Source organism: Natator depressus, chromosome 2 (genome assembly GCF_965152275.1).
Source record: "Natator depressus isolate rNatDep1 chromosome 2, rNatDep2.hap1, whole genome shotgun sequence".
Classification (NCBI taxonomy): Eukaryota; Metazoa; Chordata; order Testudines; family Cheloniidae; genus Natator; species Natator depressus.
Window position 1 is genome coordinate 204,118,358 of NC_134235.1, and position 111,358 is coordinate 204,229,715.

The 111,358-nt window shown below is 42.9% G+C and overlaps 1 protein-coding gene across 5 annotated transcripts; it reads right to left on the reverse strand.

Moving 5' to 3' along the window:
* Positions 1-20,494: 20,494 nt before the first annotated feature.
* STK31 (serine/threonine kinase 31) lies at positions 20,495-106,132 on the reverse strand. 5 transcript variants are annotated; one of them, XM_074945774.1, is made up of 24 exons: positions 105,809-106,132; positions 104,502-104,540; positions 104,371-104,423; positions 102,158-102,256; positions 101,284-101,358; positions 97,984-98,142; positions 96,061-96,419; positions 92,948-93,143; positions 88,741-88,856; positions 87,383-87,542; positions 73,905-74,027; positions 67,414-67,593; positions 62,508-62,624; positions 61,278-61,397; positions 60,687-60,818; positions 50,735-50,836; positions 43,369-43,449; positions 42,413-42,538; positions 41,240-41,365; positions 40,888-40,974; positions 39,996-40,145; positions 38,480-38,605; positions 26,402-26,470; positions 20,495-22,104 (listed from the first exon to the last, which is right to left on the reverse strand). In XM_074945774.1, the coding sequence occupies exons 2-24, from the start codon at positions 104,527-104,529 to the stop codon at positions 21,877-21,879; spliced, it is 3,012 nt and encodes a 1,003-aa protein (XP_074801875.1). In that variant the 5' UTR covers positions 104,530-104,540; positions 105,809-106,132; the 3' UTR covers positions 20,495-21,876. The 5 variants fall into 5 exon arrangements, with proteins under 5 accessions (XP_074801875.1, XP_074801876.1, XP_074801874.1 ...); XM_074945775.1 differs by having other exon boundaries at positions 105,720-106,132; XM_074945773.1 differs by lacking the exon at positions 105,809-106,132 and adding an exon at positions 105,535-105,685.
* Between the last annotated feature and the right edge of the window lie 5,226 nt (positions 106,133-111,358).

Sequence of the window (111,358 nt, forward strand, 5' to 3'; positions counted from 1 at the left end):
CATATTGAATTACACTGAAAATGAATAGCCTCAACCAGCCAGAGCACAGGGATATTAGGTAGTTTTCAGTATCTATACAGCATGCAAGCTATTATTATTTGTATTGCAAACAGCCCCAGTCAGATTCTGGGGCTCCTTGTTTTGGGTGCTGAACAATACACGAGTCCCTGCCCCAGAGATCTTATGCTCTAATTTCAAACTGATGCAAAAAGTAAGAAAATATAGGAACGGGGGGGAGAAGAGTAACCATAAAAGGATCATATGGTTAGTCTAGCTGCGTGCACAGCCTGCAGATCTACATCAATTGTAGAGTGTATAAATAAATATAAACGTATTTTGAACTGCTGCTCAGCCGAGCCATCATTACTTGTCTGATTTCTCATAGATATCATGGAAGAACCTGCAGTAAATCTCTGTATTCTTATTCATTACAACCTTCAGAATTCCTCATCCAATTGCCTACGTCACCACCAAAGCAGTTTCTCATGTCAGGCAAGTGACAAAAGATAATACATTTTAATCCAATTATGTCTCAAATATTTAGGGCTCAGTTTGTAAACCTGTGCATGTGCAGTTACCAATATAGCAAGCAGAGTTAAAGATTACACACACAAATCAGGTATTTACACACGCAAATGCTCGTCTAACTAGCCAATTGTGTGCACAAATACCCTGATTTTGGATGTCTGGAAATGGGTTCTCTCTTTATTTGAGTGGGGAATAAAACACTCCTGTGGCAGGATGATATATTTGTTTTAAATGTCAGCTGTTGAAGGCTGCTCAGGGTTTTGGAATATTAGACTAAATCCCAGAATGGGGGATTAGCCCACACATAGCCACAAATGCAGTCAAAGAGGCATGATAAATTAATTTATTAGAAGGTTCCAAATTTGTCACATGCCTATCACCTCCATATTTTTAGACAGACAGACAGAGTACATACATACACAAATGTTTGTTACTGTTGTGATGGCTGCTTTGACATCCCCAGTGATGTAAACAACTGAGGGTAAGATTAAGCTGAAATGTCAGCTTTCAGATTGGATATTTTTGAGTGTCTCACAGTGTCTTTGTCAGCAACTGAGCTTGGAGTTGATGATCTGAGGTGCAAATAGGCTTTTCCCTAACATTTAGGGACTCCTGGAGGAGAATAGCTATGTTGAGTCACAGCACAAAAACAGGAGAGAGACATATACTCGTGGGTTCTTAAATTGTCACTCAGTGTGTGACCATGTTTTATTTTTGACATCCTCACTTGGCAAATGCAAAAGGAAAAACGAATTCCCTTCTCACCCCAGCCCCCCCCAAAGAAAATCAACGCTGGTTACAACAAAATTAAATTGCCATTGGGCATTTTATACACGTTAAAGCATAGCTGAAAAGATACCAGCTACTGAGGAAATTAATTAGTTCTCTGAAAAACTGTACCAGTGAATCCATGAATAACATTAGTAACTAAGGTCCTGATCCTGCAATGAAATCTGCACCTATGCATAGGCCCGTTTAAGTTAATGGAACTTTGGTGGTCATCTGCACACATGCAGAGCTCCTCTTTGTGCGGTTAGAAATAGTAAAAGAGAGCTCCTGCTTACAATCAAACTAAAGGTAAGAAGAATGTAGTAAACAATGGCAAGAGTTGCCAGCTACGGAGGATCTCCCAGATGTCAAGTAGTCTAAGCCTGTGTTTTTAGAGTCCAAGAAGCAGAATCCTAGTCCCAGCCACACGTGCGTGACACATTTAGTGACTGTCTATGGTCTGTCACACACAGACTTTGTTCACATTGAAGCTAACTTCAGTGGAGGTATCCCACGTTGTCCAGGATTGGGTCAATAAGTCACATGCCTACAATTTTAAAACACACCAGAAATTTAAAACTACTTTCTGGAACCACGGCCAATGGGAGCTGCTGCAGCAGCGCCTGCGGACGGGGCAGCGCACAGAGCCCTCTGGCTACCCCTATATGTAGGAGCCGGAGGGGGGACATGCTGCTGCTTCTGGGAGCTGCTTGAGGTAAGCACCACTGTAGCAAGGCGATGACTCACTGGCGCAGCGCCTCCTGTCTGTTGTCCTGGGAATTAGCTCTGCCACCCTGGAGCACCCTCTGCATGCCAGTGTCTCACCTGCCACTGGCTCCCATGTCCCTCCTGGACCCCGGTGCCTCTCTACAGCAGGGTTTTGCCCCCTGAAGTAACCCCACAGCTCTGGGTCTCCCCTCCCTGGGGAACCCCCAATCCTCTATCCCCACTTCACCTCAGTCTATGGCTACTGCCAGTCACCATCTAGCCCCCGCTCCCTGGGGCAGACTGCAGTGTACAAGCCATTCATCACTGGCAAAGAGGGTTTGGACCTGCTGCCTTTGCCTACCCTGGGCTGCACCTCTCCAACCCCAGTACCGTTCCCGGCCTTTAACAAGGCCTGCAGCCTGTTGGGGGTTTCCAGGCTGGAGCTTCTCCAGCTCCTCTAGCCTTCCCCTAGCCCTGCTTCACTCTCCGTATCTTACTCAGCTCCCAAGCAGCCAGCCCGTCTCTCTCCACAGCTAGAGAGACACGCCTAAGCTCCTGGCTCACATCCTTTTATAGGGCCAGCTGTGGCCTGATTGGGGCGTGGCCCCAGCTGAGGCTGCCTTCCCCATCAGCCCAGCCTTTGGCTCACCACCCAAGCCCTCTCCCAGGGCTGGCTGTAACCCTTTCAGACCTGGAGTGGGTGACCACCCCGCTACAACCACCCAGAGCCTGCACTCCTGACCTCCTCCCGTGCCCCAATCCCTTGCCCCAGCCCTTATCCCCCTTCTGCCTTCTGAACCCCTCAGTCCCAGCCCAGAGCACCCTCTGCACCCCAATCCCCTCATCCCCAGCCCCACCCCAGAGCCTGCACCGCCAGCGAGAGCCTTCACTCCCCTGCCCCAGCCTTGATCCCCTTCACACCCTCCAAACCCCTCAATCCCAGCCTGCAGCACCCTCCTGCACCCCAAACCACTCATGCCCAGCCCCACCCCAGAGGCCTCAACCCCTCCCCCACACCCAACGCCTCTGCCCCAGCCCAGAGCCCCTTCCCGCACCCTGAACTCCTGATTTCTGGCCCTACCCCAGAGCCTGCACCTTCAGCCGGTGCCCTCACCCCCTCCCACACCCCAACCCCCAATTTCGTGAGCATTCATGGCCCGCCCTACAATTTCCATACCCAGATGTGACCCTCAGGCCAAAAAGTTTGCCCACCTATGTCCTACGGGCTAAGTATAGGGGTGTCCAGGGGAGAGGAGATATATTCATTTGAATACCAGGAGATGATTGACAGATTTTAACACACACCATACCAGCTGGCAAGCATATGGTTATGATATGACAAATATAAATCATAGAATGAACATCTTTAGCATTAAACTAAAAGAGGCTTCAGAGCAGCTATATAAAGTGTACAAGGACTTAAAGGAGTTAGTAGGGATGTGTGTCCAGGTGAGGTGCTGTGAGACCCACACTAACCCTAGTCTAAAAATGAGACTGACAGCTGTGATCTCTGTACAGAAGGTTTCCAGGTCAATGACCCCCACAAAAAAAAAGTATTAAAAGAAGCTGTTAGTGCCTAGAAGTGACTTCTATAACTTCTGCTTTGAGGTTCACTCAGTGGCAGCTTGGCTGAGGATAACTCGGTGTCTGAGGTCAGGTCCAGTAACAGGACCAATATGGAGTGGTTAGAGCATTAGCCTTAGACTCGGGAGAGATGCAGGTTCAATTCCTGTGTCACCTTGGACAAATCATCTAGTCTCTCTGGGCCTCAGAGGGGATAATTGTACTTCCCTCTCTCATTCGGGTGTTGTGAGGATAACTAAATTAAAGATTGTGAGATTCTCAGATAATATAGAAATGGGATACACTATAGGCACACAAGTGATAGGTAGCAGAGCAAAGGGGAAGCCTACGGATCTGAGGAAAATGGTCCCTTAGCTGTAACTTGCAATTTCTTGACCATGTTTTAGCCACAACCTATGTTCTCACTGGTTAGTCTGCAAGAAATGTAGACTCTGCATGTTTCCCTGGAGTTTCTAATTATTTTTTTTTACTGATAATCTTTAAAGCAGACCAGACAAAGTAAGAGACAGGAAAATAGTTTAGAAAAGGATTGACAAAAATATCAGCAAGAAACCTCCTTTTGAACCATTTTAGTTATCAAAGGTGACAATTATTTACATCAGCTAATTGTTTACTTAAAAAATTTTTGTTTACTTAAATATTTCTTAAAATTTTTTTAACGTTATCTGACATACCTGGAGTAGGATGAGAAATTATGTAGTTTGTTTAAATTACTTGAGAGGCATAACTCAATTTTCACTCTTTATTCCAGCTTTGGAAACATCATAAGAGATCTGGAAATCACCTAAATTATTCCTTTAGTATATTTTCATGAAAAAAAAATTAAAAATTCACCTTTTTTAATTGTGACAAACTTTTTCCAAAATTGAAAGCTTGATCACTGGTGTAAAAAAAAAAAAAAAAAAAGAACAGAACAGAAAAATGTTGACAAGTTTCTGGCAACGCCACTCACTGAAATTTGGCCTGGCAGCCTCTCTGTTGTGTTCAGTTGGGTGTGCCACCAAAAACTTTCCAGGGGTGCTCCTGCCCATGGACGTTAGCTCTTCCCCACCTTCTCCATACAGTGAGGCTCCTAAAGTCTGTCAGAGAGGAGTCCTGCTTCTGTTAATACCCAGGATCTCAGGATGTCAGCAGGGAGGGCTGGGGAACTGACCTTGAAAGTGGGAGGAAAGAGATCAAGTGGCTCTCTCCTCTTCAGGTCTGCAGTAGGCGAGGATTCCCAGCAGGGGGTAGATAAAACTTTTACATGAACCTCAGAAGGATAGTAGGGTCTCTCCCACTCCCGAGTAGTGGGAGACACGGCAGCCCTGCATGAATGTGCTGATAGAAGAGTTCCCCCTGTTGCCATTGACAAGCTTCCCAAGTGGTCCGTTATACTTTGAGGATGTTCTCTGCAAGTAAAGGAGACTACCTCATTTAAAAGAGTGTAATAAGCCTCCAGAAGTTTTTTGATGTATTTGACTTAGCTTGCCAGTACCAATGTTCCCTAACAATACTAAAAACAAACAAACAACCCTAAGTGTGAATAATTATCATAATTAGACATTCATCAACTAAGCTTCAGTCCTGGCCTCTGGATATCAGCTACAGGTGTCCAGTAAGGAGCAAAAGAAGTTAGACCTTCACAGCTTTTGTCTGACAGCTGGTATTAGAGCATCAATGCTCAGGAATTTTGTGGCTAATTCACTTCACATTTGGCAGAATTTTTTTTTCTGCAAATCTACCTCAGCCACAGATGTAAGCTACCATCGTGAGGCTAAACTATTTTGTGAACTTTAAGGGGTGGAGCAAAAAATTGGGCTTCTAAATGGAAATTCATTGCAACTATAGCTATGGAGTGATTGCTATTGGTCCACAGTAAAAATCTCTTCCCGTGCCAACTGCTTCAAGTCAAAGGGCACGTTAATGCAATCCTATTGTCAAATTGCTCCATTGAACTACGTTTCCATGAAGAGGAGTAAACTGTGGAAACCTGCCTGGAATAGAGTGGCAACTTAACATTTCCAGTTTTCCTTTGATTCCTGATGCATTTCTGCAAGCTCCTAGGTTTGGTATAATTAAACCTATTCACACATTAAATGGGTTACTGCAGAAAAAATTAATCCAGATTCAATCTGTTTCACTTATTACTTTGTTGAAGCCATATCAAAGGGATTCATATACAGGTGATAGTTACAGTCTCCAAATCCTTGGAAACCACACAAATAGTATTTTGTTTAATTTGAGCAGAAATTTCATTACCAAGAAGCAGCAAACGCCTGTGGTTGTATGTAGATAAGATTATTACAAGTTCATTTGAGAAGTGCAGCAAAAATAACGTAATTTTAAAAGCTGGGTTTACTTTCCATCTACATATTAAGTATGTTTCATTAGAATCCAGAATTTTTAAACCCGCTTCCCAAGCTTAGATGAAGTTAGAGCAATATCAGAACAGCTGTCCAAATACTGTAGGTGAGAGAAACCCCATACAATCAATTCAAATGACTAGTTTGGAACTGAATACTAACTGAAACGTCATTTTCAAAGATCTGTAAAGGAAGATTTGCAGCTACGGAATGTATCCTGCCCCTATAAATAATTCTAGTATCAATAAAATACTTGCATGTACCTAGGAATGCAGACATTTATATCAACATAAAGAAAGATTTTAGCAGATTAACAGTACTCTTGTACCACTACACCAGAACCTCCTGGCTGATAACATACAGTACTCCCCCCCAAAAGGATTTTTAAAATGTATTTAGTTAGCACCCCAGATCTTTATCACCATGGCCCTCAGTTGGCTAAGGGGAATACACACAGTCCTCACTCCAACTCAAAGATCTTACTTTAGATTTCAAAAGCATTTTTCAGCATAATAATGTTCTCAAATAAGATCAAATGTACCTTTTCTGAATAATAATAATAATAAAGAATGACGCTGTATGAAGTGCCTTGCACAGAACACATCTTCCTTGTTATGATAGTCTGTTCTATGAAGAATGTTACAGAGAAAAGGGTGTATTCACAAAACAGACATCATATTGTATGAGCAGCTCACTGCACTAATGCAAAATTTCCTCTCTGTGCTTTCATCAAGATTATTCTATTTCAATATGGTATTTTAACAGGCATTTATTGGTAGATCTGCTGTAACAAGTTTAAAGAAGGAGCCTTTCCAGCCTTAAACCCCCTTTCCCTCCAAGCACATAAACTTATCCCATGCTGTTTTCTATTAACAGCATGTGAATTTTCCATCTCCTTTTCAATGCTTCGCTTAGTTACCAAGCTTTTTGCAAAGAAGGTAAGAAAAATTACAAGAATGCTGTCTCACTTTTAATCCACACCTAACACCACTAGATTAGCAGCAGAACGATACCAAATCCACAAGAGATGCTGCTAGCATGTGTGTTTGGATGCTGTCCCAAGACTACATTTTTCCTATTTATTGGAGGTAGTGAATTTTAACCTTCTCCAACTCTCAGTTTGATGAGTTGTGATGACAACTCTCAGTTTATTCATTGCTTATATGTGATAGCAAAGCGTGTGAAATTTGGAAGTGATCAGAAGAGCCATAAAAAGCACTAGGCTTGATGGGAAAGAGCACATGCTCTGCCCATATTGCATTTCACTTTGGGTCAGCAATACAACATCCATGCCACTCTCCAGTCCAAAATCCTCTTGAGCTGAAAATGCCCTCACAAACCAACCAGACATCCAAAAATACCTGCCCCCACACTATTAAAATGTACCCATTTGTAAGGGACTGCAGAAGACTTTGTTACGGCCTAGCTAGGGAACTTCCGCTTTCTCGAGGCCGCCCGGTTACTGTAGGACATGGAGAACCAGCTATAACCAGCTTTAGGCCGGTTCTGTCTGCCCTGTATGGCCCTTTGCCAGTGTGCGGAAAGCCCCTGTTGGGAAGTACCTTATTATATATTCATGAGCTGCTTTTGTGTACTGCTTATTAGGGCTCACTGTTTACCCCTTCGTTGGACTCAGTCCCAGGCAAAGCTCCGGTGTGCTGGGTTCTCCGCCTCCGTGACAGCAACGCTTGGAGTCCCCGTTGCGGGTGTGTCACTAACCTTCAATAAAGCCAATAACTCGCTGCTTAGCTGCGTGTGGGGTCTCGTTTTTCAGAGTGCCTCTGCCAGCCTGCGGTGCTTCGAACACCTTGGCCCAGAACACCATTTTAGTTCAACATGTTTATGTACGAGGCAGAGGTACATGCTCCATGGAAGGCTACACACAGAGAACTTGGAAACTGATCTAGTATGGAATGAGTTCCCCACTTATTAAGGACTGCACAAGCAAGTTACACTGGCACTCCACCATCTATCTGCCCTGGCTAACAATAGGAGCCCCAGGGCAAATCAAGGGACTCATTTTAACCTGCTAGTATAAAGCCTAAAGACCAGAAAAGCAGTCTCTCTACAAGTGTGATACAATCACAACTGCAACGCAGCTGGAGTGGTGACTACCGCAATGAGTTCTCCATGAAGGCCCCTTGATTTTGGAACTCCTTTTCCTATCTTGGTTCTCCAGAGCCAGAATGTGTTAGCCCTCCAGGTACACCACAAAACTGCCCTTTTCACATGGGTCTGACGGGGAGGGAATAAGCTGGCGGATGTGAGGAGAGGGTTGAGTTGGGGGATTTGCATGGAAGTTTGAACAACGCATTAAGGATAAAATTTCTGTACTGAAAATTATTCCGTGTAAAGCACAAAAGTACAAGACTGGTGCTGAAAGTCTAAATAAAAGAAATGGATGCAGTGTGTAGAGTTCCATACACATAAGATTCAGCATTTTGGGGGCAATTTACAGTAAATTTCGTGTAAAGAAAAAGGTAGGTGAAATGCGTGGGAGAATGGGCTGAGTTCATAATACAGGAGACATTATTGGTCTCTGAAAAAATGTGAGTACTACCTAGCGTAGGGCTGGAGTTCAGATTAAAGGCTGTGTCAGACCTCCCAGTCACAGGGCTTGCGTTGCCCAGCTGTGAGCCCATGGCATGGAAAAGTGCGGCATAGGCCCTGATTCAGCGAAACACCTAAACCACATGTTTACATCCATCTCTGTTCCACAAGGCTTTTATGTACATACTTAAGTGCTTTGCTGAATCAAGGCCTTAATGGGAAGGAGGAAGAACACTGCACATGCTGAAAGGATGTGGTATGTGGGAATTAGAGCATCCAAATGGGATTAACCTAAAATCTAAGTCACTAAAAGGCCCCATGGCATATGCCCTATTGAAACTTTGGAAAACTTCTACTCAAATCAGTGAACCGCAAAAGTCACAGCAGCTATATTCTGCACAGACTAGGTAAACTAGTGACTACAGCAGTGCTTAAGGTTCCCATTAACCCGTGTGTGTGAGAAGGAACCATTTTCAGTTATTATTCACAACACTAAGATACTTGAAAATGACTGAACAAACAGGGCCTTTCCTTCTATCTTTTCTTCTTTTAACAGTTCCCCACCCCTGCTCCCACCCTTGAGTCTTTCAAGCTTTGATTTTTAGACCTCCTGAAAATGAAAAACTAATAGCACTGAGTCAGGCCAGAGATAATAGTTCAAAATACGTTATAATTGACCTCTTCTGGAACTCTTGGCAAATCATTCCATTTAGAAATCATTCTGTTCCTAGATCACATTCTGTTTGTGTTGTTTTTTATTTTTATGTGGCTACTAGGAACAGTTGAATGAAAAATAGGATGAAGGTTTCTCAGAAGTTCCTCTCCTGCTGTTCATTCCCCCATCTGAAGTCGATCTCCTGCTGTTCATTTCCCACCTGAAGTCAATTGTGACTAGAGCATCACAACCATCTGAGTTATGCTGTGCCAAACAAGCTAGTTATATCAAGATGGGGGGGAAGGGGAGATCAACAGCAGAGGCTGATGACCTAAGGAAAAAAGATCTTTCATATAAAATAGACTTTGTCGTAAAGAAAGGGAATAAAAACAGTCAATATTTTAACAGCTTCTCTCTTGGGACAGAGCTTAGTCTCTGCTTTGATGCCTCTTCACCATCTTTTTTGTTCTATGATCACATTGTTGGACGGTGCAATAGTGATTCAGGCGCACGCCCCCGCCCCAGTAACTAGTCATTGCAAAATGGTGGGATTTTTGACAATTCTCCCCCATGGGAGATTTGATATGCAGGCAGAATGGTCTATAAATAGAATGTTTCCCTAAAAGATTTCCATGAGGCAACATTGGGTGTTTTAGGCACTGCATCAAAACAGGGCACAATATATTACTAATCAAATATCCATAAAATTCTGGCCACAGAAGACAGTTATTACTCGTAGCCAGTCATTTGATAACTCAAGAAAACAGACCTCTGTAAAGTAAATTAAAATGCTGTACAACTGATTTACAAATACATCAATTGTTCAGTCTTATTCAGTGTCTTTACTAAAGTCATCCTGTCGGGCAGGATGTAACATTCAGAGAGATCAGATCTGGGGAAATGTCAGTCTGCCTTTGAGACAACACAAGTCAAACAAACATTCAGTTGCTAAGAAGAAGAGTAAGAAGCGAGGCTTAGCTTAGGCTTTTCAGGGCTGTGACCATCTCTCCTGATGTGTTTGAAAAGCACCTAGAAGATTGTGGGTGAAATCCACATTCTAAAAACAAACAAACAAACAATTTTGGATTAAATTAAGGAAAGATGGCCTACCTAGCTAAAAGGTTACTGGGTTAATTATTCAAATACATGGTTTTGCATACATCTCTGACATAGACAAAACTTGCACAAATGGCAACTTGCACAAATGAGATTAAGCTGCTGTGCTAGGTTTTTATTTATTGAAATGAGTGGAAGGCAAAAAGATCTTGGTCAGAGTAGCTGGCATTTTGTGGACCATTTCACAGTTAAAACAGAAGTCATTCTAATTGCATAGTTCAATCACAAATTCATACAATATCGCTGGAATGGAGGAAAAAAGTTGTATGAAATTAAAATTATAAAAATATATCCTATTAACAGAATTTGAATTCACAATGTACACGTATAAAGGGTACTGTCTGAGCTACACTAAATGTCACTAAACAGATGATAGGAGATGGTCCTGGCTGTATTTTATAAAACTAGGTTGGTTTCAGTGTAAAGTTACTTTTTGCTGGCACTCTATGATTACATTGTTACTTCTGGCTATCAAGGTGTCTGCCAGTGCCTACAGCTAATCCTCCAAGGCATTAAGCTTATATAACAGATTTATATTAGCATAAGCTTAGAAGCTTAACAGAAAGGAAATACAGTGACTTTATAAACCTGCCAGAAATATACACACACTATAGAATTACCATGTCTGCCCCCATAAAGTTTACCTTACTTCCCTCCCCACTCCATCCTGGGCTCCAGAAAAAAACAGGGTGCAGCCCATGGCAGATGCTTCTCCTGAATGTAGTTTTCACTTTTACAATTAAAAACAGAGGCCATAATTTTCCAAAGTGACAAGTGATTTTGGTTGGCTCCATTTTTGGGGTGTCTAACTTCCTAATTTGAGACACCCTAATGGGAGCCTGATTGTCAGAGAACAGGTACTTGGCATCTTTAAGGCATCTCAAGTTGCCTTAAAAATCTAGTCGCTAGTCACTTTTGAAAATCTTAGGACAAGTGTGAACCAACAGAGAGAGACAGAATATGTTATTTACTTAAAATTTAAGATATTAGCAGCAGCTATTCAAGGGTCCATCTGAACTTTTTCCGCAGTGCAGACTTAGCATTAAAGCAAATGTGGGCTGCTCCAAGCTTAGATCCCCACTGACTTGTTTTACACGGTGCTGCCATGCTAATCACTCATAATAACCCATTTGAGCAAGTGTAAAAACAAAAAGGTCTAAAAATTTTAACAAGACATTTTGAAATTGAATTAAGAAGATCAGTCACTTCGTGCTCTAGAAAGAAAGTTATTTTAAATGAAAATGCCTTGCTGTCCCTGGAAAATGCTATTTTCGAAGAGTTTACAGAGTGACTATATGAAAGCTGGACAGATTTACTGAATACACAAAGGAGCAGGTGAGAACCAAATTCTCTCTTGCCAACAGAGCTGCACACAATACAGTTTTACCATTCTGTAGCTGAGCTATTTATCTGATGACACACCAAAAAAGAAATGAACAAACTTATGAATCATAAAGTCATAGTAACTGCCGTGGATGACGCAATCCATGACTCACACTACTAAGATTACCAAGTTCCAAATTACACTACTTGCATCTTTTATGCGCTCCTTTGCTGCTAGTATAATTTGTAGTTACCACCAATTAAATGACAGCCATAAATGGAACTCCTAAAAGATAAAAATGAATCGTGATGTTCAACAAAATAGCAAATAAAACTGTCAAAAGATTAACTTTGAACTGTACCTCAGAGCAGTTATAAAGACTTCAAGGTATTAACAGAACAGATAGGTCTGCTGATGCTTTTTGACTAGAAAATGTTTTACCTTTCCAATAATTTGTTGAGTTCAGCAGTTTGGCTCTTCTGGCAGCAATAAAATGCAGATTCTCACCACAAAGTTCTTGTGAAGGGAAAAAGGATAACTCCTGGGAAATGAATGGCCATCGTAAGATAATCACACTTTCAGAGAGCAACATTTGGCTGCGCATTGAAAGCCTCTGTTATGAGTTGCTTAAAAATATGTTTCAGTGCATATTTCCCAATCTCACTATCAAAAGATATACCTCCCTTTTTAGGGGAACTTTTATAAAAATGGCAATACTGTACTAGGAAGGAATGAAAGGTATTCCAAACCCAACTATTGTGTACAGGTATCCAGAGTCTCCTCTGGTGCCACACAGCATCGCTCTCCCAAGCACTGGGTAAGGAGGCTATAAACAAAGGAGGTTTGAACTTTACAACCCCAATTTTTATTTTAAGATTAGTGGCTTCTATACTATAAGGTGTGTCATAACAAGTGCATAGCACCACACACCGTGCATATCCATCCCATGCTGAAAGCCCGGCTCTCCTGAACTCAGTTTACTATTTACCAACTAGGCCAGACAGCCATCTAAACAACGAATCAGAAATCCACTGATCATTTGTACATTTAACTTCTTCACCACAGTATTCGGTAGCTGCATTCCTGAGATATGAGACAAGCTAAGCAAATAGGGGCAGCTCAAAGTGATGGATAGCACCACTCATTTTGGTCTACGAACAGGGACATCTGATAGGACAACGTATATAATGAAATACTGAAATATAATGGGGTGAAGGAAAGACCAGTGGTATCACAACTATTGCACCAAGGGCTGCATTAGCAACTTGCCAGGAGCCCAAGAGTTGCATCTAATTTCTATATTCTCACACACAAGTAATGCCCACCTTCCCATATTTTATTGGGATCCTAAGTGAAAAAAATAGATATTTCACTTAACATTTCAATGTGAGCAATGCCATGGTGGTTTGGTTAACAGAATTCTGTAAGTACACAGTGCTTTAAAATGAGAGAGAGAAGTGGAGGTTACTTACTGTAACTGGAAGTTCTTTGAGATGCGTGGTCCCTATCTGTATTCCACACATAGGTAGGCAAGTTTGCCATGTGCCCACGTCCAGAAGTTCTTCAAGCAGCGTCTTTGGCCTGCACATGTGCAGTGGCTCTCCACATGCTCTCAACTGAGGATATCAAAGGCAGCACAGGCTGACACCTCTCCAGTTTCTCTTCTTACCACAAATCCAACAGGATCCAAAGCAGAGGGGATGGAGGGTGGGTAGTGGAATACAGAAATCACATATCTCAAAAAACCTCCAATTACAGTAAGTAACCTCCACTTCTTCAAGTGCTGGTCCCTATGTGTATTCCACATGTGGGTGACTGGCAAGCAGTGTTCAGACTAGAGACAGATGCAAGGAAGCTGGCAGCAAAGATGCTTGCACTACTGCCAACCCCACCACTTTATCTGCAGCCATGGCATGAACAAGGGAATTGAACAGCATGAATGTGTGGCTCGAACTCCAGAGGCTACTGTATAGATTTCCTGCTGTGGAAGGTCTGATAGGGATGCCATGGAGGCAGCTTGTACTTGCATGGAGCGAGATGTGACACTCCCAGAGGGAGGCATGTTTGCTAGCTTGTAGCACTCTAATATGCATTCTGAAACCCACTTAGAAATTCTCTGGGAGACTATGGCTTGCCCATGTGACCACTCTGTTATGGCAATAAAGAGTTTCTGTGATTTCCTAATAGGTTTGGTTCTTTGCAGGTAGAATGCCAGGGCATGCTGGATGTCCAGGAAGTCTCTTGTCTTCAGAAGAAGCGTGCGGTTTGGGGAAAAATACAGTTTGAAGTGTATCACTTGATTGATGTAGAACTCGGAAATAATGTTGGGGAGAAATCTGGAGAGTAGTCGAAGAGAAACCTTTTCTTTGTGAAACACTGTATAAGGAGGGTGATAGCTACTAACACCGCCACCTTCATGGCCAGATGGGCCATGGTACAAATTGTCATGGGTTCAAAAGGTAGACTAGTGAGCTTGGACAGGATAAGGTTAAGGTCCCATTAAGGGGTAGGTTTAAGCACTGGTGGGAAGGTCCCAATCAGGCCTTCATGAATTGTACTGTGGCTGGGTGAGTAAAGACAGCTCCCTTTCACTGAAAGGAGGAAGTCACTAATTGCTGCTAAATGTTTGGCTGGATAGAAGGTTCTAGTAGTCTCTTTTTCTATTCTGGTTAAGGATTACCTGAACAGGGGCTGACCATGTTCTATTTCTGATGCCCAACCAAAAAACAGGCCATGACATGGTGTAAACCCGGATTGGGATGCTTGGTCCCCCCAATCTTGGGCTAGGAGATCTGAGAACAGGCAGATCCTGATTGGTGGATGGGCAGATATTGCTAGAAATTGCTTGAACCAAAACTGGGCTGGGGGGAGCTAGGAGAATAGTGTTGACTCTGTCATGACATATCTTCCCTGCGACCTGTGGAAATAGAAATGGGAGGAAAGGCATATCTTGGGCTGTTCGTCCAAGACATCAGCGGAGCATCATCTTGGGAGTCATAACCCATGGCTCCCCTGGAGCAAGATAGAGGAAGCTCTCTTTTCATTTGGGATGCAAAGAGATCCCATAGCAGAGTACCCCATCGTGTAAATATCTCGCTCACAAACATGTTGTGAATCTCCCACTTGTGGTCTATCAAGAAGCTTCTGCTTAACTCGTCTGCCAGGGAATTGTCCATACCAGGAAGATATCCGGCTTGTGTATCAATGTGGTTTCTGATGCACCAGTTCCAAAGTCTAACAGCTTCCTGGCAGAGAGGATGAGAGCTTGCTCCTCCCTGTATGCTTACATAGACCATTGTGGTCATATTGTCTGACATTATGTGAATATGGAACAAGCATATCAGACAAAGGAAGGCCTTGCACACAAGGTGGACCATCCTCAGTTCCAGTAAGTTTATACGTAGTCTGGCGTCTCGCAGGGGTCCAAGTATCCTGAGCAGTGTGATTGTCCAGGTGAGCACCCCACCCCAGAACGGAGGCACCCGTCACAATGATGGCCCTGAGGGTACAAGGGGCAAAGGGAACTCCTACTATGACCTTTCCTGGTTGAGCCACTAAGTTATAAGAGTGACAACTTTGATAGGAATGACCACCCTGGAGCTGATATGGTACTTGTTTGTTTGATAGGTCAAATGGAGCCAAGCCTGCAGGCACCATAAGTGGATTCTGGCAAAAAGAGTTATACAGGTGCACATGGCCACGTGGCCTAACAGTGAGAAGCACTTATGCACTGTGGTTCGTGGTCTGCAAGTGATGTGTGACATCAGGGTGCTCAGTGGATGAGGAGAAGATGCTCTCACAGAAGTCAAGTCCAACCTTCACCCTACACAGTTTATTGACTGTGTGGGTAACAAAATGGACTTTTCTTCATTTATGCAAATACCTAGTGCAGTTAAAAGTTGTATGAGAAACCTTGTTGCTGACCTGACCTCCTGACAAGATCAGGCTCCCAGGAGCCAATCATGCAGGTATGGGAATACCATCTAACCACAGTGTCTCATCTAAGCTGCTACCATGGAGAAAACCTTTGTAAATAGTCTGGGTGCTGTAACCAGCCCAAAGGGAAGGACTTGAAACTGGAAGTGTTCCTGGCCTACCATAAAACACAGGAACTTCCTGTATGACGGGTGAATATCCACATGGAAATATGAGTCCTTCATAGCAAGAGCCATGAACTACATCCCTTCTTGAAGAGAGGGGATTACACATGCCAGCATAATCATCTGGAAATTCAGTTTTCAATTAGAGATGTTGAGTTGCCAAAGGTCCAGGATAGGTCTCCACCCTCTGCTTTTTGGGGGAACTAGGAAATATGGGGAGTAGAATTCTCTCCCATGGTAATGAGGTGGGACACACTCTTGTAAGAAGGATTCTGCTTCCCTTTGAAGAATTACCTCATGAGAGTGGTCCCCAAAGGGGACCAGGAAGGGGGTTTGTGAGGTGGGAACAGGAGAAACTCTGTGGAGTATCCTTGGTGGATTATCCACAGTGATCTTGTTCCAGCTGTAGCCAAAGAATACAAGACTGCCCCCAAAGGTAACAGGGGACGAGGTGGTTGGCATCAGTGGTGGTACCTGGGACTCCACCATGTCAAAAGTGGCTCTTGGCTAGTGGTTGTGTGAGAGTAGAGGCTTGAGAGTAAAGAGGACTCAGAAGCAAGGCTGAATCGTCTTACATTTGTGTGGCGGCTCAGCTGTGTGCTGGTACTAAGGTGCATAAGAAGGGGATGGCCTTGGTTTATTGGGCTGCCTCTGGTGTTTTATCTTGAGGTCAGAGAAATCCCCAGGGAATGCAGAGTCAATCTTGAGTGTTTTAGTGAGTGCAGGGACTTGTCCATTTCCTCATTAAAGAGATTCGACTGACTATTCCAGCTAGGAGTCCCTTCTCATGACTAGACCAGTGGCCAAACTTCTGGAAGCCATGTCTACCACACATCCACTGCAGCCTAAAGGGCTACCTTTGCCACTAATTTCTTCATATTAATCACTGAGAGGCCACATGCATTATGAAACACAGACTTGAGTCTCCTACACAACTGTTGACTTTTAATTTGAAATAAGTTATAAAAGAAAAGATCTGTTTGCAAATATAAGCACTTTCAGAGAAGCTTGCTTAAACAGCCGTCTCATGCAACTCTGGATATCTATAAATTGGCAGGCATGTATTTGGGGAAATTCATCATGTTTCCTTCATGACACTTGGATCAAAGCATTGTAGAGCAATCTGTTCTTGCAAAACAATCCCATAGTTTCTCCTCCTATTCTACAAATTGGACGCAGCAATAACAGGTTTTAATTCTTCTCAGATGATACCGTTGTTTTAAGTATTTAACTACGAAGGAAAAATGGTTTAGCTACAGAATTTCTTTCAGTTTCCCCATTTCAGATATTTGATCATGAGCAAACCAAAGAGAACAGCTACAGAATCACTTTGATGTACTGAAGCATCCTGTATCATTGACATCACAAATGAATGCAACCAGAATTTACAAATATCTTGAACAAGGAGTCTTGGACAGACTAGTGTGAAGTGAACATCAATTTGCCTCCAGAATTTGCCCCCAAGCATCAATTTGCCTCCAAACACAAGAACTGTTTCTAAACTCCTCCACATTATATTCCTCTGTCCACCTTCCCAAAGACGATTGCAAGACCCAGAAAAAGAGACAAACTGGAGATATATATCTGGCTTACACTTCCTGACTGTGTGTGAGAGCCAATGTCATAGCTATAACTAGGGCCCTACCAAATTCACAATCCATTTTGGTCAATTTCAGAGTCATAGGATTTTAAATATAATGCATTTCATGATTTCAGCTACTTAAATCTGAAATTTCAGTGTTGTAATTGTAGGGGTCCTGACCCAAAAAGGAGTTGTGGGTGGTTGAAAGGTTATTGTAGGGGAAGTTGTGGTACTGCTACCATTACTTTTCTGCTGCTGCTGGCAGTGGCACTGCCTTTAGAGCTGGACAGCTGGAGAGTAGCAGCTGCTAGCTGGGAGCCCAGCTCTGAAGGCAGCGCAGAAGGGTGGCAATACTGCAACACTCCTAAAATAACCTTGTTACCCCCGTGCAACTCCCTTTTGGGTCAGGACCCCCAATTTCAGAAACACTGGTCTCCCCCATGAAATCTGTATAGTATGGGGTAAAAGCACACAAAAGAACAGATTTCACGGGGGAGACCAGATCTCATGATCCGTGATGCGTTTTTCATGGCCATGAATTTGGTAGGGCCCTAGCTATAAGTCAAGTAGTAATCCCCCAGAATTGCCCTGTACCCTTCTCCTGTCTCTAGCAATACATCAGTATCACTCTACAGGTATATACCCACCAAATAATTCATAGTGTCAGATATACCATGGCAAGATACTGTAAGAGAACCCATATTCTGTCTTCATCTGTTGGCGTGTCAGTTCTTGGACATAGCAAACACAACCATTTTGATTGTCTGAATTTAAAAATTTTTAGGAGAAGAAAACCTCTTCAAATAGCTTTGACAATACTCAAATTCTTTAACTAAAGCTACACTCACATTTATTACAAGAAAGAAAAAAAACAGGAAAGACCTGAATCTCCAGCTCCCTAAGAAAACAGTAAAAATGAGTAAAACAAGATCTTGTGAAAGTAACTTTTTAATTCCGTATCAGTTAAACTGTATGGACTATGAAGACAAGATATGTAACAACAAACAATACGACCACCACTGTCTGGCTCTTATATAGCACTTTTTCTCCATAGATCTCAAAGCACTTTACAAGGCAAAGCAGTATCATTATCTCCATTTTACAGATGGGGAAACCAAGGCACAAAGAGATGAAGTGATTTCCCAAAATCACCCAGCAGACCACAAGCTGAGCTGCGCATAGAAGCCATTCTCCTGTGTTCCAGTCCAGTGCTCTATACACTAGATGATGCTGCACAAGTACCTACTTATGGGCTTCATTTTTTAAAATACATCTTACTCAGATTCTTACTATGTTAAATTATAGTGCGTTATACATAGTGTAGCAATTCAATTAGAAGTTGACTGTGCAACTCACTTGGAATAATTTTTTCCCCCATATATATTACATTTCTTTCCTTAATATAGTTAATGTCTATGTCCTTACTGGTGAATCTGGATGCCTGAATAATCATACTAAAAACCCAAAACATCACAGTAGCTTCATACTCAAACGACAGGTAGGAGAATACAATATTCCAGATATCTGAGATTGCATCTGAATTTCTTTTTTTAAACGAATTGCTAACAAGATTCTGTTCTGGTTCTATTTCAGATCTGATTCTATTGCTGAGTGGTCACTGGGGATTAGCAGATAGGTACTTTATTCTGGAGGTTGCTATGATGAGCTCCAGAATCTATGATTTCACATAGAAAATAAAGTCAGTAATTAAACCAGCCCCTCCCCCGCACATACACAAAAAAAGAAGAAAACAAAAGGAGAAAACAAGAGCAATAATACTCTCCCATAAACTAAGTTCCACTTAGCCAAGATGGCACAAATGAAATGCCACTCTCACTAGATTGTGTAAAAAGTTCTAATATGATTATGCACACCGGTGAGCTTATTAGGCATAGCCCTTTCTTGATCGGGTAAAAATGTTAAGGCAGGTGTCATCAGGTGCTGCTGTTACACAGTCTACCATTCTTCTTAATGTGCAAGCAAATGTTCAGTCTTGGGAAGACATGCTATGTATTACTTTTTGTTATGCAAGGTTCTCTGTAGAGGGAACTGAGCAAGCAGCAGAAGACTCTGCTCTCTGCCTAGGTCTCACGGAAGTCAATTGTTGAGGCAGAACTTTTCTGAGAACAGGCCATTGGTGACAGGATGAGATTTCTGAAAGAAAATATTACCAGCATGTTGTTTGTAGCTACCGCTGTTCCAGGATTGGTATATGTGTTTAAATAAAACAAGGCACATTTAGAATATACTCAGACTCCACATCATTGGCTTCTCCCTCACTGTGATGCAGACCCAACAACAGCTTCCACAATAAGTCGTGATATTCTTACAAGTACCACTCCTCATGGTGCCAGAATGAGATGTTATGCACAGTAGATTGATAATACCATCCAGCCTCTACTCTCTTACATGCTTTGTTCATCAGTGAACTAGTTAATGACATTTAAATTATCATTAGGCATTGATGCTAACTTTCATTAAAACGAACAGGAACAGATTCCCTTTTTTCAGACCTTTGTTTCAGGCTAGCTGCAAACTCCATCACCACTACATTGGTCACACTTGGTTCACATTTTGAAGGTTTTCTTCACAACCACAAGGCCTAACAAATTTTTTATTCAAGATGCAAGCTTTAGATTGTAAATTCTTTGAGGCATAGACCATCTTTTGGTTCATGTTTGTACAGCACCTCACACAAGGGGGTCCTTCTTCATGATTGGGGCTCCTAGGTGAACCATAGTGTAAGCAATAATAAGATTACAGTTTAGATTCTAGGGCACAAGAAAACATGTTGGAGGAGTTGTGTATATTATACCTCCCCAACCTGAACTCTAAACGCAGTATCTAAAGTAAAACCCAAATATTAGGTTAGCTCTCTAGATGATGCTTACTGCTGCATGTATTTAAAACATACCCCTGAATTAATAAATGCTTTATTCAACAATATGAAAGTACTGTTTTTAAAATGTTGTATATTTGGTTGTTTTACTCTAATGATAATACACATTTTAATATACTATGCATCTGTGACTTTTTTGTAATCAAAATTAATTTGTCAACCCTAAACAATTTTAAAACCAAAACCACTTTACAAAGATTTTGCTATCACTGATTTTTATTATAGATACAAATATCTGAAAATCAGTGTCCTCTAATCAGAAAAATAGGACAACATTTTAATCAAATATTCTGTAACAAAACAAAGTCAAAGTCAAATATCAATTAAAGCTGAAATATCACCTCCGGCAAAACATTCTTTAACGTTACAGAAGCAATTCCAAGACTGCATCTTAAGTCTAGTATTGACTGTATCATTGTACCTGAAACTTCCGAGTCTTTCCCCAAAACAAAAACACAACACTGTACATTCTTCAAATGGTAATGGCCAATTCTGTTAAAAGTTCCCCTACACACACGCTGTCCAAGAGCAATATCACCAGTCAAGAGCAACACCCTGTGGCCAGATATATTCTTACACGAATTATGTCTCTCGCCCTTCTTCTTTTCCATTGCTGCTCCCTCCTTCCCATTTCAGTCTCCAAATACGCCACTGAATGAAAGAGTGACTCAGCAGTGGCTTCAATAAACATGCAAGTCAGGAGTGACTTCTTGCACTCCAGTAATTATAAATAGACTTGTTCCAAATTTTGCATAAAATTGAGTTTTATTCTTTTGTTCATTCAAACAACCCTCCCCTCCCACCATGGTGAGAATCTGCAGTCTTCAAAATATATTTAGACAAACATTCAGAAATCTTATTTATGTTTGAAAGATACTAAATGATTTCCTATAAAAAACACGCCCACGCTCCCCCTTCCCCCGCTTTTATAAACAAACAAGCAGAATACAAGGCATAGTATTTTATTTGGCCAGCCAGGTGGCATGGTGGCAGCACTGCAAAGATGAGACAGACACAATATCCTCGGCCTTTTGCCAACTCATTCAGAGGAGCTCAAACATACCTTGCTTGGATTCTGGGGAGGGAAAATAGGTTTGATAGCTCTCTCCACTTAGTACATTCTGCTGACCAATTCTCAAGGCACCACAGGTGGTTTTTGTCTTGGAGGCAGCTGCTGTTGGAATATCTGCTTGGCTATCTGACAAAACACATCACTGGCCCCTCAGTAAGAGAAGCAGTCATCTATTTTAACAGGAATATCTTGGAAGGGAGCAGAGCAGGAGAAAGAGGGAGAGGACAGTGGCATGAAAAGGAGTCATGATTTCACACGTCTGATCTCCTGGTATCTGGCTAACAGCTCTACCACCGGTAGATAACATCCCCTCGAAAGGTCCTCAGAATGGTCAAAGTGAAAAAGCAAAGCGTTGACAAACTTTAGAGCATTTCTCTTTGCTATTGCCTCAATTAGCATCATCATGCTCTTAACTTCAAACAGTTATTCAAAGAGTTATTCAGCAACATACTTTTTTAAAAGAAATCCCAACGAAGGGACCACACCTGTAATTACACAAAAATGGTTAGGCTTACCAAACCCTTTTATATTTTGAATATTTGAGTGTAGGACAACTACCTTCAGATCCCATGCAAGTTTTTATTTTTTTTTAGAACTCAAACAAAATAAAAATAACTGAAGCAAACGGCTGGCGAGTCCTCTGGCCTACTGAGAAAGGTCTATCTCCTCATTGTCATCTGTCTTGTTGTCAGAACTGATAATGTCCTCGCCTTTTTCCTCTGTCTTTTCACATTCAAGTTCTTCACCAGGTTCATTCTGCGGTGGAGCTGGGATCACATCCGGGAACAAGAAACAGTCATCATTCAGCACCTGCTCAGCCGTCATTCTGTTACTGCAGATCAGATTCAAGAGTAGAGATTTAACCTTATTATCCTAAGAGAAAACAAAAGGGAAGAGGGAGGGGAAAGCGAGTGAAAAGAGTTACTTAGCAGGAGAAACACACAGGCCTCCAACTCCATAAATGTCCATTAACAAATCAAATATTTCCTCAATGCTTCTTCCAAGTACTTGGAGCCCAGAGATATTACACATGCAAAAAACAGTGCTAACCTAATATAATTCCAATATTGAACACATTAAACAGAGGTGGTACTTGTTAACAACTTGACAAAAACAAGCACCGTTAACCTTTTAACGCTCGTGAATCTCACACTCGGGCAATTTCTTCAGTAACATGTCATGGCCCACAGTGCCAGTTCCCACAGCCATTATAAATGGATGATTTCTACTGTTTTTATTTGCCATCATCGGGGAAATCCTGAACACCAGTAGGGCAATTAAAAGGTCAATTAAAACTGTCTTGTGTCCTCCACTACATTCATTTTAGTTACTGTAATTTTTGTCATGTTCAAGATTTACTTTTCCACTTGTTAGTCCCAACTCTGACAGATAAAGAAAAAATGGAAAGTAAACCAACAGCGGCTAAATTTATCATCAGCCCTTCATTTATACCTTAGACTATTTGGACTCTACAGTCCAAAGCTTAACACATTAAAAGTTGCTGAGGAATAGAACAGAGTCCTAGGTTTGAGGAAGTTATCGTCTCTGGCTTGCTGAGTGATGGCATAGTAAGTTGCAAAGGTGCAGACTAAAGACCACATTGTTGCTCCACAGATATCTTGGATAGGAACCTGTGCCACAAATACACCTGAAGACGCTTGGGCCCTTGTGGAATGTGCCATCAGGATCAGAGCAGGGACTTTCAGCAGGTCGCAGCACATGCAGATACAAGAAGCGATCCACAATGAAATTCTCTGGGTTGAGACTGGGAGGCCTTTCATCCTGTCTGCCACCACCACGAAAAACTGAGTAGTTTCCTGAATGATTGAGTCCTTTCTATGTGAAAGGCAAGTGCCCACCTGACATCCAACGAATGGAGCCTTTCTGGCTGTTAGCATGCGGCTTTGGGTAGAAGAACGGGAAAAAAATGTCCTGACTGTTGTGGAATTGCAACACCACCTTTGGGAGAAAGGCTAGGTGAGGGCGCATTTGGACCTTATCCTTGAAGAAGACCATGTATGGAGAATCTGACATAAGAGCACTGATTTCCAAAACCCTTCTGGCCTAGGTGATGGCCACCAGAGCACGTTGCCAAGGGCTCCAGTGGGGGATCCTTGAGTCTTGACAGCATCAGGTTAAGGTTCCAGGGCAGGATCAGCTGTCACCTGTCACAGGTATCCCTCGAGAAAGCAACTACCAGAGTGAGTTTGCAAAGATGAACCTGCTCTCCCATGGGTGAAAAGCCGAGATTGCTGCCAGGTGGACTCTAATTGAAGACATTGGTAGCCCTTGCTGCTTCAGGTGTAGCAAGTAGTCCAGAATACACAGTACTGATGATCGCATGAGCGAGACCCCTTTCTGGCCAGACTGAGAACCTTTTCCACTTCGCCAGGTATGTGACCCAAAGGGATGGTTTTCCGCTCCCTAGAAAAACCTCTTGAACCGGTGCTGGTGAGGCCAAGCTGCACACTCTGTCTCTCAGAGAAGCCAGTGCACTTGTTACCAAAGTAGAGGTGCTCAGTGCCAAGATGGCTTGGCTCAGCTCTGAGGGGTGGAGAACTGCTTCCATAATGAGGAATTTAAATCTCTGGTCTTTGTCCTTGAAGATAGTGTTTGAACCCTTTACAAATCCTACAGCAGTCCCGTAGGTGGGCCTCCCCCAAGCACTTAGGGCAGCTAGAAGGGGGATCAGTAATGGGCATGGGCTTATGGTAAAACACACATAGTTTAAACCCCAGGCACCAAGGCATGTCCCGGTACCGGGGTAACCACATTTACCGGAGTTCTAATCTAATAACTACTAAGTAACACTAAATTGTAAATTCTAGTTACTATAACTAACTATATACAGGAAAAAAAGAAAATCAACTGAGGAGAGTACTTGCGTGAATGCAAGGACGAGCAGAACTTCATGGGCGGTAAGAAGAAACTCAGGGGGCAGCAACTCGACAGGACACTATATACCAGCACTATGAGAGTGCAACTCCAGGGGGCAGTAGAGCTGACCCACCGGATACCACAGGGGAAAACTTTCCAGCAGCGGTGCACACACCTTCATTAGAATAGACATGAGCAAGCACTCGAAGTTTTTTTACTGAAATTCTTGTAATCCAAGAGCAGCATGGATGACTTTCCCCCTGGACTCAGATGCCTCATGTACAAAACACGGAAGGGATGAATCTCAAACTGCCAATGATAATATACCGATTGGAACCATATTGCCTGGTGCATTCTAATTTATTCACTGATGAAAGGAAATCTTGCTCTCTAACAGCTAAAAACTATAAAAGGAAATTATACATTACTATTCTCAACAAGGATTCTTAATTGGTTTTGGGTAGAAAAAGCATTTCTTCACATCTCCAAATGTATTTAAACTATTGGATCAGAGGAAAAACAAACAAAGTTTGGCAAGCTGGAATCACCCATTTGAGTCTGGATGCACGTAATTCAGAGTAAATTTGATAAAATTAGTATTTTATTACAGCAGATATCATATGACAGCTACTGTTGACCCAGATGATGTTACTGTTGATCTCCTGAGGATTTTGTTATTTCTGTTTTCCTGAAAAATTAAGGTTTTTCTGTACGCCTTAAGTAGCAAGAGAGAAGTTAATTTTTTTCAGTATTTAAGGATTAAACAGTGTTACAGGTTTTAGAGAGGCTGGGATGATTCTCCACTGCCTTGCACTCTCGATAGTCATGTATATCTGTGCAAAGTGAGTGCAACCTGATACAGAATCAGAATTCTCCACTCATATCTGTGGTAGCGTTTTTCCATAGATGCAAGTATTATGCAAGGTGCATGATAGTGGATAATCATGCCTGCTATGTGTTGAACTGCAGACAGATTTCTTTATCCTGCTATGTTAGCCTTCCTGACATTGGGTGTTAGGTGTTTCAGCAAACTCCCATCTCAAAGAGACTGTCTCCTCTAGCATAACAATGTGCTGAAATATACACTGGGCAAATGGTTCTGGGTAAACTTTGGGTTTTGTTTTGCTTTTTAAATCCTTGGGCAGTCAGAACTGATATTTTCATGGGAAGTAATCAATTTTGTTTTTGTCTTACAATATTGTTTTCACAACAGCCTAATCGCTTTACCTTGTAATAAATCTGTACAGCTTTCACACATGATATGCTAAACTTGTTAGTTTAAAGGATGGCTTCTCAGCCAAAGTGAAGTTTTTATTATTATTCCCCAGTTAATGTTTCACATCTGTAATAAACGCTGTATTGCTAGATGACAGTCACTTTTGTACGTGAAACTTTTTTTTTTTTTTTTTTACTTTTACTAAAGCTGTGACAACAGCAAACAGGCTATTGTGAATTAGGCACAGTACTTTGCTGGGAGGATGTTGAAAACTTAGGTAAAAACAAGTATATGGGGAAACAAATGCATAGGAAAGAGCGGAAACAGAGGGACAGAAGGAAGGAGATCAATGAAGTCTTAAATGAAATAGGGCCAAGCTATTTCATAGACCACCTCTTCAATTCTGGTTTGCAGTTTTTCAAATAGATAGTAACGGTTTGTTAAAATTGACATTACCAATAAAATAGTTGAATTCCTGTTTATGGCTAATATTAATAAAATATTAATTTAATATTGATTTAAATTAGTGTGCGTTTGATAGTGACAGCTAAATTACATGGTGAAGGGCACAGAATAAATTTTTGTAATAGCAATAAACATTTTTAAAAGATTAGGCAATTTCCATTAGAAGTATGGGGTAATCCTTCAGCATTAACATGAGAACATACTTCTTAGAGCAGTCAGGAAGCACTAAAGCCAACATTTTCAAATGTAGGTGTTCAGCACCTCTGAAAAAATCAGATCCTTATTTAGGTGCATAATTTAAGGCATCCACATTTGAAAATTTTGCCCTAAACCTGTATGTATGTAAACTAGCTTTATTAGATTAACACACTTGAGGCAAGTGTTTTACTTCTCGTGGAGAACAGGGTCAAATATGAAGAGAACTTCAGCCTCTTCCACCTTTTCAATAATGATTCCATTTGTGTATGCTATTGAGAATTCTTACAGCCAAATTGTCAATTAAACATTTTATAAACATGGCATTTTAATCAAACATTTAATAAAACCAGCTAAACAGCACTGGCCTATATTCTGTATGTCTCACTCAACTGCCAAATAAGGAAGTTCACATACCATATTAAGTCCATCCACTTCAGGGGTTCCATTTTCCTTAATTTTAAATTCTTGGTCTCCAACACACAGCTGCAAGTTAAAAATACAATCCCTGCATATATTCAAATGTGACTGTGTATTGTTCAGAGAAAAAAATTTAGAGTTTCATATCTAAAACATGCTATGCTAATATCTCACCTCTAGTTTTACAGAGGGGTAAACACTGGTCAAGGAGATCTTTTTTTCCAGATGAAGTGGGAATACTAGCTTTGGAATTAAAAGTCTCTGAAAATCTTAAGTACAGACTCATAGTACTGGAAAACCCACACGGGGGCTTCCAAGCCACCTACATTATCTGTAAAGATATAACAACCACTAGAAATTTTACTTTTAGTATCAAAAGTACATAAAGCCATCAGAGGCTCCAAGGAAAGCTGAGCAGAGCCTTTTAAAAATGAGATTCAAACTCCAGAGTCCTGGATCTGGTTGTATATGTACTACTAGAAGAAGCCTTACTAGTATATTGTAAGATGATTAGCCCTGTCTGCCACCCCTCAGTCACACATATATCCTACCCATAAGAGCAATAAGATTCTTGTCATGACTGCCTTGTAAAGACCCCTGAAAGATTTTCATTTCGTCTTCATTTCCTGCTTCATTTCTCTGGACTGGATTTCTAACAAGGAAGCTTTAAACAAGGACTGATGACGCCCAATCTTATTAGAGAGTGACTTCTGCAAGCCAGTAGTTTATTCCATTACTGCTGTGATCCTGATCTATGAACAGTGAAAATCACTTGTATGTCTATGATCCTTTAACTATTCAATAACTATCTTCTTTTCCTTCTTTTTTATATTATTAGTTATTTTATATTATTAGTGTTTAGCTACTAAAGGGTTGGTATCAGCGTAATTATTGAGTAAGATCTGAGTTATATATTGACTTGACTATGTGGCTGATCCCTTGGAATAGGAAAGGCCCTATATCTGATAAAACTGGTTTTCAATAACCACTCATCATGAATTCCAGCATCTGGGTGGTTAGCCAAGGGCTGGAATGCCTATGGAGTCTGCATTTTTAACCTCTTGTTAACCAGTGTGGTGATACAGAAGTTCACTTTTGTTATTGGCTTGTGTCACGGCTGATTCCCCACTCTGGCACTTCGAGCGCAGAAGGTGGGGGCCCGCAAGGATTTTTAAAAATTAATACTGGCCACTGCAGGCTTGTATTAAACTCCCAAGGTTACAGCTTTTTTCTGACCTTGGCTTGGTAAACACTGCCACCACCCAAATGCAAAACCCCTTTTTTTGGAACCCAGGAAGGCACACTTCGGAATTCCTTCCTGTGGGGTACCCTCAAGCCCTTTCACACACACCCCTCTGGGAAAGAGCTGAGAAAGAAAACAAAGGAAATTAGCTGTTGCCACCAGCTAATTAAACAGCATATGCAGAAACCTCTTAGGACACCAAAAATCCAATTCTGTTCTTAAAAAATATAAATTTTATTAAAAACAAAAAGAAAGAAAATATATTTGGAACTCAGGCTTTTGATAGATTTTAAAACAGCAATTCCAAAAATTAAGCTGAACCTATTTTGGGTACTTAAAGGTTACAAGCAAATAAAAGCATCTGGGGTTAGCACAGAGGAGTCCACTAGCCATAAGAAACAAACAGAAATAAACCTAATCGCGTCTTTCTAAACTTTCCTGATCTACTTACACATTTGGGGGTTCCAAATAAGTAGTTCTAGGTATGATCTGATGATCTACGATCATACCTGGCTTCAAGCTTCTCATAGTATAACTGCTCCCTGTTCCCCTCTTTCCCGGAGAACCACAACAGAGACAAGGGGGAAGGTTCCCCCCCCCATTTTAAAAAGTTCTAGCCTTCCCATTGGCTCTTTTGGTCAAGTGTCCACTCCCTTTCCTTTGCCTGGGGGACTTTATTAACCCTTTACAGGTAAAGCAAGCAGAGAACAGCCACCAAGAGGGACTTTATAGCTAACTGGGGGGCTGGGTGTCTATAAAAGGGAGCTAACCCCCCGACCCCTTCATTTATCACAGCTTGGTATAATCTAATGATAGAATAACCATCAGTTTGGGATGAGTCTGCCCTATTTCTCAGAAGTCTGTCCTGAATGTAGTATTCTCAGCTGTGATCCAGTGAGTTATAGTGACACTACCATACCAATTTGAATTACAAGGGGGCAATGGTATGATTAGATGTGTATTAATCAACCTGAAATTTGGGCAGGAAACAGATAGCTGTACCTATGGAACTGATGAGATTTCAGAGGGCTGCTATTGTCACATCATATTACAAACCTTTCTTTATGCAGAGCCAGCCTTCACCAGCCAGTTCTGCACCTCTTTATTCACCTTTCCTTCTCCTCCCATATTGGCCACTTTTTCCTGCCTCTTTCCAGGGTCACTGGTACAGCTGCAACTGTTAACCATGTTACAATCTGTCTGCCACTCCTCAGCACACACACACACACACACACACACACACACACACACACACCTTTTTGCTTCACCCTGCCAGCCACCACTAACTCCCGCACCCACTAGGAACTCCCTAGCTGATTTTTCCTACAGCTATGAACAACATATTTAAGTGATTAGGGAGTAGAAGGGTTTCTTTTCTTGTGAAAAGTACCAGGGGATTTCCCTCCCCTATATACACTCCCGGTAGTTATGCAGGCCAAGGACACAGAATTTACAATTCACCAGGAAGAAACATCGCCAGTACCAAATTGTTCTTTAACAACATTCCAGTGGCCACTGGCATTGCTTAGCAGTCAATGCTGGATAAAGGCACAGTAGATGTTACCCCTCCATTTTTAACTCCATCAATGACCCTCTTTCCACAATACTGAGAAATAGGGGCAACACCTGCTTACGTCAGTGATGAATTTAGGATTGAACTTGTTTTGGCCTAAAGCTTGTGTTGCATTCTTTTCATTTCTTCTAAGAATGGTGTGTTTTGTATACAAAATTCACATTACTCCCTACATGCAGGAATACATGTATTTAACCTATTTATTATGCCAAGCGCCAGCCCTCCTATACAATGAAAACTATTTTTTCAACCACCTTTAATGTGACTTTAAACTCCTGAAAACATATATAAGCCCTATCGCATTAATACATTACAACTAGCTGCTGTCATGGTGATTAAACATTTGTTAGTTTTGGATTTAAGAATTTCTTATTTTACTAGAAATAATCCCATTTACAAACACGGAGACTGCTTCATTTTTACCTATCATTTCCTAAATAAAATCAAGAAGAAAACATATTGAAAAATGACATTAACTAACCAGTCTAACCACTAACAGCTTTATATTAATCTTTTACCTGCTCAGCACAGGGAATTAAGATCTCCTCATCGCAAGCATCCATGCAACAGGTCCAGGGTCAGTTACCGAAGTGAAGTCTATAATTAAGTCCTCTATGATGCTCGGGCATAGAAGCTATTATCAAACCTATCACACTGCAGCTGATGGAATGGGACCTCTTTAACCTGCTGAGAGTTGCCAGGAATGCCCAGTTATTTACCGCCAGTTGTAACTGGCTCCTGGTGAGGCAGTTATGAGATGTCAGGAACGTTCCTACTAAAATCATAGCTTGGGAACGTGGATGCTTGAAATTAACCCACAGCTGTTTAATGTCATTTTCCATATTAAATACCTGACCATTGCTGCAATAATCTTGGGGTTCATTAAACAACAAACCAGTGAATGAGACAGAAGAAATAAAGGTTTCATTAAAGACAAAGTAGAGAGCTTCTGTGGTGGACTGCTGAGCAGAGCTACGCTGTGTTCTTCATGCTGCTTCCAGGGCATGTCTCCAAATTCCTATATTCATAAAACTGACCCTTATGAGGGAGCCTTGCACAAACATATCTCTCCATCTTCCCCCTTTAAAAAATTAGCTTTATATATGTGTGTATATATATGTATATGGCTTTATGTATATTATATATAAACACACACACACACACCCCAACTATCTAACAATACATACATTAAATAAGCCATCTAGTACATTTGCATAAACCCAACTACCGAGGGGAGGTTATCAGCACATCACTCTAGAGTGAGTCTTTACCACTCACTTTCCTCAAATACCCCTTTTTTGCAGGTTATCAAGACTCCATAAGTCTTTTAGGACTTTAAAATCTGCCTCTCTGTTCTTCTCTGTATCAGCCTTTCATTAGAGTCTGAGTTGTTCTCTTGCTGATTGTTTATCATCAACAGATAAAGGACAAACTGGCAAAAGTAGGTCTGGGAAATGCCAGAGTCCACATCTACTGTCAATGTTTTGTAACTTCCTGGGATTACTTTTAGCTTCCTTGAATTATGCTGAAATGTGTCCCCTTGGTCTTTCTGGACTACGTAAGGCCTTGGATGCAGCTGTTATTTAATGGTACCCCTTTGGCCCCAGTATTATAAGTGTGATTCCTCAGGCACACTATCACTTAGGTTAAGAGATAGGACATCATGGGTCCTTTTGTCAAAATAACATTTCTGCTTCCTCTTCTGATTTAATCTTCCATGTGATTTCACTGTTATGAGATTTCAGCAAGATATCAGTACTTGTTAAATTAGATCTGATCATTCTTCCCAATAACAGCTGAGCTGGAAAAGAGGCATTCTTCAGAGGTGTACTTTGGTAAACCAACAAAGCTTTATACAAATCACCCCCATTGTTAAGAGTCTTTCTTATAAAGTTCTTTACCATCCATACCGACCTTTCCACAAGTCCATTCGACTGGAGGTAATTTGGACATGAAGTTTTATGATGAAAATCCCAATCCATGGCAAATTGCCTAAAATCTGCACTGGAAAACTGCATTCCATTATAGCTAAAGACTTCACTTGAAATTCCATGTCTGGAGAAGAGTCCCTTCATGGCAGCTATCATTGACTTAATATTAGTACTATGCAGTGTGCAAATTTCTGGATACAGAGAATAATAATCTGTGACTATTAAATAATCCTTTGATTGCCCGCTAAATAAATCAAGGCCTACCTTCTCATAAGCTCTTTGTGAAACTGGTTGAGGTCTTAGTGGCTCTGCCTGTTGGCATGACTTATATTTCAAGCATGAAAAGCTGTTTCCTACCGCATTAGTAATGTTGTGATTGATGCACAGCCAACACATCACCTCTCTCGTGCTCGTTGCAAACAATTACACTTCTCAATTCCTAAATGACCCTCAACGATCTTCTATAGCATTTCTTCCCAGGAGGGAAGGTGGTGAAATGGACGTGAACACCACATCTCGAAGAACAACAGTTACGAGAAAGTAAGTAATCGTTTTTTCTTCTTCGAGTGCTTGTTCACGTCCATTCCACATTAGGTGAATCACAAGCTTACCTCTGGAGGAGGGTAGGAGTCACGGAACAACTGCTCGGAGGACTGCTCTGCCAACCGCCACATCCTCTCTGGCCTGCTGTTTGACCGCATAGTGGGTCGTGAAGGTGTGCACCGAGGACCAGGTGGCTGCTCTGCAGATCTCCTGGATCGGGACCTGTGCCAGGAACACCGTGGAAGTCACTTGCGCCCTGGTCGAGTGGGCTGTGACCGCCAGGGCCGGAACACCTGTGAGCTCACAGCACACCTGGATGCAGCTTGTAATTCAAGACGAAATCCGCTGCGCCGACACCGGGAGGCCTTTCATTCTCTCGGCTACAGCCACAAACAGCTGCGCGGATTTGCAAAAGGGCTTGGTGCGCTCCAAATAGAACGCCAGCGCTCGACACACATCCAGGGTGTGCAAGCTGCGGTGACTCGGGTCCATATGCGGTTTCGGGAAGAACACTAGCAGACAAATGTCCTGGCCCAAATGGAATTGGGAGACCACCTTAGGGAGGAACTTGGGGTGTGGCCGGAGCTGCGCCTTGTCCTTGTGAAATACTGTATACGGTGGCTCAGAAGTGAGGGCCCTCAGTTGGGACACCCTTCTGGCCGAGGTAATGGCAACCAGAAATGCCACCTTCCAGGAAAGGTGGAGAAGAGAACAGGAAGCAAGGGGCTCGAAAGGGGGTCCCATGAGTTTAGAGAGGACCAAGTTAAGGTTCCATGGAGGGACTCGGGGGCGGGACTACAGAAACACCCTTTCCAACCCTTTAAGGAACCGTCCCACCATGGGTGGGAAAAACACCGAGCCCCCCCGAGAACCCCAGATGGAAGGCGAAGATGGCTGCCAGGTGTACTCTGAGTGAGGACAGGGCTAGCCCTTGCTGCTTGAGGTATAGGAGGTACTCCAGGATGGCCTGCACCGGGGCCTGGCACGGCTGCTCCTGTCGGGGTTCACACCAACACGAAAACCTTTTCCACTTGGCCATATAGGTCGCCCTGGTAGAGAGCTTTCTACTGCCAAGCAGAATCTGTTGCATGGGAAGGGAGCACTGGCTCTCCAGGGCATTTAGCCACAAAGCCTCCACACCATCAGGTGCAGTGACTGTAGATAGGGGTGGAGAAGCCACCCGCCGTCCTGCGTAATGAGGTGCCGGTGTAAGGGGCAGGACTACTGGGGTCTCCACCGACAGCTAGGAGCGATGTGTACCAGTGCTGGCGGGCCCAGGCTAGGGCGATGAGGATCACCACCTGCCTGTCCCTGCGCACCTTGAGTAGGACCTTGTGTACCAAGGGGAGCGGTGGGAAGGCATACATCAAGCCCCCACTCCACGGGATCGCAAATGTGTCCAGAAGCGAGCCCGGGCTGCGGCCCTAGAACGAGCAGAATCGTGGGTACTGGGCGTTGGTCCTGGTGGCAAACAGGTCTACCTGGGTAAACCCCCACCTGCGGAAGAGCGAAAGCACAACATCCGCCCTGACCATCCACTCATGCATGCGGTACGACCTGCTGAGGGAGTCTGCCAGCTCGTTCAATACCCCCAGGAGATAAGATGCCTTGAGGTAAATTGCATGGGCTATGCAAAGATCCCAGAGGAGGAGAGCCTCGCGACAGAGTGGTGAGGAACGAGCCCCGCCCTGTTTGTTTATATAAAACATGGCAGTAGCGTTGTCTGTCAGAACTGTCACACTGTGACGACTCAGAGTGGCGTGAAAGGTCTGGCAGGTGAGACAAACCGCCTGAGCTCCTTCACATTGATATGGAGCGATTGCTCTGCTCCGGACCACAACCCCTGCATCATGAGGTCCCCCAGGTGAGTCCCGCATCCGTGGTCTGAAGCGTCCGTCACCAGCATCAGGTCTGGCTGGGGATGCCTTTGCAAACCACAGGCTGGGACTGCCACCACAGCAGGGAGTCCAGCATGTCCCTTGGGACGGTCACTACCAAGTCCAGGGGGTTCCTGCCTGGGCGGTACACCCGAGCAAGCCACGCCTGCAGAGTCCTGAGTCTCAGTCTGGCATGCCTGACCACGTGCGTGCATGCTGCCATGTGGCCCAGCAGCCGCAGGCAGCACCTGGCCGTTGTCGTTGGCTTGCCCTGGCCTGCACCGCGTCCAGGACCACCTCTATGAATTCCACTTTCTGCGTAGGTACGAGCGTGGACTTGGGGACGTTGACCAGGTGCCCCAGCTCGCGGAACAATCTCAGGCCCACCTCCACATGGCCCCGCACTTCCGCCTTGGATCGTCACAGTATGGGTACACCCGGATTCTCTGCCTCCGTAAGAAGGCCACCGCCACCACCGCCATGCACTTCATAACACCCATGGGGCCGCGGCTAGACCTAACGGGAGAATCACAAACTGGTAATGTTCTTGGCCCACAGTGAGGCGTAGGAACCGCCGATGTGCTGAGTGGATGGCAATATGAAAGTACGCGTCCTTCATGTCGAGGGCAGCGTACCAGTCCCCTGGATCCAGGGAAGGGATGATGGTGCCCAGAGAGACCATGCAGAACAGGGCCTTGACCAGGAACTTGTTGAGCCCGCGCAGGTCTAGGATGGGGCGAAGACCCCCTTTGGCCTTGTGGATGAGGAAGTACCGGGAGTAGAACCCCTTCCCCCTTAGGCTGTGCGGCACCGCCTCTACCGCCCCCGCCTCTAGCAGCGAGTGGATTTCCTTCTCTAGGAGATGTTTGTGAGAGGGGTCCCTGAAGAGGGACGGGGAAGGGGGGTAGGAGGGAGGCGAACTGCAGCGAGTAACCGCTCTGCACCATGTGTAAGACCCAGCGGTCTGACGTAATGGTGGACTACACTCAGGAGAAACGGAACAGGCAGTTACATAAACAAAGGGACAGATCCGGTGACTGGTCTGCTACGCTGTCCTCGAGCGCACCTTCAAAAGCCTGGCTTAGTGCCCGGCTGGGGTTTGTGCTGGCCTTGGTTCTGGCCTGGCGCATTATTGTTACTGTTGTTGTTGCGCTGTTGCCTGTTATCCCTGCCTCACCTACGGTAAGGCTCATGCCCATGGCAAGGCAGGTACTGGCGTTGAGGGGGAGGCTGCGGCTTAAAGGGCTTCCTCTGGGTCGCCGGGGTGTGCATACCCAGTGACTTAAGCGTAGCTCGCAAGTCCTTAAGGCTGTGCGGCCTCGTGTCTGTCTGGTCCGAGAAGAGTCCAGACCCTCCGAAGGGGAGGTCCTGGAGTGAATTCTGGACCTCGAGTGGCAGGCCTGACTCCTGGAGCCATGCCGAGTGCTTCATGACCACCCCGACACGACTGTTCTAGCCGCTACGTCTGCCGAATCCAGGGAGGCCTGGAGAGAGGTCTTGGCTACTGCCTTGCCTTCGTCCACTAGGGCCGTGAACTCCTGTTGGGAACCTTGTAGTTGTCCTTAAGGTTGTCCTTAAACCTCCCCACCGCTGCCCAAGAGTTGAAATTGTGCCTGTTGAGGATAGCCTGGTGGTTCGCAATCCTTAACTGAAGGCCCCCAGATGAGTACACGTTTCTGCCAAAAAGGTCCAGGCGTTTCGCCTCCTTGGCCTTAGGGGCCGGGGCCTGCTGTCCATGGCGCTCCCTTTCGTTTACCGCTGAGACCACTAGGGAGCATGGACTCGGGTGGCAGAACAGAAATTCAAAGCCCTTAGATGGGGCAAAGTATTTACGCTCCACTCCTTTGGCCACCATGGGGTCCTCCTGCTCAACCATCTCCTCGGCCTGCAACCCCAAGTTCTGGGCGACCATGCGCAGGAACTCCTGGGGGGCTCCATGGTCTACCTCTGTACCAGCCACCGTCTCATCCAGGGATGATGAGGAGATGAGCTACTGCTCGACCCCCTCTGGATGGTCTTCCTGCTCCCCTCCTCCCATGGGAGGGGCCTCCGGCTCAGGCCGGGACTCCATAGGACGGCACCAGACTCGGTGCTGGTCTCTCCGGTTTATCCTAGGGGGATGCTGGAGGCCTGGATACTGTAGCCTCCAGCACCGTCTGGCATCAGTGCGGCAACCAGGACCGCTGCACCAAGTAACTTGCCCTGGACAGAGACCCTTGGTGCTCCTGATAGGCCCAAGGGGTCCAGAAGGGCCAATGGCCTGGCGGCCCCCATTGGGGTTGTCAGCCCACCTGAGGGTCCCTGCTGTCTGGGGCCCGGTGCAGGTAGCTACAGCGACCGGAGTCGGCACCCGACTGTGGCTGATCACAAAGGCCACGGCAGTACCAATGATCTGCGCCAGCAGGAGAACAAGTGGCTCCTGGCTGAGAGGGAGTGGTACCGGTATCCCCGGGACCTGGACCGGGACCATCTGCGGGAGTCCTCTGGCGAGGGCCGTCTCAACTCCTCCCGGTGACAGTCTCTGGGTGGTGCCGGAGAGCAGTGTGCCCTTTCCGGTGCTTCCTTGCGCCGACCCACTCCCGGTGCTGCAACCTCCTTCTGGGCCGCTGGCAACTGTGAGTCCGCAGAGTCGGAGCTCAACCAGGACCAACTCTGGGAGCAGTGCCGGGACGGTGTCCTCGAGCGGCACACCATTGCCAGCTTACCCCTCGACGGCACCCAAGGCATGGGTGCCAGAGGGTTCTCCCCATACGGGAGGGGGCTCGCCGCCAACAGGTCGATGAGGTCCTTTGCAGCCTCAAAAGGTGCCAGGTGTAGAGGGCTGATCCATTATGCCCTCAAGCCCATCGTCCACACTGAGCTTACTTAGGTCTGGGCTCGGTGGGGCTTGTGCTGCCGGGACCGCCGGTGTCGGCGCCAGTACCACAGCCGTCTGCTCTGATCGGCGCTCGGGGCCTTGGGAGGCGCCAGCCTCCTGTGCAGAGCACGACCGTGCCTTCCTTTCGGCTGCACCGGGGAGGACGAACGGTGCCAGGACGTAGCCTGGCGCTCTGGGGCCGACAGTTTACGGTGCTTAGCTGGTGCTGGGTCTCTCAACGGCTCTGGGGCACTACGCACCGAGGAAGCCTTAGCTGGCATCGGGCACTCTGGGCCCGGTGGCTGCAATGCAGCCTCCATCAACAGCTGCTTTAAATGAAAGTCTCTTTCTTTCCTTATTCTTGGCTTAAACGCCTTGCAAATCCTACACCGTTCAGTTTGATGTCCGTCCCCCAGGCAATGTAGACATGAGTCGTGGGGGTCACTAACTGGCATAGGTTTGCAGCACGTGGCGCAAGCCTTGAAGCCGTGGGCCTGCGGCATGCCCGGGGTGGGGCTGGAAGCCTCCAAGCACCTAATCACTTAAGCGTCCACAATAAAGGTATGTTAACTAACTGATAACAGCTACTCTGAAGGCTAAGGGACTGCTCTTCTACGAGAGAGAGAGAGAGAGAGAGAGAGAGAGAGAGAGAGAGAGAGAGAGAGAGAAGTTGTTCCAACGCCGGACGGTAAGAAGGAACTGGAGGGGGTCGGGCCAGCAGGGGTATATATGCACGGCGCAGTGGCACCACTGGGGGGGCCCACAGGGAGCTGCTAAGGGAAAACGTTTCCAACATTTGTGCACACAGCGTGCGCACACCTAATGTGTAATGGACGTGAACAAGCCCTCGAAGAACTTAACATTGTTACAAATATCCAAAGCATCCTCACCAACAACCTTTAAAAATGGGTGATTTCACTTCATAATTTTTGGCCTCTGCCTCTATGGCTGCTTAAGCAAATCTGTCGGAATTTTTTTCAGTTCTTTGAAGCATTGCCTGTCAACTGCAGACTGGATGGAGGTTGCAACACATCCAGTTTTGGCTTTCTTCCCTTCTTAAGCTAGTTGAGCTACTTTTGTGCTCATAAAATACATACAATAGCCTTTATTCTTCTCTATTTGCTGCTCCACGTGTTCCCCTTCTGTTTCAAACACAGGAGTAAACCTCAAAATTATTAGTGTCTCATTTTCATATGGCACTTCTGACACCATGTAATAATCTTGGGGTTTTCATTAAACAGAAAATCAATGAAAGACAGGAATACAAATTTTATTAAAAACAAACTAGAGAGCTTCTAGTGGTGGATTGCTGGGCACAGCTACACTGTGTTCTCCACCCCTGCTTCCTGGACATTTCTCCAAATTCCTATATTCATAATACTGACCCTTATGACGGAGCCCCTCTAAATTAGAATTTTGCACAAACCTATCTCTACAACTGCCACATTTATGTCCTTAGAATCCTCAGAACCCTAAGCAAGGGAGCACAGAAGTAAAGCAACAGAAAACCAGGGTGGATGAGGGCAGCATGAGTTACTGCAGAGCATATTACCTAACATAACCCAGTAACTAACTGAAAATGGGGCATTTTCTCTTCCTTGAATTGATACCACAAGATGGAAATCCAAGTGATACTGCAGGAAAAACAGCACTTGACAATCCCATTCTTGATTCAGATCACAGGAGGGATGGAAAATGATGGCAACTATCTACTGACTTGCAGATGAAGCTAGAGAAAGCAGCTTACATAGAAAGGATAAGAAATATAATAGTACTGACAAGCTGCAGTGTACAGAACAAAAGCCTCATTTTATTAAGTGCTGCTGTTTAGGGAGACAAGCCACACTGTAAATTGTATTGAAAAATGCATTCTTCTGCTCACAGACCTAATTCCCATTCCCTCTGCTCACAGCACTCAATTTAAAATATGAGCATTCATTACAATAGGACAGGTTAAAATAGAAGAGGGACATAACATTTATTGCTATTTATAATGCCTACTATATTTTCATTATATTAACAAAATGTCATTTTCATGCACAAAAACATACCCAGAATAGAAGGCAGCCATAGGCATACATGTCAGAGGATGGAGATGCCAGGTGTCCCATTCTTAATTCAGGGGAAATTAAGTTCAAGTTACCCACTAGCATAGAGTTCGCAGAGGCACGTTGATCCTAGAAGGGACAACATTACAATCAGCAATTTTAAGCCAAACTGGCAATCCAGTAAAATGAACATCCTTCCCATTCCCCATGATCTCACAGGAATACCTTTGCCTTACATTTCTTCCTTCAATGATGGCCCAAACGGGATTGTAAAGGCCTCCTACTACGAAAAATGGAGCAGAGGGGGAATAAAGGCAATGAAGTATCACTCTTAAAACACAGGACTAGCTGATTCTTGCTCACACGTCATGAAAAATAACAATTCTAATACCAGGTTTCAGAGTAGCAGCCGGGTTAGTCTGTATCCACAAAAAGAAAAGGAGTACTTGTGGCACCTTAGAGACTAACAAATTTATTTGAGCATAAGCTTTCGTGAGCTAAACTACACATGAAAAGATACTCCAGTACCATGAGAAACAGACTGCGATGTTAAGGTTGAAATAAAGGAAATTCGAAAAGCTACTGTTCTCCACTATTTCTCTAAGCCATTCTAGACACAGACATAACTTTGATAGAAACATACAACTCCAGAACAAAGGGTAGGTAACCACAAAGCAGATTAACAGACTACAGCATACAAGACCCACTTATCAAAAATGTAATTTGCAGAAATTTGAAGAGGTATGTAGATATCCAACTGGCTGCCTTATTGTATATAACTCTAGAGGGGCAGCATTCCTTCTCAGCCCAGAGAAGGAAGGTGGGCCTTGCAGTAAAGCACTGGACTGGGACTCAGAAGAACTAGGTTCTAGTCTCATTTCTGTCAGGCTTCCTGCTTTTTCTGTCTCAGGTCCACATCAGAGTCAGTTGCATGTCTCCTCCTCCTCCGCCTGGACTCCAGGATTAGCTAGAGCACAGCAGAGACAATTCCTGCTCTCAGTTCTTGTGCCCAGCGCAACAAGACTCCACGAGTGCCAGGAGTAGTAACTGCAGCTCCTGCAGCCCCTGGATGGAACATGCTCAGTGCAGACACAATCTTCAGAGAATTTAGCTGCCACTGTTGGAGACTGGATACTGGACTAGACAAACCTAGACCTGGACAAGGCTGATCCAGTACAACAATACCCATGTTCTTTTTTAACTGCTTTGCTGAACCAGGGCCATACTCAGTAAAGATCATATTTTTTCAGGTTATAGTGCCTATAGAAACTTATTCCACCAGTACTTATAACACTATATTGGAATTATTCAGAATCATTGCATACACCATGCTTTCACATTTGAAGTAGTATGCAAAATACACTGGCAAATGAAGAATTTGTCAATAAAACCTACCTTTAAATTGTCACAATAAGGGGTACCAAAAAAATAGCAAAGGCATTCACGCTATAACTCATAATGAAAAATTCTGAGTGAGATTAAGGAAACCCCTGAATATATTTGAAAAAAAAAAAATTACCACTGATTTGGTGAAGTCAAAATCTCCAACAATTCCTTGTTTTCGATTCAGAGCAAACACATTATTTGTATGCAGAGATCCATGAACTATATTAGCTTTGTGCAGCGTATGCAGACCACGAGCCACTCCTTCCATCACTTTCAATATTTCCTGATGAAAAGAAGAAATTTTAGAAACTGAAGGAGCCAAGTGAAAAAACTCAGCATGCTTCCAGTGCAGAACCATTGCAAGTATTCTGAATGGGAAACTACACAACAGTTAGTAAGATTCTGAAGAGTTGCAGAGCCAGTCAAAAAAGAACCCAGTCACACCTGAATTAATCATTTTGAAAACACAATGTAAATACCCATTTGGATATATGGATTCATACCTGGCTCTGTCCTGACAAGCAATGCAAGAGAAAAAGCCATTCACAAAACTTATGACCACTTATTTAAAAAGAAGGCTATGTGGCCAAATGGCTTGTTTACAGTTGAAAGTCATTTTGGGGAAGGAAAGGTAAGAAAGAAAATTACAGGATGAAAACTCAGACAAGAGTAATCATGATCATTTTAATCATGATTAGAATTTGCTTGACAATATTTTTTAAAGGATAGCAACAACAACAAAGGCTAGAATATTGAAAGGAGCGTGAGTTAGGTCCCCTCCTCCAGGGTCCTTTGAAAATCCCAGCCCCAGTGACTGGACACTAAATTGAGGTATTCATAAAAACACAAACTGGCCTATTCCTTCGCAGGGTTTTCTCAACAGTGCTCACCATGAATGCAAGTTATGTTGCCATATCACTGGCCAGCAAAGAAAAAGGTGAAATAAGAGAAGAGAGGATCAAGTTGGTTTAAGTATTTGTTGAAAAACTTTGCTGAGATTTTGAATAAATTACCCTATTACTTACTTCTGAAGTTAAAGGTGTACTAGCTTGCAGTGCTCCTAGACTTGCTCCTGGGTAATATGGGACCATCAGATATACCAAAGGATCAGACTTAAAAAACAAAAAAAACTCAAGGACAATAGACTGATAAAGAAGGGGATTTCAGTTAAAATATCTATTTACTGCGAAGTCAACATATAGCACATATTAAATCCTCACTAAACCAAATTAATTTTATTTGATTGTTTATGTAAATTCTGCATGGAAGTTTTTCTATGCAAAGCTTTGGTTAAAAAACAAAAAGCTTTAACAACAAATTATGAATCTTCTAGATGAAAAATAGCAAATCAAAGAAGGATGTCAATCTGGAATTTACCTTGCACAGAAAAAGGAACATCAACTGTAATAATCCAGATTTCTCCTTAAATTCACTCCAAGCTCTGTGATATTTGGCTGTTCTTTCTATCACTTTTGCCTCTGTGTTCACATCTACAGAATAGCCCTGAAAATAAAGAATTTTCAGATGATTCCTAATTTAACGTTGTTAATGTGGAATTACTATATTTTATTTTTCAGAACAATTACACGACAAATTCTATTGAGTGACCTCCTGTTACATTGTATTATAATGCTCAACCTGGGATCTGAGAGATCAGTCCCAAATTTTCTTTGTGAACGTTTAAATTGTTAGACTAGCAATATAGGTCCAGTGTTCCCATTGCGCGAACAGTATCATAGACAAGTTAACGAGCAGTGTTTACACCAGTGGTGGGCAACCAGAGGCCCATCAGGGTAATCCACTGGCGGGCCACGAGACAGTTTGTTTACATTGACCGTCCACAGGTGTGGCTGCGGTTTGCCGTTCCCAGAAAATGGGAGCTGTGGGAAGCAGCAACCAGCACATCCCTGAGGCCCGCACCGCTTCCCTCAGCTCCCATTGGCTGGGAATGGTGAACCGTGACAACTGGGAGCTGTGGGGGGCCGGGCATGCAGACGGTCTATGTAAACAAACTGTCTCGCGGCCCAAGAGCGGATTACCCCCAGGGGCTGTGTGCGGCCCATGGGCCGCAGTTTGCCCACCACTGGTTTACACTGTTCCACATTAACTTCATTACTTCTTGATCTCCCGAACGCTGGTGGGTAGGAGGGGGAAGCATGGCAGTGGAAAGCAGAGGAGACACCTGGAAATCAGTAGCGAAGGTGTTAGTATGAGTAGGATGGAGACTGAATGCACCAAGAACAGGGAGTGACAGCCAGTAAGAGAAGGGCCCACTGACTCACAGGAATGGCAGTCAGCAAAAGGAAGGAACACACTTGCAGCTGCTCCCAAAGAAGCGAAAGAGGAGAAGAGAGATGGAGACAAACAGTAAAAAACTAACACTGCTTTGGTTGTGATCCAAGAGCCTAGCCCGAATTAATTAGCATTTACAAGGGTACTATTGAAAGTAATAAAGAAGCAGTTACTGAGTACAAGCAGATCAATATACACGTTAAGTTACCAAGAGCTCCACATACAGCTAAGAACTGAAAGTCAGTGACAGAAAATTACCTTTAAAAGAACCTTCTGTTCTTGAACTTCTGAACACACTAATGGGTGCTTCGTGCTCAATTTCTTCAGGGGTTCAGCATCGAGGAGGTCCCTTTCTAAGCTGACTGTCAGAAGTCCACCAGAGTTCTGGAGCACACACATGCAAACACAACCGAAATGCCACTAACTACCTAAATAATCCAGACACTGCATATATTTCAACAATCTTGGCATTGCTGAATGCTTAATATTTATCTACCACCACGGATAATGCAGGACACTGACCATAATGTAAGGAAGGTCAAACTTAGGTTTAAATTAAGTACTCTTTTTTAAAATAAAGAGAAAGATTCCATTTGGTGATTTTTTTCCTCCCCTCTGTGTTAAACATACTAACGTGACCTTCATTCCTTCAATGCACATAATTTGGATTTAATCTGTCAGTGTCATTTACATGAGCCACTGACCGGCCATCTACTTTATAGACATTAAAAACCTAAGCTCCTGACATGCATAACACATGGTTTTTGTTTTCTCCTCCCTTCACCCTGCCCCAGACACTGCCAGTCTCAGCATTTCAAGCTGGGCCAGCATTTAGGTGTTACTGTTGGTGAATTAAACCATAACATGACCAGTAAAGCTGAATGTGTAATTCTACTGAAGTTTGAACACCATATTTGAAATTATTTTCTAGTTACTGGCATGAGTGGGTGACATTGCAAGTGTGTGTGAGACAGAAGTCTCTTTGGGATGTGAATAATAAAATCTCTCACTTATTGTTTAAAGTTTTCATTTGGTCCATGACAATATGTTCAGTTGTTTAACTTGTAATCGGACTACTGCCCTTAAAGACTTCATCACTTACTAGAATCTTTGGCAGCTCTTGCTTTAAGGCATATTTAATGAAGCTACTTCCCTTACTCTCAAATACATACTCCCAGTTCCCTGCCCTTAGAAACACAGCAGGGGCTTCTTACCATATACTTCAGAATTCCTGCTTCTGGGTGAAGGAGTGGCAGCTCAGGGAACCATTTCTGTACCAGGCAAGTAAGCCTCTCCTGAATTAGAGATACATTTATCAATGCCGACCGCCTCCGCATGCAGTACATACAAGTATATACCAAAAAAATACATTAACTGAAGTTTGGACTGTATGCCCACAAAACATCCATTTCTGAAAATATGAAGAGTGGAATCTACCCTCTTCCAATCACATCACTCAGAATGCAACTGGCTTTCACTTTTTCACGGCATCAGTACTATAACAGCCCAATTGGATGTATTTTTAAAAACAGGGTTTGTGTGGTAATTTTAGAGACTTCTGGATGCCCCCATCCTTTAGAAAAATATGATCCACCCCCTACCATAAACTGAGCTTCCTCATCAAAGTAGCAAGGGGAGGGCAGCTGGACTTACTCTCCTCTTCTTCCCCCACCTGAAGGTAGTTCAAAGGACAAAGAAGGGGGAAAAACAGTTACTCACTTCTCGTAACTGTTGTTCTTCGAGATGTGTTGTTCATGCCCATTCCAATCAGGTGTGTGCGCGTGCAAGTACACATTGACCGGAAGGTTTTTCCCCAGCAGCATCCGGCGGGTCGGCCTGGGCACCCCCTGGAGTTGCGCCTTCATGGCGGCCAATATAGAGCCCGGCTGACCCAGTACCCCTTCAGTTCCTTCTTGCCAGCTACTCTGACAGAGGGGTAGGAGGGTGGGTATTGGAACGGACATGAACACCACATCTCAAAGAACAACAGTTACGAGGAGTAACCGGTTTTTCTTCTTCAAGTGCTTGTTCATGTCCCTTCCAATCAGGTAACACCCAAGCCAAATTCAGGAGGTGGGGTCTGAGCTGTCCACTGATTGGAGTACTGCTCTTCCGAAGGCCGCATCGTCTCTGGACTGCCGGGTGATTGCATAGTGCGCGGTGAAAGCGTGTATGGATGACCAAGTCACAGCTCTGCAGATTTCCTGGGTGGGAACTTAATCCAGGAACACCATCGATGAAGCCTGTGCCCTGGTAGAGTGCGCTGTGACTGGAGGCACAGGAACCCGTTAGATTGTAGCACTCGCTGATACAGGCCACAATCCATGATGAAATGCGCTGGGCTGAAACCGTGACCTTTCAGCCTGTCCGCCACTGGCACAAATTGCTGAACCGACTTCCTGAACAGTTTTGTTCTCTTGATGTAAAAGGCCAGTACTCTGCGGATGTCCAGTATGTGGAGTCTCTGCTCCCTGCTGCTCGAATGAGGTTTAGGGTAGAAAACTGGGAGGAAAATGTCCTGGTTGATGTGGAACTGCGACACAACTTTCGGGAGGAAAGCAGGATGGGGCCTGAGCTGAACCTTGTCCTTAAAAAATACGGTGTAGGGCAGCTCTGAAGTTAGGGCCATGAGCTCAGACAGCCTCCTGGCGGAGGTTATCGCCACCAGGAATGCGACCTTGTAAGAGAGGTAGAGCAGGGAGCATGTTGCTAAAGGCGGGCCCCATGAGCCTAGAGAGGGCCAAGTTGAGGTCCCAGGCAGGAACCGGTTGGTGCACATGTGGGTACAACCTGTCGAGCACCTTCAGGAAGCGGCTGACCAGGGGGTTAGCAAAAACCGAACAGCCCTGTACACCCGGGTGGAAGGCCAAGATGGCAGCCAAGTGAACTCTTACAGAAGGCAACAAGAGACCCTCCTGTTTCAGGTGTAGAAGATAGTCCGGAATGTGCGGCACTGAGGCTAGCATCGGGGGCGCATCGCGCTGCGCCGACCAGACTGAAAATCTCTTCCACTTGGCAAGATTCGTGGCCCTCATCGAGGGTTTTCTCCTGCAAACGAGGACCTGTCTAACCTGGTCTGAACAGGAAAGCTCTGATGGATTCAACCATGGAGTTTCCGTGCCATGAGGTGGAGCGACTGCAGGTTTGGGTGTTGGAGATGTCCGTGATCCTGTGCGAGAAAGTCTGGGAAGAGCAGCAAGGTAATTGGGGCTCCCACAGACATGTCCAGGAGAGATGTGTACCAATGCCAACATGGCCAGGCCAAGCACGATCTCTGTAGATTGTGAGCAGAACCTTGTGGACAAGTGGTATCGGCGGGGAGGCATACAGAAGAACCCCTCCCCAATGGAGGAGGAATGCATCTGCTATGGAGCCCGGGCTGCGATTCTGCCACTGACAGTGCTGGGGCTATGGGCGTTGGAACAGGCGTCGGCATCAGTCCTACGGGAGGGAGCTGCGTCAGCACGCTCACAGGAGCCACCGGAAGTAGGGGGCCCAGTGCCAACACTGGCACTGGGCCAAAGGTGCCTGCATCGAGGTCAACGTCGACAATGGTGCAGGTGTGGGAGACGGGTGCGTCGACGCCGTGAAAGGCTGTGCCAAGGTCGGAGCCGAGCACCGTGCCAGAGTCAATGACGGAGACTGAGGCAGAGGCATCGGGACCATAGGCGCCGAGGGCAGATGCGCAGCAGAAGGTGGCAGAGGCAACGGAAGGTGTTGCTGAGCATGGACCTGGTTTCCCTCCTGGCCCTGGGGAAAAGCCCAGGGGGTCCAGAAGGGCCATTGAGGCAGGTTCTGCCACGGCAGAGGCCATGCCTGGGGCTCTCTTCTGTCTCTACTGAACCTCAACCTATGATTTCTGCTCCTACCAAAGCAATAGGAGTCGGACTCTGACTCCAAAGTCTCAGGCACTGAAGACCATGGAGGAGCCGATCCTTGGTGCCTCGAACGCCAAAAGCTCAGGGAGCAGGTAGGCGCCGAGGGACATGGCGAGGGGGAGCATCTCAACATTACAGCCGGCTTCCCCTTCAAATGCACCCGAGGAGGCGGGTCCGCTGACACTGAGGGCTCCTCCCTGGCAGGCGAGAAAGGTGCCATCAGTTGGAGGAGGCCCTGAGCAGCCTGGTATGCTTCCAGCGTGGACAGGAGCTGCAGGTACTGCGTAGGCACCGGTGATCGAGGCGGGGCCGGACTCAACTGCCGCACCTGGGCAGAAGTCAACATGGGCCCGAAAGGAGATCCTGAGTGGCAGCCCACCTGCGGTTGCACATCTCGTGGCTTCACCGGAAAACGATCGTCTGGCTTTTTCTTCTTTTGAGCCACTGGCGAGTGGGAGCAGAACCTACCGTCAGACAGGCCCCGTGAGGAGCAGTGATGGTGCCGAGGGTCTCAGGAAGAGTCCTTTCTTGGCGCTGAGCTCGCCAACGGTGCCGGAGCACTCCACAACGAGGACGACGTAGCAGGGGTCGGGTCTCCTAGTCCAGGTTGGAGTGGGGGCGTACAGCTGCCACCATAAGGATCACCTTGAGCCGCTGCTCCCTTTCCTTAGGAGTTCTCGGACAGAACTTGCAGCAGATCTTACAGTGATCTTTCTGATGGGTCTCCCCCAGGCACAGTAGACACAGTGAGTGTGGGTCACTCTTCAGCAAGCACTTGGCACAGGCCACACATTTTTTGAAACTCGGGGATCACAGCATACCATGGCTCCTCCAACTGGAGTGGGGGGGACACGCCCAACAAACACTGTACTAAAAACTCTAAGAACTCTAACACTAACAACTAACCATACACAACCGGATAGAGAGTGAACTTGCTGAGCAAGAGGTAGGGGAAGTTCCAGCCACCGTCACTGGCGGTAAGGAAGAACTGAGGGGGTGGTGGGTCGGCAGGGCTCTATATTGGGCGCCATGAAAGCGCGACTCTAGAGGGCGCCCAGGCTGACCCGACGGATGCTGCTAGAGGAAAAATCTTCCAGCCAACGTGCACGTGTACACACCTGATTGGAATGGACATGAACAAGCACTCGAAGAAGAACCCCAGTACCACCACCAGAGGCAGCCCAACCTCAGCAGGAGCAAGCAGGGGAAATCAGAAGCCAAGCGGCCAAACCTTAGAGTTGGTGAAACAGGCCACAGCTCTTGCCACCTCCAGCCACCCCAAACCTGTAACATTTAGGAGTTACTGTTACTCATGCTCAGCACTGCATTACCAGAGGTCCTGTTCCTGCCCTCCCCCTTCCTACTTCGAAAGAGGAGTGCCATGGATTCTGGATTCCTCCCTCCACACTAGGTATTTAGGAAGTGGGAGATCACTGCTGTCAGTCTTGCCTTCAACTTGGAGGAAGAACCTCCCTCTTCACTGTCCTGATCCTATCCTCCATATCACACAGATAAAGGCCTTCTTCAGCCACTGTAAAAAGAAAAGGAGGACTTGTGGCACCTTAGAGACTAACCAATTTATTTGAGCATAAGCTTTCGTGCCTCCGATGAAGTGAGCTGTAGCTCACGAAAGCTTACGCTCAAATAAATTTGTGAGTCTCTAAGTGCCACAAGTACTCCTTTTCTTTTTGCAGATACAGACTAACACGGCTGCTACTCTGAATTCAGCCACTGTGCTGCCTGATCATCTTCCTATTGCTCTGGTGAGGGGACTGGACCTCACACTTCCAGATTTTTGTCTATCATTCATTTTGAAAAAAGCTGTATCAGGTGGAAAAGAGGAAAACTGATGATTATCTCCCTCCACCTCAGAGAGTACTATTTCATTTCATAAAAAGGAGTACTTGTGGCACCTTAGAGACTAACCAATTTATTTGAGCATAAGCTTTCGTGAGCTACAGCTCACTTCATCGGATACATACTGTGGAAAGTGTAGAAGATCTTTTTATATACACACAAAGCATGAAAAAATACCTCCTCCCACTCCACTCTCCTGCTGGCAACAGCCTATCTAAAGTGATCACTCTCCTTACAATGTGCATGATAATCAAGTTGGACCATTTCCAGAACAAATCCAGGTTTTCTCACCGCCCCTCCCTCCCCCCCAACACACACACACACACACACACAAACCCACTCTCCTGCCGATAATAGCTTATCTAAAGTGACCACTCTCCTTACAATGTGTATGATAATCAAGGTGGGCCATTTCCAGCACAAATCCAGGGTTTAACAAGAACGTCTGGGGGGCGGGGGTTAGGAAAAAACAAGGGGAAATAGGTTACCTTGCATAATGACTTAGCCACTCCCAGTCTCTATTCAAGCCTAAGTTAATTGTATCCAATTTGCAAATCAATCCCAATTTCCAGGTTTATGGATCTTGGGTAGTAGATAGAATATCCCAGGTCGGGGTTCCAGGGGTGTGTCTGTGCGGATTTGATCTTGTGCTTTTTCAGGGAGTTTCTTGAGCAAATGCTGTAGTTTCTTTTGGTAACTCTCAGTGGGATCAGAGGGCAATGGTTTGTAGAAAGTGGTGTTGGAGAGCTGCCGAGCAGCCTCTTGTTCATATTCCAACCTATTCATGATGACAACAGCACCTCCTTTGTCAGCCTTTTTGATTATGATGTCAGAGTTGTTTCCGAGGCTGTGGATGGCATTGTGTTCCGCACGGCTGAGGTTATGGGGCAAGTGATGCTGCTTTTCCACAATTTCAGCCCGTAAACGTCGGCGGAAGCACTCTATGTAGAAGTCCAGTCTGCTGTTTCGACCTTCAGGAGGAGTCCACCTAGAATCCTTCTTTTTGTAGTGTTGGTAGGGAGGTCTCTGTGGATTAGTATGTTGTTCAGAGGTATGTTGGAAATATTCCTTGAGTCGGAGACGTCGAAAATAGGATTCTAGGTCACCACAGAACAATATCATGTTCGTGGGGGTGGAGGGGCTATACCGGAAACCTACTGACCGCTATTCCTACCTACATGCCTCCAGCTTTCACCCTGACCACACCACACGATCCATCGTCTACAGCCAAGCTCTGCGATACAACCGCATTTGCTCCAACCCCTCAGACAGAGACAAACACCTACAAGATCTCTATCAAGCATTCTTACAACTACAATACCCACCTGCGGAAGTGAAGAAACAGATTGATAGAGCCAGAAGAGTTCCCAGAAGTCACCTACTACAGGACAGGCCTAACAAAGAAAATAACAGAACGCCACTAGCCGTCACCTTCAGCCCCCAACTAAAACCCCTCCAATGCATTATTAAGGATCTACAACCTATCCTGAAGGATGACCCAACACTCTCACAAATCTTGGGAGACAGGCCAGTCCTTGCCTACAGACAGCCCCCCAACCTGAAGCGAATACTCACCAGCAACCACATACCACACAACAGAACCACTAACCCAGGAACCTATCCTTGCAACAAAGCCCGTTGCCAACTGTGCCCACATATCTATTCAGGGGACACCATCACAGGGCCTAATAACATCAGCCACACTATGAGAGGCTCGTTCACCTGCACATCCACCAATGTGATATATGCCATCATGCGCCAGCAATGCCCCTCTGCCATGTACATTGGTCAAACTGGACAGTCTCTACGTAAAAGAATAAATGGACACAAATCAGATGTCAAGAATTATAATATTCATTAACCAGTCGGAGAACACTTCAATCTCTCTGGTCATGCGATTACAGACATGAAAGTTGCTATATTACAACAAAAAAACTTCAAATCCAGACTCCAGCGAGAAACTGTTGAATTGGAATTGATTTGCAAATTGGATACAATTAACTTAGGCTTGAATAGAGACTGGGAGTGGCTAAGTCATTATGCAAGGTAACCTATTTCCTCTTGTTTTTTCCTAACCCCCGCCCCCCAGACATTCTTGTTAAACCCTGGATTTGTGCTGGAAATGGCCCACCTTGATTATCATACACATTGTAAGGAGAGTGGTCACTTTAGATAAGCTATTACCGGCAGGAGAGTGGGTTTGTGTGTGTGTGTTGGGGGGGGGGGAGGGGCGGTGAGAAAACCTGGATTTGTGCTGGAAATGGTCCAACTTGATCATCATGCACATTGTAAGGAGAGTGATCACTTTAGATAGGCTGTTGCCAGCAGGAGAGTGGAGTGGGAGGAGGTATTTTTTCATGCTTTGTGTGTATATAAAAAGATCTTCTACACTTTCCACAGTATGTATCCGATGAAGTGAGCTGTAGCTCACGAAAGCTTATGCTCAAATAAATTGGTTAGTCCCTAAGGTGCCACAAGTACTCCTTTTCTTTTTGCGGATACAGACTAACACGACTGTTACTCTGAAACCTATTTCATTTCAGAGGCTTTACTGAATATGAGTGTGTCTTTAGTCTTTCCATTCAGTACTATAACATTCATTCTTTAGATTTTACTGAGAATGAATGTATATAATAAAGCAACTGAAATGTAAATAGGTTTCAGAGTGGTAGCCGTTTTAGTCTGTATCAGCAAAAACAACGAGGAGTCCTTGTGGCTAACAAAGAGACTAATAAATTTATTTATATAACAAATTTTATAACAAATTTATTTATTTACAAATGTATATGTAAATGCAGCTCATAAAAACTACACAGTTTAAGCTGCTTACATAACTGATACTTACATATTCTTCTTGTTCATTGTATATTTCCTGAATGAGACTGTTTCTCAGTCCAGTGATTTCTTCTTTTATTTTTGTTATTTCATACTCACTGTAATCATCAGACTGCATGCAGAAACAATAAAATTACCATCGTATATGTCTCTCAAGAAATTATCATACTATATAATGTAACCTAGTACATAAGACCTAAAAAGTAGCTTCCATATCACATTATAATTTGAGAATGCAGTTTATTCTCAAAAGTATTCTAGGATGAAGGAAAGTTACTAACATCATCAGACCTCTTTTTTTGCTTTTCTAAATTATCCATTTGCTGTAATTTTCTTCATTCTCCTTTTTGGAAATCCTCTGGACACAATAAAATCTAATGGTTAGAAAGGGCATTCAGTTCACCCAGGTGGGTAGCCTAAATTATTGTTACAATAAAATTAGGGGTTTGAATGACTGGACAAGATGCTACACTAGATTTAGATTTTATCTGAAAGTTCCCGGCCACTGGCTTCATTTTAGAAATAAACTTTACAGAACCTGGACAGGAAGAGAGATGAAAAAAACAGACTGGAGGGTGTGTGTTCACTTCAGGAGCACACACTGGAGATCCCTCTCTCTCTCTCTCTCTCTGAGGAGGAACTTTTTTTTTTTTCATATGATTCCTATAATTTTTTTTAAACCATTCTCTATCAGATACATTACTGGAACTTTTGGGTCCGATTTTCAGACCCAGAGCAGGCACACTGGCCTAGAAAGACATGTGAGGGACACACAAACATTGAAAAAAGAAAAGGAGTTCTTGTGGCACCTTAGAGACTAACACATTTATTTGAGCATAAGCTTTCGTGAGCTACAGCTCACTTCATCGTAAGCTGTAGCTCACGAAAGCTTATGCTCAAATAAATGTGTTAGTCTTTAAGGTGCCACAAGTACTCCTTTTCTTTTTGCGAATACAGACTAAAACAGCTGCTAATCTGAAACAAACACTGAAACTTTTCTTTATATTGAAAACCACACAGATGGATGCAAATACGCAAATCAACATTTGTGTATCTACATGGTTAAGCGTGAACTTATCAAGCTAGGTGGTACTTGCTCAGTAGGAATGCAAACACTTGCCTATCTGGCAAGAGGAGATTAGGCCCTGTGAATATACTGGAATAGGAAATGTTTTAAATAGACCTGGGGAAAGAAATGCAAATTCCATTTCACAGAGGAGTCTGAGATTTCAAAATCTTTTTACGTTCCAATTTGGAACAAAACCTGAAAATTTCATAATACTTTGTGAAAGAAAATGTGTTACATATTCACTTTGACTTTTTAAAATTTTATATTATAATTCTGAATATAAAACAAAAAAAAAGAAAAAGTCATTTCAAACGGACAAATCAAAATTAGGGTTGTCAAGCGATTATAAAAATTAATCGCAATTAATCGCACGATTATTCAAATTAATGGCGATTAATCGCACTGTTAAATAGTAAGGCCCTTAGGTGTTATATTTGCCAACACCATCTTCAGAATGTGAACAGATTGTAAACTGATGCAGTTTTAGTACATAGTTCTGAGAGGTGAGTTGCTCCAGTTAATCTCAATGTAGTATTACCTCTGGATCTAAAATAAGATGATTTAAATATCACTTTTGTTACGACTAGGGCTGTCAAGTGATTAAAAAAATTAATCGCGTGATTAACTGTGCTATTAAACAATAATAGAATACCATTTATTTACATATATTTGGATGTTTTCTACATTTTCAAATATATTGATTTCAATACAAAACAGAATACAAAGTGTACAGTTCTCACTTTATATTTATTTTTATTACAAATATTTGCACTGTAAAAATCAAAAGAAATAGTATTTTTCATTTCACCTAATACAAGTACTGTAGTGCAATCTCTTTATCATGAAAGTTGAACTTACAAATGTAGAATTATGTACAAAAAAAACTGCATTCAAAAATTTAAAAAAATGTAAAACTTTAGAACCTACAAGTCCACTCAGTCCTACTTCAGCCAATCGCTCAGACAAAACAAGTTTGGTTACAATTTGCAGGAGATAATGCTGTCTGCTTCTTGTTTACAATGTTACCTGAAAGTGAGAACAGACGTTCGCATGGCACTGTTGTAGCCGGCATCGCAAGATATTTACGTGCCAGACGTGCTAAAGATTCATATGTCCCTTCATGCTTCAACCACCATTCCAGAAGACATGCGTCCATGCTGATGACGGGATCTGCTCAATAACAATCCAAAGCAGAGATGACAGACGCATGTTCATTGTCCTCATCTGAGTCAGATGCCACCAGCAGAAAGCTGATTTTTTTTTTTTTGGTGGTTCGGGTTCTGTAGTTTCCACATCGGAGTGTTGCTCTTTTAAGACATATGAAAGCATGCTCCACACCTCATTTCTCTGAGATTTTGGAAGGCCCTTCAGATTCTTAAACCTTAAGTTGAGTGCTCTCGCTTTCCTTGGAAATCTCACATTGGTACCTTCTTTGCATTTTGTCAAATCTGCTGTGAAAGTTCTTAAAACAAATATGTGCTACGTCATCATCCGAGACTGCTATAACACGAAATATAGGGCAGAATGTGGGTAAAACAGAACAGGAGACATACAGTTCTCCCCCAAGGAGTTCAGTCACAAATGTGATTAATGCGCTTTTTTTTTTTTTTTTTTTTTAAAGAGCATCATCAGCATGGAAGCATGTCCCCTGGAATGGTGGCCGAAGTATGAAGGGACATATGACTGATTAGCATATCTGGCATGTAAATACCTTGCAACACCAACTGCAAAAGTGCCATGCAAACGCCTATTCTCAATTTCAAGTGACACTGTAAATAAGAAGCAGTCAGCACTATCTCCCGTAAATGTAAACAAACTTGTTTGTCTTAGCAATTGGCTGAACAAGAAGTAGGACTGAGTGGCTGGTAGGCTCTAAAGTTTTACATTATTTTGTTTTTGAGTGCAGTTATGTAATAAAAAATCTACAACAGTAAGTCACATTTTCATGATAAAGAGATTGCACTACAGTACTTGTGTGCAGTAAACTGAAAAATACTATTTCTTTTATCATTTTTACAGTGCAAATATCTGTACTCAAAAAATTACATTAAGTGAGCACTGTACACTTGGTAGTCTATGTTTTAATAGAAATCAATGTATTTGAAAATGTAGAAAAATATCCAAAAATATTTAATAAATTTCAATTGGTATTCTATTGTTTAACAGTGTGATTCATCATGATTAATTTTTTTAATCACAGTTAATTTTTTTGAGTTAATTGCGTGAGTTAACTGCGATTAATCGACAGCCCTAATCAAAATGTTTAGTTCGAAAAGTGCAGTAACAGTATGTTTTGACATTGCAGAAAAAAAAAATTCCATCACACAAAATTTCAGTGAAATCTATACAATTTCAAGAAACCTTTTGGTTTTGACTAAACTGCATTTTCTGACCAACTCTAATTTTAAATCAGTTTGGTCTCCTCTCTCATTCTCCTAAAACTTGCTAGTACTTCTACACATTTAGAAGACCCAAACTGTCCTTGACATCCCGACAGTGAAAACACTCATCCATACCCTAAACATCTCATCTCAACTGTTAACTCTACCTCTTCCTCTCTGATCTCTACCCCGTACATATCACCATCCAGTCCACCCACAACGTGACAGCTAAAAGTATCTTCCCAGCCCAATTAAACTGCATCACCCTTTGAATTTTTCCATTAGCCTCTACTAAAATAAATGGAAATAATCTGGTAACAAATTTACCAGATCAGTTCTTCTACTGATCTCACATTCAAAAATATATGAGCCGCACCTATCTTCCTGCAAATAACTAAGGCTAGAGAGTAAGACTTATTCTTGAGGTGCCAGTGCTTGGCTAAACCGCTTCTGCCATCTCTCCAGATGATGTGGGTGAGGTAATATCTTTTATTGGACCAATGTCTGTGGTGAGAGAGACAAGTTTTTGAGCTACACAGAGCACTTCCTCTGACACCTGAGGAAGAGTTCTTTGTAGCTCAAAAGTCTGTCTCTCTCACCAACAGACATTGGTCCAATACAAGATATTACCTCACCCACCTTGTCTCTCTAATATCCTGGGATGAACAACACTGCATACTCTCTCCAGATGACTATTTCCCAGTGTTGAGTGGAAACACTAAATTCTTATGAACAGATTAAATATAAGCTTCATGGTAAAGCCTTATTCCATTATATTACTGACATGCATGCAAGAGGCCATCACAAAGGATATCTGAAGGCCTTATCTTGAGTGGGACAAATTTGGGGGGAGAGGGCAATAAGAGAAAGGTAATACATTAACAATTGTCCATTCTGGATCTTACCCTCCCCTCCAAAACATGTGGGACGTAGCACTCTGTAAGGAAAAATTAGAAGGAAAGAGAAATGAGATTAGCCAAAGCATCTGTCCCCAGTGATCTTGTACCTCCTTCCCCACAGATGACTCTCACTCTTGTGCTTGGATTACATATAAATAGGTAAATGGGAGGAAGGTATCCCAACCACTTGAGTATAGCTGGAAAACTTCTTGGTTCAGTGACCATTTGAGTGGTTCATCTGTTGACTACAGAGGTTGTCTGCTTGTGTGTTCAGCATCACCTTTATGTGGAATCTCTCTAATGGAGACATTCTGCTCAGAGAAGTCTGTGTGTTACTGCAGTGTTTAAACTTGACCTCCTTGTGCTCCCTTGCCATTTTATGTATGTCATAGTCACTAAGTTGTTTAACTGAGCGAGAGTATGGTCCTCCTTCAGACGGTCCTGGAAGTCTCAAAGAATCAGCACCTCACTGATCTCTAGGAATTAGTTTCTCGGGAGCCTCTCTGACCTTGATGACTTTCCCTGTGCCCCATGGTGTGTCAGCAACCTGCAACATCAATATCCACGGTATCAATTTTGGATTCTGGACTGTGGAGGAAGGATGCTACCATCACATGGATTTGCTGTTTCCACCAACTTAGGGACCTGATCACTGTATGGTATCCTCACATTCCTTTCCATCTCCTGTTGGAAACTGTTACAGGCCCTTAAAATCAATCCTTTAACCTTTCTAGTGCAGCTTTACCCAGGGAATAACCCCTACCGCAAAGAGATTGGAAATCCTAGGAGCCGGTACGGATGAATACACATGGTAGTCCCCGACACCCAGGAGATCAGTGCCTGAATCTTGTCAACACTTTCCTGTGCTATGTGCATGCTGTCTCTGCATCAAGCCTGCAGATGGTTCTCTGAAAGGGAATCGGAGAGCTCTCCTTTAAGTTTGACACAGACAAATGTCCCTACAGCATGCAGGTCTGGTTAGGTTGCTTCTTGCAAGATTGTACGAGGTGAGTATTTAGTTTAAGAAAAGATGCATCTGAGTCCCTAGACTCCTCAGACAGGACACTATCTCTATCAGTAGATTTGTTAACATTCTGTGTGTGGAGGGCAGACTGCATGGTAACACTTTGTACTGACAGTGGCTATTTTTATAAGCATCCTGAAGGAACTGCGGGTACCAGGGCCTTCCACGACTATGCAGATAAGCTCCTCTGGGTCCATTATCAGCTCTCCTAGGGAGAGTGTAGCAAAAGGGAAGTGAAAGTCTGCATCCTGTATTCAGTCTTCTCCTCCAATCCACTCAGCCTCTTAAAGTCTAACTGCACCTGGACTCAGTCAGTTCTTTTTCTTTCTGTGAAGAAAAGAGATTAGAGCCCTTGACTTTTTTGCTCTGAGGAACAGCCTCTGTCGCAAATAATTCTAGAAGGTGTGAAATTTCCTTGAGTGCGCTTGTCAGTGTCTATTGAGGCTGGAAAGAGTGGAAAAGAAAGGATGTGCAGGAGCCTGAAGCTCCAGAATACAACACAGATACTTTTTCACTAATACACCCTCCAGCATGGGACAACTTGAACCCCTGGGTACTGGAGACCAGAGGGGGGCAATGCCTCCCCCATTTAAACAGGGAGCCAAGCCCCCACCTTTTGAGAATCAGATCTAGGCAGAGGCACACAACAAGAGGGGGTCCCCACCCCTCCCCAACTGGCCTCTCACCAGATCTGGGTGGTGTAACAGACGAACCCCTTCCCTGCTGGCATAATGGAGAGGCAGCCAGACCATATCGGAGTGATATTGCAACCTGGCACATGGGGTCACAAGAGCACTTAAATTTGGTTGTAGTTTTCTGTGCTACTGTTTGAACCAGGAGTCTAAGAAGTAGGATGATCCTGCCTGATGGCCTGCATGCTGGATGGAGGTTGGTACTCAGATGCAGACATACTGACTTTTTGGACTGGTAGGAGTTGGCACCTGACTACTTAGTTTGTTCTCATAACTCTTGCTGCTAGCCTCACAGAACTGATGGCTCCATCCTCCATGAACACATCATCAGGGATATTTTATCTAGTACTGACATGTTTTTTTGGGAGGTGGGGAGGTGGGGGGGGGGTCAAAGCTCTTTAAGGGCATCCCATCAGGATACTGAGGCTGCACAAAGCACGCGATGACCAATGAGACTCAAAGGGCTATGCTAACATTTCTAATTCTCTTCTAAGGGCAGCTTCCATCTTCCTGCCTGAAGGTACTGAAGACATCTCCCCTTGGCAGGAATTAACATGTCCTTTACAGGGACACCACAGCTGAGGAAGTATGAAGAGAGAATCTTGGAATTCTAGAACCTGGAAGGCTATCAGACTCAGCCTCTTCCCTTTGTTGGCCTTCTTCCAGCTCTTCCTTGTGATCTTCTTGAAGGAGAAATAAGGAGATAGCAAATTATTAGTTTTGAATTGAAGAAATATTACCCTTTTCATGTCCTCTCTCTCCGGCTAGATGTCAGTAGTGCCCACCAACCTTCATGCCAATTTTCAAGCACATCTGTTCCTCGATGTTGTCCTGATCCAAAACTAACAGTTCCCCTACTTCAGGGTCCCCCAAGGAGCTGAAGACCTGCTGTGCTCGTTTCCTGTGTTATTTTAAGCCTTTTTTGGATTTCTAACGTATTTTGTAGAGCAAGAATCCCCAGAGGATCAGTCTCTCCTAGCCTAGTGTTCTCTTTGAAGTCTTAGCCTGGGCAAAGACAATTTGTTTTGAGCCCAGTTGTGCCTCACCATGTAATACAGAACTGGGGAGGAAGTGGAGGGGACTGCCCCTAAGAGATCCCAAATCCTCCTCTTGGGAAGAACAACTGTCTGAAAGGATGATGGATCCCTTGACTGACAACTCAATTAACCCATTAAAAACCTGAGATGCAAAACTAGATTTTGTTCTCCCTTTGAGGGAGACTGGACTAGGGGCGACTTAGTGCCTTACCCTTGAAGAACTCTTAATCAGTGACAACACTGATATCTCCAGACTCCCAAGAGCTGAGCAGGACCAAGCAGTGGAGGTGTTTCTGGGGGAGTTCTGGCTGGTGTTGTGAGACACAGAAGCCTCAACAAGCTGTCTATAAAGAGCCTTTTCCTCCTGACTCAGGGAAGGCTCTGGACTGGGAGCAATCACCTCAGAACTTCTCTTCTGTGGCTCCACAGAATATCTTCTTGCAGACAGAGGACGAGGTTGCTCTTCAGCTCGATTCCTTTGGCCAGCTCTGCCATGCTGGAAGAAGGGAGAATTAACAGAAGAAAGGTACATGGCAGGTGATGCTATTCAGAGAAATAAGGCCCTGAAATTTTGGCTCAATAAAGAAGAGAAGACAGTGATCTCAAAATCGTCTTTAAATGCTGGGCTGTGATAGATAAGGTGGGAGTGCTGAATCGCTCCTCTGTCTGCACAGTCCAGAGGAAGAGAATCTGGTGAGACGGTGGAAGGAATGTAGACAAAACCTTAAGAGTCTCGTGGAAAAGTCTGAACTGCCGCAGGTATCTGCACGACTATAGTTCTAAAAAACTTTTGTCCTCCTTTTCAAGGCCCTACCTAACTCTTCCCTTCCAATTGCCAAACCTTCTGTCTCTTATAGTGTAATTGCTCCACCTTTCTCTACCAATGACACTAGTCTTCATAGCCCATTCACCTGTTTCTCCCATAAGCATCACTTGGGGGGGGGCGGGGAGTATGCCATTCCCTATGTATGGAATCATCTTCCTTCTCTGGTCCATTAGCCTCTCTCATTTTAAATCTCTCTTGAAAGCTCGACTCTATGGTGCTCACAATCACTGAGGCATATGTGGTTTAAAAAAACCATCAAAATGTGCATATGTGTAAACTGAATATATGCATGATGGCATTACTGTAACCATCATCCGACCTACCCAATTACTTTTTGGTGTGTCACTCTCACCTGTGCTACATCTAAAACTCAAGATTGTAAACTCCTGGAGGTAAGGATGGTGTCTTCTGTAAATACACTCTTGGGAGTAGTAAGACACATATATCTAGAGTTCTTGTTCTTTCAGATAAGAACGGCCATACTGGGTCACACCAATGATCCATGTAGCCCACTGTCCTGTCTTCCAACAGTGGCCAATTTCAGATGCTTCAGAGGAAATGAACACAACAAGGCAATTATTGAGTGATCCATCCCATCATCCACTCCCAGCTTCTGGCAGTCAGAGGCTTAGGGACACCTAGAGCATGGGGTTGCATCCTTGACATTCTTAAGTAATAGCCATTGATGGATCTATCCTCCATGAACTTAACTAATGCTTTTTTGAACCCAGTTATACTTTGGTCTTCACAATATCCCCTGGCAACGAGTTCCACAGGTTGACTGTGCGTTTTGTGAAGAAGTACTTCCTTTTGTTTGTTTTAAACCTGCTGCCTATTAATGTCATAGGGTGACCCCTGGTTCTTGTGTTACATGAAAGGGTAAAAAACACTTTCTTATTCACTTTCTCCATAACATTGATGATTTTATAGACCTCTATTACATGCCCCCTTAGTCATCTCTTTTCCAACATGAATATTCTTTTTAATCTCTCCTCATAAGGAAGTTGTTCCATAGCCCATCTTTTTTGTTGCCATTCTCTGTCCCTTTTCCAATTCTAATATATCTTATTTTGAGATGGGGCGACCAGAACTGCATGCAGTATTCAATGTTTGGGCATACCATGGATTTATATAGTGGCATTATGATATTTTCTGTCTTATTATCTATCCATTTCCTAATGGTTCTTAACATTGTTAGCTTTTTTGACTGCCACTGCACATTGAGCAGATGTTTTCAGAGAACTATCCACAATGATTTTAAGATCTCTTTCTTGAGTAGTAACAGCTAATATAAATCCCATCATTTTCCATGTATAGTTGGGATTATGTTTTCCAATGTGCATTACTTTGCATTTATCAGCATTGAATTATATTTGCCATTTTGTTTCCAAGTCAGTCAGTTTTATGAGATCCCTTTGGAACTCTGCAGTAAAAAGTAAAATAAGAGGTTAGAGACAAACGGCATCCTTTAAAAACTGGAAGACAGCAGACAAAGGGTAGGAATAAGTGGTCAGTTTTCAGAATGGAGAAAGGTAAACAGTGGTGTCACCCAGGGATGGTTTCGCACACTTAAATAGGGGAGACAAAATATTCATATAAAAACCTGAAGTGATAGATGAACACCAAAGTATAACCCACAGGAAGGTGAACAAAAATGGAATCTGAGAAACCAAGTAAGATGAAAGGGATCACACAGTGAACACTGGAAAGTAAGATAGATATTCTTGCTTAATATGACATGAAATATGACTGGGTCACTACACAAAACTCCCCCTTCCCAAAGAGAGCTGATTTCAAAGCTACCCAGGCCTGGACTATGGAATATATTTGAAAAGCTCCACAGCTTTTAGAGTCAAAACTCCTTAACTTAAAATTGGTCTTCAGATAAATGCCTGTTTAGTCAGAACTTAAAGGAAACGTCTCCAATCTAGCAAACTATAACCACTGGTTACCACTTAGCTGCGATAAGCAATTTAATGTCTCTGTAATATGTTTAAAAAAAAAACAAACAAAAAAAAGGGAACATTTCCATACTTCTTCCAAGTTGCTCTTTTCAACCAACTTCCATCTGAGTCGTGCCTTTACATTTTTCAAAGTCTTCTTAATTGAGAACAAATTGTCAATGTTGGGGCTTTTATTCAACCATTCCGCAATCTGCTTTTTAAACTATGTTTAAAAAAGGAAATAGTTAGTGAATGTATTTACATACATGTCCTAATACATTTAGAAAAGACTGGCTGAAGCCTACTATTTAATTTAGTTTTTGTAGGACAGATTACTACTTGCCTATAGGAGCAGGCTTCTTTACAAGTACAATCTTAAAATCATCTTTCAGGAAAAAGTCATCTACCAACAGTCTCCTTAAAGTTATACTTCATGAATTTTTAAAAAGAGTTTGTAGACTCAGATCTTAAGTTACTTATTTATAAAAAGCATTTCTAAATTTTAAGTTAAGAATAGGAGACCAGCAGTTCTTATTTCCAAAATAAAAAGCAAATTACCACCAGAACCAGACACACATAATCTTCAATATAAAAAGAAAAGTTAAAGAACGTCCTAAGAAAGAAATGAGTTCAGAAAATATTGAACAGTGTGATAGACAAGAAGGTAAAGGGGTAAACTGACCTCAACACTGGTTAAATACTTGCTCTGTACTACAGTGATTAGATGTTGCTCCTGACGGATCTTCTGTATAACTTTATTGTAAGCATTTAAGATTATTTCCTTATCTGCCTCATCTTGCGCCTGGGTTGAATTACACGTAAGAAGTAGATAAAAGCCTGCAGTTATTCTCAATTTGTAAGTGTCAACATCTAAGATATAAAATTCTACTGAAAATACCGATGTTAATGGAATGGCTCTAATGTCAGATTTTTATCTCTTTTCTTGAGGAGACTGGAAATGGAAAGTTCACAAGTCTTACAAGTTCACCAAAGAGTTGCAGTAAAATAAAGACTGATTGGCATTTCCATACAAAAGCTTCATTTTTGTCACGTTCTATTTTGTACTGTATAAAAAAGCTTAACAGCTTCGTTTTTATGGATAGTAAATGTCAAGATGTGCATCATCTTCACCTCTAAAAAGCAAGTCACCTGCTGTGTTGCAGACTGCAGTCAAAGTAAGTATTGACTGAACTGATGTTCTAGTAGCATTATGTTATCAAGAGACTGATTCAATTTCTGTTCCTGGCTGTTTCTCTTTGGTACAGCAGGGACTTGTACTGCTGAGACAGTGCAAGGAGTTCAGAGAAGAATTATCAAAATGAAGAGAATGGGGCAATCCTCTTTATCATGAAAGACAAATAACTGAAGCGATAAAACTAGGCTGAACATCAGAAAACGTTTCCTAATCAGAGCAGAATGGAGTAAGTCTTTAAGGAGAGGTGGTGGAAACCATTTAAGACTGGACAAAGCACTGGAGAATATACTGTAGTAAGAGCTAGCATGAAAACAGGATAAATTATCTAAATTACTACAATACTTTACGCACTTAACATTTTCAGAGTACACTTACATTAAACTTAACAACAGCACTCTGAAGTATTATTCCCATTACACAGATGGGGCACTGATTTGCACAAGGCAATGCAGCAAGCTAGAGATAGAGCTGAGATTACAACTCAGGAATTCCTAGTTCCCACTCCTATGCTCAGGCCACTGTACAATGCTGGCACTTACATCACCAGAGAACAACCTATGTAACACTTAATACACCTTCTCCACCTCATTTCTGTGAAAAAGATACTGCCTAAGTTGCAATGATTAATAGCAACCCATACATAAATTAAAAGTTGTAACTGGGATCAGAGTTGTGTAAAACATTCAGAAGTACGCACAAATAGAGCTAAGAACTTACAACTAGAGAAATCTCCAGCTCTTTGCAGATATCTGACTCAACCTTCTCAAGAACTTCATCCACGTTGCCAACCACTTCTTCTGACTTCAAAGATACTTCTGATGTCAGGTCAAAAAACTTGAGGGGAAAGAGAACTGAATGCTATAATTACAAGTTAATGCACAATACCAGCAAAGAATTAGTACTTCCTATTAAAACAGGGCTTCGGCACAAATGCCAAATGCTTCTGGAAATCAGACCATCAGAGTCTAATGCCAGGTTCTCATTGGCTGATTGAGATTTGCAGCTGATACAACTCCTAGAGAATGTACACCATAGACTGTGCCTCATCACTAGAAAAGAAATGTAAACTGAATCCTGCCTCCCTCCAGTTCTTTTTTCCAAACCTCATCCCGATTTTATCTAAATTAAAAACTAAAACTAATGTAAGTGGCAGAGGAATCACAAATCCATCACCTGTTGAGTCTCTGATGTTGAAAACAACATATTTTCTCACTCACACAATGAAACAGAAAATGACCAAGACAAAACTGGTAGGTTAATCCAGTGGTTCTCAACCAGGGGTATGCATGCCCCTGGGTGTAAGCAGAGGTCTTCCGGCGGGTACATCAATTCATCTAGATATTTGCCTAGTTTTACAACAGGCTACGTGAAAAGCACAAGTGAAGTCAGTACAAACTAAAATTTCATACAAATTATTTATTTTTACTGCCCTAGATACTATATCAGATTTTCTCAACCTGAGGGTCAAAATTTACTTTATAAATTATATGGTAAAAATGAGAAAGTAAGCAATATTTCAGTGCTAGTGTGCTGTGACACTTTTGTATTTTTATGTCTGATTTTGTAAGCAAATAGTTTTTAAGTGAGGTGAAACTTGGGGGTACAAAAGGCAAATCAGTTTCCTGAAAGGGGTACAGTAGTCTGGAAAACCACTGGGTTAAAGAACCCTTTAGTTTCTCTGACAGAGCCTTTCATTTTGTGTTTTTAATCATCTTTCCAGAGAAAAATAAAGGGGATGTCTTCAGTTAAACCCATTCCCTTCCCCATCTTCATGTTTCTACACAGGCACTTTTAGGTTTCATTATTGAAAAACCTTTTGACAACATCTAGTAATGCTTAAACAGCTGTTAGTTGGCTTCTCCCTCTGTAAAAATCCAAAAAAAAAAAAAAAAAAAAAAAGAGATAAAGCAACATCAAAGCTAAATTAAGCAATTTTTGCCACATGTGAAAAAAGGATAGTGGAGATATATTTGCAGGGGAGAGAGAGAGAGAAAGAAATATTTCTGAAGCTGTTAATTGCTCTAAGTTGCTGTAAGATTTTTTTTTTTTTTTAAAAGCTCCAACAGCAAAAAGCACTTCAGAGCCTTTGGTGCAAAGTGGCCAAAGATGCTTGTTTCTGCCTCATGCTTAACAAAACACAAGTTTTGTACCAATAGCCCAGGAATGCACACCTTGCTCTTGCATAGTGCTTAACTGTAAGTGAAATGGACACATGGATAGCTGATGCATTCTATTACCCAGACCTTTCATTACAGAAACAAAGGCTGTAATCAGAGCTTGCTTGGTTACTAAGCTCAGTGTGGTGAAACTGTGCTTAGCGCAGCTTTTTCCATGTACTATTACCACAGGATTAAAACGTTTTCACTAACAAATTAGCCCAGTGGTTCTCAACCAGGAGTAAACATACCCGTGGGGGAACACAGATCTTCCAGGGAGTACATCAACTCATTTAGATATTTGCTTAGTTTTAACAACAGGAAACATAAACAGCACTAGCGAAGACAGTACAACCTAAAATTTAATACAGGCAAAATAAGAAAGTAAGCAATTTCAGTAATAGTGCGCTGTGCCACTTTTATATTTTTATGTCTGATTTTGTAAACAAGTAGTTTTTAAGTGAGGTGAACTAAGCAGCTGAACTATTTTAATGAAAAATAAGAAGCAGATTGTGCACAAATGTATTTTGGGGTCCATGTTACATTTTAACAGCTGGTGGATCGGGGTGTGGGGGAATGAAAAGAGCTGCATACTTCCAAAATTAAAACGTTCTAGTGAGCCCTGAGGTAAAGGAGATCTCGAGGTGTTATTCCGAAATAGGAGGAATTCTGTACTTCCTACACCGAAGACTGTTGCAGAGACCCCAGTAAAGGAGCACACAAGTGACTGGTTTGTTGTGCTATATGAACTCCTAGATGTGCACAACATGAAGCACAGGTTCTTCCTGCAAAGAAAACAATTTAACTTGCCCCCGTGCATGAAGTTTAGGGTGCCATAGAGCAGAGAATAAATCAATGGAGCAAGATTAGCCTGTGGCTACACCAAATGTTAACTGCAATGCCAAATATTTTAGATAAATAGCTTTCTCTCTCATTGTGCATGTAGGAGTATTAAAATTAACAGCAGCGACCACACTAACATGGGAATCTGATCTCTGTAATTAATACACAGCATATGCACCAGAGATACAAAGCTATACTACATACTTGCCCTATTCAGATTCATTCAAACAACCATCTCATAACAGTGTATATTCAGTATAACTGCAGATCTTGAAAATGTGTTATTGCTTTAATTTTAAGAACTTCACAAAATAAAAAGCTAAAATTATATTAGGTATGTAACAAAATTATAGTAGGTATGTAACAACGCAGGCCTGAAGAACACATTGGCTCAAAAACTCAGGAGTAGTACATTTGAAAATGACCACCCAACCTCTGAAAATGATAGCCACAATGTCTCTGCTGTGGTCTGCCGTTTTCATTGTAGGTTTCATGGAAACAGACATGGATTCATGTTAAGAATGGATTTGCAGTGAAAGTAGTAAACATTTGAAGGAACTTAAAAAACAAAACAAAACAAAAACTAAAATAGTTTCTCTGTCCAGTGTGGTCACCCTTTTTTCACAAAAACAGGAACTGTAATATCCAGCCAGTTGCAATGGAGAAATCTTGGAATCACATCTTAAGCTGATGAAAGGTCCCTCCCCCATCCAAAACCACAGCTACATAAATCTGGAAATTCCCCAACTCCCTGGACTATTTTCAGAGTTTAGATTTGAATGAATGCATCAGCTTGTGCAGTCACACCAGCACACAAAAATATCCCTTGGTAATATTACTATTTTGGATCATACATAATATCAGTCACGTAACTAAAACTGCTTTAACTGTAACTGTGTTTCTAAGGTCTGGTACACCTGAACTGCAACTCAACACAGTTGTGAATAATTATGTTAACTGACATCATGCTGAATGCAGCTCACCCCAGTCTATACTGACTACCAAAAAAGCATTCACCATGTCAGGTAACCCAACTGTTCACAGCAGTACTTAGGCACAGTAAAATACTGTAGTGTGGAGTAGGCCTAAGTGGCTGAAACTATTAATGGTTAATAAATGGCTCACCTTCATAATATTCTCCTTCCTCATCCAAGCAGACTGCGTTTTTCACTTTTAAATCATCCTTGGAAGTTCAGGTCATTTTTATTGTCTTAGTCTTATCTCTCCCTGGCCCCAAACCATTGTCCAACTGCTCCTAAGAAGCAGTTGTCTTCAGGCAGCCACTGCCTGACACCTTCCAGACTAACGGAGTATGTCTACACAGCAATTAAACACCCACAGCTGACCAGAGTCAGCTGACTCCGGCTCATAGGGCTCAGGCTGCAGGGCCGTATAATTGTGATGTACATGTTCGGACTCAAGCTGGAGCCCAGGCTCTGGCACCCTTTTCTCTCATGGGGTCCAGAACTCAGGCTCCAGTTAGAGCCTGAATGTCTACACAGCAATTTTACAGCCTGAGTCCTGCAAGCCAGGCCAGCCACGGGCATTTAATGGCTGTGCAGATATATCCAAAAGGCTGCTCCACAATATTATTGACTAGTTCCCATAGAGCTTAAAAGAAAATGCTGCAACAGCACCATTCAGAAGCATCTTCTAAACCTCTACGGCACCCACTACCACAATTCAAAAAGGAAAATAAAACTGATGCCAGTAAAACAAAATAGCCCTCTATTTCTGGTATGCACTTAAAGCACATCATGTTGTATCAGCGGTGCAAGGGTCAGTATTCTGATCTGGCAAAGTTCTAAAGAGGATTCTCTGATTTCTTGAGGGGGTGGAGAAGGAAGGGGAGGTAACCGAACACTACCCAATGTACTGTGAGTAAACTGCTGGATATAAACTAAGCACTGTTGTAAGAAGCTATAAGATAGCATTAAAACAGCACATCAGCTCAGGAACAATACTACGTAAAAACAGAATACTTAACAACCTTCCAATTTGAATTAATTCCTCCATCTAACATTCAAGGCAAGAAAAATGTTATCTGTACCTAGAGCATTTTAAAATCAGAAACAGCCTGTTCATTTATTTGGTAATCCTTGTTTTTGTTTCTCTCTCCTCAGACTATTTCAGCACCGATGTTTGATTAGATTCCTTTAATTTACCCTCAAGTCTTTAGTTCAAAAGTAGTATGAAAGGAGCAATGAGGATGTTTTTGTTTAATCATCGGAAAAGTTTGAACAGATTATTTTAATGCACTGAGCAGTTCTTTCTCCCCCCATGATATGCTTATATTAGGTCAGACCAGGAAAACACTTAACTGAACCACAAAACATGTCCTCTAACCCAAGAGCATGCATTTGTATTTTGTACCAGCTGACTCCAATATGTATTAGGTACTGAGCTAAAATAGTAATCTGGTCCTCACTGAGTGCTGTCCTTTTCGCACTGAAACACTGGCAGCAAGTCGCACTCTTCATAAGTACAACTATGGACATTTGTATTTAGCTCTCCCGTAATGCCAGCCTATCAGGCACAAACATCTATTGCACAAGATTACTGTCTGCATGCAGAACTGTGTCTTTTTCACATACATTACAGGATAGAAGTAAAGTCTGTTCTACCTTTATCATGCCACTGAACCATGTTGCAAGAATCTGTAGGGAAGCATTTGTACCACTTCTGACACGACTGAATTCTTCCAGTTTAGTTTGCTTCCACTCAAAAAACTGCTGAAATGCCTCCTCAGAGTCATCTGCTTCACTAGCTTGACCATATACTGCCTCCAGAGAAGCAGACAGTTCCTGTACAGGGTAAGCAACAACAAAAAAAAACCAGCAGGTATGCAAACAGCAAAGAACTTGATGGACGTCCTATAAACAGGCCATTAAAAGACATTTAATGTATGATCACAAATGAAAGAATTAAGCTTGTGTGCTGACTCACTACAGCACTTTTCACTTCTGAAAATCTAGACCCACATCCTATTCACGTCACAAATTACACTATTATTTACTGCTAAGTGTGTAGTCTCCTTCTTTCCTCTCAGAACTGGCTGTGCTATGTCTCTCACCTGCCAGAGGTAAGATGTCAAAAAGTCTGTGAATCATGGTGGCATCTACATAACCAGGCTCCTGCCTTTCCAATCAAGCACTTTCAGACATATCTAATAGCATACAAAAGACAGGCGAGAGGAAAGCAGGATTCAGAAGGTGGGGGGAGGGGGCGGGAGAGAGGAGAGACTACAATAAAGTAATTTTCCCTTTCTCAAATCTCTTCTTCCCTGTGACCAAGAACTGGATGTGGATGTGACCAATAGTACTAAGAAAAAAGGAGCTCACCTTAGATTGCTCCCTACAGAGCGGTCCAAATGCAGAGAACAAGTGGGTCGTGAGATGTGCCAACCACATAACAGCTCTGACATCCTAAACTGATGCCAGGAGACACAGGTCTCTAGTCAAATCTCTCCTGAGCTCTTTTGGTCATAATCTAAGAGAACAATCCCACACAGAAACTGCAGTATCTGAGGTACCTACCCTGTGCATTTTCAAGACCCTAATAAACAGGGCTTTTCCAATCCTGAAACTTCCAGTTCAATGTAAATACAACATAAATACTTGAAACGTGGAGTTTCCCTCCATATATGGAACTTGGGGGGGACGGGGACGGGGGCACGACTAAGTCAGCATGAAAGAGATGGTTTTCAGGCCAAAGCTTAGGGAGCAAACCCACACTTCTAAAGAAAAAAGATGGACAAATAAATTGAAGAAAATGCTAGGTCAATTCTCTGCTGATACATCCTGGCAAAAAGCTATTTTCTGAACCTAGGGTTGTGCACCTAGATAAGAAGTTCCATGCTAGGGAATATTTGTGCGTTCCTTTTTGATGATGGCATTTGATTTTCTGTGACCAAAAGATAAAGTGCTCCCCAAAAAAGGGGATTTGAATGGCTGACAGTATTTTTTGTGCTAAACACCTTCCTATCAGCTTGCAAGCTCCTACCATGAGCTCTAAAGGTGGTGAACTGCTGATTTTATTTGTCTAGATTGTTCCCTGCATCAAAAGGACTTAATATAACCATGAGAGAATGAGGCTGAAAGGCTTGCTTGAAACTGAGACAATGGGTTTTCTTAGGCCTCAAAATGCTCAGGTTATATTACCAAGGCCTTCTCCAAAGAGTTCAGTTCCTTTAAAAAGAATCTGGCAGCAAGCTTTATCTCTGCAGGTAGGTCATCCTTCTAGTCCCAGAGCTAAACTTGCCTGCAGCCAAGCTTGGAGACACCAACAGAGCTGACGGCCAACTGGGCACTACCAAAAATGACATTACACGAGAACTATGTCACTTGCCCGGAGTCTTCCAATGACCACTTCATCACTTCTGTGGCCCTGACAGTCACCTCTGTGACCCAGTTGCTGAGACCAGACTGCAGCACTCGAGCGATCAATGCTAAATGGTGACAACCAGGACAGCAAGGAGAGCAACTGCAAATCTGGCCCAGATTCTCTATGGATGAATAGCATCACTGGTGTGATGAGAAAGTAGGCAGAGCAGATTTAGAGGCGACACCCACTACTTTGACCTTAAGGTCAGAGAAATACTTATTGGCCACTTGGGGAGAAGTAAGACACTTACCAACAGTGACAACCTTGCAAAAGGAGAACACTATGGGGAACTGTACAGCATCTCTTAGAGATGGCTGTTTTCCTCCAAAGATGCTAATATCCTAGCAATAAGAGCTTCTGCTTGATCAGAGGCATAGTACTTCACACTGCCACCCCAACTCTCCCACTAACACGGCTCCAGCAAGCTGTCCTCTTCCAGGATTCAAAGAGGCAGGCCAACAGGGTCTCTCCGCAAGAATCAGAGAGCAAGAGGGACTGGAGCATCAAGAGGGCGGGAAAGGGGAAATTGATGAGGGAGCACAGATAGGAGTCTTAAAACTGGAACTGAGGAAAGAGGGATGAAGCACTGAACTCAGAAAGTTGTTGTATGCTGAAGGAGATTCCCTTGGCTGACTGATGATCCGTCCCATACAATGTAAACCGACTACAGTCAGATCAACCCGCCCCCCCACACACACACACATTGCCGTGGATGCAAACAACGGAGAAAGCAGGCAAAGAACCCACTGTGGATGAAGAAATGCGTGGATCTGTATGAAGCCAGAAGAGGCTGGCTCTGCACCTGCTCAATAAAGGGGTCGGGTACCCTTGGCAGAACCCAAGGCTATCACAACAAAGGGCCCAATGGCACAACAGGAACCACAGGGAAGGGCAACTTGTATAAGGCTTCCTGCTGTAGCAGAGAACTTAGGCAGCTGCCTGCCATTATACGTTTCCAAGTGGCAGAAGTCACTAAGAGGTTCCCCTAGCTCAGTGGTCACCAAACTGTGTGGCATGCCCCCTTAGGAGGCATGGAGGAACTTTCAAGGCTGAGGTGCCCAGACCAGCTCCACCCCCAGCCACACCTCCACTCTGCCCCCAGCCACAGCTCTGCCCTCATTCCCTCTCCACCCCAGGCCAGCTCCACCTCTAGCCCCAGTTGCTCCCCCAGGCCCAGTTTCACCCAAACTCCTCTGCTGAGCCAACTGTGCAGTAATGGAGGGGGGATGCAGCCAGATTCCATTACTGGTAAGAGGGGAGTGTGACAGGAAAAGTTTGGTACCACTACCCTCACTGCTGACAGAGCAAGCTGGAGAGAAACCAGGGTAGAGGCATGTATGTACCTGATCCAGACCTCCCTCTTAGGAATAAGCTGCTACATGAGATGGGGGTGGAAAGGAGCCCAAGATCACCAGAAGCTATAGAGAACAGAGGAGCCTATAGCTAAAGTTCTCCCATCACACCAGTGATAGCTGAGGACAGGCAGAGGCTAAGCCTGGGCTTCCCCCCACCCCCACACACACACACAGGGTGGCAACATTAGAGGCCTTACCCAAATGTAGCAGAGGTGTTCCATGCCACTGGTGAATGGAAAGAGGCAGCAGCATGGGAAGAAGATTATTCCTAAGGGGAGTCTCAGCCAGTGCCTCAGACCTGGATTTAGCTATAGGCAAACTATCCCCTCCAATTATCTTTCATAACATAGTTGTCTCTTAACTGTCCTTCATAGATCAGAAGGTTGAAGCATCACCTATACATTCAGGAGGTAAAAAAAAAGACTGAAGAGGAAGGAGACTAGCCGGGTACCCTTCCCTGAATAACAGCCTTTTTTGACTCCTTACCTTCTTGCAGGTGTAGATCACACAATTCTGATTAGTTGATCATGTCCAGTTCCCCAATGATTTTGGAAACAATAATGTATACTAACATTGCTACAACATAACTTACAAGGTTAACGTACCAGATGTAAATCTTTGTTGAATGCACAAGATACGATAACATATAATACTGTAATACAAAAAAAAATTATGCAACAGGATGGCTGAGAATTTAGATATACAAGAGACAGAAAATACTTATTCCAACAACTAGAATAGCCTCATTACATGTACCTAGCATTGTATAGGATTATATTTTTACAATTAGACTCTTATACTGTAAATGTGCAGCATAGCAGATTTCTAGCTGTGGTAGGGACCGTAAATAAACTTCCCAACATTAAAACATGCAACACTGCTACAGTTTGGGACACTGAATTTATTTTATTATTTAAAAGTGTGCCTGACCACTGTGATAGTAGTGAATAAGATTCACGCAAGCATAACAGATGGTTTTCTACTACTTCATTCTAAACCAGACCTCTTCAAATATGCAAAATATGCTTTTCTTAACTAAGGGGTAGGTCTATGACAAGTTTATAACAGCCATCTGAATTATCTGAAGAATTTCTGCCTGATGAAAACCCTTTTTTACACTTTCTCAAGAACAGCTGGACAAGAATTTACCACAATTTATTTTGTGCACGGGAGTTGGCGAAGAGATTGGAGAAGTAACCTCTGGGTTGAGAATAGACAGAAACAAAACAGACATTTCATCTGGAAAAGAAAATTAATTTCAGAGTGCTACTTAGCACCTGAAAACAGGTCTGTGTAACAACATACTTTCTGAACTGAAACAGTTTTATTGCAATATTATTCCCAAACCTGTAATAAATACGTCTGGAACTAGTCACATTGAAAAACTAGTTAGAAGAAATAATCTGTATGAGGAATCAGGCTATCAAGGAAAACTTTCCTGTTAAAATCCTGTAAATTGAATCCTATTTCTTCATAATTGCTCTTACTGAGTAAGCACAGTAACTGAAAACCCAAGCAGCTATATGTTAGACTAGTCTATAACCAAGGCATTTGGTAGCATTTGGAAGTATTATTTTAGTCTTTCACCACAATACTAGTTGAGTCTGTCAGCAGAGTTATCTTAAAGAACAAGAAAAAAAGTTTATTTTGTTCAACACAACTAATAGGAGAAGGTCTGAATGCACTCAACATTCAAAACACTATTAACTATCTGAAAAAATCTTGCTGCAATTCTATTCCACTGCAGCATCTAAAAAATGTTTAAAGACTACCACCTAGTGGAGCTAAAGAAGCACAATCTTGTAATGCAGCTAGAATAAAACTGATTTTTTTTCCTAATTTGAAACGATTAGATCAAGACATTTCATTCTTTCCAATGATGCCAGACCCTGATAGTCTATTTATATGACTTCATTTTCTAGTGAATCAAAAACATCCAGTTCTGCAGTAGAGCAGCAGAATCAGAAAAACAAGTATTTTTAGATATAACTGTACTTCTGAATGCACTATTTAAAAAAATTCCCAATTCAAATGTTTTCAATAATGCTAATTTTTATTGACATGTTGATCAGATCCGTGCCAGACTTGAACAGGTTGGCCGAAGTTTGGGTTCTCATTTGTTTGCATGTACTCAGATGACTCATTGTTACTATGATCTTGAGTGGTACAGCTTAATGAAGAAGAATGTATATTTGCTTATCATTATTCACTACAATAAAGTTTCTCCATTAAAAATCCCTCAAACATACTGAAATTTTGGTTATAAAAGAATTTTTTTCAAATGTAAAAAACTTAGTCACATTTTCAAGTGTGTATATCACAACAGAGTAAAAAAGGAAAAAATGGGAAAAAAAGTATTGCAGATGTGCCCTATGTGGCCATGAGCTAATATACAATACTAGCACTCACTTTCACAGGCCAGGTTTCGAAGCCATCATGTGTTACAGGGGAACTGAGCTTGATCATCACAACTTATTTCTTCTTGATTGACATTCATTCACACGTGATGTGAAAAGCAGCACACACATTAGGGTTTGTCTGCCTCAGAAAAGACAACCCATTGCTAACCACTCTTCCCCACTTCAAATGGTGTTGAGAACATTCTAGCTGCTAACAGAGATCAGACAAAATTGTTACAGAAAGCATGACTGAGACAGCATGACTGAAACCAAGTTTCGCTGGGTTTCTGTGAATGTGCTGAACACTGGTTTGCTCTGCCTAAACTAGCATCTAAACCCTTTTCAACACCAAATGAAGAGTTCCTGGGGTTACAGGGACACACTGCTTACAAACAATCAGCAATTGGTCATTTTCCTAATGGTTTAAGGGTCAGAACAGTAAACTGTTAAAGGCTGAGGCTTAATACAGAGATGAAAAGTGTTTAATGATTTTGGATTATAGTAATTCTTAGTTTTCACATTCTTTTGTCTTCAAATGAAAGAACTCCACAAACAGGAATACAGGCTTGATACCATTTTTCAGTGCTGAACTGTTTTTGAATATTTTAAAATGTGTCTGTATATGGTTTTAAGTAATTTCCCACTACCTTCCCCATTTTCCATGTGGAAAAAAAAAACAACACTACAGGGAACCTCAGCATATACACTGTAAAAGTATAGGACTAATTACATATTTTGAACAAAAATGACTAGAACTTTTAAAAAGTGTATTGCAAGTTGCTGTGCTTACTGAGTAAATCAAACTATAGAGATAATTTAGCAGAAACATGTAGAAAAAGTTGTATTGCCTAGCCACGTAACACACTAAGCTCAAATTATTGCTGTTGAAACTTCCAATTCTAACACACTGAACTTCAAAAAAAATTGAAGAGCAGATTAGAGGTGTTTAATAATAATAGTAAAAAGTTTCTTTCCAACCTGCAAAATAGTTGAACGCTCAGAGAGAGGTAGCTCATCTACTTCCCGAATGAATTCTTCCACTGCAGAGTACAAATTCTGTTGCACTTCATTTCTCTTGAGAATTAAGACATCACTTTCATTCTATGTAGAAGAAACAGCAGTCAGAGATCACTTCTAAACTCCTTGCAAGCACAACATAAAAAGAAATGATATCAAGATATTTTCCTTCAGATTCCTTATGAAGTAAAATTGCTTCCTGTTTATAAAAAGTGAGCTTAACTAGTTAGGTTACAATGCATCACACTAGAATAGGAATGAGTGACACATGAAATTACAGGCTTTAGACACTATTTCAGGGGATCAGCATTCCTGTTATATCCACCGCTGGAAATGCCGTATCCATCACACCTAAGCATACCTACAATACAAGCTAGTAGAATACAAACACAGTGGTTGATTTCCGTATTACTGAGTTCATACCTGGTGGGTTTTGATTGCTATTGCAAACATCTAACATGTACAAGTTTTCTTTTGGATTATTTATATTACAGTGGTACTGAGAGATCCCTTTCAATGATTAGGGGTTCCATTTGACTAGATGTAGTACACACATTTACTATGTCAGTCCTTGCTCCAAAAAATTTACAACATAGGAATATTTAGAAACTGTCTTGTGACTGTGGAACATAGAATATTGCAATTCCACAGTTTTACCTCAGCTTTCTCTGACCCATCTTTCTAGTAGAGTGAGAAGAAAAAACAAACAGTTACTAACCTTTCCATAACTGTTGTTCTTCAAGATGTGTTGCCCATGTCCGTTCCATGTTAGGTGTGTGCATGCCGCATACACTATTGCCAGGGAGTTTTCCCCTCAGTGGTATCCATCACACCAGCTCTAGTGCCCTCTGGAGTGCATGAGCATGAGTCGGTATAAAGGGTGCTGCCAGCCACTTACCCTCTCGGTTCCTTCTTGCCGTTAACTCCGACAGAAGAGTAGGAGGGTTGGTTGTGGTATGGACATGAGCAACACATCTTGAAGAACATCAGTTACAAAAAGGTTAGTAACCGTGTTTTCTTCTTCAGGCGCTTGCTCATGTTCATTCCATGTTAGATGACTCTCAAACAGTACCCCAGAAGGTGGGCTCAGAGTTCATGGACATGCTGACAGCAACACTGCTCTCCCAAAACTGGCATCATTCTGGGCCTGTTGGGTGATGGCATAGTGAAATGCAAAGGTATGCACAGATGACCAAGTTGTGGCCCTACAGATGTCCTGGACTGGGACGTGTGCAAGGAACGCTACTGACGAAGCCTGGGCTCTTGTGGAGTGAGTGTTTAAGATGGATGGAGGCGGGACATTCGCTTGCGTGTAGCAGGCCCAAATACCTGCAGTTATTCAGGACAAGATCACACGGAACCCCCTCATCCTTTTCGCTATTGCGACGAAGAGCTCTGTTGATTTGCAGAAGTGTTTAGTCCTCCAATATAAAAGGTGAGGGCACGCCTAAGGTCTAGTGAGTGAAGCCGCTGTTCCTCAGAGTTCTTGTGAGGCTTCAGGAAGAAGACTGGTAGAAAAATGGCCAGACTGTTATGGAATTGTGACACCACCTTTCTAAAGAAGGCCAAGTGGGGGCCAAGTTGGACCTTGTCCTTGAATATTGTGTAAGGCGGTTCTGATGTCAGGGCCTTGATTTCAAAGACTCTTCTGGCCAAAGTGATCGCCACCAAGAAGGCATCCTTCCAAGAGAGAAACAGCAGGGGACATGATGCTAGCAGCTCAAAGGAGGGACCCGTGAGTCTCAACAAAACCAGGTTTAAGTCCCATGGGGGGATATCGGCTCATGGATCTGAGAAGAGAGCCTCTCCAGCCCCTGGAGAAACCGCACTGTCACCTCATGGGAAAACAGTAATCTACTGTTCACCAGTGGGTGGAAGGCTGAGATGGCTGCTAAGTGCACTTTGATAAGTAGAAGGGCTTGGCCCTCGCATCTTAAGTGGAGCAAGTAGTCCAAGATAGACTGAAGGAAAGATTGAGACAGAGAGAGAGCTTGAGAGACTCCCATGTCAAGAAGAGTTTCCAATTAGTCAGATAGGAAGCCCTCGTGGACAGCTTTCTACTACCTAGCAAAATCTGCCAGACCTGTTCCAAGTAAGTCTGTTCTTCTGGATTCAGCCATGCAGCATCCATGCAATTAGGTGCAAGAAGGCAAGGTTCGGGTGAAGCAACCAGCTGGAGTCTTTGAGACTAGGTCTGGATAGAATGGGAGATAGAGTCAGGGCCGGCTCCAGCGTTTTTGCCGCCCCAAGCAGCAAAAACAAACAAAAAACCCACGATCAGCAGCACTTCGGCAGCAGCTCTACCACTGCTGCTTCTCCGAGGGGGACTGAGGGACCTGCCGCCAAAGAGCCGGATGTGCCGCCCCTTTCCGTTGGCCGCCCCAAGCACCTGCTTGCTGCGCTGGTGCCTGGAGCCGGTCCTGGATAGAGTGGAGCTGCTACTGACAGGTCCAAGAGTGTGTTGAACTAGTGTTGGTGTGGCCATGCCGGGGCTATCAGAGTAACGCTTGCCTTGTTTCGTTTGACTTTTAGGAGGACTTTGTGGACCCAAAGGATTGGAGGAAAGATGTACAATAGGAGATCTGCTTCCATGGGAGCAGGAAAGCGTCGGAGGGGGAGCATGGGCTGTGCCCATGTACCAAGCAAGACTGATGGCATTTCCTATTCTCTCTGGTAGCACACAGGTCCACCTGGGGAGGCCTCACCTTCAGAAGATGAACCTGGTGACCTCCAGATGAAGGGACCACTCATGTAAAGAGGAAAAGGATCTGCTGAGGTGATCTGCCTGTACATTCTGGGCTCCCAGGAGATGTGACGCCTTGAGATGAATAGATTGCTTTGTGCAGAAGTCCCATAGACGGATAGCCTCCTGACACAGGGCTGAAGACTGGGCACCTCCCTCCTTGGTGATATAGAAATGGCCGCGGTACTGTCTGTCAGGACTTGTACTGCCTCGCCTGAGATCTGGGGAAGGAACACTTGACAAGCTAAGCATCAGAGATTAAAGCTACCGATGGTCGAGAGGCAACAAAGGGCACCCCCCATCATTACCAATCTTGGGTCTTTCCACCATTTCAGGGAGGTGAGGACTAGGGGAGGAACCACGAGCACAGAGTCCAAGTGGTATCTGCTCAGGGAATATACTGATGCTAGCAACATCTGGAGAGGCCTGAGGCACAGTCTTCCATGTTGAACCACGTAAGTACATGCCGCCATGTACCCCAGTAGCTTGAGGCAAACCTGAGCTGTCTTAATTAGGTGGACCATTACATTGGATATCAGGTCCGACATGGTCCAGAATCAGGCCTCCGGCAGGAAGGCCCCAGCTTGGGTCAAGTCGAGCACCACTGTGATGCACTCTATATATAGAGAGTGAATATAATGTAACTAAAATATGCTTCATACAAAGGTCTCTTGTAAGGTATCATTAGAAAGCTTATAACCTACTGAGTGTGGTCATCCTATTTGTATAAATGTATCACTCTTGTATCTGAAACTAGAAATATGAAATATAACTCTAAGGGCCTATGGTAGTTATGCAAAGCGTGGGCCATTAATGGTGGTTTGGAATCTTGATGGCTCCCATCAACTGGGACAATTGACTGTGGATGGCTCTGTTTGCAGGCAGGCCTTCCTCTGAGTCAGGCTGGGAGGAATGAAGGCTTGGGGTCTCACAGGACATGTGATCATGTCACCTGAACTGGAATCCATCTTTAACCTGGTGCTTTTCCACTGAGAAGGAGGGGTGGGAACCCAGAGGGACAAAGGATTCCCGCCTTATGCAAAAGATATATAAGTGGGTGGAACAGAACAAGGTGGGCAGCCATCATAAGGAATCCCCTAGCTACCACCTGAGCTGGAACTAGGGCTGTACCAGGGGAAAAGATTGTGCCCAGACTAGGAAGGTGCCCAGCTCCAGTCTGTGAAAGAAACTTATTGAAACATCTCTAAGGGTGAGATTTTATCTGTATTCAGTTTTTATTACTGTACTAGTCTTAGACTGGCGTGTTTTATTTTATTTTGCTTGGTAATTCACTTTGTTCTGTCTGTTACTACTTGGAACCACTTAAATCCTACTTTCTGTATTTAATAAAATCACTTTTTACTTATTAATTAACCTAGAGTATGTATTAATACTTGGGGGGGGGGCAAGCAGCTGTGCATCTCTCTCCACCAGTGTTATAGAGGGCGAACAATTTATGAGTTTACCCTGTATAAGCTTTATACAGGGTAAAATAGATTTATTTGGGGTTTGGACCCCATTGGGAGTTGGACATCTGAGTGTTAAAGACAGGCACACTTCTGTAAGCTGCTTTCAGTTAAGCCTACAGCTGTTAGGGGACATGGCTCAGACCTGGGTCTGAGTTTGCAGCAGGCGGATCTGGCTCAAACCAGGCAGGACTCTGAAGTCCTAAGTTGCTGGGCAGGAAAGCAGGGGCAGAAGTAGTCTTGGAACATCAGGTGGCAGCTCCCAGGGGGTTTCTGTGATCCAACCCGTCACAACCACCCTAATAATATCTATTCTCTGAGCCAGAACAAAAGAGTTGACTTTTGTTAGTTCATCAGCAGCCCCAGCACTCGGAAGGTGGCTTGGACTGTGTTGATGCTGTTCTGAATGTGAGTCTGTGACCAACCCTTGATCAGCCAGTCATCGAGCCTCAAGGTACGAGCAGATCTGGATGCCTCACCATTTGAGGAAGGCTGCTACTACCACTGCCTTACACTTCGTGAGGACCTGGGAGGCCACCAATAGGCCAAAGGGAAGAGCACTGAATTGATAGTGACACTAACCCACAACAAACCTGTGAAATCTTCTGTGGCCACAGAAAAGAGAAATGTAAAAGCATGCGTCCTTTAAGTCGAGGGAAGCATACCAGTCTCCTGGATCCAGGAAGGAAATGATGGAGGTCAGGGAGACCATGTGGAACCTCAGTTTCTTGAGATATTTCTTGAGGCAATGCAGGTCCAGAATAGGCCAGAGGCACCCTTTGGCCTTTGGGATTAGTAAATATTGGAAATAAAACCCCTTTCCTCTTGTGGAACCTCCTCCACAGTCCCCATTCATAGAAGGGATTGCACTTCCTGGACAAGGAGGTTCTCCTAAGAAGGGTCCCTGAAGAGGGATGGGGAAGGCATCTGAAATGGTGACTGGTATATCGCCCCCAGGTGCGCCTTCAGAAGGCCTGCGTGGGCCCACCAGAGTACCTCTGAGACCCCAGCTGTGAGACTGAGGTGGACGGGAGTGGTTGGCACCGCTTTTAACCTCTCCCTTTTCTTTGGTAGGCACCAAGAAATGAAGAGGCTGCTGGGGCCTCAAGTGCTTCCTGGAAGCTGATGGAGCATAAAGCCTAAGGATCGTAGGGTGGCCCTTGAGTCCTTTGGGTCCTGAAATCTTGTGTCCATCTGCTCCAAGAATACAGAGGAGCCTTTGAAGGGGAGGTCCTGGATGGGCTGTTGGACCTCATGAGGAAGCCCCGAGGACTGAAGTCACAAACAAGGCCTTATGGTGACAGTGGAGGCCACTGTCCTGGTTGCCAAGTCGCCTGCATCCAGCGCCACCTGGAGAGTGTCCTGGCCACATTCTTACCGTCTTCCAAGAGGGCAGCAAACTCCTTCCTTGAATCTTGAGGCAGAGAATCTTTAAATATCGCCAGGGAGTCCCACTATTATATATATATCTCCCCAGAAAAGCTTGCTGGTTAGAGATACATAGTTGAAGGCTACCTGTCGAAAACTCTCTCTCCTGAAAACGTCCAGTTTCTTGGTGTCTTTTTGTTTAGTGGTAGTGCTTGACTGGCCCTACCTATCCTTTTCATTTGCTGCAAACATAATCAGGCATGCTGGAGGGGGATGCAAGTACAAGCATTCAAATCCACTCACTGGGACATAATATTTTTTCTCTGCCCCCTGAGGTTGGAGGGCAGAGAAGAAGGAATTTGCCAGAGAGGCTTGACCAGTCCCATCACAGCCTCACTGATGGGTAAGGCCACCTTGGAGGGAGCTGCTGCAGCCAGGATATCAATAAGGCTGTGTGATGTCTCTTTAAGCTACTCAATCTCCAGACCCAAATTCCAATGAAGCTACCCACTTCAAAAGGTCCTGGTGGGCCCTGAAATCGTCCTGCAGAAGCAGGCTACTGGGTCCCATTGACAACCTTGTCTGGAGAAAATGAGGCGGCTTGCAAAGGAGGAGAGGCTCCTTTTTCTTCCTCAGCCTCAACGATGTCCACCTGAGCCATCTCCTGAACATCAGTACTGGAGGCGGGGTCTGGTGCCAAGTGATAAGGAGCTTAGTCCACTTCTCAGAAGCCACTGAGTAGGAACAATGCAAGGGGAAACGCCCAGGAGTTCCAGTAAGGTCACTGCCAGTGGAGGGGGGACCGGTATCGAAGTCTGGTGGTGCACAGGCTGGGTTCCGGTGCTGAGCCTTAGGTTGCACATACGATTCCCCTTCAGATTCAGAAGAAGAGTCCTCTCTCCGAGACCACAGCAGAGCGGTACAAATTCTGCCACCGTGCCGTGCCGGGGTCTGTGAACCGATGGCAGACTGGAGATGGTTGGGAGCCTGGGATCAGGGTCGGCTTGCTTCTAGTGGGCGCCAGAAAGGAGCCCAACACCCCTTGTTCCTTCCTACTTCTGGATATCAGAGCTGGAGGGTGTCCCAACAGAGTTCAGGGGGGACTGGGAGAGAAAGTAGGCCCCTCGTAACTTGGAAAGCCTCCAGCGTCAATGAAACAATCAGACCGCTGGTGCCACAGTGGCTTCCAGGTATCGGCAGAGGGGCCTGCACCAGACTCATCGCTCTAGGCAGAGTCAACAGTGCCATCGTAGGCCCAGGAGTGGAAGAGCAGCCCAACACAGGTCTCATTGTGCTGCCTTTCTCCTGCTTGTCTTTCTTCTGCACTGTCAGTTTGCTGCTTTTTGTGCTTCTTCCTCGATACCCAACTGAACAGTGCCGGGAAGAGCTCGGTGCCAAGGGACACTTCGCACCAACACCAAAGTGCTCGGCGCTGAATTGGAGCAGCTCAACTCTAAGAGCGGCTTCCAAGAGGATCATCTTCAGGCTAATGTCTCTGTCTTTTTTAGTGCGGAGTCTGAAGTCATGACAGTTCTGGCACTTGTCCTTCACATGAGTTTCCCCCAAGCACTTCAAGCAGCTGGAATGTGGGTCACTCATGGGAATAGGTTTGCCACAGGAGGCACAAGGTTTAAAGTCTGGAGACTGGGATATGCCCGGCCCCTGGGGCGAAAGAGTCCCTCAAATAACAAGATCTATTTTCATTAACTATGTACACTAACTACATACACCCTAGAGTGGTGAGGCATGTCTTTCCTTTCCAAAAGCCATGATGACTTTGCCCTAACAAACTGTGTTTATGTGTCTGCTAATTCTGTTCTTTATCATAGTTTCTACCAATTTGCCCAGTACTGAAGTTACGTTCACTGGCTTGTAATTGCCAGGACCTCCTCTAGAGCCCTTTTTAGAAATTGGCATTACATTAGCTACCTTCCAGTCATCTAGTACAGTGCTACTAAAAGTGGTGGTCCACGGACCACTGCCGGTCCATGAGCCATCGGCTGCCGGTCTGCGTGCACATTGGAAAAAAAAAAATTGCTGGTCCCCCACATCAGATAGCTTAAGAAGCACTGATCTAGTACACAAGCTGATTTTCATGACAGGTTACATACTAGAGTCAGTAGTTCTGCAATTTCATGTGCACACAGTTCCTTCAGAACTCTTGGGTGAACGCCTCTGGTCCTGGTGACTTATTACCATGAAGTTAATCAATTTGTTTCAAAATCTCTGCTGGTGACACACTAACTGGGGATAGTACTTCAGAACTGTTGCCCAAAAAGAATAGCTCTGATGTGGATCTCCCTCTCATATCTTCTGCAGTGAAGAGGGATTAAAAGACTTCATTTAGCATCTCTGCAATGGTCTCATGTTCCGAGTGCTCCTTTAACACCTTTGTTGTCTAATGGCCCCATTGCCTGTTTGGCAGGCTTACTGGGTCTGATGTACTTAAAAACAAAATTTACTGTTAGTTTTTGCATCTTTAACAAGTTGCTTCTCAAATTTTTTCTTGGCCTGCCTTATTACACTTTTACATTTTGCTAACCAGAGTTTGTGCTCCTTCGTATTTTCCTCATTAGAATTAGACTTCCAAATTTTAAAGGATTCCTTTTTTGTCTCTAACAACCTCCATCACTCTACAGTTTAGCCATTCTTTTTGGTCCTCCTGTCTTTTTTGATGTTGGGATGTATATTTACTCTGAGCATCTATTATGGTGTTTTTAAGTAGTCCTCATGCTGCTTGCAGGCATGTTACCTTTGTGATTGTTCTTTTTAATATGCCATTTAACTGCCATCCTCATTCTTGTGTAGCTCCTATTTTTAAAAGTTAAATGTTACTGTGGTGCAGGGGAGGGGGGGTTATATCCCCTCCCCCAACATAATAAGTCTGGGAAACCAACAAACGGCTCAAGATCAACAGTGTTAGTATCCCCAAAATGTCTACCATTTAATTGGTCACTTGTGCCAGAGGCAAAAAACACCAAAATTAGAGACTTTCCACATGGAGCACTAAGGCAAAGACATAACTCTCAAGGCCCACTAAGAAAGGGAAGACCTTCACAGGGTACATAAACCCAGTCTGGATAAAAAAAATGGGGTCAAGAACTTGCCAAACTGCATCTAGATACATCTCATTCCATATCAGGTCTGCTTTACCTTACACTTACTATACAGGCTCAAAAGCCACCCATTGCAGGCTGTACACACAAAAATTGGAAGAATCTAGTTAAGTCAGTCTAAGAAAACTGGGGGAAGTAAAGATGCTGAAAATTAAGATCATATTATATCATTTGCCCTGCACCTAGCATTATATTCCTCATGCAACCAGTCCTGTATTAGGTTTACTTGTCCATGTGTTATTTACTATGTTATGTGCCTGCCAAAAAAAAAGAAAAGATCCTTGCCTCAAAGATCTTACAAACTAATTAGAGATGTGACAAGATAAAGTACCAACATAGCAGAGAGGGTAGAGAAGGAAGAATTGAGGAAATATCAATAATGTTCCTAAGGCTAGTGCATAGCATGAAGGAGCTAATAAAAATTGTTTTAATGAGTTAAATGGACAGAATGAGCAAGTAGACATAATCAACAAATTTTCTGTCCATTGCTTATTTGGGCTCACTGGGTTTTTATGCACTTCATTTCAAACTGTATATGGAATTAAAACCATCAGACAATTTTGAAGACAAATATTTCTCAAACTTTGAGATCTGTTCAACTGTTGATAGATTAAAAGTCAACATTTAGAGCAACATTATTTAGATTATGTAATGATGACTAGGTGTATATTAATCAACCTTTGAGGTGCATGCCTTGTATTCTCATCAACCCAATAGAGGTGCTTATTAACTAACACTCTATGGAGTGTGTTATTCCACTTACACATGGATTTTAAATTTAGGTAATTCATTAGAAAAGGTCTTAATACCACTATGTCCTTTAGAAACAAGACAGCTTTTGTTAAAAACAAGAATTTTTTTTATTTAAGAAAAGTGGTTTTGGTATTGAGTCACTACAACTCAAATTCTTTCTTCTACACTTCCCAAAGACTTCAGAGGTACTTGCCCCACAAATCCCACTGGAGATGCAAAATTTTCTGCCTCTAGCTGCTGCTACTTCACCTGGGGAATTGGTGTCTAAATTAATTCTTCAGGCTGCTCTAAGCCTGAACACACTTCCCCATTTGTATGTCCTCTGCTCCTCTCAGGCCTGCCTGTCCCCTGGCACTATTACCTGTCTATTCAACTTTTCCTCTTCATGCTACTTGTAACCCTGCCGCAGGAACTCTTGTTCTCTTCACTGCACAGTCAGAGCGCTCAAACAAGATTCCAAACAAGATGATAGCTAGATTCTATGTAATTGGAGACACATCAGGTCAAACATGACCCAAAGTATAGTTTTGTAAAAAGAAACTTTTCTACTGAGTGTGTAGCATTTGTCATACTGTTAGCCATCCACAACAAGCAGGGAGTGGAACCCCAGTGCTATGTCCCACCAATTAGAGCATATCAGGATTAACAAAAAGTTGCCATGTGAAGAGATCTTCCCTTCATGATGTTTATCATGTAACAATTCTGTGTGCTGTAATACACTATTACAAAATCTCTTCACAGAAAATTACAGGCTGGTTGCAGACAGTTCCAAACTTATCCAATTATCTCACAGAGAACGAACATGTTGAGACTAGAGAGATCCTCTTCACGCATCAGGTCACTTCTAGCATTTGCTCAGCTTATTTTCCCTAAGTGATTGTTCCATAAATGAATTGTAGCAAATCAGAGGTGGTGAGAGAGGGAGACCTTAAAATGAATTCTGCAGATCACTCAAGTGCTGGTTTCACTCTTAGCCTGGATCTTTGTTTTATTTGTCCTCTGCTGCTCATATTTGATTAACCCATGTATCTCAAAAAGATTTCAACTGCTGCTGCTTCATCTGGGATGAAGGATGTTCCCAAGGACAAGTCACTTAAATAAATTCTTAAGACTGCTCTAGGCCTGTAAGCTCCTTCTTTCTCTTTGTTCGCTGCTGCTACTCCTAAACAACTTTGAATATCAAAGCCCTGGCAACCAACCTATTTCTCTTCATTACTGACCACCTCTCTGTAAACAAATTATAACAAGCTCATTTGTTTTACTGTTAACATATGTGTTCGTAGTGGGTGTTACTCACGCAGAGCAAAGTTAAACACTATTTTTAAAAACAAATCTCTTTATGTTGTTTACAATTAACCTACTGGATCATTAAAAGCTGAAAATTTAAAGAGTTTCTTTTTTACTATTGTTTAGTTTTAATATTGCTCATGCATGGTGAGGAAAAGGGACTTGTTTCTCTTCTATTTACAGTAATTTTCTAGTCCATTTCACGAACTAATGCATCAGTATAATTCTGCAGTGCTTGGGAAGTAAACAGACTTACTTCAAACGTTTTTTCTTAAATTTAGGAGAAAATTCATGACACATTGTCTACTGGTCTCACATTTTGTAAGATAAAGTTATCTTTTCTAGCAATGATGAATCCTGAGGGTTCACTTTATCTGCAGAACTACTGAACTTGGTCATAGTGACTCTCCCAGGTAGGTTTCAGAGTAACAGCCGTGTTAGTCTGTATTCGTAAAAAGAAAAAAGAAAAGGAGTACTTGTGGCACCTTAGAGACTAACCAGTTTATTTGAGCATGAGCTTTCGTGAGCTACAGCTCACTTCATCCCATGAAATGAGCTGTAGCTCACGAAAGCTCATGCTCAAATAAACTGGTTAGTCTCTAAGGTGCCACAAGTACTCCTTTTCTTTTTTCTCCCAGGTAGGTTATACAGAAAGGGATAAATATATTAATAACAAAAGTTACTTTGCACTTATGATACTCTTACCTTGCTCTGCAAAGTCCTTTGAGATCAATGGATAAAGCTATATTACAGCATCCTCCAAATTAAAAAAACTCAAGACTCCTTGCAAACATTATTTTAGCCTCTATAGCGGAATTATGAGGTAGGTAAACATTACAGAACATGCAGCAGCACAAGCCAGCACCAAAGAGAGATGTGGTGCACAGGAAGCCTGTAAGGGAAGCCTAAAGAAGCCCCCACTTGGGAGCGTAATCGGGGAAAATAACATGTGTGCGCGCACATTGGAGGGGAGAGGGGTGCTGTGTGAATAACGGTTCCTTTCCCCGTTCTCCTGGGTAGCTTTGGAGAAGTACCTGAGGTAGGAGCAGCCTCCTGCTAGCGGAAGTATAATCCCCTCATCTTTGTCCCCAAAACATATACAAACCATTGATTTCTCTTGCTGGTTCCAAGGACTCCACAGAACACTGGTTTCAACCACTCCTCTCTTTGATTTCTCCCAATGCTGGAGCCATACATGGGGGACATGGAGAGGGGGATCCCCCTTTCCCACTGGCTGAGACCCTGCCCTGCCCATCAATCACCAGTAAAGCACATAACTAGAACCTTCCCTGACTTGGGCCGGCTCCAATCAAGTTAACTGACATAAAGAGGCTGCCAATGGCTATGCTGGGTGGCATGCTCTCTCCTACACTAGATCACCACACCCATTTCTGTATCATTAACGCTTTTGTTTTCTCCCTACTACACAGAGGGAACATAGAGCTCTCCTGTATTTAGCATACTGTCTGAAAGATCACTTGTGGGGTGTGACAGAGAGACACAATCTCCAACATTAAAGTTGAAACTAGTTTCCTATAACAACAACACAAAAGAGCCCTGAGCCTAGGAAGGGGTGTGTTTTGATGGCTAACACAACAAGAGAGGTCAAACAGCAGGGAGTGGATCCCATAAGACTGCCAGCCTCCTCAGAACTTCCAGGGTGGGCTTACGGTCTCACGGGATTTGGCATAAGATTTGCAGCCATGATAGGATCCCCGTGCTCAAGGCCACTTCTGTTTGCTGGCTTCCAGCAGTCAACCAACATTCCCTCCCTTATCTAGGTTGCTGCGGGCTGTGGTAGTCACCACTTTGGGGCTGGGAAGGAATGTTTCTACATACCATAAACTGGCCAAGGTTGGTGAGGTTCTCTCACCTTCCTCACAATGAAATCTAGGGGTTGAGTTTTGGGCAACCAGAGGGCTGGGATTCTCCCTGTCCCGGAGGGCAAAGTTTGCATCTATTGGAGAGACATTCACTTGCCACAACTTTTGGCAGGTACCCAGTGCAGGAACTTGCTGATTTAGGCTCCAGATCCAAAAAGGTAACATAGCAGCCTCCCAATGGCATCTCCTTAGGAGATGGGGCATGTGTCTAACCCCCAGGGGGCAAGTACAAACCAGGGGCTGGGATACTACTGCAGGGGGACTGCCCCATCAATGTGTTTGATAGCAATGTTGGCTGGGGGGAAGGGGGGTGCCAAGGTCCCCTCTCGCCTTAACCACCAAAGGGGACATGCTAGAGAGCGAGTGGAAGCGCACAGAGAACTTCTTAGTTTGATGATTGGCTCCCTCTGTAGTGGGAGCCCCAAGAAAAGGCAAAAGATCAATGGGGTGCAAGTCACTGCACTGGACTGTTCCCCGATGGGAACCCTGGATGTAATTTGACTAATAAAGTTGCAGCCTAGTTAAAACCCATACCACATCTGCTCGCCTTCTGAGCAAGGAGCATACCAATAACCCTCACCTGCCATGTTCTGATGGCTCTGAATGCCCCAAAAGCCTCATTTAAGTCAGGAGTGTCAAAAGTTTAATCTTTAAAATGAAGCAAACAATCCAATTTTATCATTCCTGGAAAATACTGCAGTTTCCCAAGGCAAGGTAGATTTTTCCATTCTCTATTCATGATACCAGAGTTCACTTTATAAGACTAATGTACTCTATCAACAGTCTATAAATTACCGATCTGAGGAACAAACATCCAACCCACCACATTTTTGCACAACTGAATCATCTCTTGAGCCAAGTTATATTCTGCCCAAATCTTCTCCAACTTTCCCAAGGAAGACGGAACAATGAGACACCTTTCAGTAACCTCCTTTACAGCTCTGAAGAGGTCATCTCCAAAATGAACATTCATATTTGCACACCTGGGTGGTGAGGAGAGAAAGAATTAAACAAGAATATTTAGCTGGAAAACACTTTTCTTCATAGCTTGAAACAATATTAGAACAATATTACTCAATAGTGGTGCACATAATTGTTTTTTAAAACCTGCCACATTAACCTAATTTCATATCCAATAACAGTGAGTCAGCAGAACTTTCACTTGTCCCTGCAGGTATTCTCACCCACTCCCATCTCAAAAAAGAAGACAGTGAAACGGTATGACATCTGCCAGCAAGTAACACAATATTGCAGGAAGTAACAGGTATATATGAATATTCAATAGTATAAGAGGCTACACTTGCGTTTTCTCTCTTGCTCTGAGCTTTCTCATTCCCTCCCTTTATATTTTGTCTGTTCATTTTTCTTAGATTTATTCTCTACCCTAGGGACCTCTCTCTTTGAAAAGCTCATCCATTTTCTCTCTTAAACACACTATAGTGACTTCCTTCTCACTAGAATTGATGGTCACTTCTGTCCTAGACTTCTCCCAACACAGCCCTTTCCACAGCTGCCTTGTACTGCTTCATTTTGTTTCACTCTGCAACCTACACACAACAAAAAGGCAACACAAAACAAAGCAGCACAGAGAGGGAACCACAGGAAAGACTTATGTCTACACTGCAATCAAAGGTGTGGCTACAGCACACTGCACCCTGCACCATACCCGAGTTAGCTCTGATCTAGCTAGCTTGAATAACAATAGCAGCATGCGCTCTAAAAGCCCATCCCAGATAGGGGGTGTGTAATTTGAATGGCTAGCCGATGATCAGCAGTGAAAGTATTTCACTGTGCTCATACTTTTTAACAACTTTAATCAGAAACTACCTGCCTGAGGACTCTGAATAGGAATTTCAAGCTGTTTGCTATGATAGTAAGAAAGAAATACAAAGATCTTAACTAAAATCTTCAGATCTATCCAACCAACATTGGAAGGCAGGAACTAGTCTACCAACTTGACAGCTGGATACAAAAGCTGCAGATTTCAGTCAAGGATTGTAGTGGCAAGTCCAAAAGACTTCTCTACGCCTTTTCGTGTTAGTTTTGTTAAAAGGAAAATAGCAGAATAAAATAATGACTACAAAAATTAAAACTGAATGAGGGAACAAATAGCATGCACTCATTTTAAAAGAAAAAAATACAGCAGTGGTAATTTGGTACAGTTAAAAAACGTGTACATACCTAACTTCTTTCAGTACCTCAACCTGGGCAGCCAAACTTCTCAGTTTAGTTCCTACATATGTATGCAGAGTTTCCCCCAAATGTTTAAGAGTTTCCTCAGATGCTTCCTTTTCTTCCTGCATTATTGATTTTTTGGCAGGTGGGGACAGAGAAGGGGTGACAAAGGACACAAATAATGGTTAAATCATTAGCCTAGATTACTAAAACACAGTATTACTGGGATTTTTAACTAGAAATGAAATACAGACACGTCTGTGCCCAGCACAGACAAAATGGCTATATATGGTCGTGCACCTATGGTGGATGAAAATAATGATTTTAAAAAATTATATTTTTGTATTTAAATATTGCTAGTTTTTACTTTCTTCCCCTTTTAGTCTTAAATCGTTGAAGGGGATGCTTTGTACTTCTTCCGTTTCCTAACTGTTAGCAGAATTTCAGATTTTATTGAGATTTTCCTCCCACTAAGAAATATTACACTTAAAATGCTCATCGATGCTGAAAAAAACAAGTCCAGGACCCCATTAACATCTTTACTGTCAGACCACCACAAATGCAAACACCAATTGATAAGCAAATACCCTGTGCTATATTTGCAATCAATATCACTCTTCCAATATACTGAACTTCCACAAATCAATAAAGATGAAAAAAACTCATACCAAATTACACTCCTTGATCAGGGTTTGCAGCTAGCAGTTAACTGGACTTGTGCACATAAATCATTTAGGTGCTTTTAAAAATCACACTCAGGCTTCTAAATCCATGTTTTGGCACCTAATTTTAGCCTATTTTTGAAAACTTTGGTGTATCTGTATTTAAAGAGTTAATCATTAAAAGTTATTTAGAAGCTTATTGTGAACACACAGATTTTGTTTTGAAGGGTCAAAGGCTAAGTATAGTTTTTAATAAAAGCAATTTAGCCCTGGACGCTGCAAATACTTATGCTCATTAAAATGTCGTCAACAGGAACATCTGTAAGTAAATTATATACCTGCTTAACTATTAGCAGGATCGGGTCCTTTACTTTCAGCTTTGGGGGGGGGGGGGGGAGGAGGGAGGGGAGGCCTGTACCAGTTTTGTAAAACTTAAATAAGATACCCTACTAGGAGTGCCATTTAGAACAAACAGCATATATAGTTGAGTTCATATTAAATTTTAATCTAAAGTTGCAATAATAATCATTTTCCAATTAGTTTTAGAAAGCCTCAAACTGATATAAATCAAGAGGATTTTTTAAAATTAATTATCTAAATTGCTCCACCCAGCATGCAGCCATGGGAAGGGAAGACTTGTCTTTTAAGTACTATGTCACAACCTTTTAATTTAAACATGGTTATGTCCTCAAGGAATCAATTCTGAAGAACTTAGAGGAGAAGAAAGTGATCAGGAACAGTCAGCATGGATTCACAAAGGGCAAGTCATGCCTGACTAATCTAATTGTCTTCTATGACGAGATAACTGGCTCTGTGGATGAGGGGAAAGCAGTGGACGTGTTATTCCTTGACTTTAGCAAAGCTTTTGACACTGTCTCCCACAGTATTCTTGCCAGCAAGTTAAAGAAGTATGGGCTGGATGAATGGACTATAAGGTGGATAGAAAGCTGGCTAGATTGTCGGGCTCAATGGGTAGCAATCAATGGCTCCGTGTCTAATTGGCAGCCAGTATCAAGTGGAGTGCCCCAAGGGTCGGTCCTGGGCCCGGTTTTGTTCAATATCATCATTAACGATCTGGAGGATGGCGTGGACTGCACCCTCAGCAAGTTTGCAGATGACACTAAACTGGGAACAGAGGTAGATATGCTGGAAGGTAGGGATAGGATACAAAGGGACCTAGACAAATTAGAGGATTGGGCCAAAAGAAATCTGATGAGGTTCAACAAGGACAAGTGCAGAGTCCTGCACTTAGGACAGAAGAATCCCAAGCACCGCTACAGACTAAGGATCGAATGGCTAGGCAGCAGTTCTGTAGAAAAGGACCTAGGGGTTACAGTGGACGAGAAGCTGGATATGAGTCAACAGTGTGCCCTTGTTGCCAAGAAGGCCAATGGCATTTTGGGATGTATACGTAGGGGCATTGCCAGCAGATCAAGGGACATGATCGTTCCCCTCTATTCGACATTGGTGAGTCCTCATCTGGAGTACTGTGTCCAATTTTGGGCCCCACACTACAAGAAAAATGTGAAAAAATTGGAAAACATCCAGCGGAGGGCAACAAAAATGATTAGGGGGCTGGAACACATGATTTATGAGGAGAGGCTGAGGGAACTGGGATTGTTTTGTCTGCAGAAGAGAAGGATATGGGGGGATTTGATAGCTGCTTTCAACTACCTGAAAGGGGGTTCCAAAGAGGATGGATCTAGACTGGTCTCAGTGGTACCAGATGACAGAAAGAGGAGTAATGGTCTCAAGTTGCAGCAGGGGAGGTTTAGGTTGGATATTAGGAAAAACTTTTTCACTAGGAGGGTTGTGAAGCACTGGAATGCGTTACCTAAGGAGGTGGTGGAATCTCCTTCCTTTGAGGTTTTTAAGGTCAGACTTGACAAAGCCCTGGCTGGGACGATGTAGTTGGGGATTGGTCCTGCTTTGAGCAGGGGGTGGATTAGATGACCTCCTGAGGTCCCTTCCAACCCTAATATTCTATGATTCTATGCATGATTAACACAAAAAGACACTCAACCTTTCATCTTAGGAAGTGAGAAGAAAGCCAACAGAACTCTCAGAAGGCAGAGATTCTATCTGTACTCCAGGCATTCAAACAACTTCACTTACGGGCCACTGGCTGCCACCTTGTTTGTTAAGGGGTATGCGTACACTGCAATTAGACACTTCCAGCTGGCCCATGCTAGCTGACTCAGGCTTCCACGGCTCAGGCTAAGAGGCTGTTTAATTTTGGTGTAGACATTGGGCTTGGGCCAAACATCTACACCACAATTAAACAACCCCTTATCCCGAGCCAGAGTCAACTGGCACCGTGGGTTTTTAACTGCAGTGTAGATATACCAATGTTACTCCGACTTATCTGGAGTTACGAAGATCTGATAAAAACGAGTACTACTTGTGGCACCTTAGAGACGAACCAATTTATTTGGGCATAAGCTTTCATGGGCTAAAACCCACTTTGAGTTTTAGCCCATGAAAGCTTATGCCCAAATAAAATTGTTAGTTTCTAAAAGTGCCACAAGGACTCCTCATTGTTTTTGCTGATACCAACTAACACAGCTACCACTCTGAAACCTGTCAAAGATCTGATAGTATCTTCAGAGGACAGAAGCGCTGGCGATGACTTTTGCATACTGATCAGTCATGGAGAGATGAGGCAAGAAAAGCTGCCCTCCTAAAGAGAGGCAATTCACCACAGGATATGGCAGTGCTACTGGGCAGCAAAGCTGCGTCTGAACATTCCTGCTCCCTCTCACTTGCATTCCAAGTCCTGAGTTCTCCTCCCTGTCCGTTTCATTTTGATCTGCTGTCCAGCAGGAACGGGAGAGGAGACAGGCTCCTGTGTGCCAGTTACTCTACCAATACCCCAAAACCTGTATTCACAGTGGAAGATTGGCCTCCACAAATGCACATCTCTGGAACAATGGGACGTAGACACGCACCCACCTCAACTGCCCAACCTCAAGGAATCAGATCAAAGGTAACTTGCTCTTTCAACACTTCTGAAAGGTACATATCTCATGTTATTCAAACCTGAGCAAATACAAGATACATTTAACATAGGAGACACGCTCTCATTTTGATAATTTGGGTCAAGCATCTTCTTTCACACCATATTCCACTTATCCGTTTTCAAAATCAATCAGTAAATCTGGTACTAAGTACTATGTTTCTCAATTAGAACAAACATCTTTTACTGTGGAGTATATCACACATACACTTGTGTTTTATTTGGCACCACAGTTAGAGAAGCAATCTATTTCATCCAGTTATGTGACTCAAGTTGTGGATGAGTCAACATAATCTGATGTTTTCAAAGCCAATGTGACCTCTCCTCTGTACGAAAGAAGTTTCAGTCTATATGCCAGAAGCAAGATTCAGTCTACTGTGGAAGACAGATTTCCATAGAAATTAATCAGATAAGTCTATTAGACAGGTGAGTAAGTATCCTACTACAGCAAGATTACGAAGTTACCAATCTAAAGCAATCTTGATGGTGAGGATCGAAAGGGCACCAGGAGAATCTCCCTCGCTTTTTCACTTACCTGCACTTGATGGTTCAGCTGTGCAATCGTCGATTCTAGTTCTTTATAATTGTGGAGGAGAATGTGATTCTCCTCCTGGAGAATCTCTTTCTCCTTTTTGAGCTTTTCATTCTCTTCAATCAGTTTCTGATCCTGTTTTATTTTTGCCAAACTGATGTTTGACCCCATAATAAAGTCACAAGCCATCAATTTTTCCCTATTAAAAATAAATGAATATTAACAGAATCAAGATCCTTATTTTAGAATGGTACGACAATTCTTTAATCATGACTGTCAAGAACACCTTAGTCATACAGATCAAGAATAGAAGTCTACTGTATAAGCAATTATACATGATTAAATTATGCCACATCTCTTTGGAAGTGTGACCTTCCCACGCTGGTCTTCAAACAGATTTGTATACATCAATGAAAAAAGGCACACACACCCCTTTATTTGGTTTCACTTGCTTGGGACAAACCTTCTTCTACATTCAAGTATTTTCAGTAAAAGATTTTAAATCAAATTCCTCTCTCTTCCCCCTGCCCTCCCAAAAAACAAAAGACTCAGTACATCACATGCTGCACTGGGAAGTCTAAACCTGCTGTAACTCAGATTTTCTGTCTGTAAAATGGACCCAAGCACTTTACAGTTAGTGGTCATGTGTAAACCTCTACAAAGATGGGCAAGAAATATCCCCCATATCTAAGAACAGTGATTTGAAACAGTTTATCAGAGATCAAAGATCTCAGTTCTGTTCCCACCTCAGCCATAAACTACCTTGTGACTTGGGTATGCCACAACCTCTTTGTGCCTGAGTTTCCTTCATGGGCATATATGTACAAAAGACCTCACTAAATAAAGTTTAGGATATGCATAGTATTATTAAAAACAGCCCTGGGAATGGGAAGAAGTAAAAAGCTAGGATCTCCTTTCTACCCAGAGGTGCCCATTTCCCTAGGCCAGTCTGGACATTATGGAGGACAATGCTGCTGCAGCAGAAAGGAAGAAAGAATGGATTGTTTACCAGACCCTGAGCTTCTCTAAAATTCAGGAAACAGTGCTGGCTACTTCAAAGCAATTCAGGGATGAGGCAGTTTACTATCAAGCTAACTGAGCTGCATTCCAAATTAGGGTCTCAAACATCAATGTGCACAAACATCCTGGTGTTCCAGAATGTGATCTTGCAACACATAACATGGGGGAAGTCATGCCCCTAGATGCTTCAGTGATGGGCTCTCTATAAAATTCTTAAATAGACAGAGGAGATCAGGAAAATATGAAAATCCAGTGAAATTCAAATATATATATTTTTAGAAGACATTAACTTATTCTGCTGCCTAACATTTCCGGTTACTGAGCAGCATCTTTCCCACCCACATTCCCCTTCTTCAGCAAATTGTAGCCCTGGAAACTCTAGTTACCATGAGTGTCTTTTTAAAGATTTATGACCAACATCACCACCTCTTGTCACTGTAAGCACAAGAGGTACAGACACATACTTACTTCCAGTTATAATACTTGGCTTTATTTCATCTGAGCATAGCTCTTGTACTCCCTTCCCCAACAGACAAAAAAGATATACTTTTATACTTTTATATTTTTGGACAGTGAATTTTTTTTTTTAATATTCAGGAAAATTAACATGGACTGACTGAATCAGGTAAGCTCCAGCGCAAGTAACCAATATGCTCTATCATAAGCTGAAAACAACATGTGTGAGTGCATACTTATATAATGTATAACTGTGTTGTCTCTTTTGCAAAACTATGGCAGGGACCTATGCCTTGCAACTTCAATCCTCAACTAAACCTTCGCACATCGTCTTCTCCCTTACCTTGGAACCACTGTCCCAACTTTCATCAATGTTTCTTAACAGCCAGGCCCCAAGCTCTTCCAAGAGCAGGGGGGAAAGGGGAAGAAGGGATGGACATTCTTCAGATAGTTAATACATAGAGAATTAGCTGTGCTCTCACTGCATGACCCCTCTCTCTCTCTGCTACACAAGTGCGCAGATTAATAAAATAGTAAAGATAAGAGTAACAACACTGAAGAGAACAAAAGCTCAAATGAAATGAGTCACAGAGCAGAAACCATCTTTAATAAGAAAGACAAGTTTCAGCTACAGAAAAAAAAAACAATAATTAAGAGTATCAGGCAAAGATTTGAAATGTGTCCAGCGATTCTGGATGACCAACTTGAAAGCCCTTAAAGGGGCTGGAGTTTCCTACACTGTGCACTTTCCTACACTAAGCACTTTCTCAAGAAGGATGGAATCTTTCTTTTTTTTTAAATACATAAAAATAAAGAAGGAAAGAAAATGAAGACACGAAAGAGGAGTGAATTAGGAGATGGAAGAGAACAATTTACCATGCCTTCTATATTTGGTTCTATTGGATGCCAAAAAATTTCTGTTTCCCAACCTGATTCTGTACAGACCTCTCTTGGGAATTGTGTAAAGACTTTTGGCCCGATTTTCATACCAGGCTTCCTTTTTTGCAGGGTCAGTTTTGTACCCACGCCCACAGGTCATTCATAAATTTCCCTTGCAATTCACAGCAGCAGTAATATACAGTGGGAGAAAGAGACACCATGTGTACATAAACACAGCCCAGTTTCAAAAAGCCAGCCCTTTGAGTGCGAACTCCAATTTAATCAATCATTTAGAACAGGCTATCTTTATAACTCATTATGTTGCTAGAAAGCCCAAAAGAAGTGCAGCATTTTTAAAACTAATAATATTTTTGTACCAATTATAGTTTGTTGTATGATGGCAGTAACATCTCTTGCTTTCTAGTATATGCAGAACATATGGCTTTTGGGATTAAGCAAAGACAAGGCACATAAATGGCTTAATCTCTGCAGCGATTTATTGTTTTGTGCAATATAAAATAATAAAAGTTATCCCTTAACTAACCATTGGACATATAATCCACAAAAAAATTCCAAAATATTCTCTTTAGTAAATGGAGCTTTTAGGAGACAAAACATCCACTTAGCAAGGGCTGAAATTTATTGTCTTTAGTTGCTCACTTTTTGCCTTTTCCACTTTCCTCTCCTACATACACACTGCTCAGTAATGAGTCTATATCAAAACAGTGACACATTCATTATCAGACTCCACGCTGTCTTACTTCGCAAAAGGCATATGGTTCCCAGTATGATTTTCATTCCTCATATTGGTACCTATCTGGTCACCAAAACGCCCTTTCAGTCGATTGGATACTGAAGGGTTGGGTCTGTTCTCCCATGCTGGAGCTGTAACTTTTGCATTCCAGGGTTTGTACGGAACGACTTCTATTTTTTTCTCTTCGCAGTTGTTAGCATTTATAGGGGATTTGCATTTTTCAGCAAACCCCTTCTTAGCCACCTCTTCCCCAATATCCACTTTTCCATACTCTGCCTGGGCAACAATGGTACCATCCTGGTATGTGGCTTTGTGTCGCATTTTTATTTCTTTTTCAAAAATTAAACTGCATAAGAACTTTCTCCCCTGTAAAATAAATGTACAGAAGTTATAAAACTGCTCATAGTGAATAGTTTCTCTTTGCTTAACTCAACTAACTTTCCATCAGCAAACAGATCTGTTAAAGACTTCAGTGGAGCCTAGAGGAGTTAGACTTTCAATGGAAGTTGGGCACCAAACTACATTAGGCCACTTTGAAAATCCCAGGCCAAATATTTAACAGCATTATAAAAAGGTTAGCCTTTCAGTAATACAGGAAAAGATATTATAAATAATAATGTGATTTGTGCCATTCCTCTAACCCCTTCCCCCTGCCATTTTAGCTGTCAACATTTTATCCACATTGGTCATAGTCACTTAAATGAAATGGCTAAAGCTTAACCACAGCACTAAATATCTCCCATTTAAATAAGTCCTTACTACGACAGAGCAAATTATATAAAAATGCATGATCAGCTACATATCCACCACTGGAAATGGAATGCAAATGTAATTACATTACTACATATAAAAATCTACATTGTGAATATCAAAATTGAAATGTCAAGACTGAAAAATCAAGCATTCAAAAGTTAGGAAATGCCAACCAAACCAGAAATGATAGTTTGATTGCTAGTGTCAGACACTGGCAGCTTTGAAGGCTGAGAGGAATGGGATGTGGTATAGCCCTTCAAAAAAGTGGCTGAAAACAAGCTGAAAACAACTTAACAGAGAAAAAACTACCCTTAACTCAGCCATTTCTTTGAATAAGCTGTTTTTGCTGGGGGTTTTGTTTTTGTTTTTTTTTTGGGGGGGGGGGGAGGGGGGGGGGAACAAGTTCAGCCTGAGGCAGAGAGCAGATATGGAAAAATTTAGCCCTAACAGTTAAAGTTTGGCACAATTATAAGTAACTGGAAACAGTGGGTTACAGTGGAATTTGTTAGGCAGCCTTTACTAGAGGCATTGTTACTACCTCCAACTACACGATTAACAACAATCTCCAGATTCTCCTCTAAGCCACCAGTTGAGTGTAGAAGTGCCAAAGACGAAGCAAATTCACACTCACTGATGGCAAGAGGGCAGGTATTTTCTAGTTCCATCCATCAACCCAGCATTCTTTCCTCTGAATTTAATTTATTTAAATATTTTCTGTGGCACTCATCATCATCATCCCTGAGCAACCCACAAACATCAATGGATTCATGATCCACTCCAACAGGGAATACTTCCCTGTTGATTTAGGGAAGTATTACTTTCTGTTAAAGATGGACACTGAAACAGAGAGAGAGAGCCATATCACTTAGTCAAGGTCAGAGAGTTTGTGACAGAGCCAGGAACAGAACCTAGAGCTCCCAAGACCATCCTTCATCTACTACTGGCTATCTAGATAGCATCTTCACTGATTTTTTTAAGATGCCCATTTTGGCTTTTAAAGTTCATTAACAGTGAGAGATGTGACTATCTTACAGATATCCCCCATGAGTCTCAGCTTGATGGGTAAAGACATTCTCACATTCATCTTTTATGGATTCCTAAGCATGAAAATTTGTAGATAGTTGGCTTTGTGTGTTACACAGTTCATCATCCATGCATTTAGAAGTCTATCACTTACCTGGTCAAATTTATTTAAATCTTGGTCAGGAGGAATCTGTAGTCCCCAGAGTCTATACTTTTTAGCAATGCTGGGAAACTGCAAGTTCTTTGGAATCTCAACTATTTCTGATCGATTTAGAATCTCAGAATTTCCATAATCAATGTATAATACTTGACACTGTGGCAATAATATAAAATATAAATAAGCATAGCTGCTACAAGTCTACTAAGTAGTATGTATTAAAGTATACAGTACTTAGAGGACTATATATCACTTGTGATGCTAGTGTGTGAGTCCTAAAGGGAGTTCTACATCTGATCAAGGGCAACATACAGAAAAGATAGCTACGCCCTTATAGAAGCAAACCTACTAGGTAGGAGAAGTCACAGCTCAAACTATCCCATCAAAACTGAAAATTAAAATAAAATCTCAATTTACAAATATAAAATTTGTTGTCCTAAGTTACTGTGCCATTTTTATGGTCAGCATAATGCGTTTTCAAGGTCAAAGCTCTTCCATTTTCTGTTTAAAAATCCTGAACATTTATTATCCTCATCTCTTCCAGTGTAAATCTATTCTCTATACAGAATAATCATTGTTCATAGCACCCCTTACCTTAAGCTGTGAACAATGATGTCATTTAGAGGAAGCAACTGTCACCTCTCCTCAAGTATAAAACTATCAATTTCAGTGCAACAAGCTCCCAATTGACAGGTGTCAAAAGACCTTGACAAACAACTAAGAAGTAGCTTACAGTTTCAATATATGAAGAAAAAATGGTATCAGATATAAAACAACACAAAACAGTAAGATAGAGATACAAAAGGCAATAAATGTGCCTGAAATTACAACGGGCTTCTCAAAGGAAATCTTTGGCAGTTTTATTCTAATACCTTGCATAAACAGCTAAATATTTACTAAGTATACGGTTTAAAAAAATTCTGAACAGTCTTTATAAATAGCCATTCATTGTTTCATGAGTCCACTTCAGCCCATTCGAGTCTCACAGTGCAGGCTACAGTTTTTGTGGTATTTCCAAGAAGGAGATATATTTGATGATTAAAAGCAGGTCTGAAAGCAGGACATTTCAAAGGTTAAGCAAGTTCTATGGTGTTTTTACAATTTGCTTATGTTAATTCAACAGCTCATGTACTAATGTTTTTTAAATGAAAAACCACATTCAGTCTTACTTTTCTTCTAATAATTAAAGTGCTGGCTTGCTAGCAGCTTGAGTTTTTGGGAAGTAAGTATATGTATTGGTATATGTATTCATATTACATTTGGAGTCTGGGATGCAGGAAGGACTCCGAATTTGGGGGGGCTCTGGGCTGGGGGTGCAGGCTCTGGGGTGGGGTCAAGAATGAGGGTTTGGGGTGCGGGAAGAGGTTCCGGGTTTGGGGGGGGCTCAGTGCTGGAGCAGGGGATGGGGCAGAGGGTTGGGGCACAGGGTTACCTCCGGCGGCTCCCGGTCAGCAGCACAGCCTGGGTGCAGAGGCAAGCTTCCCGCCTGTCCTGGCACCGTGAACCGCACTGTGCCCTGGAAGTGGCCAGCAGCAGGTCCGGCTTCTAGGCAGACGCACGCAAGCCTCGGGGTGGGAGTAGCACGCAGAGCCCCGTGGCCCCCCGCCTATAAGTCAGACCCACTGCTGGCTGCTTCCAGGATGCAGCGCGGTGTCAGAACAGGTAGGCACTAGCCTGTCTTAGCTGGGCAGCACCGCCAACAGGACTCTTTAACATCCCAGTCAGCGGTACTGACCAGAGCGACCCAGTGCCTTACATGCCGCAACCCAGTACTGGGTCGCGACCCAAACTTTGAAAAACACTGAGTTAGGGAAAAAATCCCAAATTTAGCACCTCACTCTAAATTTAAACTTTATTTTTAAGAACAAAACAGCTTTTCACTGATAATTTTTCCAGTTTTAAATCTGGCTATGAAATGACATAGGAAAAGTTGTGAAATCAGACTGTCTTCGAGTGCAGAGGTGAAATTAAAGGAAGCTCCCAAATCATGTGGACATCACCATTTCAAGTGAGGGTAATAAATCTCTTGTATTTGGACATCAAAATTACCAAACAACCCTAGCCTGGGAGCTTAAAAAAAAAAAAGGGGGGGGGGGGGCACCTGAAAGCCATCAGTATCAGCTCTAATATTATTTCAGTGAATGTTTTCAGCCAGATCCCAACTCCCATTTTCTCATCTAAGAAGTTCTGAAGTGAAATGGTGCTGCTTGATAACCCTGGCAAGTATGCATGTATGACTTCAAAGGTATACACAAACTGTACCAATCTTCCCATCAACTTAAAGCTTCCAAAAGGACTTATCACTTTAACACACGGGTGGGCAAACTCTTTGGCCTGAGGGCCACATCTGGGTATGGAAACTGTATGGCGGGCCATGAATGCTCACGAAATTGGGAGTTGGAGTGCGGGAGGGGGTGAGGGCACCGGCTGAAGGTGCGGGCTCTTGGGTACGGCCAGAAATGAGGAATTCAGGGTGTGGAAGAGGGCTCTGGGCTGGGGCAGGGGTTTGGGTGCTCTGGGGTGGGGCTGGGGATGAGGGGTTTGGGGTGCAGGAGGGTGCTCCATGCTGGGATTGAGGGGTTCGGCGGGCGGGAAACGCATCAAGTCCGGGCCAGGGGGGTGAGGGCTCCGGCTGGGGGTGCGGGCTCTGGGGTGGGGCTGGGAGGTTTGGGGTACAGGAGGGTGCTCCGGGCTGAGACTGAGGGGTTCAGAGGGCAGGAGGGGGATCAGTGCTGGCACATGAGGTTCGGGCATGGGAGGGGGTCAGGGGTGCAGGCTCCAGGCACTGTTTACCTCAAGCAGCTCCTGGAAGCAGTGGCATGTCCCCTTTCCAGCTCCTATGTGGAGCCACAGCCAGGTGACTTTGCGTGCTGCCCCGTCTACAGTCGCCACCACTGCAGCTCCCATTGGCCACAGTTCCCAGCCAATGGGAGCTGCAGAGCTGGCGCTTGGAGTGGTGGCAGTGTGCGGAGCCCTCTGGCTGCCCCTACCTGTAGGAGCCGGAGGTGGGACATGCTGCGGCTTCCAGGAGCTGCGCAGAGCAGGGCAAGCCCCTGATCCTGCTCCCCGGCGGGAGCTCAAGGGCCAGATTAAAAGGTCTGACAGGCCGGATGCGGCCCACGGGCCGTAGTTTGCCCACGCCTGCTTTAACGTATGCCCCAGCCAAGTAACCACAGATTTAGATTTTTTTTAGGCAACGATATGCCTCAGAAGTATATCATTTTTTGTTTCCATATATGTGCTTTTAAAAGTGATTCAGCAGTAAAGAACAATAATATCCTTAAGCCTATTTCCTGCCTTTTCATCACTGATCACTTGCTGTACTTTGCATCTATACCAGCATTTATCTTCAGAAAAACATCCACCGTAGATCTGTAGATCAGAAGAGAAAGTGGCATTCTGTAAGCATAAGTGCACCTCAAAATTATATACCACAGTCCATTACAACACTTATTTTTCAAAAGTTTGTAATCTGGATATTTGCACAATATTGAAACAAAGTGGCAGTTCACCTAACTCAGTATCCTGTCTCCTAGGCTAGCATACGCTGCATGCTTCAAAATATATAATCCTCAATACATCTTGTTACACAATACGATACTTTGAAGAAATGTTTTATCATGCTGCAAAACATGTTATGTATTGGATTCATGGAGCTTTTGCTATGTGCCATGCTACACAGTTTTACAGACAATACTAAATAAATAATAAATAACAATAATAATAGATATGAAGAAGGTAAATGCCAACCACAGTATCATAGAGATTTCTGGATTTTATTTTTTTAATGAAATCAAAAAGGTGATCATAAGAATAATCTAATTTACCTGCACAACCATATGCAGTTCAGGAGATGAGGTAGTCTACTATGAAGCAAGTTATAGGTAAACTTAAGTAGCATAAGTGTGGGCATGCGTATTTTTTTTTATGTACGTATATAAAGATATACGTACACACACACCCCCTAGAAAATTTTCACTATTACTCTATTTTGCATTTTTTCCCCCTGAGTATCTGGGGTTTATCTTTTAGTTGAGAGAATAAAAGTCATATTACAAAAAATAATAAAAAAAAAATCTAAGAAATCAGTTGTGTAGAAAAAAGATTTTTACATATGTGTAAAAAAACAAATTCACACACTCCACACACACACACACACACACCCCTTTACCTTAGTAAAATCAGGATTGCCAAAAACTGAGTTGGCCTGAGGACAAACTTCAGCCAGTGCACAACTTAATTTCAAGATGTCATTATTTCTACTGATGTTCTAAGTAGTAGGAGGGGAGAGTAAAAAGTGTTAGCTATCATTTGAAAGCCTTTAAACATCTGTTTCAAAAGCCAATAAATAAGTCAAAACATCTACTAATCCTGACACCACTGCACTGCCCTGACAAGTTTCACCTTCTAAATCTTGAACTGTATATACAAGCTTGTTTGCAATTTATTTCCAACACTGGAAAGCGACTTTCAGGGGTTAGGGAACATACTATGGTGAGATGTCATTCTAGCAAAAAATTGGTCTGAAAAAAATATTTACTTTAACAGCTTAACTTTTTTTTAGACATTTTGTGAAAACGACAGTCACAAGACCTTGTAAAAATGTGATTTTAAAACTCATAATGTGAGCATTCATGTATTTTTGGGACGAAGTATGTAGCACTCCTCTTCCAACATTATGGGAAAAGGTCACAACTTTTTTATATCTTGTTTTCTTACTTGTAGGAATAATTGTTTGGTTTGACTGATGTGAACAAGTCCTTTTAATTGTATTTTGGTCTATCAAGTTGTAAAAACCTGTATCAACTACAGATGATGAGACATCTATTTTATTTTAAGTTCAAAGTGTAGAAAATCCAGAGTGTGGAGAGGGAGAGAAAAAATTAGTGTAATAAAAATGACTTTTGCTTATCCACTAAAAGAATAGTAGGGTACAGAATACTAGAAAAATTCTAGGATTAAGTGCAGAATGAATAAATTCAAATTCTAAAGAAGGAAATTATTACTAGTGATAGGTCTAATGATCTCCTTAGAAGAAAACAGTCAATGCGTAAATTTATAAGTAGTTTAAATAAACTCATGTATCATAATGAGTCTGTGAGTACACATACAGTTAAGCCAATACTTGAAAAGACCTCCAAGTAATTAAGAATACTGTAATTAAAAAGGACACCATCAACATGGTATCTAGTGAATTAAAAAAAAAAAAAAGTTAAAAGCAGTTTCAGGTAGTGCATCTGCCACTGAGTCTCCCTACCAGTTTTGGGTTTTACAATCATTTACTCTATTTTAAGTAAAAAGAAAAGGAGTACTTGTGGCACCTTAGAGACTAACCAATTTATCTGAGCATAAGCTTTCGTGAGCTACAGCTCACTTCATCTGATGAAGTGAGCTGTAGCTCACGAAAGCTTTAACCAATTTATCTGAGCATAAGCTTTCGTGAGCTACAGCTCACTTCATCAGATGAAGTGAGCTGTAGCTCACGAAAGCTCATGCTCAAATAAATTGGTTAGTCTCTAAGGTGCCACAAGTACTCCTTTTCTTTTTGCGAATACAGACTAACCCGGCTGTTACTCTGAAACCTGTCTATTTTAAGTGTTGCTTTTCCTGCCACTGTGTGCCCACATGAAGAATTAGGGATATTGGCCATATACAGGAAGTGAAACTAACGATAAACAAAGTCCTGTCAAATTCACAAAGTAAAAACAAGACAATCTGAATTTTTTTCCTAATTTTTCAGTTATCTTAAGTGTTACTTGTAACACCACACACCTGACAAAACACACGCATCACCTACACCCCCAAAAGATAGCATGTCCATTGTTTAAAGTTATGTACCTGGGGATGAGCAACACAGACCAAGTTCTCATTACAGAAACCTCCAACCTGGTGTGCTGTTTCCCATTCTAACTTGAGAATCACAATAGATTTTTCCATTATTTTTGTTTTGTCAGAATTTTAAAGTTAGTCATGTTAAAAGTTTAAAGACCCCAAGATCAACTTTCCATACTATTCCTGATCCAACACTGATAGCTCTAACATTCAAGCTTTTATGTAGGACCTACTGTACACTGAATAGAGTAAGTCCATGCAAAATCTGAGTTGGCTGATGGTCAGCAGTTTTCTAATCCAATTCAGAAGGCAATGTGTGACTCCTGTTTATGTCAGTATTAAGCAACTGAACAGCTGGATGGAATATTTTAACCACATTGTTGGATGTTCAACTTTGGAGCCTAAGGAGTTTGTTTTTTATCCCAAGTCCCATTCATATATCCATCAGGCATTTCAAATTTTGTGTAAGTAAATCCCTGCCATTTTTGTGTGAAACTAGAACAAACAAACAGATACTGGAATATCTTATTCAAGAAGGTTTTTTTACATCACCTGCGCCCAAAATGTCACAGCATCTTCAACATGACAACCAACCACATCTCCAACTGGGAGGAAAAAAAATATTTTAAATCAATTCTGAATTTTAGTGTTAACAAAGGAAACAATCTATTTTCCTTCAGTACCTTTATTGTATCCTGTCTCTTCATCCATTACGACAAATCCTGAAACAATACAAAACATCTAGAGTTTAACCTAATAGTAGAAATTAAGGAACAAATAACCACTTTACTAGTAAAATCAATCTGGAATTCACAGAGACATGCATGGAGCCACACAATGACATTTTCCAGTCTCTTTTCAGGCTTTAAATGCAATTTAATTACACTGTAGATCTGGAAATAGAATCTGTCCGCTAAATAGTGCGATCAGAACCAACAATGGAAGGAGAGGACATTTTCCCTAAAGACATCAAAACTAATAGCGGCGCCATTCTCCTCTCCTCCCCCAATATATATGAGAGAGCAGAGGGCTTTGTTCTAAGAACTGTATTTAATAACCTGGAGGATTTTTCCCTGATTAGAATTGTATGAATACGGTTTAGGATCGCTTAATAGCATCTAAATGTTACCATCAAATCTACAACTGTGTGTAAAGAGGGCATATTTTAAACATGGCCCTATGGAAACAACAGCTTTGTACTGTACTTCTGATCTAGATGGCAAAATAGCAGCCTCCCCAGAGACAATCCTGCTTTACCTAAACTGTTGCTAGTATAGGTACAACTGTAGCATGGAAAAAGTCTAATGGTCGTCAAGAGATCCCATCAATAAAGAATTATCTGTTCATCTTAATAGTCCTAAACCACTGACTCAACTGCCAACTTCCAGAAAATACATTCAAGTGTCTGATCATTAATCTACATTTCAACTTTTTCCAGTTGGGCCTTCATCTGACTATGGCAGCTCCACCAGTACAAGCTCCAAGCTGACCTAGCATGGTTTACTGCAATGCAGTTTACCGTGATTTGAAACCAACTGGTTTTTACATGGAAAGGGCCCCTGCAGCCTGGTTTTACGTGCTGAACCCCAGGCTGCTGTGAGCATTTAGTGGGAGTGGATCCTGGAGACCCGTGGCCTCTTGCCGGGGGCCTGGCTCCCAGAACTCATGCAAGGGGAGTTGCAAAAAGCCGTCCCTGCTGCTGCCCTTCACACCAACCCCAGTGCCGCAGGCCAACGGGAGGAAGCATGCCCTGGTCTTACACCACCCCTGCCCCAGCACATATTGCACCCGATCCCCGGCGACAGCGGCCAGGATTAACTCCAGGAGCGCTGCACCGGTCCCGACACCGAGGAACCAGCCCGTGGCTGCAGGTAGCGGATGCGGGGACGGGGGAAGGTTACCCGCAGCGCACACTGTCCGCGCTGCGAGCCCCCCGCGCACGTGCAGCTTCGGCCTCCAGAGGCAGCAGGGCCGGGAGACTCACACACACCTGCCTACCCCGCGACCGAGGAAGGGAGTGCGCCCCTTCCCGCCCTGCGCATACGCACGGGAACCCGCCCACGCCACGCCGGTGCCCGCTCTCACGAGACGCGTCAAGCGGCGCGCGCGCCGGGGGCGAGATACTGAGAGGCCTCGTGCGGCTGCGAGGCGGGAGGGGTGCTCGGCTCGCTGCCCTCAGCGGCTCCACGCCTCTGCCTCCGCCGCGGGCCTCAGCGGGGGCTGCGCAAGCAGGGGAGAGGGGCGGAGACCAGGGGGCGGCTTCGCGCCCTTGTCACCACGGGGATTTAATTCAGAAACAGAACAAATATTTGGATTTTTTAAAAATCCTCTCCCCGCCCACACCAGCAACGGGCTTCGCACCACCCCTAGCACGAGGCCGTGCCTGGTGGTATCCCCCGCCCGACACTGCTGCCCCGCATGGCCCCGGCTTCTGCCCAGCTGGTTCGCCAGCGCATGGCAGCCTCCCTTACAAGTCTCTCCCCTGCAGTGTCACTTCCCAGCACCCGCTCCCCCGCCCACCCTTCGGCAGGCGGCTGGGTCTCTCTTCTGAGCCCTTTCCTGTAAGGCGTGTCCCTTACAGAAGATGCTTCTTCCGGTTTGAAAGTCTTTGCTTTAATGTGGTGTTACATCCGTGCTTAATGTAGGGTAGCCAACCTTCTGGCATTGTCCTGGCGTCTCCAGGAACTAAAGTGTGCATAATTAAATCTTCAGTCAAAGATTATGTGGTGAGGAGACCTCCAGGAATACCTCCAACCAAAATTGGCAACCCGAATACCCTGGGTGTGACACGGAAGGCACTGTGGCAGACACACTGCCTTACTCTCATAATCACGAGAGGTCAAATGTAACTGCCATGTTTATGTTGTGGATGTTTTTGTGAAAAATACAGCAGTTTTTTTACTTGACCAGAAGAACAACTGCTACTAGTAGACAGAAATGTTATCTCCTCTTCAGGGAGACAACAGGCTTTTTCTTTTCTCTATGTTTGTACAGCACCCAGCACAAGAGAGCACTACCATAACATAAATATTAACTGAAACTACCCTGTTAAAAGTTCCCACCACCAGTATGTTCTCATACAATTAATCTTTTCATTTAAAGGAAAAATATTAAGACTCACACCTCAGAAACTCATCACTATCTTAACATGTCTCATCCTGATTGCATACAGGAAAAGAACCCCGGGATAATACTGTAAAAGAAGAGCCTGGAAACCTCTAATCATGTAAAAACTCACACATGACTAGACAACAGGACCCAGTACAGGCTGATGATTTGGTTTCCATTTTTGGAATATGAATAAAATAACTTAATGGAAGCAATCAGACTCCTAGATAAATATTTGTTGTACATTCTTGTCCAGATAACATATGAATGTGTATTGCTCTGATCTCTGATTTCTCTTCTACTAGCTGTGAAATAATTATTTTATTTACTTAGTTGATTTATAATTGTGTTGCTTTGTTATCGCCTATCATTTTTAAAAATAATTAACATTAAAAAAAGGATGGACAGTCTGAAAGTAAGTAAGCTAGTAAGTCTGAAACCAGTTAGGGCAGAATATGGAAGGCTCTGTGGTTCCTGAATTCTGAAGATGGCTTTTTTTCTTTTTAAGTTCTGGCTATATGCAAGAAGCTGACATGCCTCCAGAATAGGTTGTCCTGTTCCACAGCCAGTGTCTGCATACAGCTATCCAGCACACGTGCTTTGGCAGGTTATGGATATTTTTTAGTGGAAAAGACCCCATTGTTAGGATGGCTGTACTGATTTGTTTAAAAATGGGTCCCTCAGTCACACTTTAGATATATACATACATGATACGGTCTTTGAAATTAGACAACTGGAATTCAGTCTTGTATTAAACAATGTCCTAGCCATGATGTAAAATTTAGAACTCTAATTCTATCCTACCAAACAATCTCTTCCAAGCAACCAGAGTTATTTTTCAGATGAGACATTCCAGAAACCCTAAACACACATAGACCCCAATTCCCCAGACAATTACACATGCACAACTTGCCTTTAAAAATGGACAGTGTAAATTAAAAAAAAACAATTATGACTAGGTATCTCTACTTGAGGTGAGATTGCATACTTACTCATCCTACATTTTTAAAAAATCCCTGAGATAAAAGCTTTAGGAGTGGGAATAGTTACATATATTGGTTAAAAATCATCAAAGCAGAGGTGGTTTTACCCTATTTATAGCATAATAAAGGCAACAGGTTTTATTTTATTAGAAAGAAAACTATTTGAAAAGCATTCTTCAGGGCTGATTAAGGGTAGTGAAATGTATTGAATAGCACCACTTCCAGGATAGCAAGTCACCTCTCCCACTCCAGATTCCTTTGAATTAGTCACAAACTTTTAATAAGTCCAGGTGAATAACAGAGGAATTCACAATAGTACACTGATGAGTACATTAAAGTGCCTATAAAGAACTAATGTAGCTGGTCTGACAACTTCAGAGTGCGCTGGGTGAGTTCCAACGAGACTAAGGGCATGTCTACCCAACAAATTTAAGTCAATTTAAGTTATGTTGATGTAAAGCCACCACTATAATTAAACCACTGGTGCATGTCCACACTATGCTCCTTGTGTCGGTGAACAACATCCACATTAGCAGCACTTAAGAACATAAGAACAGCCATACTGGCTCAGACCAAAGGTCCATCTTGCCCAGTATCCTGTCTTCCAACAGTGGCCAATACCAGGTGCCCCAGAGGGAATTAACGGAACAGGTAATCATCAAGTGATCCATCCCCTGTCGCCCATTACCAAACAGACGCTAGGGACATCATCCCTGTCCATCCTGGATATTAGCCATTGATGGACCTATCCTTCATTAATTTATCTAGTTCTTTTTTGAACCCTTTTATAGTCTTGGCCTTCACAACATCCTCTGGCAAGGAGTTCCACAGGTTGACTGTGCGTTGTGTGAAAAAATATTTCCTTTTGTTTGTTTTTAACCTGCTGCTTATTAATTTCATTGGTGACCCCTCGTTCTTGTGTTATGAGAAGGAGTAAATAACACTTGCTTATTTACTTTCTCCACACCGGTTATGACTTTATAGACCTCTATCATATCCCCCCTTAGTCATCTCTTTTCCAAGCTGAAAAGTCTTATTAAACTATCCTCATATGGAAGCTGTTCCATACCCCTAATAATTTTTGTTGCCCTTTTCTGAACCTTTTCCAAGTCCAATATATCATTTTGAGATGGGGTGACCACATCTGCATGCAGTAATCAAGATGTGGGCGTACCATGGATATATATAGCGGCAATATGATATTTTCTGTTTTATTTTCTCTCTCTTTCTTAATGATTCCCAACATTCTGTTCGCTTTTTTGACTGTCCCTACACATTGAGTGGATGTTTTCAGAGAACTAGCCACAATGACTCCAAGATCTCTTTCTTGAGTGGTAACAGCTAATTTAGACCCCATCATTTTATATGTATAGTTGGGATTATGTTTTCTAATGTGCATTACTTTGCATTTATCAACTTTGAATTTCATCTGCCATTTTGCTGCCCAATCACCCAGTTTTGTGAGATCCTTTTATAACTATCCACAGTCTGCTAGGGACTTAACTATCTTCATAGTTTTGTATCCTCTGCAAATTTTGCCACCTCACTGTTTACCCCTTTTTTCAGATCGTTATGAAAATGTTAAATAGGACTGGGCCCAGTATTGACTCCTGGGGGACACCACTGTTTCCCTCTCTCCATTCTGAAAACTGTTTATTCCTACCCTTTGTTCCCTATCTTTTAACCAGTTACCAATCCATGAGAGGACCTTCCCTCTTATCCCATGACAGCTTGCTTTGCTTAAGAGCCTTTGGTGAGGGACCTTGTCAAAGGCTTTCTGAAAATCTAAGTATACAATATCAACAGGAGCTGCTGCCAGAGGGGGTGCGGATCGCTTTTGGGAGCCACCCGAGGTAAGCACTGCACCCCTCACCCTCTCCTGCACCTCAACCCCTTACTCCAGCCCAGACCCCGCACCCAAACTCCCTCCCAGAGCCTGCCCCCTGCACCTCTTCCCGCACCCCAACCACCTGCCCCAGCCCAGAGCCCGCAAGCAAACTCCCTCCCTGAGCCTGCCCCCCTGCACCGCCTCCTGTACCCCAACTCCCTGCCCCAGCCCAGAGCCCACACCCAAAGTAACTTGTGTCAATCAAAGTTTGTGGTATAGACAGGGCCTTACAAAGAGCTCTTCTTCAGGTCTGTGAAAGGTACTCAGAATGTCAAAGCTAGATACAAAGTGGAACAGATTCTTTAGCATAAGTAGTCAACACATTTTGTAAGAGACCATTCAAGGTGAAGTGGCCAGTTAACGCCTCTGCAGCCATAGGACAAAAAGGGGTGTGTTGGGGGAGTTAGTGGGTTACAGAGTGTTGTAATAAGCCATAAATCCACTGTTTTTATTAAATCCATCATTTTTAGTGTCTAGCAGAGTTATGAATTTAAGCTTCCAGACTCATCTTTTGAAGGTACACTCCCCATTTTTTTATTCTTTGACTTCAGGGATGTTAACAAGACACTTTGAATGGTCTCTTACAGTATGCATCATAGGGGCCAACTTCTCCTGGTGCTGATGGGTGCTCCAGCCTCGAGCACCCACAGAGTTGGCGCCTATGCTATGCATTAATTAACTTGCTGAACAGTCTATTCCACTTTGTATTTATCTCTGACACTGAGTACCTTTCCCAGACCTGAAGAGCTCTCTGTAAGGTCAAAAGCTTGTCTCTTTTACCACCAGAAGTTGATTCAATAAAATATATTACCTCACCTCCTTGTGTCTCTAATATCCTGGGACCCACACAGCTACAATATTGCAAACAAAGGATAAGAAAGACATTTTAAAATGGCAATGAAAAACCCACTTAGGCCTTGTCTACGCTGCCACTTTACAGCGCTGAAACTTTCTTGCTCAGGGATGTGAAAAACCAACCCCCTGAGTGATGCAAGTTTCAGCGCTGTAAAGTGGCAGTGTAGACAGTACACCAGCACTGGGAGCTGTGCACCCAGCGCTAGTAGCTACTCCCCTCATCGGGGTGGTTTTTTTACAGTGCTGGGAGAGCTCTCGCCCAGCGCTGTTGCCATGACTACACAACCACATTAAAGTGCTGCCGCGGCGCGCTTTAATATTGGTAGTGAAGACATACCCTTAGTTTGCAATACCCACTTTGAAGATTAAATTTAGTGTCTTTCCCTATTTTTCCTTTTTAATTACAAATTGTTTCCTTCCCCCAATTTCTAGCGAGCCTAAAATGAACATAGGTTTCAGAGTGGTAGCCGTGTTACTCTGTAACAGCAAAAACAACGAGGAGTGCTTGTGGCACCTTAGAGACTAACAAATTTATTTGGGCATATTTGGGAGTTGCCATCTTTTCAAGTGCTGTATATATATATACTGCTTACTGTATTTTTCATTCCATGCATCTGATGAAGTGGGTTTTAGCCCACGAAAGCGTATGCCCAAATAAATGTTAGTCTCTAAGGTGCCACAAAGACTCCTCATTGTTTTTAAAATG

Excerpts from the sequence above, each read along its gene's own strand:
- STK31 (XM_074945773.1), bottom strand. The coding sequence starts at position 105,565 with ATGCTTCCTCCCGTTGGCCTGCGGCACTGGG. Across the intron at positions 60,819-61,277 it reads AGTATTTAACCAGTGTTGAG|TTTAAAAAGCAGATTGCGGA; the intron begins GTCAGTTTACCC and ends TTTTAAACATAG. Across the intron at positions 40,146-40,887 it reads GTACACCTTTAACTTCAGAA|GAAATATTGAAAGTGATGGA; the intron begins GTAAGTAATAGG and ends TCTTTTCATCAG.